Source organism: Vidua chalybeata, chromosome 4 (genome assembly GCF_026979565.1).
Source record: "Vidua chalybeata isolate OUT-0048 chromosome 4, bVidCha1 merged haplotype, whole genome shotgun sequence".
Taxonomy (NCBI): Eukaryota; Metazoa; Chordata; class Aves; order Passeriformes; family Viduidae; genus Vidua; species Vidua chalybeata.
Window position 1 is genome coordinate 65,391,859 of NC_071533.1, and position 124,023 is coordinate 65,515,881.

Here is a 124,023-nt window from a genome sequence, read left to right on the forward strand (position 1 = left end):
TGAAATTATTCTCACTTTAAACAGATTAACTGAAATTAAATCATTCTCACTCTGTAGCTACATTTAGCTAATTCTTAAGACATTTTAAAGCCTAAACCATAACACTACATGTAAACCAGGGTAAGTGTTTTGTCACAATCTCTTTTGTAAACAAAATGAAAATTTCGTTCAAGTCAGTTAAATGAATATTGGTATTTTGGTTTGCATGCAGAATAGAAGAATCATCTCATCATGCAGCCCCTTTCTTTCCATGGCTATTGGCTGTGTGCTTCCATGCAATAGAGTACTAGGTAAAAAGGCAAGATTGAAATCCATTTCCTTCAACAGACAAGCCTGACATCTGGTTGTATTTTCCAGAAATTTTTGATCAGCAGGAAAATAAGTTGGAGAGGCCATCAGTATTCTGAACAGCTGAAGGTCTTTCTCACTGAGCAATGTATCTGTAAATAGCTCAGAAGCAATGGGCTCAGATCTGAGCAGAGATGATGCAGCCAGAGAGCTTGCAGGGCACATTCCCCATGCAACAAGATCTGCCATCTCAAGAGAGAATTAAAGTTTTCTGTGAGTGTTGAACTGCAGCAGTTGATCATGGATGGCCACAGAGCATTGGTCACATCCAATACTGCACCCTGTACAGCCAGAGACACCTCCCTCAACAATACAAAGAAAGATTTCTGTGCCTGGACACACAGCATGGACTCAGACATTTTGCTCCTAGAAGTTGCCCTAAATGTTACAGATGCAAAACTCTCTGCACTGAATTTCTCTGGAGCCAGAGGTTGCTCCCTGGCCTGGGTACCACTGACAGTAGATATCAATCTTTTTTGAGAGGCTGATGTCTATCTTCATGCCACATTAAAATATTCCCTCCCTTTCCACTGCTCAGTAAATGGAGAAATCTTTGATGGAAGAAATAGCATTTAGGATTGATTACACAGCATCAGTCGGTTGGGATTTTTTTTCATTTTCAAGTACATAGCTTTGAATGCCAAACCAAAACAACATTTGTGGGGAAAAAAAAAAAAAAAAAAAAAAAAAAAAAAAAGTGTTATTCCACCTGAGGTTCATTTTGAAAATCTGAGAACTTGGTCCTTTCTCCAGCACATGACTTTCAAAATTACTGTGTGACTTAGTTTAGTACTTGCATTGTAATAAGATTTTATTTCTCAATGAGAGCACGCTGCTGGCAATTGCCCAGCTACTTCTAATTACTCCTGCTTCATGCGGCTACAAAGGAATTCAAACCTGTACATCCTATCTGTGCTGTCTGTCATTACCAAAGTTTAATGCCATTTAGCTTTCTACTGTTTATTCACAGCCTTTGCTGAATAAATAGCAGTGAGCAGACCTGCAGAAGGAGCGTGTTTCCACTGGCATTCCTTGGGATGAGTGTTTTGTTATTCAAAGCTTCTGATGCTGTTCTCACTGTTTGTTCGGCTTCAAAGCTGGATTACCTGACAAGGATTTCTTCTGCTGTGCATTAGGTGTGTCATTATTCCCAAAAAGAAATGCCAGGTTATGAGGTATAAAATAGAAATCTTACTGTGGCCTGTGATACTGCAAAATTCCTCTGCTTTCCTTAGCAATTAAGACTTTAGGTTCCAAGGTGGATGGTGTACAGTTTCCTTTCACCTTCACCTCCTTGTTAAATTGTGCATGGAAACAACCTTGCTTCCAGTTCCTCTGTGAAATGAAACATTAATCAACACTCCTCAGTTAACAATTTGCAAATTGTTTCTTAACCCTCAGTAACGTCCAAGCTTAGGTTTAAAGCATAAGGAAAGCAGAAGTCAGCACAGTTTCTGCCCAAGATTTGTCCTCTGATGCAGCCCAAGTCTCTGTACCTGTTTCCAAATCTCTGAAACCTGGATAAGTACTAGATTAAGATCAAGGACAAGGAAAACATGAAACTGAGCTTTTCCTGGCTCTTTCCAATGCAGAAACATCAACATTTCAGTGAGATGGCAAGGCTTGAAGCACATCTAAGGCTCACTGATCTCCTAAGACTTGGTAAACTTCAGCTCACTGATGTTGATATGCTGCTCTATGAGCTGTGAAAGAGCTGCTGAAGAGATGTACAGTTCCTTTTCAAACCACAAACTGATCATAAATAAAAGTTTCAGTCTTGTAAAAGGCAATTTAAGGATACTGCCTACTGTCTCAAATGCTGTGCAGTAGTTTCTCAAACTGCAAGTCAAGACCCTCAGGAGGCTGGAAGAGGAAGGCAAAGTATAAAAAAGGATTAAGAGAGTTATAACACAGTGGCTTATCTAAATTTTCAAGCATTTAATTGAGTATGAACTTGTTTATCATTAAAAAAAAGAGAATAATTTTAGGAGGAAAAAACCAAGAAAAATAAACAGTAATGCTGTTCTGACCTCCTCCAGTTCAGAGAAGTGGGGCAGCTGAGTTCATCATTTGCTGGTTTCCACAGCTACCAAGTTACAAATCAGGAGGTGCTGGAAACTTCTGAGCTCAAGAGAGTCCACAATAAGTAGATCCACTCCTGGTACAAAAACAATTAATGATCACACAAAAATATCAGGTTCTAACACAAAAAAAAAGGCTTCTCTGTTAAACTTTGGAACTCCTAGATTTGGAGTACCCAATCTAGGTACTCCAGATATCAGACACCTGGGTTCAAAGAAGCCACTGGGCAAATTCATGGAAGAAGAAGCAACACAGAAATATGAAATACAAAATTTAATTTGTAGTTAAGCTGCAAATCAGTGATAGGAAGGGAATTTTTTTTTACAAGCAACACTACATTTGCCATTTTCACATGCTCCTCCCCAAATCAGTAAGATACAGGCTCCCAACCTGAGAGGATCATCTCCTCCAACAACTTACAACCTCTTTTTCACCAGAAGCCACTCTGTGCTTCCTCAGAGTGGGGGGTAAGAGTTTGCCTGCACAGATGGAAATTATCCAGCTCATGTCCTTCACTCTGAGATTATTACACGAGCAATTAGAGGTATTTAGCAGTTCTCGGGTAGTGTAAAGACTTTCACACATGCAGAAGAAACAGCTGTTGCTGCTCTGGAAGGAATGAGCAAGATGATGCCAGCAGCAGACAGAGGAGCTGCTGTTGCTAACAAGCAAAGTGCACCTGAGTGAAGACACAGCTGAGCTGCATTCAGAAAGGAATTGAAGGCAGGTGTGTGCATGGGAGACGCTGAAGCAGCTCCTGATTGCAAAAACTAAACCACCCACTCTCCCTGTGATGATGGTATTTTTTCATGGAGGAGTTATCACAGGGAAGAGGGGAGGTCTCTGTGCAGGGTCATGTTTTTATTTGGAAACACATCTACAGGAGATGCTGATCATTGTGAAGTGCCTGAGCCACTGCACACCTTCACTGGATCAGAATTCAGCACAGCAGTATTTAATTTCTGATTTTAGCATGGCCTTTTGGTTTTGTGTCACAGAGCTGCTTCATATTTTGAGGTTATAATTTTCATGTGAGAAAATCAGTTGGAAAAGATGTGGTGTGGTGTTCTGACTACATATGTATGTGTTCTGATTACACATCCATTGTACTAAGTTTTGGCTGTTAATGTCTCTGCAGTACCCAGCACAGCAGGAGCTAAACTTTATTTGGCATGGTTTGCCTCTGCTGCAATAATAAAGCAAATTTCCTATGTAGATAGCTTCTCATGGTCAGAGTTTATTTGGGTGGTTTTTAATTGCCCCTTTCATTTCATTTTGGAAGATGAATTTTAATTGATTTTTATATGAATGTGCCTGTAAAACCCAACTGCCCAAGGAATGACAGGCAAATTATACCTATTTCTTGTCTATGTTCCCATTTGACAATCTTTGCAAAACCTTTTCCTCCCACGCAGGAAGGAGAGTTTTTCAGCTCCTCAGAGGCTCAGGCTTCTCAAGAGCTGTGCACCTGGGTAAGATATAGTTTCCATACAGCACACGCATTTCCAGCATCTCCCAGGACCTTTTCCCTGTGGTCATCAGGGATCTCATAAGAAATGTACATGTGCATGCTCTGAGCTGCCAACAGGCTGAGCATGAGGGGATAGACTGTAAGAGAAATTAGTGTTCCTTCAGGAGACCACAGTCTGACTTTGGGTTACACTGAACTAAATCACAAGGTGCTCCTGCAAAATCACTCCCTCTGAAATGAATCTACAAATTGAAGGAAAAAATGGGTCTCCACAACAGTATAGCCTAATGGGCTTAAGAAAAATGCAGTGGAATTGTGTTAATGGCCTGCTTGGGCCTTGTGGCTCTGTATGGGAATTCTCTGCAATTCCATCAGTCACACTAATGAAGGCACCATGTCCCAAACCCTTCCGTAGCCAGAGACTTCTGCCAGTCAAGTGCTCATCCTAGAGCTAACTTCATAATGTTTTCTTTTTGTTGTTTGTTTGGGTTTTTTTCCAGGGGAATTGCCTTGAGCTGATCTGATCCTAATCTCGTATTGATACAATTTTGTTTCTTCCAGTAAGGTTGGTCCTGACGGGTGTGGGGTGAGGGAATGCCAAACCAGCTCCTACACGGGTTGGGTGAAATTCCAGGTTCTTGGCATCTGAAAGATTTAGAATCAAGGGAGGCAAAATGTTAGAAACTACGTGTTGGAACAAGAAATAAACATCTTGAGTTGTATCTGATCACAAAGATGTCATAGGTATCTGGTCCATCAGGGATTGAGCCCTGAAAAAAATGAGCCCTGAAGTCAACAAAGCACTGACATTCTTCATCTATTGCATGAAACAGGAAATTAGTGTTGAGGGAAATTTGCAGAATCATTAATAACTGTTTTGTTTTGGGGAAAACCTGTTGGATATTTATCCATCTCCTTCACTGTGTGCTGTTCTTATGCTTGCATGAAAACATTCACACTGTGGTCCTGTCAAGAGCTCAGCTCATCCATTCCCATCTAGTGCAGGATAAGGTGGTCTGGTAGGTGCTGGAGTAGAGTAAATGTTTTGAAAAATAAAGTAAATGGCAGCCTGTTCTCCCCACAAAGTTTTCTGTCTGGATTTGCAGACAGATACTGGAGAAGGTGCAGGAAGTTGCCATCTCTGTGTTTCTTTCACAACTGCCATATCAAGAGCTGGGCCTTTCCACCCCTGCTCTTGGAGCAGCCTCTTGCCCTGGGAGCAGTCCCTAAATACAAGTCGTGCATTTTTTGCATTGCTCAAGCTTTCAGACAACAGAATTACTGAGAAATCAGCCTCCTACAGCCAAAACTCTGTAGTTCCTGTTAAAATGACTGCATTATAAATAACACTTGATCATCCTCAAGTAGTCTCTGAGATGTTAATGTTTCATGTAGTTACTTGGAGGAGAGCAGGGATAAATCTAATCTTTAGCCTGGGAGGAAACATTAATTGCTATTCCCTGTGGTAAAACCAGCCTGACTGGGCCCCAAAAGACTGAATAACACAGGAAATATGGTTAATAGTTGTACTGGTGAATGGACATGCTGGGTGTCATGACATTACCCAAGACATTTGCCTACCCATATATAACTCTACAACCATCCCTGGCAAAAAATACCCTTCTTAATATTATTCTGCTTCTCTGCTCATAAAAATGTTATAAGGCTTTTGAATTGGACCTGCAGAGCAGAGAAAACTGGTAGCAAGAGCCCCTGAATAATGGCACATCATTATGCAGACTTTATTTCTCTGAGTATTTTAGAGAGGGTTATCACAGGCAGGGAAGTTCAGCTCCATCCCTTCCTTTGGTTACACAACTCCAGTGACTTAAAGTCACCTCAGCTCTGGGAAAGTGCCTGCTTTAAATGAGTCTAGCAGAGCTTTATTAACGCTCCATTCATGCTCATTTTCTTCATGCAAACTGTCACTATTTGTCAGCAGCTGCTGCTCATACAGGACGTTCATCAGGTTCAAGTAAGCAGAAAAAAAATGAGTTTGTTATATCAAACCTGGCTCTTTGAAGCTGTGTGAAACGCAGTTGTTGCCACCTCAGGGAGCTTGGAGCAGCCACATCAACATCCTAAAGCTCAGCCGAGCCTGCCAAAGCTCGGGGAGGGCTGTGCTGTCCTGCAGAGCCAGCGGTGCTCCTGGCCACCACGGGGAAACGTCACCTCCTCCAGCCCCACCGCGGAGCACAGCACCAGCGCTGCTCTCCTCAGCTCCTAATCCCTTCCTGGCCCCAGCAGGTCACCTGCAGCCTCTGGGCCAGCGGGGCTGACCCTGTCCCAGCAAGGAGCTGAAATGCCTCGCAGCAGCAGTGGCTGCTCCAGTGGGTTTCACAGGGCAGAGGGTGAGAGATTCGGGGCTGCTGAAGTCTGCTGGGTGCATTCACCCAGAGGTGCTGTGGATGCCCTGTCCCTGCAAAGACTCAAGGACAGGCTGGATGGGGCTTTGAGCAAGCTGGTCTTCCACCTTCTAGTGGAAGGTGTCCCTGCCCATGGCAGAGGGGTGGAATTAGAATTCTCAAAGGTCCCTTCTGACCCAAATAATTCTGTGATTCTGTTATTGATTACCAACTTGTTCTGATGTGCCTCTCCTCCTCCTGCTCACTGACCACAGTCAGAGCTCTGCAAACAGCACCACTAGGCCAGACTTTATCACCAGGGACAAGATTTAAAAAACACTCCTACTTTATTCTTAGCCTTTATCTTCTTTGCCCTGATGACAAAGCATGCTAATATTATCCTAATAGCTAGTGCTGCCCAAATATAAGTAAGGTTTGCCAGCCAGACACAAAACTAACATCTCTGTCCCTCTCCATCCACCCAGCTGCCCAATTGTTTCAGCAGCTGTTTTAAAGCCCACGTGGAAGCACAAAGATCCCAGCAGCAAGGGGGTGTAAGGAATTGGCTTTAATGTGGAGATGCTTACCTCTGCCTGCATCTGTGGAGCATCTCTGGGGCAGGGCAGAGCATGCCAGTAGGGAAAGAGGTAGTGTCAGAGGGTCACTGCACTAACTGCTTACAGCACTGCTCAGGATAAACATGAAATGTGGGGTTGATTAGAGTATAAATCTTCCAGCAAAATTGGCCAGAAAGGGGAGCAATAGCAGATGGGTCCTTAAATTCACCACTGAATCCCAGCTGCTATGCAGAGCTCATCTCTCAGTTGCTGCCAAGATCCCTGCAGACACCAGGGGCTGTGCAGACCTTACAGGTGTCTGTCTGTCTTCCAGAGCTGTCAGAACACACTGTGATCTGTACAGCACAAGAGTATGAATCCCACCCAGCCATTCTGCACCAGTTTCTCCCCTGACCAAAGCCTTGAGTAGGTTCCCAAGGTCAGAGGGGGAGAATTATTTGGATGGGAGTCCCATAGAGTCAACCCAGAAAATGTAAAAAATAGCAAGAGGAACTTTGTCCCTGAATCAATGATCCTGCAGTCGCCCTGCACAGCATTAACTTGGAGACCAGCAGGCTGCCAGAAGTGACAACTTTCCTAAGAGATTTAAAACCAAAGTTCCCTCTGACAGCTTAATCCCTTGCATGTATATAGCACTTCACATGCCCAAATATTAACTGATTCATGGTTAATTAACTCGTGGTTATAAATTTCCCCTGGCACTTTTTGCAAGACTCAGGATGTAAATGTTAAACCAAGTGTCCCAGGCAAATTGCAGCACTGTAAGAAAAATAATAGGGCAGATCATCACCTGGTCTAGTGCAGTTATGTAGATTTACTTGAGCTCAGGGCCTGACACAATTGCTCTTGAATTCATTACAGCAAACTGCAATGAATGAAGTGCAGAGCTCCTTCCTGTCTTGAACTCCAGTAATTAATTCCCTGCTAACATGGGGGACATGGTGTACAACAGAAAGTTCACATTTATTCAGATAAGTATTATGACATTGTAATGGAGGAGCTGAGGAAGACAAGGTGTTTCAAGGCAGTGGAATTGAAGGAGTATTGCAAAAGAGAGCCCTCTGTATGAAAGCTGATGTTCATAGCACACATAGCAAAAGGAGTGGAACTGTCCTCTGCACTTAAACCACCTAATGGAGCATGTTTGTGTTCTCCAGTGCCTAATGAAGCCTGAGGGTCCAAGTGTAGCCTATGAGCAATGGCATAAACAGAGCTGCTTTTCTCCAGCCCACAGCTTATTCACACTTGTAAGGGCTCAACACTTTTGAAATTTTCTGCCTTTCAGTTATGTTTAGTTGAAGTCAGCTTGTGAGTTCCAAACTAGTTAGGGAACAAACCTGCTAAAACCCACACATGTGCAGCACCCAACACGCTGTGTGATGGCACCAGTCTTGTTCTGACACCAAGCTAAGAAGGGGTGTGAAGAGGTGTGATCACTCCTTTGATCCCTTCCCAAAACTGTGACCCAAATTCACAGCAGCATTTTACACTTGGGTTCCCAGGGGGCATTCAGAGCCATGCTCAGGAGCAGAACCAGGATGGCAGGCAGGGCCCAGACAGATTCTGATGCCCCAAGCTACAGGGCTGGGGGCACAGGGGAGGCATGTTCCCTCTCTCATTTTGCACAAGTGTTTCTTTAAACAGAACAATTTGAGGGTGAGGGACTTCAGTAACTTCTCAGATCCCTGAGAAGAACATTTTGGTCCTGTGTGTTTGGGGGACAGAGACTGTGGTTCCCAAACCCCAGCACCCCTCTTGCCACGCTGCACAGACAAACCTCTGAGGCTCCTTCTCCACTGCCCTCCCAACCAGGCGTGCCAGCCTCCACCCCATCCACTGGAGCCATCACTCAGTGATTTGTGATGTACTGAAATGCAGTTTACATTGCAAAAAGCTCTAATACGTCCCTGGAAAGCAATTAAGGGAGAGCTGCACATGAGTGTTAAGGGGTTTGCTCCACAAGCAGATGTCCTCTTGGCAGATGCACCACCGACCTCTCGCTCCGGCGAGCTTTGCTCCACCTCGGAGACACGGCGAGGAGAGCGACAGTCCCGCTGCTGAGCGGCCAGGCTGAATTTTATGAGGCCTTTCTCCGGAAATAAGAAGCATGGTGAGGCGAGGTGATCTTCCCCTGCGGCTGCTGGTGTGGATTATGGAGCTGGCAGCAGCAGGAACGCATTAAGGAAAGATCCCAGCAACGGGTAAGTTTTAAAATGAAAGCTGGCTCAGTGTTAATGCGCAAGTAATGTGTCCCAGCTGCCTTTAATAAAACAGCCAGCTGAAACTCAGCATCATAATAAACGGAGCAGGGATTTCACAAACATCCTGACTGCTCAGAAAGAGACTGACTTTTCTTCTTCTTTATTTTTTTTAAAGTATATTTTTTCCCCTCAGAGCTTGATTAAACATTTCCTGTTTTCAGCTTTCCAGAAGGGTCCTTGTGAGCCTTCCCCTGCTGCTTTCATGCTGGCAGCTTCATTTTTCAAGGCCTTCTCCTGGTCCCAGTGTGACTCAGAAATGGGAGGATTTGTGTGGACCTGGTATCTGGGCAAGAAATGCCTCTGCTGCAGCTGCATCCCCATCATGTTCAATGCCATCCCTGCAGGCACAGGGTGGCACAATGCTGAGGGCAGCCCCAACACCTGGAGGTCTCACAAGACCCCAGAGAGGAGCCTTATGACCTGTCACTTCCTATTTGCAGACAAGGTGAGGAGAAAGCTGTCTACAGCTGGGAAATAAACCTTGGATTTCTGCTTTTGTTGCTGATTCAGGCAAAGTCACCCTAAGGCTGGACCATCAGAGCTGATTGAAGGTCAATAATTCACAGAGGAACAAGCCCCTGAAGTAGAACTGATGAAGCAGCTGGGTTGGGTTTCATCCCATTGAACTCAAGTCATCCAATGGAGCAAAATAGGCACCTTTGGGAATTATTAATTTGAGTTTCTTTTTAAAATAAAATTTAAAACATCCTACAAGCATGCAGACATGCCCATGTACCTCTTACGTGTCCACAGCCAAACCTTGCATGCAGCCCAAGTCTGGAGGAGGGGAGGAGATTCTCCTGGCCATGCCAGTCCTTTTGATCATCCAAGGCTTCTACAACTCTTTCCACAAACTCCTCTAAATCAGGGAATTGGAAGAAATAATGTGCTTTTTCTCCATTTTTTCCCCCCAACTCTAAAGACCCATCACAGCTTGTCACCCAAAATGAAGGATGGAAGCAGCCTTGAAATTCTTCCATCATGCCTCTGCCTAGCCAGGGAGCAGGAGGGGACTCCTGACCTCCAGCTGAGGTACACCGGCATCTTGCCAGCCTATAAAATCAAGTTTCACCAATTAATTTTCAGTAGTGGAGGGTCTGGCTAGAAGTACTCAGCTCTAATCCCAGATAATGTGTGACAACTTTCAGTGTGCTCATTCCAAGTGTTGAATGGGCTTCAGTGTTTCCTACAGCTCTGTAATATATGCCACAAACACATAAATCTTTTCTGTGGTACAGAAGAGAGAAAATTCTCAAAATGCTGACTGCAGCCGAAATAGAAACATCTCCTCAACATCTCCTGGTTTTCGTAGTATGTGTCTAAATATCTCTAGAATTCCAGCTTCACCTATTGTGTAGAAATGCCTGTGATTTCTGTGTTGTTTTCTTGACAGCCAGCTAGGAATCCCCTTGTGGTCTGGAATTTAACTTCATCTTGCCTTAACTTTCCCCATCTGACAAAGGTGTTGCCAGGATTAATTAATAGTGTAAGGTAGTGATTAATGAGTAGATATTACAAAACACGATGTGCTGCCGGATGCTGAGGATTTTTGGGGAAGTTTGGAGAGCAGCATTCCTAAGGAGCTAGTCTGAGCTTGACTTCTCTCGATCATAAAATCATCATACATATTCCACAACATGGAAATGTTCTCTCATGTTCACTTTTGGTAACTGGTGAATGGTGAGGCCTTCAGTTGATGCTTCTGGCTACCCATAAATTTCTGCAGGATTTGTAACATTCTGAGAGAAGTTCCAAGGAAACAGATTAATTTTCTTTTCCCCGCAGTCTTATTTTACTTTGAATCCTCAGCATTTTCTTTTCCTAAAACAAGGTATCAAAATATCTTAGATGGAATTTTTCAATGCATACTGTGAAACACCTTGCCAAAAAACATTCACTTCAAATGGTATTTGTTTGGAGTACCTGAGTTTTCATTCAGCCTCAGGAATTCTGCTTAGCACAACACCACAATATTTCAAAATGGAAACAAAATAACATTGAAATTTATCAGCCATACGCAGTGCTTTTTTAGACTTTGTGCATTGATCCTGGTTAACTGAAAAGAAGTTTTTCTGGAGTTTTCTCATTTTTTTCTACTTGTGTTACTCTTTTTTTCTTCTTCTATGTGATCTTTTTATCCTCTTAGAAGTTTTCAGAAAGGTTACTTCAGGTTGTAAACAGATTGTAACACTTTTCTTGCCTATTATCAATATTTCTAAAATAAGTGTTAGTGAACTATTTTACATTTTTATGGATTTTCTTCCAAACACAAGTACAGTCATTCTACAGAGGTATTTTAGAACAGCTCATTCTCTTTATGATTCTGTAACCTATGCAATAGAGTAACCCACAAATGCAGGAAAAAAGGTATTGCAACAAACTGTTAAAATTTTTTTTGACATCTCTTAATTTCAAAAATGTAATGTTCTTTAAGGAAAAGGAAAAAAAAAAAGAAAAATAAGAAAACCCTCCTTGGGAGATTTTCCCTTTCAAAATTTAAAGACAGTGCTCTTTCTCACTGTGGCAGCTGCTTCCATTTGAGGACTAAAGAAAATAAACATTTTTCCTGTTGAAAAAAGTATGGTGGAGAAAAGAGTGAACTCAAAATTATTTGTCTCTACCTTAGTGATCCTATTACACAAAACCTAAATTAAATACAAAATCAAGAATCAGAACTTATCCTCTCAATTTTCATTATGTCACAAGGTATAAGTTATCTTCCCAGTTGGGAGAGAATTTCTCATGAAAGTAAGTCCTGGACAAAAACAACCTAACCTTAAAATTAAATGCTGTCCCAGAAGGAAGGTTATGTTTTGCTGAGCTCAAACGTTTAGAGATTTGCTAATCAAGTTTTGCTGCAATCACTGCTTTGCTCTGCAAATTGCCATTGAACTCACATCTCAGACCTGAGGCAAAATCGTCACAGCCATGCAGTGCACACCCCAAACCCAGCCTGCCTGGAACAGGTGGACAATTTGACCTTTTAAACAGTAGTGTCTTTTCATTTTCTGTTTCTAAAGCCTAGAGTTAAATACTGGTCTCAACAAAACAACCTTGTGAGAGGCCTTGGGATAGCACAACCTGTGTCTGCTGCGCAGCCATGATGAAAAGGGAACAAGCCTCTATTGTGCTTGATGCAGCCCCTTCCCCCAGGATTGCTGGTCTGACACAAAGCCAGGATAAAGGAAAGGGGCTGTTATTATCCTCTGCCACATCTCCATTTTATGGGCTGAGAACCAGGGCACAAGGTGCCATGACTTATTCTTGGGCGCACACCCAAAGCCTGTGCCAGCATGGAATTAAACCCAGCCCTTTGTCCCCGGCCAATGTCTTATCAATAATACCCATTTTTCCCTCCACAGATTTTTTTTTTTTTTGTCCAAACAAATACACATGTTTAGGCTATCCCTGCTCTTTTTCTATGGCACATCATCCCTGTCAGCCATTTCTTGGCACCTGTCCAACCAACATGGCCATTGTTTGTTTGCAACTTCGTCCCTCAGAGGACGTCATGTCATTGTCATGGTGCTCCACTGACATCAAAGGTCCCAACTAAGATGGAGGCATGGTTGTTTTAAACATCACCTAAATTACATTTTGATAAAATAAACCATATCATAAGGTGAAAACTCTTCTAATACAGTTGACACATAACCAGATTTAGGTACAGCACATCCTTGGCCTCAGAATCACATCACGTGGTTGTTTTCTTCTGGAAAAGGACTCATGCTTTACTTGTTTTCTCCCGTTCTTCTTCATTTTATACCCAAATGAAACCAGTGATAATTGAACCAAGATGCCTTTTCTATTATTTTGCCATTTCCATCTCTTTTCTTTTCCCTCTGCATGTTGCTGAGAGATCATCATCATGTCCTCATGGGGAAAGATTAACACCTCACTTTACTAGCAGTCACCCCAAATTTTCCTTTCTCAATTTTATCTCATTGCTCTTCCATGTACCTTTACAAGAGGTACAAGCTGTAAAGAGAAAAATGTTCTTTTCCTCCCAGAAAGCAGTCCAAATTAATATTTTCCTTTGTCTATATAATCCATTGTCCAAAATTTAGGTCAGATTCTCAGCCAGTATAAAACTCACAAATTCATACTCTCTATAATTTTATGGCAGCTGAGAATTGATGTAAAATGTGTCTGAGGAAAAAAAAATAGCCTCTGTTTTCAGACTGTCCTGACTTCACAAAGCAGTCATTTCCAGTGTTGCTGGAAGAAACCAACCCTCAGGTAGGATGGATAAAGAGAATTTCCAGTGCAGAAAACATATTATTGTATATATTCATATAAGCTTTACACATCTGCAATAAAAGAAGATGCTACTATATCCAGGCTAAAAAGCTCTAGGGTTAAAAGCACAAGCAATCAGTCTCTCAGAAATGTGGGTTTTTTTCATGACAACTTTTGTAGCCACATTATAATCTCTGCAAACTATAAGGCCATTGACACCTTCCAAAAGCATTTCCTGCCCTTCTGTCTCAAAACTCACACATTTTTGCTTGCAGTGGAGGCCCTGCAATGAACATGTGCATCAAATGTTCTGATGGGTGAATAAGACATATAAGAAAAATGGAAGCCAAGAAACATGATGGATAAAACAGGCTGGATTTTCATCGCTGGTGGCCACAACAACAGCCATAGAAAGTGTAATGAGAACGGTGTTTCCAAGAGGATGTGAGGTTATGGATCCAGCAATATCGGTAAATGCCGTCTGCTCTCCAGTGTGACCACATAATAGCTAAACTGCTGTATTTTCCACACTGCTCAGCTAAACAGCTTAAATTGGACCCTCTCAAAGGCTGAAAGGAATCAATTTCATCCTAAACAATTCCAAGGCCAACCTGACCAAAGCCTTTGATTCATGCCAGTTAAAGTAAAAAAAAAGTCACTGGTTATTGTTCAATATTCACCAGCAGCGTGAAGAGCAATGGCTGCATTCACCTTGTCCTCCCGCTGCAGAGGTGACCAACAGCTAGAAATTGGGATTGCTCAGGGGTGAGAAGCTCCCTGGCTCAGTCTTCTGTTACCAGCTCCATCTCACTGCAGCTCTGCACCTTCTCCTTACCTGGAAGCCATTAACTCCCTGGTCTGCGCTCCCCTTCCAGGGGCCACTCTGCAGAGAATATTGCTGACCAGTTCCTGGTATGTTCTTTCATCTGATGAAAGAGCTTATTTAAACAGAAATCTGAACATTTCTGCTCTGCCAGGCACTGGCTGAAAATATGTTAGTAGATGCTTTGTCATGAGCAAATCCAGACCAGAGTTTCCCTCTAGGTTCCTCGAGTTCCAGTTATGAAGTCCTCAGTTTTCAGCCAGGTAGGTAAAAATCTTTCACATTTTTACAGATGAGGGAACTGTGGTGGAGTGGAGAGTGTAAGAAACACACCCAAGATCAACAATGATATTTTTTTGTGGCAGAGTGAAGAGTCAAGCTCAGATCTCCTGCCATGCAGTGGGGGTACTTTCACCACCACACCACACTCCTTCCTTTGCAAGCCTGCAAGAGCTGGGTTAAGGGACAGCACTCCAAAACCAGTGGCACCAGCCATACCACAGAGAGAAAAACAGTGCCCAGGGTCAATGTCTGGATCACTAAAACGCAGAAGTGAGACACATCACACACATCTCCTGCAGAAAGACAAGCACGTGGTCATGGCTGGAGTGTCCCACCACCATCTAAGGCATAAAAAGCTAATGTTTGGCTGCAAAGAAAACTACAGGGAGTTCATGGAAACCACTTGCAAACAGCCCTGTCAGTCAGCTCAGGGCCTGAAAGATCAGACCACCCACTCCAGCACAGGAGTTATGTGCCATGTACCTGGTGATCAGTGGTGAAGGAATTAATTTCACCTAATTCAGATGCCTACAAGGAAGAGCTGGCCACCCTCAGGTTCTTCAAAAAATGATCTTTAAGGAGACCACTTGTCTGACCTACTCTAAAGCTCTGTTTTAAGATAAGTAAAGTAATACCCTGGATATTTAAAAAAAACAGAAAACATAGCCCCAGAGTCTGGCTTAGATGAAAATATCTATGTCCATGCATCAACTTTTGGAGCCTGTGTATCTCACCCAACATGACAAATGGGAATACACTAAAATTGAAGTAGAATTCTTTCAAAAACCTGTGAAGTGATGCTTAGTCCAAAGTGGCTTTATTTGATATACATATGTATTTCATGTGTATGTAAACACAGTGCAATTTGCACTGCAATATTTGGCCACAGTAGAGAGCTGATAGTTTTGATTGTGGGAAATGTTTCTGTTATGAAAGATGGCAATTAAGTTGCGTGTTTTTTACTCAGTCCTGTTTATCAGCAGAGTAAGGTCATGTTCTTATTTTTCCCTGGGCATAATGGGAATCAAAAAGTAAAAGAAGAGCCTCTCCCTATTTTCTTGGTCTCTTCTTCTGGTCATGTCTACACCCAAAACATCCTCTTTGTGGTCAGTTGGGGTTATATACACAGCTGATTCTGGCAGCTTGGGACTTTCTGTTACTATCTCCTCTCTCCTTCTCTGGTGTTTCTGGCACATTTGCATTTACACACTCAGAATTCAACCAAAACAATATCCTGAGTCCAGGTTTGCCTTCTGCTGCCAGTGAAACACCACAGGCAGTACCTCTGGATTTCTGAAGGGCCTCTGTACAGCTTCTGCTTTGGTAAACAACTTCTATTACTTAAACTCAGACCTATCTGCCCGGAGTGGAGGATGGCCACAATAGCCAGAAATTCAGTGACATTTTGCAGAAGTAGCCAGACATGGGTGAAACAAGCAGCAGGGCTTGTCCCTTTCAGCTCAGTCCCCTCCTGAGTGATCCTGGACAGACCCTACTTTCAATCACTTCCTATTTTGCCAGATTTAACTGTGTGGGCTGAAATGTTATGCTCTGAATATCTGCTGCGCACTAAAAGTTTCAAGCCAATTTGAGACAAAACATTTCAGGAGATTTCGTGCACAAGACGGGGGAAAAATACATTCCTTTGCCCACGTTCAGGAAGCTGTTTCATGAACAGTGGGACTGAGGAAATGTGGTTTCACTTCAACATGCAGGCTGGGCTGGTAGCTCACCCTCCCTGCAATTCCCCTCCTTCCCCCCATGCCCTCTGACCTGCCCCCCTGGACAATCAGCAAAACACACCATGGCTGTCCTGAGCCACCTGCCTATGGACAGACTGGCCATGACAAAATTTGGCCTCTTCTCAGCTTTTTCAGAACACTCACATGCATCTCAATTCTCTACTCTGCCATGAAGTTTCAAAGAACTTGCGGGACCCTTTATTGTTTTCAAGTTCTCCCCTCTTCTCTCAGAATCGGTTTGCAATTAGCCAAGTGATTAAAAAAGTGAACACAGATGGGCAGAAGGAATGATCACATCTTTTCACAGCAAAAGAATGATCCTTCTTTTCACATATTTTATTGGACTTCTATTAGTGGCATTACCAACTCTGCTTACAGCCCATTTAATATATATTCTGCATATTAATGGGTACCTAAACGCTGTGGAGAAAAGAAAATTCGTAAAGGACCTAATCCAAAGCTTTCCAGACTTCTCTGTGCTGCTTAGGCTAGAAAAACCCTTCCTCTTCCTCCTCCTCCTCCTCCTTCTTCTTCTTTTTCTTCTTCTTCTTCTTCTTCTTCTTCTTCTTCTTCTTCTTCTTCTTCTTCTTCTTCTTCTTCTTCTTCTTCTTCTTCTTCTTCTTCTTCTTCGTCTCTTTCAGTCATTTGACTGCATCTGATCTTTTTCAGCAGTGCATGAAAATGAAAAAAGTCAATGAGAGTCTACTTGAAGAAAAAGTTATCTAAAATATTAAATGCTTGATAGCTTAGGAGAGAAATGTTGGCGGTCAGTGCTCGAATCAGACCAAGTCTTCCTGTGTAAAACACCAGCTAAATGATATCTTTAGGGCACTCACAGAGGGCACACCAGTATGAAAAGGATTTTTGACCATTTCTCTGATGTGACCCTTTGGATTCACTTCAGGTAAATAAAGTGCCATGGAACAATGTGTATTGGTCACTCTTTCCCTTGCACTGTTTGTAAGGGATGTCAAGAAGACAACAAATCCCAGCTAGTCATCCAACTAGGCTAATGAGCCACAGAATCACACTATGCAAACCCATTGTTCTGCACACAGTATATTGGCCGACAAAATACCAGCAAATTAGTACTGAAACTCTTAGACATCAGAGCTGCAGTGTTATTAACAATTCTTCTTCCACCAGCCCTTCCTCCATGACAAGAAGGAACACACAGGCAGGCCTTTTCATGTGTCCCAAAGTGTCTGAGATGCCCATTAAAATGAACAATTCATTCTCCTGGTGTCGCATGAAGAAGTCCCCGCTCCTTGGTGACTGCAAAAACTTCCTGAATACAAGAACATGCATGTAATTACCAGCAGCTCTAAGGTTAGCATAAATCAAAGTGAGAAGTCAGCTGCCAGGGCCACTTCAGAAGCAATGCCCACATCTCAAATGGAGCTGAGCTAAAGCAATAACCCCATCCAAGTCCCTGAATGGGCCATGGCTTGTAATGGGCTGGCACAAAGCTACATTATCCCACAAGCTGCACCTGCTTCTGGAGCTGCTGTATCAGCAGCAAATAGAGGTGCCACCTGGCAAGATGGCATTTCCTGAAGCCTGCAGTGACGAGGCAAAAAGAAAAAACTTCCCAACAAACAGATGGTGCCCACAGAAATGGGAGTTATATGGAAACAACAAAGGGCATTACAGCAATCACTAACAGCCCTCTCCAAACTGTCAAGCACATCCTTAGTGGGTGGTAAAGACAGGACTAAATTCAGGTGCCTTCTCTCCCAGGAAAAAAGGATCTTGTTTTTCAAGTTCATTGCTCCTCAAACTGTATGAAAAAGATTAGAATCACAAAGACCCACTAAACAGTGTCTGTCCCTCAGCATAAAGACAGCAAAAAATAAAACGCAAGGACTGACAGTGCTAGAAACAGGCCATCTGCAAAGGGATGTAAATGTGACTCTGCCCCCAAGTCATGGCTTACGGTCTTGGAAAGCTAAAACATTCTGACTGAAAGCATACAATTAGTGCCAAGAAGAATATAAAGTATGGGAATACAAGGAGTGGGGAGGTGGTCAAATTTGCAAGAAGAAAACAAAAGCTTGTTTATCCCAATGAATTAACTGCAAAACATGGAAGTAACAAACAATCAGAGGTGCCTCTGCCATGGGTTATTGATTCTGATGGTGTCCAGCTCCAATTGCAGCCACCAGTTACAGAACAAATGGCCTAAAAGGAGAATTACTTCCTGACACACAAGCGTTATGCCCTGAAACATAAAGTTTATGTCTTTCCCATAGCCATTGTTTGTGTAGTCTTTAAAATGTTGTTATTATAATTCTGGATAGTCCTGTCATCTGCTGAAATATCTCATCCTTATTTCCATACAGCCAATTATTTCTTCAGCCACGACCCTCAAGATTTCACAATAGTGTTGAAATAATAATTGCATCTCAAGGATCTGAAAGAGCTTTGCAAATCATGGACAAGATCCTGTCTCCCATGTCAGGAGAGCCCCAAGGTCATTCTGGAGCCTCCAAAACTGCAGTGTTCTTGGAGACTGAAGTTACCTTTCCATGGTAAGTAAACTTAAAAGTCAATATCAGCTTATAGATGGCAATGGAAATCCCTGGACCACCATCCTGAAGAAGCAAATCATTACTTTTTCACTCCTATTCCTGTAATTTCTCTACAGTCCTGTGGGATTCCCTGCCCCACACCAAACACTTGCAGACTGTGGTTCCAGGTCATTTATGCTGCCAAAGCAGTGGCAGACACAGCTCAGCATTGTTCACCTCTTGATCCAATTTCCTGAACTTTAGTAGAACGTTTGGGAATAAGGCAGAGGGTTGTCTTCCTTTTTTGTTTTATGTTCTAGAGAAGGAAAACATCTCAATAGGGGAATCTGGAGCAGCCTGGTCTGTTCCAAAGACTGTAGGTCGTGTATTTGTGATGGTGTTATCTGTTCAGAGGGGTCACTCTCCCTGCCTCAGGCAGGAGCTCTTTTCTCCCTGATGTCCCTTTTGTGCAATTGGAGAAGGGCAAGGAGACCCAGCTCCCCTCCCCATGGGCCATGTCACGTCTTTTGCATCTGGGAACATTATTCTTTTACGCAGTTTGCTTGTAACCCTGAGGAAAGTCAAACTGGGGAAAACAGTTCCAAAATAAATCTGGAGAGCTGTTGGGCTGAGTCTGGGTGAGCAGTGCAAGCAGTGTGGTGCTCTGGTGATGGCTGTGTGCTGTGCAGGGAAGGGACAGTAAATCCCTGCAGTCCAGCACTCTGGTGGCACTTTGTGTTGTCCCTTTGTGCTCACTCCATTTCCAGCCCATTCTGGCCACTGGGCACTGATTTTGGTTGTGTCTTGTCTTGTCTGGTGTTTGGCTCTGTCCTAACCACAGACACATCTTCCCTGAAACAAACAATAAGAATGAAACATCTGTGCCATCATCTCCACAGGCATTAGCTAACCCCATCCCACGCTCATCTGGGTAGAAAACCCAACAGTGAAGTATTGCTCTTCCCAAAAGGACACCAAAGGTTTCTGTATCAAATTCCTCCTGGGGAAGTTTCACATCCTTCCAGAATAACTGCAGAGTGCTGAAATCTCAGTCTGACCAACAGGTGAGCATCTCACCCAGGGTTTGAGATTCTCTTCAGGCAGGGCTAACTTAAAGGTAGCCTTTGTCTTCTCTTTTTTTCCCTTTAGAACACGGTGTCCCACTGTTGCTGTGTTTTAACTGCAAAAGGTTCAGCTGTTGAGAGACCAGGGTGGGTGGCACAGCACAAGTTAACAACAACGAGAAGCAGAAAGATGCACAAGTACAAAGATGAAGATGAAAACAAAACTATTCAAACAAGAAGCACGTGAAATGCCAAAAAAAAAAAAAAAAAAAAAAAAAAAAAAAAAAAAAAAGAAAAAATCAATCCATGCCTGTAGGGAAAAAATAAGACTTAAAGACAGAAAATTTGGCACAAAGGCAAACACAGAATTATCACATTCCCAAAAACGGATCCAGTCACAATGCCAGATGCAATGCAGAAATAGTTCAGATCCAGAACACAGCTTTCCAGTGCCTATCTATTTCTGGGATAATCAGTACCATGGGGGAAAGGGAAATAGAAACACTATAAAGTTTATCTAAGGGATGGAAACACACCCAGCATTTGATGTGAGAAAATAAAACGTGCTATTCTCTAGCACGTGTCCTGCAGGAACGGTCACAGGCCCGGGCTGGAATCAAGGTCGATGGAGCTGAACTGCCTGAGCACACATGGAGAGGCTGAAGTGAAAATACTCTCTCACCATCTGCTCTGACATCATCTGAACAGAACATGTAAAGAACTGGTGGTTTAGGGTTTACCCCAGACAACTCAGAAATGATCAAAAAGTCTCCCATAATCCATAAAACAAAATTCAGCAAACATTTTCATGTTTTTGCCATCTTTCTTTGAAGTACATAACAGAGGATAAAATGCTTCAGCCTCAGCTGATGTAAAAACTTACTGAGGTCAGGTGAAATGTTCCTATTTGCTACCACTGGAGAATTAGGTTTCTAAAACTTGTTCATCTGCTCCAAAGATGTTTGAAACCAGATATAAAGTGTCTTGCTGGAGTTTTGGGCAAAGGCCACAAGAAAGAAGAGTTTGCACTTCACGCAATCAAAACAACTGAGCCAGAGAGCAAGAGGAGAGAGGGTAAGAGGATCAGAGAGAAAACCAGACAGACCAAGATTTCAGGAGCGGCTTAACAACTTTGACTGCCACAGCTTGTGCCAACTCCTGGCTCTAGTGGCTGGACCTTAACTAAAATTCACTGCCTCTGCTTTTCACAGCCCAGCTCCAGCTGCCTCGATTATACAGCATCGTGACCTCTTTGGAGAAGGAATTGCCTTCCATTCTGAATGGGACACCTCCTACCTAAATTTAGATACCAATAACATAGATGTAGCTCCAACTTCCCTTGCTGTTGATTAAGAGAAAGAGACTTTCTCAGAAGATCAGCTTTAGGTTACTACTTCATGATATCCCACTCTACAGAAACTGTATTTGCTGTACTGTTTCCATTGTCTACAGCTCTGATGTGGCACCCACACCATAAACTTCAACATTTGGCCACCTAAATCCCAGCCTGTGTGTCTCTATCTCTATTTCAAGGAGCCCAGATTCCAGTCAGGATCTCAATATACAATAACACAAGTAATGTTAGATACATCTGAACACACTGAGAGACTGGGCTCACAGCCACCAGTTATTTAGGGACTCACTCCTAACCTGCACCATGGCAAGGAAACCACTGGGAGTCAGGGACCTAAATGCCTCTGTGGATCAAGATCCAAATTCCAGACTTACTGGAAGCGGAAGGGCAATGAACTTTACTCACCTTTCAAGGGCTTCAGCAGAGTTGTTGTGGTTTCATACTCCCTCTAACATCCACTGCTGCTGATCTGCTGACCTCAGGGGTCCTGGGATGCAGCCCACATTTGGAGCAGGAGGACAATTGCTCTGTTTCTTTTTCCCAAGAACCACCCTATAATCAGAAACTGGCAAACCTCAGAGAGGCTAGTGTGCCATCCAAAAAGTTCACATGAAACATTAGAGCCAGGAACTGGGATCCAAATCTGCTGAGACCAAACAGGGTTTCTTACCATAGCAGGGCAGAAAGTGCTGGTAACAAGAGGCATTTTGTGGCATTTCACTCTGAGCCCCAGCTGGAGCCAAGGAGAGCACACACCATCTGCAGATGTATTTTAGACTGCAATGAACCTTTTTTTTAACTACATGCTGGAGTGAAAAAAAGGCTGGGAAAAGGCTCTGGATTGTCACTTGCATCTATTCAAATATAGCTAGCCAGTCACTAATGACAACCTACATTGAGACATGTCCAAAACACAAACCAATCCTTTGATGGAGGTTTTTAAAAGTCTGAATAATAGAGGTTTGGGGTTTTGTTTTGTTTTGTTTTGTTTTTTTCTTCTCCTGTCTTTCTTTTCCCTTCAGCTCTTCAGGATCCCTGTATCAGAAGCAGGAGTGCCAAGATACAGGGGGAGCTGCCCATCCTGCCAGGTTCCCTCAAAGCAATGAATGCTGCTATTCTTCCTGTCCCACAGCAGGCTTTCCCCAAGGTCCCTGCCTGCTTTAATTCCCTGCTGTGAGCACGGGCCCCTCCCTGGTGATAAATGCAAGTCTGCCATGGGCAAACTTCTGACAGGTAGAGCTGGAATTAAACATCAGCCTGCAGGGCACAGAGCCCTTCTTGTGCAGCTCACATGACAAGTTTTGGGGGAATTTAAGCCCTTCAGATTTGTTCTGTGTGTCTAAAGAACTGTTGAAATATTTCTATCTAGATAAAGGAATCTAAAAAGAATCTTTCGCTCTATGAACTTGTCTCTTCTTTTCACACCTTGACTATCACCTCGCAAACTTCCAGCACAGAGGGAACTTGATTAAAGCACAGAGGGACCTTGATTAAAGCTATTGAGGCACTGCAGGTTGGGACACTCTACTGCATGCAGGCATGGATTTTTCTCTCTGCTGACAGATCTTCAGTCCAGCGAGAATGAACTGGCACGTCTAGAAATACCTGAGGATTTCTCATTTTGCTTTTCATACTTTGATGGAGATACAATTCAGGGAAACACAGAATTGCCACATTTTGTGAGAGGGTCCTGGATGTGAGTGGAGCACCAAAGTCGTGCTCCTGACAGTTGTTCCACAGGCTCCCCACTGAAGTCAGAGAAAGCCAAAATCTTCCCCTTTGTGGGCTTCTAGAGAATGGGGATCCCCTTCAAATCCCACCTGAATTTGGAGGTGAAAACCAGAAGCCAAGCAGAGAAGTGTAGGATGGTCTTTGACAGCCAGCTCTGCCTGTGACTGTCCTGGTGGGATCATCTCGGAATTTCCACTGCCAGGCTGTTTTCTGAAATCGTGTGAGGGAACACAAACAGACACAACAGACATTCTGGCTGGCCTGATAAGATTAAGCAAATGTTTAAACATCATCATTCCAAGAGATACACCAAAATGCCAGAGTTTGTCTTCTTCTTTATAACCACTCCCTGATTCTGCATAGGAAAAGCTAAACAGAAAGCCTCTGATATTGCTAGATATTTCTATTTTAAACCTTTTCACTACACTAGCTAGGAAATGCTGCAAAACTGCCCTAGATACTCAGAGATAATTGAGACACCGAGTGCAGGACAGTCCATTGAACCACACTGAGCTAAGGAACCAATTACACTCTGACCTGCTGAAGAGTCTTTTCATCTCTATCATTTTAATTCCACTCTTCCTTTTAATTAAACAATTTTTTTTCCAGCATAAAGAGGAAATCCCAAATGCCATTACTTGGGAATTGTCAAGTAATTATTGTCTTGCAAAGTCTATTCCTGGACACTCGAGGATTTATTATAGCTCTATACGAACTAATGAATGTTTGTAGACCCATTTGTAGAACAAATGTAGGTTTGTAGGAAGGTCCTATGGGCCTCAAGAAAGGCTTGCATGGACACCAGATAATTTGCAATCAGTAATAAGTGGACTTCAGGCAGATCGGGATTAATTCTATTGTTTTTTTCCTGAGAGTAGAGAGGTTTTCTCCTTCAGCTCTCCAGTATTTCATCAAGGATCTCATGTTATCTCAGCACTTGAAATGGCATTTGGGTAGCTACAATTAATAACACCAACATAAATCATTCTGGTAGACACCAAATTACTCACAGACTCATGAAAACCTCCCTCAAGCTGGAAAACAACGTTGCACCAGCCAGATAAAGACTTAGAAATATTGTCCATCCAGCAGATGTTCATCAATTCTGATGAACATGGAAAATGTGCCTTCTCCTCACATCTTGATCTGGGTAATGGCTGTAAATTCAGGCAAGCGGAGCTTTGGTATAAAAAGCCATTGGAGTCCTGATAATTCAATGAGAGATTTTCCATTCTACTCTCTATTGTTTCTATGTGTGTTGTTCTCCCTGCTTTTGGTTAGCACACTTAATAGAACTGAAGACTAACCTTTGTTTGTGCCCATAAAATAAATCCAGAGAAAGTGAAATGGCTGATGGAGAAAACTGTGCAAGTCTGTGAAGGCAGCAGATCTCTTTGAGCACTGCAAATCAAAATCAAGAATCAAGGAGTTTGTTGGGGACAAGAGATGCATGGCATGAATGAAATCCAAACAAAGGTTACACAGGAACATTTAGGTGTTAGGCACAGAAGATAATAAATCATAGGTGTATTTATATCATTTTGGTAATCCCAAAGGAACTCAGGATTACAGATTACATATGGAGATATTTCCACCTTCCTCAGCCTACATTATGACAGAGAATAAGAGAATCATTGGGACCAGAAATAGAGAAAAAAATTGCACCCAGCTGAAACTAGGGAAAACTTTGCTACAAAATAATTGAAAAGGACTGAAAACAATCCCGGGAATCATGTACCACCTTCTGCTGTCCTAAGACAGCAGCCCTGTAGAGAAGGACTTGGGGTGCTGGTGGAGGAGATGCTGGACATGACCCAGCAATGTGCACTGGGAGCCCAGAAAGCCAAATATGTCCTGGGCTGCATCAAAAGCCCCATGGCAGCAGGTGAGGGAGGGGATTCTGCCCCTCTGCTCTGCTCTGCTCTGCTCTGCTCTGCTCTGCTCTAGTGAGAGCACACCTGCAGTGCTGAATCCACCTCTGGTGTCCCCAAGATAAGAGGTACCTGCTAGAACAGGTCCACAGGAATACCAGGAAAATTATCAGAGGTCTGGAGCACTTTCTCATCAGGAAAGGCTGAAAGTGTTGGGGTTGTTCAGCCTGGAGCAGAGAAGGCTCCAAGGAACCCTTATTGTGACCTTCCAATACTTAAAAGGAGAGTATAAGAAAGGTGGGGACAGAAGTTTCAGCATGGCCTGTTGCAGTAGCACAAGAGGTTGTGGTTTTAATCTGACAGAGGGCAGATTTAGACTAGACACAGGGGATGAAATTTTTACTATGAGGGTGGTCAAACACTGGAAGGTGTTGCCCACAGAGCTGATGACTCAATCCTGCAAATATTCATCATCAGGTTGAACAGGGCAATATGACCCCATTGCAGGGGGTTTGGACTAGATGACCTTTAAAGGTCCCAACCAACCCAAAGCATTCCATAGTTCTATGAAGACAAGACTTAATCTGTTCCCACAGACCTCCATGGCAGATACCACAGCTAATCCCATTGATGCTTCACTGCCTTTCTACTATTCCTAATGTCTAAATTGTTTTTCTCCTCTAATTTATGCTCATTGCTTCCTGTCTTAGCTTCATATATAGACAATATATATTAGGAAACCAAACCCTGAGGTCTTCATAGTCCTGAATTCTGGAGAGCCAGACAGCCTAGATCTGATTTTTTTTTTTTTTTTTTTAGCCAAAATTTAAGCTGAACATGGGATCTAAATGTCTCCACTTGCCCTCAAAGGAGTGCGGATCCAGGATCTCAGGCTGGGAGCAAGTAGTCAAGCAACAGGGCAAATTTTACTTCTCTTTATTCTGGCAGGAACCACACCTTTGTTTTTATATTGCCTAAAATAACAAGAAATATAGACTGGCTCAGAAATAAAAGGCTTCAGTGGAATATTGCTGAGCTATGGGGCAAGGTCCTGAGCAAATATATCCCAGGTCCTCAAACAAGAGATTGCTGGCAGGAAGGAGGAGAGGTGGGCAGGCAAGGTGCTAAAGTTATCTCTATGAGGCCTGGGACTTCTCCCAACTCAGCCAGAATGGCCTTTTGGCAAATATTTCAGGGCCTAGAAAAGGTCAGATACCTGCTTAGCCCTCTATAAACAGAGTGGAGCAAAGGGTGGGAAGAGGGGCTGCTCTGTTCAGCTGCCTCTTGCAGTTACCTGGCAGAGCCCTGGCCTGGCCCTTCTCAGTCTGTTCTATGATTTGGCTCCATGGATAACGACAGCAAATGGCATTCTGATAGCATTCCTAATTTTATCTTCTTTCAGAGGTCTCGTTCAGAAATCTGCCCTTTTGCTGCTTCACCAGTTCAATTCCCCTGTGAACTGTGAACCCCCAAATTATGAAATCACAGACAATACAAGAGGAAGCTTAGGAACCAGCAGTGACATTTTGGCTGCCCCAGCAGAGAGCTTTTGGACCTGCAGCTAATCCTTTTAATAATTTCTCACCACTTCATTTACTGAGGCGAGCAGGGTGTCTGTCTGATGGCCAGGGTGGGATCTCTCAGGCTGTGCACTTCAGAGAGCCTGTGACAACACAGTGGGTCAGCCTGCTTAAAACCCCACTCCCAAGCTGAAGAGACAGAGAGACATCCCATGTCATCATCAGGCCCATCTATATTGAGGGAGACAAAAGTGGTGGCTGTGCCTGTCTGGGAAGGTTTGGTGATGATTTCTAACTCACACAAAAACATTCCTCTGTTTTGGTGATTGATGTCCAGCACAAAAGTCAAGGCAAAGTTTGCTCTGCTTGTGTAATCCAAACTTCTCAACTTTCCTCTTGTATTTTGGCCTCTGCTTCATCCTCCAAGCTGGGTATGCTCCTTCAGGAATGCAATAAGACTTGAAATGGTGACAATGGCCCCAGGGCTGTGTTGGTCAGATGGGGTGGGTTCAGCTCTTGGACTGAAGTCAGCAGTCACAGAGTGTAGACCGAGCACGAGTCCCAGCTCAACCTCAGCACACAGCCAGGCTGGGAGAAGTGATCTAGGAGGGTTTGGAAAGGAGTAAGTGAAGGATGGAACCATTTCTTCACCTCTGTTTACAGATTTTGCCACTTCAGTTGCTTCATCGGGTACCAGAGTATCTGCCCTGCTCCTCCCACTCCATCACCATGGACAACTGCATCAGCCCATTTTTCCCTCCAGCTCCTGCCAGGACTGCTAATATCAGCAAGATGTCACACCTTTCACAGTGTCTCAGACATCTCCTCTGGAAGAAGTGACAGGACCCTGGGCAAGCATCACTCACTGCTTTATTGATTCCTCTTCTTCACTCTTCCTTTGATACTTCCACCCATGAAAGGAGTTTGGACAGGTACAGATTGGGTTTACTGCCCCAGCAGGTGCCTGTCTATCCCCCTGGCCAATACTGAGATAGTGATGGGCAATTTGGGGCACTCATTTCCCAGGTTTTCTGCCCCAACTCCCTCTACAGAGAACCTGCTGCGCTGCTCAAGCTGCATCCTGACACTGGGCAGTATGAACATGGACCTTCACCAGCACTGTCTGGAAGATGTGACGCTCCCTTCAGTCTTTGAAATAAGAAAGAAATTTTTGAGCTTCTCTGCAGTGGCCTGAATACCAACCCACTTCACTCCCAGGGCAGTAAAACAGAGCAATCTGCACCTTTCACCTCAGCCGTCTGCTTTTCATTTTCCCCTTTAATCACAAGCAGACTTCAGCTATCAAGTGTGAAAGTTTAGCAGACCCAGAGACCCCTGCAGAGGAGGAGATCCAAACTCAATGCGAAATTCATTTTGTGCCTGCTGATATGCCTGATCCCTGGTTTGAAAAAGGGGATTTGCTGAATGTTTTACCCCCATAGAGAGAAAGAAAGAGGGAAGATTTACACTCGCAGGAAGGTAGTTAAGCAAATACCAGCAGTACCATAGACAGTCTCCCCCTACTTCAGGAACAAAAACCACCTTCTCTGTGACAAAAAGAAGCACAAACCACAAAGAAAAATGTGCCTGGTGACTGATTCACCCAGCTCAGTGCCAGCTGACCTCTGCCCATTCTCTGATGTGTTCTGCATTTGCAAAGCTCCTTGCTCTGTGAAAAAAAATAACTTCAGCTCCCACAGGATGGGTTCCAATAGCTTAAAGCCCACCAGCAGGAGAAGATGAGGGAGAAACGGGGATGCACACTGACTGTAGGGTCAGGCATGCTCCAGGTGTGGATTCACATGGTGGTTTCTCACAGGGAGATCTGTGGGAAGGGTCTCCAGCTGAAGGATCCACGTGGATAGTCAGTGAAATCTCCAAGAGGCAGTGTGTGGCTTCTCAAAGCCAAATCTAACACAAAGAGTGATGCAGAGTGCAGCAGGACCAGTTCCCTAGGTGGGGCAGTCTCTTCTGGAGTTGTTTCCATCACCCTGTGGACTGCTCAATCTGTCAGGCTGGAGGAGGGTGAGGTGTATATGGAGGAACAGGTCTGCTCTGAATCATGCACCAGAGCACACTAGGGAAGCTAAAGAAACAGGGAGCAAATTCCTCAATGCCTGAGGGAGGAACAGCTATATTAAAAGTTTTTTTTTAAAGTTTCTTTCACAGCCATCAGTGTCAGCTTTGCTTTCTCCACTCTTATTTATTTTAGTGACTTTATACAGCTCCAAACACTGTTCAGCTGAGCTTGTCCATAAACAGGGGAGGAAAACACATTGTCAGGGCAAAGCATTTGAACACAACCTTCAACATGCACACCCAGTGCCCGTGAGAGTGGGGGGAGCAGAGGGGCTGTCCTGGAGAAGGCTTGTGTGAGCAAGATTCTGGGGACTCACCATTCATCTCCCAACCATCTGGTTCCCTTAGAAAAATCTCACAGACAGCAATAGCTGCTACTACTTGTCTCCTCTCACCGTGCCTGGCAGCATCCCACACATTCACCTTCTGAAGTGTGTTCCCAAGGCTGTGTTGGCCATGTCAGTCATCCCCCACCCCTGGGCTCTTTGAATTTGTTGACAAATTTTTCGTGCTCAGCATAACAATATCTCATCGCTTGCATCCAGCTAAGAAGCCACCTCTCCATTCCTCTTATTCTTGTAACATGTATGTTGCTCTGATGCTTGAACTATTTACTATTTTTGTGTCTGGGGAGCACACTGAAACTCAAATTGTAGTAGTCTCAAGGTAAACATGAAAACCAATCTCCAGCAGCGTATCTGTGTGACTTCTATTAATCTCCTCTGAAATGTCTCCCTTCTCTGAACCACTAGTTAACATTAACTGTCCTGAAGTCAATCAAGATTAGAGTCTTATCTTAATGCTTATTTTTGCGCAAAAGAGCAACTAGTTCTTGGGTACTGAATAGAAAAAATGTAGGAAAAAAAGGGAAGTGACTTGAAAGGGATTTGGCACAACCACTTTTCTCACTGGCTGCATCATGGCAGCAATGGGCTCAGGATGTGTGTGAAGCTGCTGTCAGCAGACACAAGTTCCTCAGGATCACTCATTTATCAGATCCATCCTCCTGGCCCTACCACACCTGGGCTGAGGATGAAACCTCCCCATGCACAGGGGATTTTGTAGAAGTTTAATTATTCTGTGTAGAAGTTTTAGTTATTTTGTGCTTATTCTTTCATTAAGGTACTTTTGTACCATAATATTGACAGCGTGGCTACATAGGCACTGTAGTACATATTGTATTAAAATAACATTGCATTGTGCATTTTAATGGGGATCAAGGCTGAAAAAATTTTAAACAGTTTGGTAAGTCTGTGCCTCAAGTTATTTTGCCATGCAGTGAAATAATCCCACATGACTCCATATTTTTTCTGTCTGACCTTTCCTACAGTTAAATGGTCCCGAAAACCAAAGGGATTGGAACAGACAGGTGTAAGCTCATCCCTGGTGTAGATAGAAAGGATTATTCTAGTAAGCTAAATTGGCTGGAGGGAGGGGGCATTTCTACTGAATTTGCTGTTCTGGATAATAAAAGAGCTGAGGCTGCATGTCAGTTGTTGTCAAATTTGCCCTGGTCCTGTGTGATGTGCAGTTCCCAAGCCAGCACCTCCCCTGCACACAATGGCTTTTGTGAAAACTGTGTTTGCCTGCTCCTCTGCAGAGACAAGACAAATGGTTTGTCTGCAGCCAAACAGCTTTGTCACCTGCTGACACGATGGTCCTGAGGGGACACTGCTCTGACCACTTCAGGAAAGCAGACTGCAGTTTGCTGGGGACAAAGGGTGCTGGGGACAGAGGGAGACCTGCATGGAAGGTGTCACCGTGAGCCACCCAGCCCTGTGCTAGGGGCAGTGGCCCTGGCTTGCAGCAGCTACTGCCCCTCCAAAAGAGATCCTCTGGCTTGTCTCCTTGGCTTGGACACATCACTTTCCCAGCTTTTCCCCCAAATAAGTTGTGGTTGCAGTGGTCAGTTCCTCAGCAGGTGGTCAGCTGGTGTCAGTGGTCAGTTCCTCAGCAGCAGCAGCCACCTGAGGGGAGGTTGCTCCCTATCAGCCTGCAGAGGACAGCCCATAGCTGCTGTGCCTTCTGGAGCCACCCCAGTCCCTTCAGAGGGCCTACACCCAAAACCACTTGCTCAGATTACCACAGTATTGACCCAGGAACCCCAAATTAGATACACAGGGAGCATGGCAATTTTCAAGAGAGTCTGCATGGGGAAGTGGATTCAAAGTCACTTGGAAATGTCGCCTCTCTGGACTTGGGGTGGTGTGGGGCCACAGCTCCAGCAAACATCCAAAGATCCTTAAGTTCATGTCCCTGTGTGTCTCTCCTGCTCACCACATTGTAAATACTGTGCTTATACCTTGCCACTATGATGAACCTGGGACTTGGCTCTTATATGTAACATTTTCCTTTCCAAGGACAAACATAAGAAACAGGTTTCTAATGTGCTGGAAATGCTAGGGAATAGTCTGTGCTCAAGATAACAGTCCTCTTGTGGCCAGGGCCAACCATCCTAAATTGCTCCCTTGGCTCTGAGCTAGGAAACACTCACAGGCACTGGATAGCTGTAATCCTGGAAGAGTGGCAACAGCAGCGAAACTAGGTAGCATCAACCCACCCTAATACCACAGACACCCCCAGACTTACCCCCTTCAGAGGAACACCTGCACACTCCAAACACAGCAAGGATGCAGAAGTGTGAGTGGCATATCGAGAGCTGGAGATGCCATGGCCCCGTTACACACATGCTATTTGCTGTATGGAGTAGAAGGAGTTTCTTGCTCCTGAGTTTCAGAGAGGTTAAGGGTCCCTGGATGATGGGAAAGGTGTATGCTGGAGCAAAAGGTCACATCTCAACTTACTAATATTTGTGGGCATTGAGGCAGAACAAAAATTAAAGTTTGAGCCTCAAACCAGGAATCTCAGGAGGCAGATGGACTAAACCTGCTAAAAATGCCAGTTGCCTGTAAAGCCCCAGCCTGGTGTTAATCTCTTGTCAAACAAGGTAGCAATAAACTTACCAGCCATGTTACTGGAGCTGGGCATCAGGGAGGAGAAGGAGGAGGCCCACAGATGAGTGCCAGGGCTGGCAAGCACCTTGCTGGCCAAAGGCAGTGCTCCCTCAGACCTCACTGAATGTGAATTCTGCCACTGTGCAAGGCTTGAAATCTGAATGTTTCCTGACATCCCACGCTCCAATTAAAAACAAACTGAAAAGGTTTCCAACAAAGCACCACATTTTTTATATGCCAGAAGAAAATGAATTAAAAATGCATATCTTTGTTTCTTCCTGACAGTATCACATTGATTCAAAGCACTGAGCAAAGCAGTGAGCAGCAATCAGCACTCTGCACAGAGGTGCCCGTAACCACGCAAGGAGGAGGTTTTGTTCCCCAACCTTGGACCATTATCACTAATCTGGATTTCCATGCACATCTCCCTCCTCACCATGGGGAAATCTCAAGGCCTATTTCTGTGCAATGACTCTTAGAGGAAGAAAGCTCTTTAAACCATCCCTGACACTGTGGAAAAACCAGGAAACTTTAATTAAGGGAGCAAAAACAAAAAACCACCCACAAAGCATTTTTGTACTTACTTTCACTAAGTGCAAAAACGAGCTTCACAGGAATTTCATCCCACAGGAATTTCCAATATTTTAGTATTTGTTTCCGTTATGACTGGGGACAAAATGTTGAAATATCAAAGCATTTTCATAGTATGAAGTGTTCTGGGAAGAAGTGTTTTTTACGTCATTTTGACGTGTTTCAGGCTTGAACTTGCACCTGGTTGAGCTGCCCAGCCGTCTCCATGCTAGTGCCTTGTGCTACCAGGCTCCTTTTTTGACCAGCTCAGAACATCCAGGGCTTCCCACCCAGCATTCATCAGCAGGTCCCATGGCACCACACGGAAATCCAACAAGGCAGAAAGCAGTAGCTCAGCACAGAATTCCTAATCCAGCCAATGGCTTGGTCTGTGTAGGAGAAGGGGCCATCAGATCTCTTTCTGTGCGAGCTGAGCATACAGAAATGCTCAACACAGCTGAGCCCAAATGTTTCATTTCAGCATTGTTGGCCTTGTTTAATTTTTAGCCTAAATGATGGACAATTCTTAGCCAGCTGTATCAGTTTATTGGTCTGTCAGCACTCCAGGCACATCCCCACCTCAAACTGCACAGCAGGACTGCACCCCTGTTGTCTTCCCTGGGACACAGATGGGGGGACAGTGTGGCTAAGGTGGCCAGCATTGGGAATGCCTGTCCACACCAGCATGTCCTTGGCCTGGATCCATTCTGAGGGCTGGATCTGTCCATCTATTCCCTCCATCACCATCTTCAAGACATCAGGCTCTCCCACTGAATCTGTCCTCCTCTTGTGGTCATTTGTCCCAGTCATGCCCTCAGAGTTTTCTAGAGGAGATCAAGGTCAGAGCAGCAAGTAGAGCCACCAGGAAGAAAGTCATCTTTGGAGGAAAGGGGGAAAACCTCCTTCTCAACAAAGAGCTGTAACAAAAATTCCCAGCAGGACAAGAGCCCTTGTGCCTTTTTCTGCTGGCCAGTCTCAGCATCAGGTTTTACCTCACCTGAAAAGGATGGCAGAACCGATTGTGAGCTTTAATTTTTCAAACACATCTGGCCTAAAAACTGCTATTTTCCACTTCTGATACTTTCTCACATCTTGTTTTGTGCTTTCCAACCGTTGCCTTTCTGGGAATTCAGGTGATGTGTGGCTTTTGCAGGCATTTCTTTGCCTAACTTCATTTTTCCAGACATTTTTGGTATCAAGAAAAATAAGTCCCACTCCACACACACACTTTTTCTTTCAAACCTCAGTTTCTGCTGGAGCAAGTGTGGATCAGTAGCTGGCCAGGACCACACACAGCTCTTCTAATATCCCAGCCTGATGAACAAGAAGGGGATGGAGGAGACAACCAGCACACTGTGCAGAAAGGAAGGAGATGAAGTCCAGCCATCAAAAGGAAAGGACTGTGCATGTTGTGGGCTTAATGAACAAAGAGAATTTGTTATGTGTTCCATCAGATCATTTCCACTAAGATATGACAAATTTTAAGGTCCAGACAGTGGAAGATTTTACTTATGAAAAGACTAGGCAAGATGTCTGTTGGAGCAAGTATCAGCTGATACTGATTGGGAGGAGGCCTTTATCTCTTATAATACTACGCTAATTCAAACCAGTTCAGCTTTCCTCAGAGACTGTGGTGGCAAGCTCAGGCTGCTACAAGAACCAGGGGTGTTCATAAGACCAGACTCATCTGACCAGACCTAAATCCTAGAGATAATGTAACCTGGTCAGAAAGCACCTGCATTATTGATGGGGTAGTTTATTGATGGTGCCACTGGTGTATCATCTGCCATTCAGATGTCTGATCCCACTTCAGTCCAGGACTTCAGCCCTTTTGCTTGCCTCAGTGCCAAGAACCCTGAGTCCTGTGTGCTGGAAAAAGCTGAAGCACATGGCTTTCTTTTTAGCCAAACATCAAGGAAATCACAAATTTGCAACTTTCCAGTATTCTTAATACTGCACAACTTAGATAAGCTGAGACAGATCCTGACATTTTGCATCTTCAAATCCATCTGAAAGATGCCCAGTAGGAACTGATGAGGAGTCACTCCATGTGGGGAATAATTTGCTGGTGACAGAGAAATCAAATTGAGTACTTCTGATTCCCGCAGTAGCACAAAAAAAAAAAAAACAACAAAAAAAAAAAAAAAAAAAAAAAACCAAAAAAACCAAACAAACAAACAAAAAAAAAAAAAAAAACCACACCAAAAACTTGTGGCATCAGGTTCAGGGGTTTTTCTCAAAAAAACTCATCTCAGTTTATTTGAAGAAGACACCAGAGAGTCAAATGACGCTTCTCAAAGTATATGATTCCTAAGGACTGCAGGAATCAGAATTTCCAAATGCAAAGTGCCATCACAAACTCCAAGAAAAAATGTCCACAGGCACTTACAGACAGGGACAACTGCACCCTGAGCCCCCCTGTCTGCTGACTGCTGGCCCCAGCTTTGGGGGGGATGCTCTTTGGTACCCAGTCTGGCAGAGAAGGGTTCCATACCTGACAGATCAGGTAAAATCACTCTTGTGGTCTGCTCCCTAGCTACACTTTTTCAGGGTAATTTTCCCTCTCACGTTTTTTACTTTATCCATAACTAATTTCTTTTCTACGCAGTTGTTTCCTATGTCTGCTCCTAGACCTTGCCACTGCCTCTTCTCCAACGATGCTGAGCACTTTCTTTGATACTCCATGCTAAATTAATTCTTGCCCTGGAGACCTAAAGGGCACTAGAAAAAATATTTCCCCATATTGTTTTTTGAGATTGCCACTCTTCAGATGTGCTGGCTCCACCATTGTAGGAAAGGTGAGTCTGGAATGAGGAGCACCTTGTTTGCAGAGGCAGCACTGGGAAGGAAGAACAGCATAGATGGAGGAGGAGTGGGGAGACCTCACAGAAATGCTGCCTGATGGTTGAAGGTGGCACCAATACCTCAAAGCAGCAACTTGCACAGGTCAATGGCAGCATTTGTAAGAAAACTCTGTTTGCTGTGGATTTATCACCTCTGGGTCCAGATCTGTAGGAGATGGCCACAGTATCACAGCCAAGAAGAACAGAACATTCTCTAATAGCTTTAAAAGTGGAGCCCTTTGACTCAAATATCTCTTTATCCTTTATGTCTATCTATATCATCTGCAAAACTGGAGGTCAGTGTGCAACAGCATCTACTCGCAGGTGGGTTCGCTCTCTCTGTATCTTCAACAACAAAAATTTTAAAAAATAAATTCCCAGCACAAGCAGAGAAGTACCAGAACTAATTTTCCAACAGATGCAAGAGACTGTCAGCTAATGTAGGAAATTAAATGTTTAAGGAAATTATAGAATGAAAATATAAACTCTTGAATGGGAGCCAAAAAATACAAATTCCATCATTTATCAAAAAAAAAAAAACCCAAAATGGGCCTGAAATGGTGTGGGGAGAGCTGAATGAAAGGCTATATTCAGGCAGCAGCACTGTTTGGCTTACTTTTTGGACCTTTTCCCCTTATTGATGCTGTTGGGAGGTGCTCATTCCAAAACCTCTAATGCTGTCGTGTTCTGGGATGAGTTACTAAAAGCAACCATTCTTCCACATATGAAAACATTCGATTATTTGCATGTTCGGTGTCTTTAATGCCTCTTTTGTGCCTCTGTTTTTTGTGGGGGAGGCAGATGAAGGATCTTGAATTTCAGCAGTATTCTGATATAAACTTCCTCTGTGAGAGGGAAGGCAAAGAAGAAAAAGTCTTTGCAAGGCTGAAATGGAGTTGAGGAGGGCTGGCTTTCTCGATTTGCTTGAAGGGTCTGATGAAGGTGTTATTCAGGACTTGTGCAGTGCTGCCAGCCCTGAAGTAAAGACTCAGCTCTAAAGCTGAAGCATTACCTAGCATTCTTTAACCATGTGACAAAAAATGCCCAATCTGAACCATCCCAAACTGTTGCTGTAGTGGTACAAATTCCAGCACTGTGCACAGGACAGATGAAGGGCTCAGAACGCAGCTCCTCAAGCATTTCCACACAGAAAGGGGTGAGGATATGCAGTACTAGGCATGTATTTGGAGCTGAAAACCTCCTGGCAAGTCACAGCAGTCAAGTCAAAGCTTCTATGTGGCAATCTTGGCTCTCTTTTGCATGGGCTAGAAGGTTGCAGGAAAGCTGGAGGCACCTGGCCAGCCACAGACATGTTACCAACATCAGGAAATGCTTTAAATACTATCCATCTGACCTGTGAAACTCATTGCTACAGGGCATTACCAAGAGTCTGGGAATAAACAGATCGTGGCTTGCTCCTTAACACACTGGATGGCACTGAGAGAGTCTGGTGCTGGGGACATCCTCCCCTTCTGTAAATGCAGGTTGGCTAAAATTGCTGCTGAGCTTTGCTGTGCAGAGGGCTAAGAGCTCACAAATGGCCAGTGGAGAAGGGGTAATTCATTATGCCATGATACTTCAACTCCTTGTGATTTTCCTCCCATACACAACAAACCTAGCAGGAATCCAAAAGAGAATGGCTTGCACTTATGGCTAACAAGATTAGCTAGTCACAAGAGCCAGAATTAAACAAACAAAAATAAGATGTTTGGATGAAATAAAATTCCCCAGAGTTTAAACCAGTGAATGGGGATTAGGAAGATGTTTCTCTGAAGTTCAGCTATTCCTGAACCCCTGAGGTGTGCTACATCTCCTCCCAGAGCCTCCAGTCTGTGCCTAGGAAGCACTGGCATGTGCAAAGCACCGTTCTGCTTCACCTTGGACCGACAGGGTCTGCAGGGGACGGCCAAAGGAGAATGCCCTGATGAATCCCACAGTGATCCATGATTACTCCTCAGTCTCTCTGCATCCCATTTTTGACTGACCAGTGTTTGGCCCTGGAGCTCAGGATTTACCCAGCAAGGTGCTCCCGCAGCTCTGAGCCGCCCTGGTTTTCTCAGTCGCTCCGACTTGCTCATTTTACACTGCTTTTATTGGAGCTTTTACTGTCCGTGCATAAAGAGCCCAGCTTTGCTTTCCCGGGGCAGCAGCACCATCTAGAGCCTCCTCTGACATACGCAGTTCCCATCTGCCTGCGGGAACGCCTTCCAGCCACAGCTGAGAAATACAAGGGACAAAATAATGTGCAGGTGTTAGGGTGGAAAAGAGAATGTGGCAGACTGAACAGCACCTCTGGGGCTAGTAACGCTAATGTACAGTCATATACAGCTGGTGTACTGCACTAAAACCAGGGAGGCAGGCTTTGTACTGTTGGAGGCAAAAGGGGTGTGATTTGTAGCTGTAATGTCGTTCTCAGGTAGCACTGTTATGTATTTGGAGAAAAAAGCTCTTCAGGGGTGTATGATCCTTGTATACTGCTTCCAGGATGTAAAACGGGGGAAACAGCTTGGGCAGAGCTGTAAAAGCAGCTGGTGACAGCAGCCTGTGGCCACTGCTCACAGTTTCCCAGCCAATAGTGGGGTCATTGCTACTTTTCCAAAGGCAAACAGAGAGGGTCACTGCCTCCAGTGTCTTAAAAACACACACCCAGTTCAGATGCACAGTCCCTCCATGCACCTGGGCACGCAGGGGTGCTCTGCAGTGCTTCCAAGGAACACTCAAGGGTCCAACTTGTATCCTGCAGCAGAACACCTTGGGAAATCACTCTGATGTGGCAGTGGAAGCGAGCTGGAGAAATGCAGGTTTCTGGGCCATTCACTTAAGAGTTGGACTCCATGGTCCTTGTGGGTGCCCTCCAACTCAGAATATTCTGTGAAATTCAACAGGAAGGATTTGTAAGACAAAGCTCTGAGATAATGCTGGCAAGCAGAGCATGCCCCATGCTCACAGAGGAGAGACAAAGTGAGAAAAATGCTTCTTACATCTACCTTCTGTTCTGGGGGAAACCCTGCCTTATGACCCATCACTTCAAACTGCCTGGGCTGGCCTCTGAAGGACTTAGATGGACAGGGAACCTGGAACCCTAGACACAAGTGTGGGATAGTGTGTGCTTCCCCAAAACAATCTGGAAATGTCATTTCCTCAAATCTGGGTTAGCCAGACACTGAGGTTTGTACAGGAAAGGATGGTCCTGCATGGCCCCAGTGCTAAAGCCACCACTGAGGAGGTTACAGCAGCTGTGCACATCTGCAGTGTGGTACACGCAGAAATGTGGGAGGAAGAGCTGGGTGCACCAAAAAAAAAATGGAATAAACTGTCCTTACCTAGCCTCTCTGTTTTTGCAATAAATCTGTGTTTTGTTTTGCTGCTACAGGAGCCACGGAATAGTGAACACAAGGAACAGACAGATTTCTCCCTCTCCTCTGAAGAGAGCAGGACCTGCTGTACTGGCAGCAGCTGAGCCAGGGCCCACCAGCCCTGGAAAACAGATTGCTCCTTGTGGCTACATCCATACTAGAATCCTAAGTGGAAAAACACCCTGTCTATAGTCCCATGAGTGTCCTTGGCCTCCCACAAGATGCTGGGGCACAACAAAGCAGCATGGGCCAGGAACTGATTTTCCAATAGGTAAGGTGGACAGAAACCTTTTCTCCTCCTGAGGAATTGTTATGATCACTTTAGGCAAAGTGGCTATATGCAGTGGGACACTGCAGCTTTGGGTACCCAGGAGCAGCAAGACACAAGTCCCAAAGCCATAACTGCAAAAATTCCTGGCAGGAGGGAGCAGAAATTTCCCAGGGGATGCTGAAGTGCCAGGACCACGTGTCTTTGATCTCGTTCACTGTCTCGCTCCCTGAGTAACAAAGGACTGTATGGGAATAAATCAGCATATTAATGGCAATGCTAATTGCAGCTGAGTCTGGGATGGACTAAAATTTACACTTAAATTATGAATTCTACAACCCAGTTTGAACTGCACTTGGAACAATTAATGAGAACAACTACTATTTTAAAGATCAACCATCCTTTCAGTAGCTTTGATATTTAGATTAAAATAAAAAGTCAGCTAACGGGACAGATTCCCATTTCAACATCACAGAATAAAGCAAACCACCTCACTCACAGTGTAGAGGCCACTCAAAGTTATTGAGGTCAGGATAGGGCCCAGCATTTGAAAGAGTGCCTTTTTAACAAGAGGCAGAAACACACTTCTGGTCCCATTTCTACTTAGCTGAATTACCTGCAGGGATGTGTAATTGGCATTTCAATGCCCGTGTGCAGTGACCACATTCTTGAAGTGTCTGTATCTACAAGTCCTACATTCCAGTGTAGATAGATAGATAGATAGATAGATAGATAGATAGATAGGTGTGTGTGTGTGTGTGTGTGTGTGTGTGTGTGTGTGTATGCTGATTTCTTAGCACTCCTCCCTGTGCAGAGGAGTCAGGGTGTTACCTGTTATCCCATTCCAATTTCCCAGCCCAGGATGGCTTCACAATGGAGTTTAAACATCTTCAGCTCTTTCTTTTATTTTTAGGTGGCTTAATGCAGTCTAAAAGAACTGGAGCATTCCCTCATACCCACAGAGCCCTCAGCCTTGCCTTGCCTCTGCCCACACTGAAGCCAGTGTGAGTAAACCAGTGTCAAAGACCACTCCCTCGTGGGAGCCTGTCTCAGGAGGGGATGATCTTCAGGCACAGTCATGAAGGCTAAATGTGTCTTACAGGACTCTCCTGAGGGCAAGAGGAGAGGTGAGAAACCAGGTTCTGGATCTCCCCCACCTGATTCCAAGGTCTGCTCATTTTCTGCCTCAGAATATGTTCCCAGCCCCCACGGTGTCCTGCAGCAGTGAGTTCCAAATGCCACACCAGCACTTGTCACTCAGTCCACTACTTTGTATGAATTACTCCCAGGCCTTGATTACCTAATGTAGCCTGGTTGTCCAGTCTGCCTTCTCTTGTCAGGCCATTCTCGTGCCAGGAGGTTTTTCCTTCCCTTTATTTTATTTGTGGTTATGGTCACATTCTCCAGAGTGAAGGTGTACCCCACTGGAGACCACTCAAGCCATCCAAGTCTCATCTGCATTATGCCCATGCATGATATCTGAATCTGCATGAGCTGAGTAGTTCTTGAGCTGGAGATATTTCCAGTGATAGAGAAGCTGTCATAGCCCTTGGAAATAATTTTAAATATTCGCTATTTCCTATTTTTTCTATTATCTTTCCCTTAAACCTTCTGTAGGTCCCAAAAGCACCCCACTTGGGTCATCTTCAGCCTTTGGCTGCCTGAGGTGTCAGCCCCAAGATCAGATGCTGACCTCACTGGCACAAGAGCAGCATCCAAAGCTACTCTCTATAACCTCTCCAGAATGCCACTGCCAAGAGGCTCCTCCAAATCTCTCCTCCCTCACCCACATATGGCAGTTCTTCATGGCTTTCTGTGTTTGTCACAAACACTTCATACCTTCATCCACCCCAAAACGTTTGCCTGGAAATTAAGACATTTGGCCAATTTCCCCATTACAACCTATTCTCATTTCTTTATGTGTCTTTGTTCAGGAGAAAGTGAATCTGTCTCAAGTGACAGCTCAAACCTGAAGGTGATTTAATTGTGGCAAAGCCCAGAGCTAATATAGCATCTTAATCTGGAATATAGCTCTACTCCTAACAGAAAAGGCTCAGAGACTAGGGCCAGGAATGCATACACTTCTACACCACATTTAACTTATGGTGTGTTGTCATATGAAGAGCTGTTAAGTGGAATGCTAATTTTCTTTAAGGGTGAGCTGTAATAACACTGGGATACAAAGAGGCTGCTGCACATGAACCACCTAAGTCAGATCTCTGCAGACCTTCTGCCCTGCAAGACAGCCAGGGAAATTATAGCACTGCTGATGTCAGTGTATGAAAATATATTGATTTCTGATCATTCTGAATATCCTGATAGCTCTGATTATCTATGCATGCATATGAAATTTGCTCTGCAGTTTCATGTTACACAGGTCTAGGCAGAGACTGGCTTTGTTTCTCTTGTAGAAACCTTGTGGCTGAAGCATCCAGGTGGGCCCAGAGAGGCCCCAGGGCCCCAGGGACAGTGGTCCTCAGTGACACTGGTGCAGGCACATGGCACAGCCCCGTGGGGACATAAGAAAGAAAAGGCCAGAGGATAAGTGGTGCTGGGATGGCTCTGGATTTACCACCACCAGTCTAACCTCCTTCAAGAACTCCTTATGAGGACATTTCAGACAGTTATGGAAGTCAGCCCTGCCTTACAGCAATGGGAATGCAAAAACCAGCTTTGAGTTCCCCTCAGCCCTTCTGGGGTTTTGAGCCATGCCATCCTAAAGATAGGATATGGAGAAGGTTGAATCCCCCTCCAGAAATGCCTTTCCCTCCCCAGTGACCAGGCAAAAGACAAGACAACAAATTCATGTCAAGCACATGTCCCCACTTTTAAAGAGCTGCATCCATCAAGAGTAAACCCCCCCTCATCCTCTGTGAGTGTGAAAGGACCCTCTAGGAGAGATGTCTGAGAAAGGAATATGCCAAATTCTGGGTGAGGACATGAGCCCACAGAGGGTTTTCAGCCCCAGGAAGGGTCTGCAGCTGTAAAGCCCCAGGCCCAGCAGTCCCCACACGGCTGTGGGAAGATGCACACATCACTGCTGGAGGTCAGCAGGCTTCTCCATGCTTCAGCTTCACCGTGGCTGAAGAGCATCTGGTTCTGAATATCTCACCAAATAAAAACTTCAGTTGCTTAAAAATAATTAAGCAGAAGGACCTCACCTCCAACCATGGCTTCACGAGCTCGCCCTGCCACAGGCACGGCTGGAGTGAGTGGCCAGTGGTTGAACTGGGCAAACATGCTGTAAAGTAAACACAAAAAGTATCAAAAGTAAATAGTATGTTTTACAGTTGTTATATTTATTCTGCTGAGGTGTTTTGATACCAGATTCAGGGGGAAGAGGGTAGAAGTTCAATTCACCTAATGGGAACTGGCTCCAGTATAAATAATATCCTTTCAAGATTTGTCAGCCACTGCTATAAAAGGGATGGCAGGGTGGGTAAACACAGCAGCTCTTCAGCCTTGCATGTTTATGTTCAGTTTCACAGCCACACTGATTCCAGCTCTCTCTAGATCAACATGCCCTTGGTGTGGGGCTCTGCTCCTCAAGCTGCAAGCCCTGCAGTCAAGTGCATGGGTGAGGTTCTCAGCTGCTGACAAAGAGCATAAGCTGTCCCTCTGTCATCAGATACCACAATAGGGCAGAAATACTACAGAAAATGCTAAAAAAAAACCTAAATAAATACTAAAGAAAATGCTAAAAAAATGCACATTAAGGAAGAACATTAAGATTGGAAAAGGCCTCTAAGACCATCAGGTCAAACCAGTGGTGGACGCTGCCAAGTCCAGCACTAAACCATGTCCCCAAGTGCCACATCCACACATTTTTTGGACACTTCCAGGGATGAAGACTTCCCTAGACAGCCCATTTCAATGCTTGACCACCCTTCCAGTGAGGATTTTTTCTTAATACCCAATCTAAACCTCCCCTAGCACAACTGGAGTCAATTTCAAATACCAACATACAAAAATATTGTCACATAAGCCTTTGCTGATGAAGCTTTCCTCATGGCTATTGGCATTTCTGCAGGAGAAAACACCAGGAATACAAACAAGCTCCCATTTAATTTACTGCAAAAGCAGAGCTTTTAACCAATGGTACTATGCAGCATACAAAAAAACTCAAAAGAGCTGAAGACCCTAAAAAAAATGTAGCCAGGCCCAAGCCTACACAGCAAAGCACCATGGGATTTTAGGTCCATATAAACCTTTACCAAAGAGGCATAGAAGCAAGTGCCTAAATTACAGCACAGGCCAAGAGAAATATGACAAAAATATGTGAAAGTCAATGGAAATGCACTGGGGGTTGGAGGGCTCATTGGCTGCTCCCTAAGAAATGGTTTCTTGTGTTTCCAAACGTGCTAAAGAAGGAGCCAAAGAAAACCTGTGGGTTTTCATAAAGAAAACCAATGAGAGAAAATGTCTCTCCTTGGTGCTATCACACAAAGAATTGCACATTCAATGCCTTGGGATAAATTTTTCACATCAGGTGTGTCCACCCTTGGGCTGGCAGATGTCCAGCCAGGCTGCCCACAGGAACTGGCAGGACCCTCCTGCCAGCTCACGGCCAAACAATTCCTAGTGAAGGTTTTAAAGAAGCTGCTGCTGGGCACAGGAGCAATGGGTCTCTACTGGGCCATAAATTACTCAGCCCAGCTCCTCTGCTCTCCTGGCCAGGGCTATCCTGGAGCTGTGCATCCACTGATGGCCTTGCTGGCAGCTCTCACTCCACTTGTGTGGATATTGGGCATCCCCTGACTTCTCCCAGGTGCATCAGCCCGTGTGTCTGTGAGATATAATGATGTGGGTCAGACCAGAGGTGCTCTGCAGCAGTGTGTTGGCAATGAAGCATACCAGTGCCAGAGCTTCTGGAAGTGATGGATTTCTGGAGAAAAAACAAACCAAACAACTTTCAGACCAATGTGGAAGCAAGCACAGTGTATATGTAATGGGCAGATAATGGGATAAAGGGGAGCAAAAGAAAAATGCAATGGATTTTACTGCCTCACAGTGATAAAAAGCATGTGGATTGAGGCACTGGAGGATGATATCCCCAGGAGTGCAAAAGCTAAAGAGTCATTTGATGAACACTGAAACTCCATCAATGGGAAAAATGAAAAAAGAATAGAATGCTTTGGAGTTTGGTTTTTGTTGTTGGGGCTTGGGTTTTTGTGTTGTTTTTTCCACTTGAAACCAAGGAATGGAGGACAGAATAGAGATTTCTGCTCCACAGCTGAGAACTTTGGCATCTGCATACAAACCAGGAAGCACAAATACTTCCTGACTTGAGAGAGAGCTCTCTGTGGGACCCAAGATTTTCAGGAGGAATTACTGCAGGCAAAAAGCTAAACCTGCAAACAGGAAGGCCATTAGTAATATCCAGGGAGAGGATGTGATCAACAAACATTGGAGCTGAGCAAGGACACAGCTTCAAGTGAAGGGAGACTGGGAATGGGGAAATCATCTACTGCGGGGCAGTGCAGGGATGTAGAAAAGTAAAAATGAAGTTACATTTTGGACACCAGAGCAGGGGAAAAGAGATGTACTTTGTGTCCCCAGCTAGTCCTACATGCCAGAAGTCAGGGAAGGAAAAAGCAGATTTTGTGAGTCCTTGGAACCTCCAGTACAATGGCAGCTGTTCGAGCTGGTCTCAAGGCCAGGTGGAATTGGACAGGGTTAGAGGATTTTCCCCTCCAGTCCTCTCCCCTCTGTGTAAAGATGCTTTTACTTCAGGACAGGATAAGTCAGGGGAGAGGCTGTCCTGAGCTGTGGCTCTGAGGATGTGCTGCCTCCCCCATGGAGCAGAGCAGAGCAGGACGGGCTGAGCTGATGTCCCTGGCATGCTGAGCACTGAGAGAAGAGCCTGCACCCTAAAGAAAAAGCAAATGTGAAGCACCTGAAGGCTGACTGCTCCCTGAACATATCTTCAGAGGTAAATCTCAAAGAGGAGTCACAGAGACAGTCCAGATCCAGCTGAGGATGTGCTAAGCAGGAGGCCAGACCTAAACTACTGAAACAGTGCCGAGCAAGCAAGGACCAGAGTGGGGAAAAGGCATAAGGATAAAACAGCCAGCAGCCCCCATGGATTCAGGCGAGGGAAGAACCCTTGAATGGTTCCAGTCCTTTAGCTTCATGAATGTGGATCCATCATAACTCCTCACCATTCCAAACTCCAGTTATGAGCCTGTCCAACACAAGGAGCCCAATGTCCCAGGAGCTGCTCCTCAGCTCTCCTCCTCCCCTTCCCAGAGGTGTCTTCTCCAGGAGACCTCCCAGACCCCACATTTCACAGCACAGAAGCCCAAAACAGCAGGTGCCAGTTTCCCAGGGGCCCCAGACTGAGCAGCAGCACTGCTGTGCTCACCCTGCAGCAGCAGCCTGAGTGTGCCCTCACCCTTTGCCCCTCGTGGCACACGCCAGCCCCAGCCCCATGGCCCTGGCAGTGCCCAGCCACTCACTGCCAGTCCTCAGGCAGCCCCCCTGCTGGATGGCTCGGAGTATTTTAAAGCATTTTCAGTTTTTATATTTGACAGTGGCTTGCTATGCACATTACAGTATAAAGGATTTTATTTGTTCCCATTGTTGCAATGTTTATTCCCCAAACTCTTTTTAATAGTGGGCTTTTGACAAAGTGTTTCCCCAGCAGTGGGAACTACATACACAGCCCAAAGCAAACACTTGCAAGATAAACATCCTTCACATCCCAGGCTGGTTCTAACCCCTTGGAGCTTGCCATTACCTCCCTTGGAGCAATTCAGCACAACTTAATCAAAGTTAAAAATGATATTGTGTGATTTTATTTTTTGTACTTGCTCAGCGAGCTTTTATTGGCAGCTGCTGCCAGGATCTGGGACTCTGCCAAATTCCCTGGTTATATTGCTCCAGTGTGGACAAACAAAGAAGGCCTATTTAAAAGTTTCTTGGACACAAATAAGGTAAAAACAACAAAATAAAAAACAATGTGTAATTATTTGTTTCCTTTATGAAGGGCCTCCTTCAGAGTCCTTTGAAATCAGTTCTGGTTTCCACCTACTAAAGTCACCCAAGTGAGTTATTTAATATTAATAGACATTCCTGAACCAGAATGCTACAACCAGAGGCACAAAATCCAGGGGGAAAAGGCCATCTACCTTTCCCTTTCATATTACACTTCCTGAGCCAAAATACCAACTTTAGCTCCTTGCCTTTCCCAGTAACATTTACCACTTCTAAACACAACCCAAAAAACTTTGTAACTTTGTGTTTATATTATTAAACAAAACTGCATTAATTCAGAATTTTATAGTAATTAAATATTAAGGTCCCTGTCAGCAACACATGCCTTTAGGAGCCTGGGTTGATCTCCCCACTTTGGCATTTCTGCACAAGTGCTGCCACATTCCCATGTCCTTTTGCAGGTAATGATCACTCCTGTGTGAGTGACACTGTGGGTCCTGTCACCTTGCTAAGGTCACTGCCATGGCACTGGCTCTCCTTCAGCAGTTAAAACGTCAGAAACACAAAGGCACTGCTGAATCTACAGCCTGAGATTCATCCCTTTGCACAGCACAGCCCCTCACCCCATATGCTCTACAAGAGGAAGAGGTGGAGAGAGGACAGGAGAGAGGGAAAAGCAGGGAGAGGAGCAGAGAGAGAGAGAAGAGAAGGAGAAAGGAGAGAAAAAAAATATCTCCATTTGACGAGGCTATTTGGCAGTATTTTGGAGCCAAAGTGCCTCCTGTCAACAACACACACAATGTGCTTTTGAAAAAACAGAAATGTACATGTAGTTCCTTGGCAATTGGAAATAATAGTCAATATACAGACAAACAGATTTTGGAGCATATGTTTTTGAGCTCCCTAGAAACTGCAGCTTTTCCATTTTTTATTTTTTTTTTAGGTCACCAATTTATTATGCAGAGGCAGTCACTTGCTAGTGTGCACAGTCCTGAGTCACAATAAAGAATAAGGGATAAAAACACCCTCTCTCCCAGCAGAAAAGTCTGGGAGCAATAGAGGGCTTAAAAAACAAGCTTCTTGTTTCCTCACCAGTGGCTTCAAAAAGGAGATTGGGGAGTAAATAAAATCCCTGTGTTGCTTCTCCCTCTCAGTCAGCAAGTTCGTGTCTGAGAGAGCCTCTTAAAACTCATTTAAGAAGTTCCAAGTTTGCAAATTCCAAGTCTAAGTAAAATTCAGGTCATTTGCAATAATTTCTTGGTCTGTGGAAACATCTGAATTCTCACCTGTAATAGAAAGAAGAAGCTGAGTGTCTGCCTTCTGTGCTAGACCATCTTCCCCCGCTTGACTCCACCCTGGCTCAGCAGGTCCTTGTGTTACCTGTGCACATCAGACATGTCAGCCTGCTCCCAGCTGGGACCTGCCAGAAGCTGCCTCTGCCCATGGACACACTGCACTTTGGGCAGCCTCAGGGACATGGGCACAAGGGCTGGGAACCCTTCCTGCTGCAATTTGGCTTCCTCCACTCCTGGAGACAGAGACAGCCCAGCCCCTGCAGTGTCTGTGCCAGGGACAAGCACCAGAACACCCAGGGACTTGTTCTGTGCCTCATAAAGATGCTGCTGTCTTGTTCTAGCAAAATGGGTTTGAGTCCCCTTATTTCTGTGCAAGGAGATGTTGGCTCTTGTCACTTTTGTCAGGATGTGACTTGGGCTAGGGTAGAGAGGAAGAATTGAGACTTCACCTCACTGAGCTCATTATTGTTGAGATGATGTTGGTTTCTGTTGGTGCTAACCCAGTCTCCCAAGTTTTTCAGTGGGAATAAAGCAAGCTGACAGTGCACAGTTTGATAGTGAAGGCAAAACCCTCTGACTCCTTCACACAGCCAGCTGCAGATGGTGTGGAAATGCTGCCTTGTGCTTTGCTCTGTCTTCTCTTGATTGTCACAAATTCCCAGTTCAGATCCCTCTCGGCACTCTTGTGTGGACCTGGAGACACACTCACTACTAATCCAGGGACCCACAGCCCTGCCTGGGCCACATCAGAGGACCTGGAACTCAAATTGGCCCATCCAGTTAATTTCTCCTACAATCTTTATAATCTTTAAAGCCTTTACCTTTATATTCTACTGATTGTTAATCAAACCAAAGCACAAGCTGCTGTTGGTTTTACTTGCAAGACTGCAATTGTAAATCCCTTTTATCCATTTCTTTAACACCTTCTGGATTTCACAGCCACAAATCACAGCAAAATCCAGTTGAAAGATGCAGTCTGAAGTAAGTACTTTGTTGGTTGCCAGGAGGATAAAGTTCTTATAAATAATATTCTTTACAATGCTGAGAAACTGAACATTACTGTGAGCACAGCAAGTAATTAAGCACACAGTAATGTCACACTTGGACAGGCAGTACAGCCAGCCTTGTCTAGAGCAATCAACCTGCTTTGCTCCCTGTCCATCCATGCAAATCAGCTGAAAAACACCTGGCACACATGCAAAGTGTTTTCCTGTCAGTGGATCAGGAGTTCTGGTCAGCTGTGTGTGCTGGTTTTGGCTGGGATAGAGTCAAGTTTCTTCACAGAATCTGCAATGGGGCCATGTTTGGTGCTGTTAACCCAGGGGTGTTTTTGTTATTGCTGCCCAGGACTCACACACAGCCAAGGCCTCTCCTGCTCCTCACCCTGCCCCAGCAGTGAGGAGCCTGGGGGTGCACAAGGAGTTGGGAGGGGACACAGCTGGGGCAGCTGACCCCAAATGACACAAGGATATTCCATACCATATATATGGCATCAGGCTCAGTATATAAAGCTGGGGGAAGGAGGAGGAAGGGGGGTCAGTCAGAGTGGTGGCATTTGTCTTCCCAAGTCACCGTTACGTGTGATGGAGCCCGGCTGTCCTGGGCATGGCTGAACACCTGCCTGGGGAAGTGCTGAATTTATTCCTTGCTCTGCTTTGTTGCACAGACAGCTTTTGCTTTACCCATTAAACTGGCAGTATCCCAGCCCATGAATTGTCTCACTTTCACTTTTCTCATTCTCCCCGCAAACCCACTGGAGGGCTGAGAAAACAGCTGCATAGGGCTGAGTAACCAACTAGGGTTAAACACCACAGCAGGATTTCAGGGAGCTGGTGAACCCCAGTGGGGCTGTGAGGGGCACTTCACATCCCTGGCAGTGCAGGGCATGGGAGGCTGAGACCAGGCTGCCTGACTAGACCACTGCTGTTTTGTAGTGGGACCTCTGAAATAAACTTCTCATCACCTGCCTGTGAACTTCTCTCCTCCACAGCACACGAAGATTTTGAGATATCATTTGTAGGGTCAAGAACCTTGGCTACTTGTACTCAGGAGACAGTTGGACCCTGACTAAAAGTTGCACACCTATTTTTTACAGAGGGCTTTGAAACTCTCTTCTTGTGCAAAGGGGAGCAATTCTCTGCAGCCAGGCTCAAGCTCAGAGATCCCCCAACAACACCACCAGAGACCAGCAGCTCCAGTTCTGATTGCAGTTTCCACAAGTGGCATCTTGCCCAGCCAGTGCTGGGATAGAAATGAATAGATGGATTTTTAAAACATGCTTAACTTCCTAGCAGAGAGATGCACACATCATCTGCTTCTGATGTCTTAGGAAGCTTTGGTAAAACAGCAAGGAGTGAAACCTACAGATATGTGCATATACATATGGACACATGCACATCCATACGTATACATAGACAAGCAGAAAAAAGACAAATATGCTGCCAATATTTCAGCTGCAGTTCTTTTCCTGACCAGGTTATCATAATGCTCAGATTAGATCTAATCCTGGAAATTAGGATTAGGTACTGCTAACCCCAAAGGTCTCTAGGAGACTCATTTCTTTCCAGATGGGATTCTTCCTCTCTCAGGAGCCAGCCAAACAAAAACCAATGTTTACTCTCAAGTATACACAGATACTTCCTAATTTATTTTTTTTGTGTGTGTGGTCTGAATGGACATAATCTTCTCAGTCCAGACCAAGGACAGCTCATGCTATGTTCACACCTGGTAGAGATATTTATCACACACACAGTTCTCTGTCACCTCATTCCACATTACCAGCTGTTGTCACCACCAGCATCCTTCTTCTGCCTCTGAGCTCTGTCATTATCCAAGCGCTTTCCCAGGACTCCTCAAATGGGTTTTATGGTAAAACAGGACAACAGCACTTGGAAGAATGAATTACAGATCCCTGCCAGACAGACTCCAGGCTGCACTTTGCATAATTGCCACTGCAGGAACCTCAGGCTCCAGAAGAAGGTTAATAACTCTCACTGCTTGTGTAGAGTCACTCCAAGCACTGAAATATCCTGAGCTGAAGTAATGGATTTGTTAGTACCAGCTGCTTTGGGCTCAGCAAAGGGATGCCCATGAGGTGCTTCTGCCTTGCTCAGGGTCCTAACAGCAGCCACACCTCAGAAACACCTTAAAAGCACTCATTTTACAGAAAATATGGAGCTGCTTCCACTTCAATTTTGAAACATCACATTTTGCTCATTGTAAGATTGTGACGTTTTACCATGTGTTCTAAGAACAGACACGGCAGTGTATATGCACCCAAAAATTTAGGCCAGGTTTCTCATTGGAAGGGGGAGTTCTGGGCATCACCTACATTAAAGAGTTAAATCCACAGCAAATCTACCAGTCCTGCTGTCCCAGATTCCAGTGATACTAGATCTGGTCTGGAGACTTCAGATTTGGGACCCAGATATGAGTTCTATTGTTTGGAAACCAGCTGCTGATCAAAACACTCTTTTGGAAAGGATTTTATTTATTTACAGAAATCTCCATAGAAACTACAGCAGAGATTTTTCAACCAGATGTGATGCTTCATTGTTAATTAGTTCATCTATTGGAACAACAGCTTTCCTATCATGAGATCTGGGCAGCTAAAATGTGAAGTGCTAGCTCCAGGCTGCCCCTCAGATGGAAAATATTAACAACACACTCAGCTTTTGGAACTGAAAACCTCAAGTGTGTGGTGTAAAAGCAGCAGACACTGTTAGTCTCCAGATACCTCCATGGAAAAGAGAGGTGCAGAGCACTAAAAGTGGTTTCTCCAAGAGTATGTTACCACTCAGCCCTCAGATCCCTGTGCTCAAATTCACCTCCTATCACTTAGGTCATTACACCCTGAAATGAACTAAACCCCATCTTCACTGCAACATCCAATAAACATTATTTACTGATATTATGGATTATATTTGGTGACTTTCTGCATCTAAACTCTGGGGGCCAGGGTGAATACCAAGAAAAAGATCAGAGTAGCAGCAGATGATGCTGTGATTGGGAAAACAAAGCAATCATTGTATCTGAGTCCCCTCAGTTTAGGAGCCAGGCTGGATGTACTTTTAGACCAACATTTACCTCACTTCCAACCCAAACATAGTTCTCCCATGTAACACCAACAATGCCTTCAAACAGAACAGTGAAGCATGGTGCCATGATCATAAATAAAATTATCAGCTGTCAGGCACAGGCTCTCACAAAACTCCTCAGTATAAGCCAGGGTAGCCCTTGTCACTTGTCTCCCAAGCACAGGCCAGTTGGCTTTGCTAATGGAAAGAAAGGCAGGGAATGGTGTTTAAAATGCCAAGAGACAGACAACCAATGGAACTTTCTGCATATTGAAATGTTGCATAACTAACTTCCCCAAAAATGTTCAATTCCTGGATTTACCATCCATTGCTGATTTGTTTCATTGGTTTTGTTTCTTTAATGCTACCTGTACATTAAATTGGAGACAAATCCCAGACATGGAATGAATTCATGGGAAACATTTGGATTTCCTCACCACCTTGACTGGCACCTTCCTGAGCTCCAGGAAGCACAGCCTGTTCATACTGACTAATAGGGGCTGCTTGATCCCCAAAACTTTCAGTTAGCTTTGTTCTCTTTTTAGCTGGTGCATTCCCCAGCTAAATGGATAACTGGTTTGAAGAGCTTACTCAAAAGGAAATGGGTTCATTGAATTTGACACACACATTTACTTGTGTTGGGAGGGGGTGATACAGGCTCTTGATTTAGAGAAAGAAATTATATGGCACTGGAGAGAATGTATTAGAAGAAATTAAAAAGTAAAAAGTAAAGTAGTTATCTGGGCTCCAGGATACAATGTTGCCTAGCAAGGTTGGAAAACAGAGATAAAAGAAAAAAATTAATATACTCATTAGCTAATTCAATGCCATCCTGCACCATTTCCTCCAGAAGAATCTGAAGTCGACCCTGGCATTGTACAAGTCATCATGTTTGGGGCTGAGGTGATACAGAAGTTAGTACTGGAAGGGTTTGATCTTCCCCACATAATCTTGTGCTGCCAAGTCCAAGTGGATTTAAAGAGGAGAGAGGAAGATTCACCACATTTGTGTCCCCAGTGGCTCTTTCCTCAAGCCAAACAAGCCATACAACACCAGTGAGCACACGTGTGCCAGAGCCTGTGTCAGCCCCACTGAACAGCCACAGCGGCTCCTGGGCCACTGAGACCTATCACACACACAGCCAGGCACGCTGGTCCCCAGCTCCAGCAGTGGCCTCACAGGTGCACTACCCAAGGGACTGTCTCCTTACACACCCAGAGCTAGGAAAGGCTCCATGGAAATGAATAAAGTTACACCACAAACCTCTTAAGGACAGCAGAACTTCATTGTGAAACCCTCTCACAACAAGGAGGAAAAAAAAAAATCAGGACATCACCAGAAAAAATCTGGTAGCAGGAGCTGAAAAGCAAATAATTTTACATTCACTATCTTCAAAAATAGGACAAAATTCACAAGGAACTTCCTTCCCTGTGACCAATACAGAGGATTTAGTTTGTCTGTATTAGATGTGCTGGAGAGGAAAAGAAATCTATAAGAAAGTAGATGCTGTGACTGATCCATTTGTCAAAGTCAAACCACACAGATGTCTCAAAACCGTAAAAGGATTAGTCATGTCATGATCTAATGACTTTTAAAGAGAAGGAGAGCTCCTCATACAGCCAAAGATAGCATGCTGCAATTAAATGTTTTTAGTGTTTGTTTTCTAATGGAAAACTAGTACTAATTCCCCTTTTCTGCTTTAAGATATATTCTGTTGGGTTTTGTTCAGGTAATAAATTCATCCTCCAAACTGAGTAAAAAAAGGAGACTGTTCATTATTTTTTTCTGATTTGCTTTTGTGTTTTAATTTTTACAACAGGGAGGAGAAAAGTACTTGATTTGGAGGTGTAACTTTCAACATAAGAAGTAGAGTTGTATGTTTAGAAGTCCAGCTGAAGTCAGAGTTTGATTCAGCCCTTGCCTGGTTTCAATTTCACACCAAGGTGACTCCTGAAATTCTCTCATGTCAAACTGTGACATTTCTTTACGTAATCTGTGCTGTCAAAGCTGCACAACAGGACTGGAAAATTGGTCAACATATAACCCACTGACTCTAGAATCAATCTGGAGAGATGCCCTGACTCCAAAGAGATTTAAGCTGCAATTTCTGAACAGAAGTCTTTAATTATGCAAGAGACGAAAGTCTGTGCTTGGACCATGATGAATGTTCTGCTGAAAATTGGTTTTGGTGGAACAGGAATGGAAATGGCTGGGAAGAAAGTTCAGTACCTTTGCTCCACCTTAATCAGCTCTGAGATAAAATACATCCTCCCAAGTACTTCAGCTGCAAACAGGCTGGAGCAGGAACTGTCATCCTCTGTTTGTACAGCACCTGACAATTTTTCATATAAGTAATAAATAAAACTAAGCAGGCAGAGGCACCAAGTAGTATCACTTTTCTGTCCTATAACCTGCTTGCAGAGCAGGCAGTTCATCAGTAAGTAAATGGCAATAATGCAAAAAACAAGACAGCTTAATTTTTATCTTAGTAAGTGAATGCTAATTAATCCTACTGAAACACCTGTGTATTTTCCACACAACAGTTCACACAAATTGACTAATATATATTAGGCACCTCCATTGTACACCATAAAGGTGAGTTCTGAGGGGACTAGCCAGCATTAGGGTAGTATCAAGATAAGGAAATAAGGAAGGCAACACTTAAACGAGGTAGGAATTACAGAATACCAAATTCTTACAGATGGTGTGAGTGTTAAGTTGGAGATACACAATGCACCTGCAGAGAAAAATCAACCATCCTTTCTGAGCAGTTTAAAATGCCCCCCCAGCCTTTGGCAAGGAAAATAGTTATCCAAGGCAATGCATTGAAGTTAAGCCTCAGGCTCATACGTACAAAAGCTGCTCACTCATCCTGCTCAGTGCCCTGGCATTTTATAGCCATCTCCATTCAAGCATTGCTTTCTGTGTACTGTCAGTTTTCTTGTAGGTACTGACACAAGCAGCAAACAAGAGAGCCCCTGGCAGACTTCCCAGGCAGGGGTCACAGATTACAGTAGGAATGTGGCAATTTCCAATATTTAATATCAACAGGCAGTAACTGGTCACACAAGGTGTAATTCTTAATAAAACTTTTGATATCAGACAAGAATTTCCAGGCACCAAAACAACCCTTGCACCTGTATCTGGCATACTGGTGTCTACTGGCCTTCTGTACTCACCTCCATCAACACAAGGGGGTGGGGGGGGGGTGTCTGTACAGCTGCTATATTCAAGAAACAACAAAATACATTTTAAGTCTCCCCGCTCTTCACCCAGCAAACTGGACCAGAGATATGCTGCATAAATAACAGAAAGCCAGAGGGAAGAATAGAAAGTCATGAATTAATAGAGGAAGGTAAGGAAGGGCCCAGTGCTCCCTGATGCAGCAGTTTCCTAAAGGGGCACACAAGTGGTGTAATGCTCTGGCACCTGTAGCACAAAAACTCCAGAGCATTATCACTATTTACAGTTTACTGTCTATCATACATCCCTGTGCAGCTCTTTATCCATTCCAACAGAAATCCATAAAAACAACTGTCTTACTAGCATTAAGCACAACTCAAGAAGAGGGACAACCTCTAGTTCTGCAATGTGCTGAAGCACCACTCCATAAAGCCCCTATTTCAAAGGGCAGCAGCTACATCTTGTGGAAAAATTTAGGATTGCAGGCTTATCCCTAATAAATATCCCTTTTTCCCTGAAATGCTCTGCCCTTTGCTGCCCTCTTTTTATGCACAACGTACAAAGTGAACCTGCACCACACATTGACCTATTGTAAAACAGCAGCTTCAGCCAATTAATCCCCCAGACCCGTCTGGCTCATCACACCACAGCAATGACCCAGCACCAGGGAGCAAAGCACAGGTCTGGCCTCTGGGACTGCATGCTGAACCCTTGTAGCCTAATAGTAGCAGTAACTCCAGTGCCAGCCTCGTGTGTTGCCCAGAGAATTTGTGGATAACCCATCCTTGGAGGTGTTCAAGGCGAGGCTGGATGGGGCTCTGAGCAACCTGGTCTCATGGAGGGTGTCCCTGCCCATGACCAAGGGTTGGAAAGATATGATCTTGATGTCCCTTTCAAACCATTTTATTGCAAATCTAGTGAAAATCTGTTTCTATAACTAAGGCATTTCCTAAATTAGACCAAGTAAAATATTTCTCATCAGTATGGTAGTCTATTTACAAAGGAACATCCCAAGGGAGTCCTACAAGCTGAAGTTGAGGCAGGGAGATACTCTGCCTCTTTTGTGTACTCTTCTGTAGCTATTTCTTTCTCTTCCATCTGCCCCTTTCCTAAGCTGTAAGTTAAGAAGTACAGCACAACTTCTACAAGAGCCAGGCATTTAAATTTAATATCATTGCTCACCCTCTCACATTAATGCAGAAATCACAAAGAAAGCCCCACAAATCACAAACTTAAAGCATGTTGATTAACTAGCTTTGCTCTCTAAGGTGTTCCTGCTACCTACACTGAGCAGTAACTGGCTCACAGAGTTGACTCTGGACTTGAAGGCACTGCTGCTCATTTTCCACCTGCCCAGGTAAACCACCCTGATTTAAGGGAAGGGCTCCAAGTGCAGCTCAGCACACTCAGCAGCAACAGCCCTTCTGAGGAAGATGCACCTACAAGTCAGGGAAGTGAGGGAATAACCTCCCAAGTAATTTTAGAAATCAGAAGCTGTAGCTTGCACTGAGACAATCCTGCTGCTGTCTGTCAGGTAGTAACAGCTTATCCATGACATCTGCTATTGCCTAGAGTTGACTTCATGATGGCCTGTGACCTGCAGCCCACAGCTCTCAAGGCTCTCCACAACAGGCAGGGCCAGGGAGATTGACTGAAGATTTTGTAATCAATAGTGCCAGACAGACTAATGACATGGAAAACCCCAGAGAAGGAGAGCAGCAATCAGTCCTGCCATTAAACCCTCTGCTTATCTTATCTGCAAAAACAAAATTACTCCAGCTCCTCTTAATAATAATAAAAACCAAACCCACAAACCAAAGCCAAAGTTATAAATCTTTTTACATTACTAAGTACTTTATAGCATTTGTGCAGGTTCAGTTTTAAATCAAGGCATTCCAGAGTTAAAAGACTGAAGTAAGTGAGAGAGCAGCAAGTGCAAAATAGAGAAAATGCCCATGCAACCCTTCCCAGCAAAGCCAGGTCAAGACTATAGAACTCTGAAGTTCTTACACAGGGAACAGACTGAAGGTACACTGCTTAAAAGCTTTTCCTTTGAGCAATGTGTGAAAATGCTATGAAAGACATTGTTACTTACTGGAAGCAGCAATTGAACTGAAGTTAATAGATGTTTCCTACAAAAGATACAGCCAATAATATGGAAGACAAGGGTGAATCAAGAATTTTATTTTTTCCCCACATACATAAAAAAGTGAGTGAACACACAAGACAGCAAGTCAGAGAAAATAAACATATTTACAAGACAGTTAAGAGATCAATTTTTTTCCATCTTCAAGATCAAGTCATCACAGATTTTTGTTAATTCATCATTTTCTTTAGTCTGTGGAAGAAAGAAAAATGTGAGTTTCATGTATGTCCAAACTATGTTACAACCTTGTAGTGGAGCTGGTTGCATAAGTCCTGTTTGCCAGTATATGCAATAGAAAGTCCATTTACATGATGGTGGCTCATGCAAATTTAATGTAAAGGAGAGTCTACTATGCCAAAGGTCACATGGCATCCTTAGGAGCCTCAGGAAATGAGCCAGAATCCACTATACTATTCCTGCTTCTTCTACAGACATTCCCATAATACACAGAGACCAACTGATAAAGGGAAACAAGACTTCAGGGGCTCAGCCTTTGTTAGGTACACCAAATTGTACCTAACAAAATTTGGGACATGAACAATTTAGATTTTCATCTTCACAAGACAAACTCTGTAAAATGATGCCTTGATACTTTTACTGACATGTGACAATTTCCAGTTTGTAGAATTCCTTATGGAACAGTTAAACCATTTTAATAAGAACTTACAGTGTTACTGTATTTATGACAAGACCAAACCTAGTTCTGTGTTAAATGGTGAGAAATGTCTCATTTCTCCGGTTACAGGCCTACTGTTCCTCTGCTATGCAACCTTCAGCCATAAACCTTCAGACTCACAAACATGGGTTTTTTTCCATAATAGGAATCTGTCAGCATTATCAATTTTTGAGTCTTCAATACTGGCAGCAACAATAATGATGCAGTAAAACTAACAGCATGCACTTCCAGCAGTGACTTTTAATCTCCAAAAAGCTTATTCCTTTGAGTGGTTACAACAACGGATATGCCTTTACAAAACATTCTAAGACTTTACCTATGCAATATGAAACACTATAGAGTACAAGGACTAATGGCCTGAACAATATTGAAAACTTGAGTCACATACACTTAAATATGTGCTAACAGCCTACAAGTCATGTTCATGAACAAGCTGAGCCAGACAGTTATTCAAATTTACTCCCAGATCCTGCTCTGCATCATGTGTAACTGTTAATCACCACCTCCTGTCAGTAACCTCCTGACACAGGAACCCAGACTGTTTGGAAACAAACCTTGTGCTCCAAAAAAAATCTAAGTATACAGACAAGTCCTGACATGACAGTTGTGTCTTAGGTGTCAATGCCAATTTCCCAAAGACTGCCAGGACAGCAGCCATCAAAACCAGCACAGTTAGCAAGGCTCCTCCTAGCCCTGATACAGGGGAGTTCTTAACTTAGTCTAAGGCAATAGCTTGAAGAGACTCACCCACAGCATTGTGACTGACCTTTTGTTCAAGGCTCCTCTCTAAAGACTGGATTCTCATCTGCTCTTTGCGCAGTGTGGCTTGAAGCACTGCAGTCTCTGATTTTGCTTTGTTGCGAACCTGAGCAATTTCCTCATTGGCTCTGAAAGAGGTGCAAGATGGTGTTTACATTCCCTTAGCACAGCAAAACTCTCACAGAATCACTAGATGCTTGGACTTCAGATTAATTGTTAAATGAAATATGTTTAAGCCAGGTTTTGGCACTATTGAACCACATTCTGCAGCTACTGTGAAAACTCTGTTTGCCATTCCTGGTATCTGGCTTCTTGACATGGTACTTACTGCTGCAGCTTTTCTTCAGCATGTGCTTTGAGTGCCTGGTATCTCTGCTCCTCTTTTTTAATTCTAGCCAAGTAATCTTCTGCACATTTCTTCAGAACTTCTTCATTCTGTCCCAAAAACCCAAAGAAGTTCAGTTAGCTGTTTAAGCTAGTAGATGGAGGAGTCTCCCCACCTGACAAATGGGTTATTTGACTACACCTGAGGGGCAGTATTTGCTCATGGAGTAATAGGAACAACTTGAAATCCCACAGGCCTATATGGACTAAACTGCTTCCTTTCAACTACCTTAACTTTGCAAACATTTATTCACCATATTTCCCCCAGTACATTATTTAGTAGTAAACTCCAGTAAAGAAGGTCACTAAAATGTCAATAATTGGTTTTGTTTGTTTTGCTCCAATTTATTTTTAAAGCAGCTTTGTATCAAGTTGCAATTGTCACAAGAATAGCTAGAAATCAAACTTCTCCGAAGAACCCACGGAAAGATTCAGGCTTTGGACCCTGATGTAAACATATCCAACACTAACAGCAAGAAAATTACCTTGGTAGTCACACTATGAACATATTTTATTAGCCATTGTAGGAAGTTGGAACTGTTAAAATAATTGCTAAGACTCTAATAATTGCAGGTCTTCAATTTAGTTATTCCAAGTGATGTTTATCTCTGTGCTAAGGAAAGGGCTTCTAAATTTAGGGTGAAGATGGAAGGGGCACCAGATGAAGGAAGCCTGACAGGTTAGCAAAGAAGAAACTGAAGTTGTAACAGACACTATGCCTGTTTCTAAAACATAGACTAAAATGAAACAGAAATCTAAGGAGCTAGTTTCTGAGTTTTAGTAAACAAGGACATTAAAAGATAACTGAATGAAAAAAATCTGTAGGCACTTCTTAAAGCAACTGAATTTTTATGCATTTCATGGAGTAAGAAACCGTAACTTCTACTCATTAGCTTCCTTCCTCCAGCCTCTGAAGAAGCTACAGAACGAAGGCTTGACTTTAGCTTTAGAAAAATTCCACAAGCATCTTAGTAGGGATCACCTCATAACCTATTATTCTGACTTGTAATTGCACATCCTCTTCAGCATTCATTCAATGTGATGCTGGGGAAACAAGCTGCTCTTATGCAGCAGTTGCCACACGAGAGTATCTCTATGATTAGTAAAAAAGATGTGCTGCCTGAAGAAACAGCTCACTTAGAAGGCAAAGTTTCTTCAAACATAAGATGTCATTATCTTACTTTAAGTCAGTCACTAAATACAACAAATTAGTAGATTTTTAAATCCTTTAAAAAACTTAGCACCTGGGTTTACAGGTAATCCCTATAGTATCTAATTAATGGCTGCTCTAGAAATTTCACCATCTCCTCTCCACTAAATCTCATTTTAGAGTATTATTGGCTGCTCTAGAAATGTCACCATCTCCTCTCCACTAAATCTCATTTATTTTAGAGTATTATTTGTATTAAATCATCTTACTTTGTGGTAACCCTCTAATGCATCTTTCTGTTTTTCAAGTCGTTTGAAGAGCTCAGAGAAGGACTTCTCCATAGAGTTCAGATCTGAAATAGCTTGCTGCTTCTCTTCCATCAGCTTCTGCATTTCTTTCCTTGAGGTTTCCTTCTGCTTCTGAGCATCCTCTAGAGAAAGTGGAGTTAACCCATGCTAGTTATTGCTTTAGCATAGAACCAGCTCCACGGTACAGACATAACCCCCACACCTTCAATTCTTCCCCTTACAAAGGTTTCATAACATGGCCTCCCACCTGTAAAGACACCATGTCTGTGCTTTTAAGAAGTCTTTGTATCTTTGTTATATATTACCTCACACCAAACTTAAGGCAATTAACAACATGACAATATGCTTGCCTAAAGCATTTTTTCTCCTGCACTATAGTCAAAATACTCCACTTGAGTTTACCCTAACAGGAGCCTCAAATGTTCTGATAGAAGCAAGGAATCCAAAAATATTTTGCATTAAAAATACACAACAGCTGGAAGATCTGGAGGAGACTGGGATAACAAGTCAGACTAGCACAGCAGACTTTCAGAAGAGGTTTGGGTTAGTACAGCCAAGCTATGTTTCCCATGGCCTCCAAGGAGCACAGAAGACATGGCAGATCTCTCCTAGTTTTGAAGCCACAAACTTGACTAAAGCAAAAGGCCAGATCTGTCCAGCAAGAACTTCTAGTGATACCTTGCCACTTAAATTATGTCAAACAGTAAACAATTAAACAAAGTGCTGACAACTGGATCTGCCAGTTTTAATAAACCAACAGTTCCAGTGAAGAATAAAGTTGTGTTCATGCCTGATTCAAAAAGTCATCATTACCTATCAAGTGATATGTCTGTATGGATATGCATAAAATTGTTAGTCTATCTTGTCTTAAACCTTACACTTATCCTGGAAGCACCTGAAATATTAATGACAACGGTGAAAGAGTACTAACCTCATTTAGTAGCTCTGGGCTAAGCATGCCCCAGCCCCACAAAGCACTCAAAGTGTAAATATGGAACTTACCCATAATTTGTGTTATTGTCTGTTCAAATTCAGCAACAATTTTTCTAAAAACCACAAAAAAAGAGAAGTTGAACATAAGTTAGAAAAAGCATCTGGAATAACTAAGTACATATAAAAGTCAGGACAGATTCATACCCCATTTCTTTGTATTCCATATGAAGCTTATTATACTTCTCATTCCATTTTTCAATCTCCAGCTCTTTCTCTTGAACCTTTAAGGGTGAAAAGGTAAGCCTTTACTTTTTGCACAAAAAAAGATTTGATACTAAAAATAGTCTGAAGGGTAACTTGGGTATACTTTTAACTTAATACAGAGAGAAGTAAGTTCTAATTGCTTAACAATCAAAATTGTTTAGTTATAAACTTGACTCAAAATTTAGATTAATACATAGATTTTGCATATATTATTCCCAGCACTTTGCCAGTATCTCTTCAAGTGGCAAGATCAGAGTCAACTCAGCCAACCATCCTCTTGGCTACTTTTGCTCAGTGTCTGTGTAGACTGTAACTTCTGAGAGAACACAATGGGCCAAGGAACATTCTCTCAAGTGGCACATATTTCCCTCTTACTTACAGGCCAGACAAAAAAAGCACTTCACTAACTTGCTAATATTAACACATGAGAGAACAAATACCAGGAGCCGGTTCACGATTGTTGTTTGTAGTAACTTATACTCAACACTAAATTAGGGAATGTAGAAGTGGGAGGATTAAAAGATGCCTCAATTCTTTTGAGAATAATGATACCTATTTCACATCAGCTAAACTAAAGCAGAGCTCACAGTAACAGAATTAAGCAGCACAAATAGTCTTTGCTAAACACTTTGTGCAAGTTCCATAACAATTTAAGAGCTGTAACCACAGCTGACTGCACTGTGGGAGGCCTTCAAATACAAGAGGCTCAAAATACATAAAATAAACTGCAATTTTAAAAAGAGAAAGTGAAAGCACATGATTTCTAATAGTCTGAAACTACATAGTAAACTGCAGTACACAGATTTTTCAGTATTTATTTTAGAGTAATCTAATTTTACATATATTGCAATATTTCAGGTGACAGGAAGCAGGACACTAGCAAAAACAGAATGTACAAACTATTAAGAGAAGTATTGATAGCTAAGCTAGGGAAAAAAAGTTACAAAAGCAAAAGTATGTGAAGATGGAAACAAGTTAGAAACTTGCACTTGCAAGCTCAAAAAGGGTTCAGTAGACCCCAAAAAAGCAAGCTTTCCTAAGTGCTGTATTTGCTCAGATAGAAAACAAGTTTTCACTTTACTCATACTCCTGAGTTGTTTCACAAATGAAAAAAAAAATTAAGTTTAGCCTGTCTTCCTTTCAGGTTGATATTTTAATTCCAGGACTTTTTATTTAAGTGACACAGCTGGAGTCACCCAGTCACACCTAGAACAGTGTTTGCAGGTGTAAAGTTGTTCTTTCCAACATGAAAGAGCAGCACTTTAAAGATATTACAAGCTTTATCCCCTGCAATTACATAGGTTCTTAATTTTAGATCAATGCATTAAAAGCTGTCCCCTATCAAAGCCACATTTATTTTCCTGTACTCGACAATATGCTGAGTGAAAGTCACCTCCTAAATGAGGGAAAGTAAAAGTTATTCCTAGAAAAGCCACTATCTCTCTACTCTAAAACAAAAGAACTTAAGCAGCAAATAATCAGAGGTCATCTTTGGTGTCCCACATGCCACTGCCTGCAGTACAGCAGTCAGGAATTTTGAAAGCTCCATTTTTTGCTGAAGTGATACAATTAGCTTTAAGGACATTTATGCTTAAATTCTCCTCTTACATTATTTAGTGTTTGTAATGTTACATAAATCAGAAGTCCTAATGAATCAAGTACTCCAATTGTTGAAGTAAGTGGATATGTAAGTCTTCTCGCATCAGTCAGAAGATGGGCTTTTAAAGGCAATTTCCACAATTACAGAACAGGTTTAAAATCTTACCAACTACTTCTTCCCTCCTTCACTAAAACATCCTTATCCCCTGGAGTGAGGTCCAGATCTCATCTTCACTTTATTAGCTGGACATGCTCTTGTCCATTCAGGTCCCACAAGAAAAGAATTGATCACAGCACTAAACTGGCACTACAGTTTTATCTTGTTTTAGGAAGTTACATAAATCACTCTCTTCCATTGGCATGAAAATGTATTCCTGCTTGATGAATAAGAAGCATGCAGATCATGATATAAAGCCTAACTATCCCATCTGATAACATGTGCCTTTTAATAGTGACCAGATGTAAGGCAGAACCTGACTAATAATGAAGTTTGTCCTATTTCCTGAAGTGTTAGCTCCAAAAAGTTCTATACCTACAGAACAAGTCCACAGCAAGCTTTTCATAATGAGATACTTATGTCAAGTATGATGAGGAAAACTGCAAAGTATAGATTTATCTCCGATAATCCGAACAAAAGGACCTTCCAAGGCTATGCCAAGTTCTGCTTTGGAAGGCCACCATACCTCTCTCTTCACCAGTTCAACAGCTGCATCCATGTCCTTTTGGCTATATTTTAGCACATCTATAATAGCATCCACTGCAGTGTTTGCAGAAGTAGCAAAAGGGACTGGAGGAACATTACTACTCAGGGAGTCTGGAATTAGGGGACCAGCATCCTGTAAAGAAAAGAAAAATGCAAAGTTTCAACAGATTCCTACTGTCATACCACTGATTAGGTGCACGCATGTTATTTGAAGTCAGTGTATCTCATTTAAACATACCAGATACCTCCACAACTTTGTTAGCATAAAACTAACTTACTTTGAAGTTGACCACATAGCTCTAAGAAATACCTACAAGGTAGAACCCAAAACTGCTATCCACCAATTAGAGCTATCAGAAACAAAGCAGATGACACTATGCTGCTTCTCACAAGTGAAAGAAACCATTTCAGGATGAGCTGCTGCAGGTAAATCTGTTCAAGCTATGAACCATAGCTGCAAGAGCATCCAGTTTAACCCAAGTGCTTTTCATCCCACCAATGCAATCACAATACAAAGCTTGCTTTGCATAAAAATATTGCTTGACTAGAGCATTCTTAAAAACAGCTCAAATTCCCTTAGACCATGTGCGATAGCATCAGTTTCCATAAAAAATACTTTTAATACTTAAGAAAATGTTCATCACAAAGTTCAACTTCAGTATAAATGAGTATCCAACCTGGTTTAAATCAACCATTTAAGTAAACATTTATCAGAGTCTTCAATCCCTAAAATACCTAAGTCTTAAATCCAGAACCTAGGCTATCCCCTTCCTAAACTATCAACATGAAACCTGATAGCATTCCAGACACCCTTACAGGAGTTGTAAATGTCCCCAGCAGATCTAGTCCTTTTGTTTTTTCTTCACTCTGAAGACTCACTAGAGACTTTCCAGCTTCCTCAGGCACATTACTTAAATCAGCAACAGGACTAAAAATGAACAAACATAACACCATTAAATTCAAATGGAGTCTTTCTTTGTAAAGCTCTTGTACCAGCAACAGTCTGTCCAGCAGGGCCAGGGCAGCAATTGTACCCCTGTACCCAGCACTGGTGAATCTACACCTTGAATCCTGTGTTCAGTTTCAGGCATTTCACTATAAGGACATTGAGGTGCTGGAGCACGTCCAGAGAAGGGCACAGAGCTGGGGAAGGCTCTGGAGCACGAGAGGGGCAACTGAGGGGACTCAGCCTGAAAAAAGGAGGCTCAGAGGGACCTTCTCTCTCTCTACAACCACCTGAGGGGAGTCTGTAGTGACATGGGGGCTGGTCTCCCAAGGAACAAGTCTGGATGAAACAGACTCAAATTGCACCAGGGGAGGTTGAGATTGGATATTAGGGGAAATGTCTTCACTGAAAGGTCAAGCATTGGAACAGGCAAGTCACCAGACCTACAGTTATTTACAAGATGTGTGGATGATGCACTTGGACATGGTTTAGTGGTGGACTCCCCAGTGCTGGGTTAACTGTTGGAAAAGACTTTTCAGACTGTCAAGTCCAATCTAAACAACTCTGATTTTATGTACTAAGTCAATACCTACCCAGGCTGAGATGGAGCTGTCTTGATACTCTCACTTAATTCAATAGTACCACAAATTGGTTTTCTTGGACTGTCTCTCAATAGAGGGTCAAACTTCAAATACAGTGACTGCTTTCTCAAGGCTGATTCTTTGAACTGAAGGAGGGAAAGAGGCATAAACTGACAGATCTGCTTCAGAGCTCAACACACACATCCCACCCACACACAAATAATCCTCTGAAGAGTGGGTGAGCCTATTCTTCAGTGGCCAGAGCACTGTTCTCAGAAGGAAAATTACATAAGAGAACTTCGTGCCCACATGCTTAAGTCCTTATGTAATATCAAGGGAACTCAATCTGTTCACAGACTGAATCAAAAGTTAATGAACTATTCCAAACCAGAAGACAGAGAGGGAAAGAATATTGTAAGCTGAAAAAACAGTGTATGCCATTTCCTCTTTGCTTATAAAATCATAAGGACAAACACAGCATGATTAAAATAATTTCAATTCAGTGCATTCACTGTTCAGAGATTCTCTTCCTTGGGTCCAGAATAACAGGAAGAATAACTAAGCTGAATTGATTAAAACATGACAAGACCCACTTAGAGACAGATTTTCTTAAACATAAAGCAAAAGAGCTTAGAAAAGATGTTTTTGAAACAATGATCCTGCACTTTTAAAGCATCCTCTTCTAGCAGTTTTGGCCAGAAACGAAACATCATTCACCTCAATTTTACTGCTATTAAAGAAAAGTAACACCTTTGCACACTGACAGCCAGAGATCTTTGATTTTTAGTTAAACTGCTAATAACTACATTTCCTTGCCACCATCACCCCCTACCCAGCCTTGCCATCACATTCCTTTGGAATAGATGACAATTTCTGTGGACACTTCAAAGCAAAGTTAATTCATGAAAATATTTAAGGCTTGACACTTTCATCTTTGCTTTCCTCTCCACACTGCCAGGAAGGCAAACAAAATATTTAATGTCATACTTACTGATGAAGACCCAAACTGTTCCAGGTAGTCTATGCCCATTCCAAAAACTGGAAAATGAGGAAACAATACAATGAAGATGCAATACTGCCAAATTGTCCTACCACAGACAGAAACAAACATGTGTATAAAGCAAATAAATCCCTGCTCTCAGTATCATGACTTCTAGTTCTTCATTGGTTAAAAATACTGTCTTTCTATCCAGAGATGAAAAAAGCAAAGATTTCTAAGCTATGCACACTTACAACTTCCATTTGTTCCCAAGGACTTGTAAGAATACGTAGGATTTAACACATTTTCTCTTTTCTATGGCTAAAGTGACAAGCACACTCAGATATTCTGTTACACACAATGCCCCATGAAAGAGCAAGATTGTCAATCTCACCATTAAAACTAGCACACAGCTCAGATTTGAAGGATGAAGTTTGAAGTTATAACCATTTCCCAGTACAGTGACTCTACTCCAGTATGAAGGTAAGTGACAGGCTGCACTGCAGTCAAACCATTTGCTCATTCTTCCACACAATGCTCCTACCAGGAATAACCTTTCAAAATGGTTAAATCAAAGCCATGTAGGAAGCTCTCAAGACAAGCATGCTTGTCAGGAAGATCATTCACACTGCAGTATGAAACCAGTAGTGCTAAGGCCTGCAGTAACCTACAAGACTAACAAACACACAGCTGTATAGCTCACAAGCTCTCAACTTACACCAGAAATTCTCTAACACTAGAAATTATTTTAAGGGAGCAATTTTTCAGCACAGAAACTGCCACTGAAATTCTAAAAAGACAGTTTCTGTACCAGCCTAAATTCCATCCTCACAAGTCACTGAATCCTAATAGCCAGCTTTTTGAACTTAGCTTAAACCAGAGGAAATTAGAAATAGGCTTAGGTACATTTCCCAGCACTGCTAGTCATTGTGGGTTCTGGAGTCTTTTCAGAAGGGCAGAATGGGAGAAAAAACTATCCATAATAAAACTTAAGTAGAAAAATACATATACACATTATTGAAACAATACATTTTCAATCTGTTTAAAAGAAATGCCCTTACCTTCTGATGATGGTCTGAAGAGCTCTTCAGGTTCAGCATTAGCTGTCTCATCAGCTGTTACTTCAGTTCTAGGGGAACTAGGTTTAATTTCTTCTGCAGACATTGACTTTTTTCCACTGTCAGTGGAAACCAAATTATCTTGACAGGGGGCAACGTTAGCTGGAGACATTTTAGATGGGCTCATTTGATTCTCCTGATGAGAAAAACAAAATCCTTTTAATTGTTAAAATAATTATTTTAAAATGCAATGAAAATCATTTTAATGATCAAATTGGTTTGTCATAAACTAACTGGGCAGACAATATTAAAAAAAAATAATTCACAGGCATAAAAAATAAACTACCAACACTAAGCACAGCTCAGGAGCCACTTCTCTAGAGTCCACACATTTATGTTTGTCCTTATTTGCAACTGCTGATCAAAAAAGATACTAAATACCAAGGCACCAATTTGTCTGTCTCTGATGTTACCTTCAAAACACAGGTCTGCACAGTTGACATTACTTCTAGAGCAGCTAAAAATGTATAAACCCACTAATTCTTGGACAAAATATCAAAAATAGGTTTCACAAGATTAAGTCATTAAGCCAGATAACTGTTTCATGGAACAACTTGGTAAGAACTGGCTATCTTTCCTATACCTTACCACTTCTCTTTTTCCTGGAAGTTCAGCTTCTGCTTTAACTCCTGGCTTCTCTTCTTGAGCTTTTGGCATGTCTTCTACCACACTCTGCTCAACAATTTCCCTAGAGAAAAACAGAATTAAAAAAAAAAAGAAAAATCAGCATTTACATCACACAGTTCAAATTCTGTATTTCCAAGTGAACTGAACAAAGGTAGCTCCTTTGAGAGATTCTACTGCCACAACACAGGAAGCTTTCCAGAGGGTGGGGATGTAAATTTACTGTCTTGCCTGGTGACAACTTGTGTGACAGAAAGCTCTCCCTCCATGAGAAGCAGTGTTTCCCAGGAAGCAGAAAATCGCAGTAGCACCACTTATTTCCATTCACTTAACATTGCTCTTATTTTCATTTGTTAGGCTCGTTGCTTTTTCTAAGTTAAAGATAGGGTCTTTGTTTAATTAAGAACAGAATTACAAGCAGCCTGCTCCTCTTTCCAAGGCAATGCTGTGATTATTGGTGTGAACTTCTCTAAGAAGTCCAATACTCCACTTGTGCCATCAGCAGTAAATAAACTTTTCACCTTGGTAAACAGTAACTGATCATGTCACACAGGGAGCAAGCATGCAAACATTTCTGTCAAATGAACAATTTGTGCCAGTCTAGTTCTGGCAAGCACCTGCCTGTCAATAGTAACATTAATAACTAGACTTTCTAGGAAAGGTAACAACATATTCTACCCTCAAGTTAAAAGTCTGTGTGCTGCCAAAAAAAAATGCAGCTTCAGAGCCAGGTCTTTTTATTGGAGATAGCATTTAGATACAAAGAACATGCAGGGAAGAAACAGCACCTCAGAGTGCAGCAGAGAACAAAATTGCCTGATCCCTTCCCATGCTGCACCATGTACAACACTGCTGCCTACTTCCCTGTTTTATTTAAAGACCGTAGCAGTCACACTTTAATCTTGGAGAAGTGTGGAGAGCACCACTTGAACAATGCTCTTTCCACCTAAGCCTGATCTCTCCCATTCTCCCAGACTTAAGAACACCTTTTGCCTAAAGCTAGTCATCAAGAGTTTCCCCAGTTAAGATCTTTGCTGCTGCAACAAAATTGTGTTATAGATTACAACAGACTCTGCCAGCCTGGGAGGGATGCAGCCTAAGAAGTAGGAATGGAGTAGATTAAGATACTATCTAACTTTCGTCACATGAATTCAAGGTGCTCCTGCATTCAGCTACAGATTTTTGGGATTCACTTTCACAGATTCACTTACAGATTTTTGGGTTCTTCCTTCTCAAGAGTTTCACTGGTACTTGGCCTGTTATCCTCCTCCACTGGAAGAGATTCCCTTCCTGGTGAGGTACTCTCCTGTTCCTCTGACAGGTGAACTTTCTGAGGGCTGGGTTTAGAACGCTTGGGTGAGGTGGAAATTTTAGAACCTCCTCCAAATGGATTAAAGTTTGGATCATCAAGTTTGTCCCAGTCAAACTTATAAGATGCTTTAGGAATAGGGATTTCATCCTCCACATTACTTTTATTTTGCACTTCAGTATTCTCCGGTTTTGTTTTGGTAATAGGAATTTTTTTGGAAGGTGGCTTAATTCCAGGTCTTTTACCTAGTTTCTTAGGAGGTGGTTTTCTAGCAGTGGTATTATCAAAGTCAAATTCCAGTTTTACTGGTCCAGCCTTGGTGACATCAGGCTTTTCTGCAGGTTTGGAGACACCCAGCTCTTCATCAGGCTTTGACTCTAGTGCACCAGCTTGTTCTGCTACTGAAACATTCTGAAGCTTTGATTCCTCAGTTTTAGGAGAGTTACTTACATCAGAACTACTGGGACCTAGGCTGCCAGGTGACTGTGCAGGAGGTGTAGGTGCCTCTGCTAATACCACTGAATTATCAATTTGGCTTGCATCTGTGGAAACAGACTTCACACCCTGCTCAGAGTCACCAACTGCTTGCTTAGGGGACAGCTTGGATTTGTTAGACTCCAGCTCGCTCAGTGCAGATTCTTTTTCAGAGATGAGAGCCTTGTCTTCATTTAAACACTCTGTATTTGCTGTGGCTGAAGCAAAAGGAGCTGCATCATCCCGCAGAAGAGAATCATTACTTTTTTCAATAGTTTTCTCAGGGCTGCTGGATACTTTTACAGGAGACTTTTGCAGATTTCCAGGAGAATGAGGCAACTGTACTGAACTTTGAAAAGGATTGATGTCATTTAAGTTATCAAAATCAAGATTGTAGGAACCTCGACTCTTCACTGGCATCTCATCATCTGGGTAAGGAGTCACGCTGACCTTCTCTGGCATTTGTGTATTGTTTGTTTCAGCTTCAGTCTTTTGCTGACATGTGCTGCATTAAAAAAAAAAAAAGACATGGTTACCTTGCAGGCATAGTTTGAAAATATCTTTCTAAATATTTGTACAAGTAGCTTTGCATGGTCAGAGTAATACGATTTCTTTTTTTTTTTTCCAATAAGACAGCTGACAGCAAAATATAACAGCCAGAATTCAGTTGTCACCTAAACAGTCAAGGCTTATGAGCTCTGGTACACATGAAGCATAGGGAGATCAACCCTTGAAGTTAGTCAGTGTTCTTAAGCTACCTGTTCTACACAGCCTTGATACCTTATGCCAGTCATCCCTGGAGACTGCTGTACTCAGCACAGCATTTGGACATTGCCATTTGGACACTGCTCTTTCACTAGGCAGTGAAACACACACTGCTTAGGATGAGTTATTGACAGTCAGCAGCTCAAACACAAGGACAACTTGTGGTACCATCTTCATGCAGATTCATCTGAGTCATGACAGACTCAAGTCTGGGACCAAACCAAGTCATGATTCAGGCTCTCCCACACTAGTCATTACTTTGTCTGGCCATTCTGGCAAATATTTTCCCCCCTGAAAGTATGCACCAGCATTTGATTTTTGAGGGCCTACATACAAAACCAGAACCCAGACTTCAGGCACTCTAAATTCTGTACAACAGCAGATCTGAAGAGCAGAGCGATATACAAGAAAACACTTCTCCAGTAAGAGAATGGTTAAGATCTTCTAGTGAAAGACACAGGTTAAAGAGTTTGTGTACTTACTATTGCTGAGTGTTCTACAAGTTATTGCTGTCCACTTTATTTCCCCAAACTCTACACAACTTCTGAAAGCTTAGCCTCAGACTACAGAGAGTTAAGCCATTACTTCCTGAAAGAGGATTTCCTCCCATTGTTTTGTCCCTCCATAAAGTTATTATTTCTATGTGCTATCCTTATCTGCTGCAGAACAGAACGCGATTAAAAACCACTCACTAAAAACTCCACTTTGATAAACTCGAAAGCAGAGGCGGGAGATAAGAGCTGAAGAAGTTGTTCTCACCCGGTTTGAGCACCTCTTCCCGGCAATAGCTCAGCCCCAGGCTGTGACTACTCAGGTCCCTCCCACTCTCCTTCCGTGTTTAACCTAATAAATGCCAGTCAGGAGCGAGACACCTGCTTGGAATGTCAACCGCCTGTGAGGATTCAAAAGTGACCCCGTTCAGCCACACGGAGCCCTTTCACTTATTTGCTACAAACAAATCCTTAAAACTAAAGAGGACACGTTCAGTACAAGCAATGCACTGATACAATCATGCCCTAACTAAAACAACTCGGTGCTGATCCTTTAAACTCACTTGAACTTCCTAAGTACTACATCTTTGTTTATTTGTGCAAGCAATGAATTTGGGGCATAAATACCATTACATTATTTAATTCTGGTGTTTAGTTCAGAAATAGCTTTTTGAACTAGACTGTACATGGAAATAAACAGTTGAAGCATATATACACACTTAACATTTAAGTGTTGCCACCTTTTTCCCTTTCTCCCCCTCCCAACAACAAAAACAGGGATCAAATGAAAGTATCGGGTAGTTAAAAACAAATAAAAGGGTGTATTTGCTTGCAGAAGGCAAAATTAAGACCGGAGACTTCTTGCTGGTGGAAGTACAGGTGTCAGATGTCTATACTAGTTTAAAGGGGGGGCTAAAAGGCAGTAACAAAATTTGCATTTAATATTGTCACAATACCCCCAATATTGGGGGTAAAAAACATTACAGATTTTATGCAAAAATAAAAAAACATTATAGATTTTATGCTCTTCTACAAACAGCTACTATGAGCCACTTTGAGACTCAGGCTGCTAGACTATAAAGGCACAAACATGTTTACACTTGTGACTGATGTTATATTCATCTTGTGCTGCTAGATTAAAGAAAATCTTAATACTCCCTGACTCAAGGTGTCAATTCAAGCTAACCCTTCAGAAGATTTCTCTTTAGATTTTACTCCTCAAGATACAACAGTACTTAACATACAAGATAAGATATTTTAAGGCTTAACTTCAGAATAGTTGTATTCTCACACGAAAACCTTACATCAAGTAGAGAATAAAAAACTGCTTCTTACAATATCTCTTCTCAAGTTATTTATCCATACCGTAAGTTACCTTAATGAAATCAGTTACAGATGAGTTAGGAATAAAGTTCAACAATTAATATTACAATCAAGATAAAATTTTCTTAAAAGTAATGACAGTTATCTTTGTAAAAGTTTATGCATTGGTCAGTATTAATTTTGGTCCTCCTGCACAGTTTACAACTTGTTATAGAATAGAAAATTATACTTTAACTATACAGGTTTAAAATAGGGAAAATTAACTTGAGCATGCCCCACATGGGTAACACAGCAAGCAGTGGATCGACTACTCACTCGGCATCAGAGGGTGCAAATAAAATATCTGCCACATCTTCACAGCAATCGTCAAGTGCAAAAGCAGTCTGAAGTTTGTCTGTCATAGCAGGACTCAGGATTTTTCTAGTACGAGGATCTCTTTGAGGAGTTTGAAAGGTTACCTTTAAGAAAGAGGTGGGGGGGAAAGAAAAAGGAAAAACATGAGCACAGTATTTTTCAAGCACCAAATAGCACATACATTCAGTGGCATATCATAGAAGGAGAAAGAATAAAAATAATACAAAACCAGAAGTTTACCTTCATCGCTTTTCCCCCACTTTTTGGTGGCAAGTTTTCTTTCTGGGACAGGCGAAGAATAGAAGGTCTCCCTGTAGGTTCCGGCAGCGCAAAGAAAAAGTCAATGTCTTCCGCTGTTAAGTCATCCTTAAGGCTTCCTCCATTTTCTCCATTTTCTGCATTTAAAATCTGCAGACTCATTCTAGAACATCAACACACACAGCACCGCAGCATGAATGAGAGGGTGTGGTCAGCCAGATGCACTTTGAGATAATGGAAGAAGTTGGCAGCCTGGCACTAACTAGCCAAGACTAACAGCTTCAAAGGGAGAGCTGGAAGCATGGAAAGGCTTCACAGGGAAAGGTCTGTCTCAGAAGACTCTGAAGTATCTAAAAGCAGCAGTACACAGTCCCTCTGCTTTTGGTAGGGGCTTGAGAAGCTAATTGTTGATTATATGCCTTCCACAGCTCACATTCTAGCCTCCTTAATTAAGCTGCCTGTCGTTTAAAGGGAGCTCTGTCACCTGCAAAGTTCCCTCATTCCCAACCTCTTCAACCAGTGACATACAGCCGTGTCTTTGAACAGGGCATCCAGCTAAGCAACACAACTGCTTCTGCAAGTGCAGATGAGACAGATGACAATCATCTGTTTACTCACATGGTCTCATTACTACACTGTACACCAGCAAACAGCAGAAACAAATTTGGTTAGTTAGGGTGTGTTTGGGATCAGAGTCCTGGATCAAATTAGCCTTTTCCTGCACTGTCTGAGCATATGCTGCTCTTGTAAAGCACATAGTACTTAGGAATCCTTTGCAGCATAGACATCATTGGTACACAAAAGAGAAAAGTCGTCATTAGAAAGGTATTTCTGAAATATTGTTCGTACACTGGACATGCACCAGCTTTATTAGATTGTTAAATACTGATCTAATTGTACTAGTGTGAAGGATTTGAAACTCAGGCCTGGGCTGCTACTAAGAGTAAGGATGAAAATAAATTAGAAATAGAGAAAAAGCAAATTTAAATACACCAGGCAAGCCACCAAGCTATATGTACTTGAACTCTGCCTGCTTTTTAGTCCCATTGAAGCCACTGCTGTTCTTAAAGGTTTAACACTAACACTCAGTGATGCACTGCTGCTTTTGAAAAAAAAAGAGATAGACAGAAGGCAAGGAAGATCTAAGCATATCCACTGTCCATGAAGGATGACATCTGTGAAGTGCAGTTATTTATTGAAAAACTGCTCTCAAAGCAATTTATTTCATAGCAGCTGATGCATTATCTTTTGTCACCTGTGCAAGATAACCAATATCAAGTGGAAGAGACTTTGGCTTTCTGCATTGTGTAACCATTCTAACTGATCTCAAAAGCTTGATTTGACCAAACATGTAATCCTTAGCCTGTTTTCCCATCATATATTCAGGATTAATCTATATATACAATTGCTTTCAGTGTCATAAAGAGGTAACAAGAACACTTGGACTGAAAATTTTATGTCATATTTTTCAATCTCCCTGCCTCTATGTATTTAAATTTCTGTACATAAGCCTCCAAACATTTCTCCACATTAATGTAGGCATTAATCCCTACGGGAAAATTTGCTTCCTACTCTCCACAGAACTCAGCTGCTTTGTCTGCAAGCCTGACAGCAGCACTTTTAATCAGCAGTGGAATGCAAACAACAGCTGCAGAAGCAATGGCATGCAAAGCACGCCAGTATTAGCTATTTCTTCAGTCCTTCTTTAGTCATCATATTAATGTTCAGTACAGGTTATTTTTTGTATTAAGTATTTTTACATTAACCACTTGTAGAACTTGAAGTGAACTTCACTGCTTTCCTTTATTCCAAACTAAAATTGAGACAACAGATGAAGCAAATCTTTACAAACTGTATTTTTTTACTGGAATTACTTTAGAAGCAAGCCTAGGACATGGCAAAGTTGTCAACACCTTCTAAAACAAGCTCCATAAGCAGGGAAGTTTGTTTGGAGACTTTTTCAGATTTGTCATTGAGCTACTTGTACACCATTGCTAAACCAAATAAATTGATACCATATACATATACTACTTTAGTTATTAAATCTAAAAATCAAATTTCTTTCTAGGATTAAAATATTAAAAATAATTAATAGTTTTACATTTGCATTCAAGATTAATAGTTTTTCATTTGCATTCAAGATTTGATCTAAATAATATTCCACAAGTTCATTAGCTAGTAGCTGTGATAAAGTGAAAGGGTGGCCTTATTCATAGCTTTGTTTAAAGTGGTCAGCATCCAAGGCACATAAATATTATGAAAGGCAGCAGGTTTTCCCACTATAGCAAAACAAACCTCAAGGCCAGGCTGGCTGGGGCTTGGACCAACCTGGTCTATTGGAAGGTGTCCATGCCCCTGGAAGGTCCTCTCCCCGTAAGGGAGGTTGGACCTAGATGATATTCAAGGTCCCTTTCAGCCCAAACTTTTCCATAGATCTATCAAAGTTCACAAAAATGAGAATGCTCCTTATTTTAGAAGGATATTTATGTGGGCACATGCAGGAACCTGCCATTCTACAGTTACAAATCGACATAAATTTAATGACATGACATCAGATAATTAATCCTCAGTTAACCATCATTTGTAAAGTGCTTCAACCTAACCTGTTGTTTAATAAATTCTAGGACACATGATCCAAAACACCAATGTAGTCTCAAATGCTTGAAAAGCCACTGAGCATGCAGGGCAGAGATGGAATTTTTCTACTTAATTATCCTTCTGAACTCCTCCAGCAGCCAAGATACAGAGCACTCGCTGATGGCAAAGCAAATAGGTACATGCTGTGAATATTTCCATACAAACTGACACATAGCTGACTGATGTATGTGTATATCTATATATATATATACACTTATTTTACTGCAAATAACTCACTTCAGAACAAATAAACACTCTCCTGAGAAGCAACTCTCATAATCACCTTCTCCTGACTACAAGGGAGAACCAGCAAGGCCGGGAAGGCTTTTCAGGAGGCCCATTCCGGTACGAAGAAGTGTTTTAAGTGAAAAAAACAAACACCAAAAAAACCTCCAAAAACCCAAACCCAAGCCCGCCTCAGTCCCTCTTTATTCCTGACTCACCCCAGACTCCCCATCAACCCCATATTATCCTGAAAACACACAGAGATGCTCCCAAGATCCTCACCTCACCCGCACTTCAGTGGGGCGGAGCACCTGAGCTCCACCCTTGAGCTCCTGCCATTACCTCCAAGTTCCTGCCTTCTCTTTATCCTTACATTGACAGAAATAACCCCCAAATGCCTTAATCTGAAGCTCAGAGAAGTGCCCCTGACGCCCCTAGACAAGGAGGTACCCCCGGCCCCACAGCACCCCAAGCGTGAATTTCACAAAGGGGTCGCTAAACTCCTCAAGCACCACATCACCCCAAGCTCACTGAGGGGTCCTCAGTCAGTCCCCCCATCAAGTTCAAACCACTCCAAGACCAGAGGGGTCACCAAACCTTCCCCCACACTCACAGAGCAACCCCAGAGCTCGCCCGGCCCAGCATTCCAGGGTCACAGAAAGGTCCCCAAACCCTCGTCCAACCCCAAGCTCCCAGAGCGGTGCCCGAGCCCTCCAAATCTCATAAAGAGGTCCCGACACAGCCCCTCACAGCCTTACAGAGCCAGAACTTCCCCGAGCCTGTCCTCCCCGCCCCCACTCAGAGGGCTCACCGAGCCTCCTGCAGCACCCAATCTCACAAAGGGAAACCTAAACACCCCAGCCTCACACCATGTTAGAGCGGGGTCCCCAAGCCCCCCGTACCTGGCGGCAGCTCCCGGGACGAGCCCGGAGGGCGCTCAGCTGAGACGGCGCCCGCAGCACCCAGCACCAACCGCAGCCGCTGCCCCGCCGCCTCACGATTTCAAACCCAACGGAAGCCCCGGCCCGCCAATGAGGGAGCGGCGCTCGGGGCGCGCCCGCCAATCAGAAGAGCGCCCTGCGGGAGGGGGCGGGGACAGCGCCACGCGTGACCGTTGCGCCCCTCCGGAGCCCGCCCCCGCGCGGGGCAGAGCGGGCGGTGCAGGCGCGGCTCCGCCCGGGACAAACGGCCCTGGCTGCGCGATGTCCCCGTGTCCCCACAACTGCCCCGGCTGCGGAGGCTGTCCCGTCCCTGGCAGCGTTCAGGGCCAGGCTGGGTGGGGCTCTGAGCAACCTGGGCTAGATGAGGGTGTCCCTGCCCGTGACGGGGGCTTGGAATGAGATGAGCTTTAAGGTACCTTCCAGCCCAAACGTTTCTATGATTCTGCAGTCTCAGCTGCTCTGCTTCATGCTTTTGCATGAAATCACAGAAGGAAAACTTGCTGCTTCAACAACCCGTTTTTTATTACTGGACTTCACAGTCTATTCAGCACATTTAAACAGTCCTTACTGTTGAGTCACCAGACAGCGACAATGAAATGACTGTTAAAACAATAAAGTTGTTAACAAGGATGTCTTTTAGAATTAAGATGCACAGAATCCAAGCATGATTTGCTGATGTAACCATCCTCAAGAGTCACTAAACCACCATGAATTCCCGATCTCCATCGCAGCAGTAGCACATCAGCCATCTGCCAGCGTTAGGATGTCACACTCCATGGGTGGTATTTACTATTGACTTGGTTTCCCATCATTAACATCACATGCTGATTTCTCTGCCATGCAGAGAGAAATGTGGAAGTGTGTAGTTGTAACAGGGTGCATGCAGGGGGTTTCCTACATTCCGTAAGAAACAGCAAATCTTTTGGCTATTAGCTATTGTTTGTACTTCAATAGTAACAAGATATTCCAGTCAGGCCTCTCCCTCTACTGTGTTTGGGGGTGTACGAAGATACCTTGAAACATGCCTCCCTTTAGGGCATTTTAAGATGCTACATCCTTGTCTTATTAGAAAATATTAGAAAACATTACATAAAATACACAAGGAGGAGCAAAGAAGCTTTTTCCGACGCTTAAGTAAAACAGGCCATTTCCCTGCTTCAGAAAGACGCTGCCCTCATCCAACTGAGCTCTTTTACGTGCATAAAGAACTGGAATCGGTTCCTTCTGCCAGGCCTGTGGAGCATGACCTCGAGCGCGGACAATGCCTGGGGCCACGGGCAGGGGCTGCGCGTCCCGGGCGGGCGCGGGTTGCGGGCGAGGTCCGGCTCCGGCTGGAACAGGGACGTGGCTCGGGGCTCGCGGCCGGGCAGGCGCGGAGGGGCGGAGGGGAGGGAGGAGATGGATGGAGGGGCGGGGACCATCCGTGCGAGGGGAGGCGGGTCCAGCCCCGGCGGCCCCGCCAGCCCGGCAGCGCCCGCGCCGCGCATCCGGGGGTGCGGCGGGAACTGCCGCTGGAGCGAGGGGGAGCTACCGCTGGAGCTGCCGGGGCTGCCGGGGAGCTACCGCTGGAGCATCCGGGGCTGCGGGGGGAGCTACCGCGGGAGCGGCGGGAAGCACCGCTCCCCGCTGGAGCATCCGGGGCTGCGGCGGGAACTACCGCTCCCGGGGACCCCGGCGCCCCACGGGGCGCAGCATGGAGAGCCCCGCGGTGACCTTCACGCTTGCCTATCTGGTGTTCGCCGTGTGCTTCGTGTTCCCGCCCGACGAGGTGCGCTCGGCGGGGCTGACGGTGCAGAGCCTGCTGTCCGCCTGGCTGGGCAGCGAGGACGCGGCCTTCGTGCAGTACCACCTGCGGCGCAGCACCGGCACGCTGCTGGCGCACTCCCTGCTGCCGCTCGGTGAGTAGCGCTCCGGCCTCCGTGCAGTGAGCGCCCCGAGCTTTGTAACCAGCGGGCTGCACCGCAGCACATGCACTCACAGAGGAATTGCAGTTTAAGTACAGACTGGAGAATGAGGGGCTGGAGAGCAGTGCTATGGAAAGGGACCTGGGGCTCCTGGTCAGTGGAAAGTTGAACCTGAGCCAGCAGTGCCCTGGCAGCCAGGAGGGACATCCCTGTCCTGGGGGCAGCAGGCCCAGCATGGCCAGCCCGGCAAGGGAGGGATTGTCCCGCTCTGCTCGGGGCTGGGCCGGCCTCACCTCGAGTGCTGGGGCAGCTTTGGACACCGCAGTATGTAAATTAAATTATTAAATTATTAGAGAGTTTCCAGAGGAGAGCAACAAAGATGGTGAAGGATCTTGAGGGGAAGCCTCTCCTCAAGAGGCTGAGGGCACTTGGTCTGTTCAGCCTGGAGGAGACTGAGGGGAGACCTCAGTGCAATTGAGAGGGGAAGAGGAGGGGCAGACACTGATCTCTGCTCTGTGGTGAGAGAGACAGGACCCAAGGAATGGCCTGAAGCTGTGTCAGGGGAGGTTTGTGTTGGATATTAGGAAAAGGTTCTTTCCCCAGAGGGTGGCTGGGCACTGAACAGGCTCCCCAGGGCCTTGGTCACAACACCTGCCAGATGGAGTTCAAGGAGTGTTTGGACAATGCTCTCATGCACATGGTGTTACTTTAGGGATGTCCTGTGCAGGGCTAAGTGTTGGACTTGATGATCCTTGTGAGTCCCTTCCAGTGCATCATCTTCTGTGAGTCTGTGATTTAACCAAGGAATGTGAATTGGCTTCCTTTAGCCATATAATTCTCCTAAAATTAAGTAGCATCTCACAGGTAATTTCATTCAACAGCCAAATTCAGATCACTTTCCTTTAGGTATATAATTCTGGTAAAAATCATTGATGCCTAAAAATTTACTTCAGCTTGCTTGAGACAAGAGGCTTGAATTTCAAGTCATCCAGAAATACAATATCTCTCTTGGAGGTGAACTCACTTGTTAGATAACCATATGATTCAGGGGTATCTGCTTTTGCAGGTACTTAATTGTTTTCTGAAAGTAAGGTTTTTTTTCTTGCAGGTTATTACCTTGGTATGTGCTTTGCTGCACCTGAAAAACATCTTTGTTTTTTCTACCTGGCTTCAAAAGAGTGGAAAACTTTCTTCTTCTTCTCCGTTCTCCTCCCAGCAATCACCAGTGGCCTGGCATATTACTGGTCACGGAAGGGTTGGAATAATCATCCGCTAGCCCGGACACTCGCTGTTCACGCCCTCCCCCAGTCAGGCTGGAGGGCAGTAGCGTCTTCCATCAACACAGAATTTAGGAGAATTGACAAATTCGCTACTGGAGCGCCAGGAGCGAGGGTGATTGTTACGGACACGTGGGTGATTAAAGTGACCACCTACTGTTTACATGTTGCCCAGCAGCAGGACATTCACTTGACGGTGACAGACTCCAGACAGCACGAGCTCACCCCAGACTCCAACGTGCCTGTGCAGTTCCTCACCATCCGAGTTGCCAGTGTTAATCCCTACGTCAAGGCATTTGATATCCGGTAAAACAACTGCTAAACCTGTTATGTTACATGTGTGCTGTTTGATGGTGCTGAGGGAGCATTTTTGTGACCAATCTGGAGATTCCCTGGTCTCATCCCTTCCTTTCTGGTCCCTGCCTGGTGTTCAGGGCTGCTGTATGTGCAGTTCTGCCATACAGTGCAGGGAAGGTTGTTTAGAAAGCTTCATACACGTGCAACACTGAATACACAAGAGATAAACAAAGGGATTGGCCTCTTTGATCCATTCTTAGGGAGAGGATTGTGCTGGATGCAGAAAGAAGTAACTGGGTAAAATTAGGTGAGAGATGGAGAACAGGAATGAAAGGTGAAATTTTTAGTCTTCTAAATTTTGGGTGAGGAGAAATAGCTATTTGTCTAAAACTGTCTGTTGTTCATCCACGACTTTGGATTTTTCCTTGTGCTTAAGGCTCATAATTTCATCACTGCTCAGAAGAGCTCTCACTGAGCGACTGCAAGCCAACTGCTCCTAAAACAAGGAAGAAATTTTGGTCTCTTTCTGACTTATGTCTTCTCATAGCAGTAAATCATAACAATTGTGAACTGTTAGGGCTTGTTTTGCAAGAGCTCATGCTGTTTATCTCACTGGTCTCTGTGTAACCAGGCTAAAGTACAAGTTCAGCAGAAACCTCTGAGTAGAAGGGTGCTAAAGTCTTTGTTGTGTTGTTAAAAGCCATCTTGGTGCTCCTAAAACTATATTTGAAAAGGTGTCTTTTTGCTGTAAATTTGTATGTCGGGAGCATTTATTAGGTAATTAAAAGCATGCAGGTAGGTGTGCAAGTGGGGCAAGCACAAGGAAAGCAAAGAGGTGATTATGGTAGAGATCCAGGTGAACAGAACTCAGAACAAGAGGTTGCTCAAGTAAGCATGACAATGCTAAGAAAAGAGACTTTTATAGACCTGTGACAGTGATGACCAAATTAGTATTAAACAACTAATGATTTTCTTCTGCAAGCACTTCAGTGCCAGAGTACACCCCAGCTGAGAAAATCATGACTTGTTTGACAGTTCCTTTTATGGAAAAAAAGTCCTAAGCCCAAACTGTATTTTGTGACTAAACAGAATAGCATTGAGAACAGTGTTTAAAAGCTGTTCTAATAAGATGTCAGTGATAGTAAATCTCTGCTAGAATGTAGCATAATCATACAGGATCATTGTATATATCCAGAATCAGAATCAAATGCAGTGAGAAGTTTCTGGAGGAAAAATGCTTTTGTACAGGTGGGCCACATTTCTCTGCATGTTCAGTGTGAATTATTCCTCTGGATATAAATGTCTCTGATTTGTATGGACAGCATCTGTTCAATGACATTATCCTGTAGCAGTATAAACAATGGAGACCACCGAGATCTAGAGCTAAGCCAGCCTTGCATTGTGCTGGGCTCTGGGAACTCAGAGAGTGGTAGGAAAATGAGGGCAGTCTTCCAGGGACTTCTCCATGAAAGCTGTTTAATGAGTGGAAGCATTGAGCTGGAGAGTTCTGACACTACAGTTCAGAACTCTTATGGTAAAAAGGGATGACAGCAGGGGTGTATCGCTGTAGGATCTGTGTGATGTCTCAGGTGCCACTTGAGTGCTGTGGACATCACTTAAATTTAATTTACAGAAGCAGCTGGTGTGAAACACAGCTTGCTGCAGCCTTAAATCAACAGTGGTTTGTGACCTTTGTGAAATTTCTGGGATTATGTTATGATACAGTCTAAAATTGTATCGTAAAACCACAGAACCTGATAGATTGTCATTCCTCTGCTACTTCTGTACACCTTGTGATGCTGCACGATATAACTAATTGCTCCTAACTAAATTCCTCAGGAGTTTATAATTGAGAATTTAGATACTGTCTAAGTAAACAGGCATTAAAAAGGTGACAGAAACGGTGCAAACAGCACTTTGCAGTTAATGTATGGTTTCCATACCTATATTGCTTTTGTTCATGCTGATTACTTCAAAAGCCTTTATTTCTGTATGATGTTTTAGCTGATCTCTGACATACCCTGGAATCTTATACAGATATGAATGAGGACAGTGTGTTCTGTTGACCAAGTTGTGCCAAAACCAATAACCAAACAGCAGAAGAAAACAAGAAAACAAACACAATTCTGTGTATTTATTCTGATTAATAAGTACCAGCTTTTCTGTGGACTCACTTCAGTTAACCTCTGCAAGGTATTGTCAAGGTGTTTGGGTGGATAATCATGGTAACATTTTGCTCCATCTTCTCTTCTTCAGGTTGAACTCCACAGAGTATGGGGAGCTCCGGGAGAAGCTCCGTGCTCCTATCAGCAATGCAGCTAATGTTGTGATCCATCAAAGCCTTAGTGATTTATTTTTAGAAACCTTTACATCTCTGGTGGAAATAAACCAGACATACCATGTTCCAAGCACTCAGGTGAAACTTTCTATCCATGTGAGACTGTAACAATTATACTTTCAAAATAGATGAGCCTGTGATTACTGTGTAAATGACAAATGTTTACCTAGGGTTATCTCAGGTGAATTATTAAGAGAATTAATTGTTGTGAGGTTAGCAAAAGGTTTTATTAAAAATATGGATTAAATTACAAATTATTATTAAATTATAATTATCATGTGTTTACTGCTTAATAATCCTAATTTAATAATTAAGCAGTATTCAGTCAGTAATTAAATGGTAATTGAACCTCAGTTAAGCACCCTACTACTCGCTACACTTCTAATAATTCAGCTAGCTTGTATAAAATATGTTTTAGATCTACTATAAACTTACCTTACCTTTCTGTAGGTAACAGATATCAAGTAAGGGATCTTTCGATCTCAAGAGATCCTTTGAGAGGTCTCCTGCCTACCCGAGGCTGCCCTACAGGAGAGCTCCATGGGCTTGGGGGCTGCAGTCACTTACTTAGAGAGTGACTGATGGTTGAAGTGCCCCTTGGTGTGGGTGTACAGCTGTAGGACTTACAGTTTCATTTCATTGGCCCCTGATAAGACATGACAGCCAAGCACAATTTCTTAGGGTCTGCACAGCCAAGGCTGACTCCAGTCAGGCCTCCTGGTCAGTGATGCCAGAAACCCAAGTGCTCTTTGCTCAGTCAGGGTGATGCTTCCTTCACAAATGCTCACCTGCTGTGTCAGTAAACTCATCATAAACGTAACTCTGGCTGCTGCTTCTTTCCTTCTAGGGGAACAAACTGTATCTTGAGCATTACAGTTTTGAGACATGAGAAATAACATCATGAAATAAGGTCCCTGTAATAATTGCTACTAAAATGTTACATGAACACATATGGAAATTATGACCTTGCGCTTGCAGAACTGCAAGGTCATCATTTATGGGGAGCCAGAGCCACAGCTGCTGTTGCTGTTCTTTAGGCAGTTTGTTCCAATACAGCTTGCTTTTCTAGACAGCCAAGTTTTGCTGGATCTTCTGCTGAAATAAACTAATGATTTTTAATTGGGGTTTGCTTTAGTTATAATAATTATAGCTATTATTATATGGTGTTAATTATAACAGCACAGAGTCCTACTTCCAGTAATACTGACAGAGACCTGGTCATTATTATACTTGTGCAGCAGTTGGAAGTGTGCCTGGAGCACTGTCCAGTGTACCACGGGGAACCAATTAAACCAGTACTGGTGACCCTGCAGGGAGTCTGTGTCTACTGGTTCAGCTAATGGAGTAAGGGGTTGGTGTCTTTGGTAGTGTTGTGCAGCTTACATGGTTTATGAGCTAGCTAAAATAAAGCTGGATCAGGTGTGTCTGCACATTACGTTGTGTGTTCTGTTTGCACTGCCAGCAAAAAGAGATGATCACAGTAAAGAGAAGATATTAAAGCTGCTTTCTTGCAGAACATTTAATTTGTGACACATTTAAGTGGCAGCTGAGCTACTGAACGTGGGTTTGACATAGAGTGATAAATGACATCACAGATGATGATAAAGACATTAAAAATACACAAAAACATTGAATTTTTCCCTATTCTGAAGCCCCATTAATATGTTGAAAAAGTTAGTTAATCTTCCTATGCTAGAATTTTTCGTGCTTAAAAGCTAAGATCTAATTTCACAAGTTAAAGCTGAGTAGCTTGTGTTCATCTGCACCTGCTCCACAGCCCAGCTGACTGCAGCTGAACAGACACTTGAGCTGACAAGGGAAGAGTCACTGGAGATGGGAACTAGAGACCACATAGAAAGCTGGTTTTTGTTCCACCAGGAGCATTTTGAACAGAAATGGTCTCCATGCCTATTCAGCTCTTTTGAGCTTTGTCGAGTTCTTGGACAGCTGGAAGATGTAGGAAATGCTAATTATTGTTTATTAATTGTAAAACAAATTTTGTAAAATTTTAAAACAATAGCAAGATGTTGTCCCCATATGTAACTGCAAGTTCATGTGACTTAACTAACTGTGGGCAAAATCAGTTATTCCAATTTTATCCAAAAAAATTAAGTAAATTTCTGGACCTTCAGGTTGAGCATCTTTGTGTTCAGTACAGTCTTGGTTTCCTTATTTATGTCTCTTACTTAGAAAGATGGAAGATAGGAACAGCCATTTGCTGTTTAAGTGGTAAGAACTGTTTGCTTGGTTTGTTTTTCTTACTTTATACTGGTATGTTTTTTGAAAAATAGCTTGAATGACAAAGCTGGCTGCATGCTTACCTTGCTGTGGCTGCTGGAAGCTCTTCAAAGAGTGAAAGAACATTTATTTTTCAGTCATTTTTGTTTAATCGTTAGTCTCATGCAGCATTTCTGGGTTTTCTGTTCAGAGAAAAGCTTTGCTGTCGTTTGTTAGAGTGTTCTAGTAAAACCATTTGATATCCTCTGGTGGGGCAGTTCTGCCTTGATTATTCTGCCATATATGATTTTCTAAAAGCCTTTGAAAAACAGTAACGGGAACCATTCTGTGCAGTTCACAATTTTGATGGTTTTTCTCCTCCCTCAGGAGCTGGAGCCATGCATAGGGTGTATGCAGACTATTGCCAACATCAAGCTCATCAAGAACTGCCAGGAGCCCAACGAGGGGGAATGCCAGCAGTGCTACTGCCGGCCCATGTGGTGCCTCACCTGCATGGGCAAGTGGTTTGCCAGCAGACAGGACCAGCAGCACCCAGAGACCTGGCTGTCGAGCCAAGTGCCTTGCCCGACTTGCCGAGCCAAATTTTGCATTCTAGATGTTTGCCTAATACGATGAGTAGTAACTTGGGTATGTTTTAACTTTTTCAATTTTACTGTGTTTCATAGTGGGTTTGGTTAAAGGCCTGCTAGATCTGTTTCTGAGACTTCATGTTCGACCAGAGTACAAACTCTAAAGGCTTCTTTCACAGTGTTGAAAACAGATGTAAATCTTTTCAGTTCCTTTCCACTTTTACCTTATCTGTGGATTTTACTCACCTAATGTCAGCTTCTGGACTTTAATTTTGTTTAAACACCTGTTTTCCTTTCTTACATTTTGGATGGAATAAGGTTATCCTTCTATATTTACAGTAATGTTGTTTTTTTCAGGTTTTAACGTAGGTTAAATTCTTTATATTTTTAAATTTAACTTGGGTTTTGATTCTTCAATAAAGGGCTAACTGAGAAAATTGCTTTGGTTAGACTTCATTGATATTTTGTTATTCTTTAATCCAGTTGTAAAGTTATTATTAATCTTTGCAGTTGTTTTTCAAACAAGTACACCAGTTGTATTCCTTCAGCTGGAAGGAGCTACTTCCACTACATCTACCACAAAGGGTTGCAGTAGGCTAAGAAATGTAATCCCTGATTACAAGAAGATTTACAAGTCCTGTATGGACCTTTTATTCCATTAATTTGCCTCTAGCATACTTTTTGATGGATATCTTTATTTCAAACAACAGCAGGATTTCTCAACCCATTTACTTACACTGCAATACATGGTTAAAATCTGTTCGTTTCCAGGAGCTGTATTGCTTAGGGTTTCAATGTCCTTTAGGTGATGGGACTTTTTTTACATACATTTGATCAGAGTGCAGAAAACATCTGAGCTTTAATTTGTAAATTAAAATTACAGGTGGGTCAAATAGAGAAAGGAATACTTTAAAGCTTTGGTCCACAAGAATAAAAGCTCTTAATACCTCCCACCTGAATAATCAAAAGGATCTTACCAGTAAATCTTAGGCAGAGGTGGCATGCCAGTGATTACATTATAACCTCTTGATTACCATCGCAGGCAACTGGTTTGAGCAGGAACAGGTGGCAGGATGTAAAAATGCTACAAGTATCGGAAGTACAACCATGAAACATTTAATGAGTCTCATCTGAGCTACCTTGCAACCAGCCAGGAAATGGCTACAAATGTGGCTGCAAGCAAGAATTCATAGAGGGGTAAGGAACTGAAGACAGCATTGCTTGAAAACTAACATTTAATTGCTGGACTTTAACTTTGGAATTTTTAAATAATACTTATTTGTAAAAATCCACACTGGTTGAGTTTAAGAACATTTATTGCTTCAGCATATCTCAGTTGCTTTATATACAACATCTACTATGCAATTAAGTAAGCTACCTGTTAATAACAATGGCTTCTCTGTTTTCCATTATCTGCTGTTTTGGATTGTATGGATGTACAGAGTGAAAATTTGACACTGAGACAGGTTATGTGGATTTATCTCTCTTTCCCAAAGAGATCTTCAGTGGCATGTCACTCTTCATCTGAATAGAATTAAATGGAGTTCTGGAGTTTCAGATTTGTTGGTAAGTCTGAAAAGTAATACAAATTCTAGGAGTCAATTAGCAATTGAATTTAAAATATTTTCATAGCACTTCTGAGGGAAAGTTATTTTTAGATTTAAAATGGTTTCTGCAGGATTTTTTAACCTTTGGAAGGTTCTTACAGGGCCGGGTGGTGTTGTCTGTACCTATCGGTACACCTATCAGTATACAGCAGCCTTCACAAATAAGCATTTTGTAACATTTGCTTCTGAGAATTTACATAACGTGGCACTGATAGAAGGGATGTGGCCCTTGAAATAGTTGCAGAAGAGAGAGTAGGATTTTGGAGCTGGTTTTGCCACCACCAGTCATTCAGTTCCTACAGCACTTTGCCTGTTCAGAATAAAAATACTCATTGTAAAGAATGTGAGGCTAAAATCATAAAGTCCTTGAGAATCTTAGATGCATGTAGTTGCAGATGGTTTTATAGACTAAAGCCAGGTCAGTTGCCAATAGTATCTCATTTAATAAAAGCTTTAAATTCCTAATTGCTACTGCAGTGGAAGCTACTCTTGAGTTGACTGGAAGTTTTCACTTCAGTGGAACTTTGCTTTTGTTCATCCTACCTCTTTTGTCGATACAAAAGTACAACAGAGTAACAATCAAAAATGTTTTATACCCTTGCATCTTTTAATGCACAGAAGTGCCTCTTAGAAAACTTAGTAATAATTACCAAAACAAAATTATGATTTATGTTAATGATAGTTAATGATAGTACCTGACTTACATTCCTTAAAATAAGTTGTTTTCCCCAAGTTTAAATTCTCAAAATAATCTGACATGCCTCCAAGATTTGTGAGCTTCTTAAAAGCTGTGAGAAACAACTTGTTAAAAATCCTTATGAACATGAAAATAATAGAGTACAAAAACAGGCATTTGTCTTTGTGCTAGCTTCAGGTTATCATCCAAAGAGCCACAAGGCCATTTCTTTTCCCTTCCAACTCAAATCTTTCTCTGCTATTGTAAGACTTGCTAGACTGCAGCTAAGCACCATTCTATTCAGGATAAACCTCAGTAAGACTGAGGTTCTCAGTGCCATTTTTCAAGAAATGTCTGTGGACTTAGAGCTGTTTAAGGAGTTGAGATATAAATACTCAAGCTCTTACATGGATTATAGACATTTTCTTCCGAAGACATACTGCAGGATTTCTCATTTGTGGTTTTTGGGGTTGATGGGGTTTTTTGCTAGATACCTTGCCTTTTTAAAATGAACAGTATTATTTGGATGGCCCTTAGGGAAAAGGCTTAATGAATACATGCATTTAATCTTAAAACCCTCTGAAGAGTTTAATAAAAATACTGTCAATTCTTTGCAAGACTTCTGTTTTTAATTTTCAAGTTATTTTTACCAGGTAAAACTTTGGTCTGGCTTATCTGTATGCAGTGTCTTACCTGAGAACATGGGAATAAATACAAATAGGGCTTAAATTTTCCTGAAGGTGTACATGGTAACTCCTCCTTGGATGGATTTTCCTGCTACAGCCTGAATGCATAAATGGAAGAAGGTGTGTGTGAAATCTCTATAAGAACCTCAGGGGGAAAAAAGCCTCCAAATACTTTTCACAACTACCAGATGGGAAGGGGTGACACTGGATGTCATGAAATCAGCAAGGGCAATGATTAAAAATTTGTTTTTCCAAGGAAGCCCTGGCATTTTGCAATGGTGTGTCCTATATAAAACATTTACTTAATTGCTCAGATTTATTACTGAGCACCAGCAATAAAGAATCTATCACATTCCTGTATCACATTGCTGTAGTAGAGGACCTACTGGAGTGTGTCCAGAGGAGAACCATGAAGATGTTCAGAGGGCTGGAGCACCTCTGCTATGGAGACAGGCTGAGAGAGCAGGAGGTGTTCAGTCTGGAGAAGAGAAGGCTCCAGGGAGACCTTGGAGCACCTTTCACTAAAGGGTCTCCAAGAGGGCTGGAGAGGGACTTTTGACAAGGCCATGGCAAAGGAGTAGGTTCAGATTAGAGACAGGGGAAGAAATTCTTTACTATGAGGGTGGTAAGGTACTGGCAGAGGTTGACCAGAGAAGCTGTGGATGCCCCATCCCTGGAAGGGATCCTGTTCAAGGCCAGGCTGGATGGAGCTCTAGGGGAAGGTGTCCCTGCCCATGACAGGGGAGTTGTGAGGAGATGGTCTTCAGGGTCCCTTCCAACCCAAACCGTTCTGTGGTTTTGTGAAACTAGCTAGCCTGCAGCTGAGTACCATTCCAGTCAGGATAACCTCAGTAGTTAAAGTTCAGAGTGCCTTTCTTAAGAAATGCTTGTTGACTTTGAGCTGTTTAAGGAATTGAGATATAAATATTCAAACAAGTTATCTTTAAGGTCCTTTTCAAGCCAAACTGTTCTATGATTCCATTAATGGTATGAAATGTGGGACACATTCCTGTAGCGTGTATACTCTGGTGGCCACCAAGCCGTCACTAGGTCTAGGAGAAAAATTACTTGTCCCAAAACGAACTCTTGGCTATTGCGTGAGGTAACACCGTGATGTGGGAGCTGGGTTTTCCCTGCATTTGCGAGTGGGCCGGGGAATACAGCCGAACGGAGATGGCGTGAGGGCAATGGTGCCCTCGGTGTGAAGGAAGCTGCGCCCAGGCCCTCACAGAGACGCAGAACGCTTTTCTTCCCTCCAGTCAGACCAAGCAGCGTTCCCTCAACAGCAGAGCCTGCCCGGGCTCTCCGGGCCGCGCCTGCGCTCCCCGCGGGAGGACGGGCCGCGCCTGCGCTGCCGCCGCGGCCGGGCCGGGCCGGGCCGGGGCCGTGTTCGGCCGGGACGCCGCCCGCCTCAGCCATGTCCGGCGGGCCGCGCCGCCCGGGCGCGGCGGAGCCGGACGGGCCGCGCAGGTGGGAGCGGCCGCGGGGCGACGGGGAGCGGAGCGGGCAGGGGTGCGGCGCTGCCCGTCCCGGGGCGGCTCCGGAGGCAGGTGCCGGCTGTGCACCATGGTCCGGCAAACGGCCCCTTCTCCTGCGGCCTCGCCCCCCGTGCGGGGGCTCCTTCGGCCTCCTCTGTCGGTGGCGGGTGAGGGACTAGCAGATCCGGACAGGGCGTGTAGGCTCGGCGAGATGCCCCAGCCCGGCTGGGAGTACTGGGGCTTGGTATCAGGCTGGAATGGGCGGGCAGTGCAAAGTAAATACTGGAAAGCTTCTAAAAGACATAATATTCGGTTATCATTTCCCCTTACAAACAGTGTCCTACTTACGGCACGTGTTGTAGTGCACCTAAGCTGGTTTAAAAATTGTTTTCTTTCAAGTCGTTAAACCGAGTAATTGTTTAAGGTGGTTAGGGAAAGGTTTTGATCGTTCATTGCCTTAGCGATAACTGAGCGGGTTTGGAAGCGGACCATTTGTCTGGGTCTGTGATTCTGAGGAAGCTGTTTGTGCTGTTTGTGCCGTGTGGTGTTGGTAACTTGGAGCCGTCTGGGAGCATGGAACTCCCAAAGCCAGGCAGGGTGGAGGAGGAAAGGAAAGAAAACATGGGCGGTTAAGACAAGAGTAAAACATCAAAAATGCTTTCTTCTCCCTTATTGAGCTAAGGGCAGAGACCTGGCCCGTACACAGCAGTGTGTTTGCTGTTAGTCACACACACGCGAACATGTAACAGAGGCTGCAGTGCCAGCTGGTTCTCTCGGGCAGGTGTGGCAGTGGATCTGCAGCTGCCCTCCTTAGCCCAGAAGCCAGGTCTGGTGTTGGTGGATGCAATGGTTGTGTTTTCTTTAGTAAGCTGTCACTTAAAAAGTCAAAGCCGCCAGAACCGAGGAGGAGAACGTAGAGAGCTCAACCCTTAAGCAATCCCTGGCTGAGCCACCAGTGTGCTGTGAGCAACTCCCTGTCCCAGGCCTCCTTGTGGGGACTCCACAGCTGCTTCTGGTCAAGAATTTCCTGTGTAAAAGTGTTTCCACATAACCATTTGACCTATTTCTCCCTAGCCATTGTGTTGAAGTGTAGTTTCGGGACTTGCCTTTTCTGTGAGTTTACTACTGGATGGGTCAGTAAATAAATGTCAAATAATGCACTGCTGACAGAACATTGATCATGTCCACAAGTCCATACATGCTGGTGGCAGTGCTCAATTAGGTTTTTCTTCCCCACCGTTTTGTTTGCAAAAAGAGTATGTTTTTGGTTATCAAAATATTAAGTGTTTATTTAAAATTTTTGATGTCTTAATTGCATTAGTCAGAGATATTTTCTCAGCAGTTGCACTACACTTTTGTTAAGTATGTGTTGCCTGCATAAGTTGGTATGAATGACATATCCATATGCCAAATCAAATGGTTCATCTTTGATTTTTATAGGCCATGTTCAGTGACTACCAGTGACTTGATTTCAGATGAGAATTCTTCTTTTCTAGTTCTGTGCAACATCCACACTGCTGGCATCAAGAGCAGGACCGTAGAAGCTGCAATGATTCCGATTCTCTGGTGGTTGAAGAATATCAGTGTGGCCATTCTGACCACTGGCTGGAGAGGTAAGGACTAAGTGTAAATTTTTTTAGATCTCCACTTTGCTGTGCACTTCTTTAGGACTCCAAGAAAAACTTGGACATGTTTAGGTTGGGTGTTTTCTTCTCATAGTGTAGCATGCCTAAAGAAGACCATCCAGTTTGTCTCATTGAAATACGTGCCACAGTATTAGCGAGTATTCAAAATGAAAGGGAGAAGGGCTATGTAGGGAAGCAGTAGTTTTAGCCCTTTATTGCTGAAGTCTTCAATATTAGTATAAAACTCCCATTTGCTGTTACTTTCATACTTTGCTTACGCATCTTTATGTGTAAATGTGGGCAGACCATCTTTGTCTCTTCACACACCATGTGGTGTATTCAGCTGTACTGCAGTTTTTAGTGAGCACCTATTTTTTCCCTGTAGTCCATTCCTGAGGACAATTTGAGATGAGATAGAATTTTATCCTTAGCTAATTCTATGAATATTTTGCTTGGCTTTTGGATATTTTAGACTGAACACCCGAGATGGAGGATGTGGTTGAGTCTTACAGTCTGATAGCAAGGGCAAAACATGGTGGGTGCTGAGATATGTGCAGAGAACTGAACAGAATGTAAGAGGAAAAGTTTTACTAAGGGTACATGAAAATATTTTTTAATGCAATTGGTATATTTCTGAATATTCCAGTGTATGAAGGTGATTTTAATTTTTGATGGCATGTTTAATATTGCTTCATTAATGAATGAACGTTTGAAGAGCTTAGGAAAGGCCTTGTATTTAGGAGTATTTTCTATGTCTTTGATGTGGTCATAAAAAATACTAAGAGTAGGGCATGAGTGTGAGACTTTAGTGGATGTGCCAGCAGTGTTTTGTGTTTTTCTTTGCTGAGTGGATTTGTTCCTATTCAATGTGGAATCTTTGTCATGTGTTAAAATGGCATTATCAGCTTGCATGGCAATTTCATCTGTTCATGTGCAACCATTTAGGGAAAGTAAGACTATCAGCTAAATCTACTTCTGGATTACTTACATGGCTAGTTAAACGTTGAGGCATTAAAATTGACAGAAGAGGGCAGGCTGAAGGTGACTAAGAACAGAAACAGAGAGGGAACATGCCCATGGTTTTAGTGTTGTGGAGCTGGTTTTGTCTCTGATTGATGTTTCTGTTGGTTAAGTGTGTTACCAGCAGCAAACATTCCTGTTGAATTCTCATTCTTTTCTAGCTCTACAGCATCAGAACATTCCAGGCCTCTTTCCAGTTGCCCCAGCTGGGAGGGTAGAACTGAAGAAGGCAAGACAATGAGAGCATCACATAAAAAAATGACAAAGTAGGTATTGAACTATTACTGCTTATTGTTGCATTGGTTTTAGCAACAACCATGTGATGATCTGTGACTTGTTCATGTGCAGTAATGAAGATTTGAAACCACAGGCAGGCTGTTTCATATCAGGCCTGAAGGAAACCTGAAGGAGGGAGTAGCATTGAAAAGCTGTATCTCAAAAGCTCCTTGTGTGATTATTTGAGATTGAGATTTGATTAGCACAGCTTTCATTTCTCTGAACTAGTGAGGTAAGAGTTGTGCTCACTGTGTGTCATTAAGAATACTGGGCAGTTCTAGAATATGTGCTTATGGAACTTCTTAGCTATTAAGGTTCTTCCCAACTTAATTTTTATTTTTATTTTCAAGTTCTGTTTCAAGCAACTCTACCAATCCAGCTGAAAGGGAAACTGATGAGGTGGTCCTGAGGAGAAGACAAAAACAGATCAATTTTGGCAAGAATACCCTTGCATATGACAGATATATTAAAGAAGTTCCAAAGTAAGTTGCCCTGTGTTGGAGATTTCCAGATGAATTCTCAGTTGTTCCTGGTGTTTGTGGGGGTGTGTGTGTGTGTGTAGAATAGCACACAACCTTAGTTCTCCTGAAATTCTTCCTGTGGTTTTTACTGCTGAGTGTGACATGTGTGATATCTCTGGGTAATTGGAGTCAGCTGTCACAGCACTTTTCCCTCTCAGCTTAGTGTTCACTCTCAGCTTAGTGTCTGTGGGTGGGGAAAGGAGGTGGCCTTGAAGCTGTGCAAGCACTGTTCAGTAATGCCCAAAAGCCAGTGTGTTTATCAGCACTGTTTTAGCAAGTAGTGGAAAACACAGCACTACAGGGACTGCTGGGGAGGAAGGTAACTCCATCCTTGACAGACTGAGTACAATACCAAATAAAAGAAGCTGCACTTGACTGAGGAAAAGTAAAGTAGAAGGAGCTGGAGGTTAGGATAATATTGAAGCAGTGTGAGTTATGCTTCTGTTTCATCTTTGTTCATGGGCAGCAGAGCTCTGCTTTTGGCAGCTGTCAGAGTGCTGGACAGGATGAGCCTCCAGTCTGACTCGGCACATTATGGTTGGTTGTTGCTTCTGGGATTTATTTTTGGTAACATCTTATAATAGGCACATTTCAGTAAGTGTTTAAAAATACGAATGTTTTATTTATTAGACCACTGATGCTTGTGTGACCTGATGGACTGGGGATTCTTATTAAGGGAAGCACTCCTTATGCTCTGAAATAACAAATGTCACCGTGTGTTTCCAGGAGCCAGCGACTTCCAGGAGTTCACCCTACAACTCCCAACAAGTTTAAGAAGTACAGCCGTAGGTCCTGGGACCAGCAGATCAAGCTGTGGAAGATAGCACTGCATGCCTGGGATCCTCCTGCTGAAGAAACCTGGGATCTGCAGCCCGTGTATGTTACATGGGTGAATTAAGTCAGGCCTTAAGGAATTGAAGGAGGGCTCTGTAGTTCCTTTAGAGCATTCCTGACTGGGGGAAAAAAGATCAGACTTAACAATGGGAGTCTTCTTGAATACATTGTTTTCCATTGGAATTCTGTTAGTCTTCAAGGTATTGCAGTTATTTAGTCTAAGTTAATCTGCAGTCAGGTGTTATGGGGAGAAAGGCATTTGGTCAGCCTGCAGTAGTACATTCCCTTCCCCTTTGTATGTACACTGGTGGGCACAAGGTAACATTACTTTTCTGGAAAGGGAGAGTTAATTTGGAGGAGAAGAGAGAATGGAATTCTCTTAGCTGTGTTACTGCACTGTGTAAATAGTTTTACCTGTGTTGTGATTGACCTGTGGTAGAAGTTGCACTTTTTATACCATTTGGGTGTCAGATGAACTGTTAATTCTTACTGCAGCTGAACAGTTTTCTTTTTGGAGCAGTAAGCCAGATGGATAGTTTTTTAAAGCTCTTTTTTTTTTTTTTTTGTTCTGTGTTTAGTAGTACCGAAACTTCAGGTAGTTCTCAGGAATGGTTGTGCAAAGATGAGGATGTTCCTGGCTCCTTTGTGTTTGATGAAAAGCAGACAAGAAATGAGTGTGGAGATGAATGCAGACAGACTGCCCACACACCTGAGAGGTATGAGAGCAAACTTCTGTGCTTAGCTTAGGGAAATAATTCAGTACATGTCAGTGCTGTCAGGTTTTTGTAGGAAAGGTTTAGTGTGGAAGGGCAGTTAATACTCAGCTGTGGAGTTTGTCACTTTTGCTGTTGAATGCAATCCCTCAGTGGTACAGAGCACAGAATATGGAAAAATTGCCAGCATTGCTGAATTACATGATTTAACAGAAGGAAATGCAGTGTTTATTCAGCTTCTCAGTTTACATAGCAGTGTACTGAGGCTCCTTTAAGCACTGCTAGAATGTTCTGAAAGTAGGGGAGCTTTTTCAGAAGCAGGAGTCCCATCCTTCATAGCGTTGTGCCTGTCTGCAGCACAGCAGGGAGGCTGACTGTGACATGCATTTCCCTATTGAGTGGAATATCTTGTCCTGGGGGGATGTGGGTGAAGCTCAAAATGGTTTTGCTTCTAAACTGTGAGCCATTTGCTCCATGTTGTGTGTGACTGAAGAATCACACCCCAAAAGAAAACTTCCTCAGCAGCATATGCTGTTATTTAGCAGAATGCTGATAAACATTTAAACATAGATAAAAAATGTTACGTGTGTAAAATCTGTTTTTGTAGTTCCTGTTCTCCCAATTCTTCTCCAGTATGGAAACGCAGAAGAAGAAACAATTCTGACTCCTCTGTGGTTTCAGAGAGCAAAAACCATTATCTGCAGATGTACCACACACTGGAAAGGTATGAAATGATTCTCCATGTGGGAATTCATTGATACTATGAACTGCTTTTTGGAACAATACTGGTATTTTCCCCTCCCTTTGTTATTAGCTTGAGTTTTATCTAAATGTGTGCAATTTAATGAGGAGGGAAATCATGTCAGAATAATTGTGCTGTATGAGAGCAAATATTTACAGTGCTCTGTTGCAAAGTGTCAGAAGACACAGCACAGGTTGTATTTTGAGTATAGATTTAGGCAACACAAAAGATTTTGACAGTTTAGTAGATATTTCACACTAACCTTAGTAAAAATGTTTATGCAGGTATGGTTTCTTCTCTCTGCTTAGCCCCCTTCTGAAAAATTAAGAGGAACTGTGTTACCACAGTGCATGGATTCAGACATTTTCATTTTCTTTCCAGCCTTACTGACTCAGGACATCAGGACGGTTTTTCAAAATGCTCAGAGTGGGAAGCCTTTGGTGAAAAAGATGAAGTAATGACAGTACAACAAAGTATAGAAATAACAAGGTAAATACCCTAGTGATTATGTTGTTATTTCTGTTTGTTGCTTATGCTGTAAAGGTGTCCTTTCCTTTTCTTTTTTTCATCTTTTCCTTCATTGGTTACTACTTCTACGGTTTTTTTGCCTTCTTACATTTCCTCCAGCACGTGGTTTGTTTGGTTGTTATTTCTGTTCTTTGAGTTTATTTGGCTTTTTCCAGTCTGAGTCTCCATCTGTTGCTTTCTGCTGCCTCTGCCATCCCAGGTAATGCTGGAAAATGATGAGTCTCTTTCATGCTCTGTCTTGTGGAAACAATTGGAAGTTTGCCTCTCACTTGCTCAGCCTAAGAGCTGGAAGCTTCCTCTATCTGTCTCCCTAGAGATTAAGTTGTTTTGTAGTGACAACAAACGAGCAAAAGAACAAAAAATTAAATCCAAAAAAAACCTAAGTAATGCAAGTGACTAAAATATTCACTGAAAGAATTTTCTTTTTTATTATTGTGTGTAAATCACTTATATTGATTTAGTTTTCCATTTCCAGCTATGTGTATGCTTTTGCACAGCACTTATATAGGTGGGCAATGTTAGTAATCTGATGTTTATTATATAAATATGATGTCATTTAACTAAAGACAGTCTGTGAGTGGACTGTGTCAGTACAAATACCTCATATGAGTGTATGATGTATTGCCTAAATTTCCCATCATGCTGCAACTCAACAGGTCTTTCTCAAAACATAGGTCATGGCTATATTATTTATTTCCAAAGTTTGTAATGTTTCAGAGCATATTGGGAAAATATGTTACCTGTTGTTTTTTTAGGTTAACATAATTTGTCAACCCAAAAAGACTTTTTTTTCCAAGCAGAAGATATTTTTAATCCATTATTTGAGTACAGTTTTTTTACTATGAGGTTTGGTGTAGCTTGAAACCAAGATACCAAGTTATCATGGGATCTCTTCAGTATGAGTATTTTTATTGTGTCTCTGTAAACTGGACCAAATTGACCAGAGAAGTTGTGGCTGCCCCATTCTTGGAAGTGCTAAAGGGATTGAACAGGACTTTGAGCAGCCAGTTCTAGTGGAAGGTGTCCCTTCCCTTGGCAGAGGGTTGGAACTGGATGATCTTTAAAGTCCCTTCCAACTCAAATCTTTCTCTGCTATTGTAAGACTTGCTAGACTGCAGCTAAGCACCTTTCCATTCTGGACAAACCTCAGTAAGACTGAGGTTCTCAGTGCCATTTTTCAAGAAATGTTTGTGGACTTTGAGCTGTTTAAGGAGTTGAGATATAAATACTCAAGCTCTTACATGGATTACAAGATATTTTCTTCCAAAGACATACTGCAGGATTTCTCATTTGTGGTTTTTGGGGTGATAGGGTTTTTTTGCTGGATACCTTGCCTTTTTAAAATGAACAGTATTATTTGGATGGCCCTAAGGGAAAAGGCTTAATGAATACATGCATTTAATCTCAAAACCCTCTGAAGAACTAAATAAAAATAGTCAATTCTTTGTAAGACTTCTGGTTTTAATTTTCAAGTTATTTTTACCACGTAAAACTTTAGTCTGGCTTATCTGTATGCAGTGTCTTACCTGAGAACATGGGAATAAATACAAATAGGGCTTAAGTTCTCCTGAAGGTGTCCATGGTAACTCCTCCTTGGATGGATTTTCCTGCTACAGCCTGAATGCATAAATGGAAGAAGGTGTGTGTGAAATCTCTATAAGAACCTCAGGGGGAAAAAAGCCTCCAAATACTTTTCACAACTACCAGATGGGAAGGGGTGACACTGGATGTCATGAAATGAGCAGGGGCAATGACTAAAAATTTGTTTTTCAAGGAAGCACTGGCATGTAGCAATAGTATGTCCTATACAAAACTTTTATCTAATTGTGTGAGTAACACAGCTCACTATTTAAAATTTGTATAAAAATTTATTAAGCCATAAAAGGGATAAAATCCTGTGCTGGGGTACTTGGCTATTTGCCAAAAGCACACCTTTAACTTAAACCATGTTCTCTATATTCTGTTACATTACAGGTGGTACATGCATATTCATAGGAGTTTATACATATTCATATATTGTTTTGAGTTTAGATGTTCTTTTGCTTGGTTTTAACCTTTGCCTTGTCTTCATCTTGTAGATTAAACTAATGTATGTTATTTCTTCTCGTGGTTCCATCCTGTTGTATTTTCACTGCATGATAATGAGTTTTAATAAATTCTTCCTTCTTTTGGTGCTCTGATTTCTGTTTCTGTTATCTTGTCTTTTAGATAAGATAGTCCCCAAATGTGGAAAATCACCTAATTATTTTACAACATTTTCTAAGTTAGTTACATGAAAAATCACTTCAGCATTTCACAGTCCATTTATGACATGGACTAAAATAGTATATATTACACTACTTTTATAAAAGCTATACAGTGCATATATAAACTGACAGATTATACTATATCAAAAGCAGTAATTACAAATCGTATTATAGCAGGACTTTTGTGATCAATAATAACTTGCAAAGCAGAAGTTAATAAAAAATGCAAAAGCCAATAACTGTATTTGTTATTTATAACTCACACATACAGAAGCACCGTGTATTTGCAGCGCAGAGGCTGCAGTGCCAGCTGGTTCTCTCGGGCAGGTGTGGCGGTGGATCTGTCGCTGCCCTCCTTAGCCCAGAAGCCAGGTCTGGTGTTGGTGGATGCTATGGTTGTGTTTTCTTTAGTAAGCTGTCATTTAAAAAGTCAAAGCCGCCAGAACCGAGGAGGCGAATGTAGAGAACTTAACCCTTAAGCAATCTATGGCTGAGCTACCAGTGTGCTGTGAGCACTACAGGCAGCTCCCTATCCTAGGCTTCCTTGTGGGGGCTCCACAGCTGCTTCTGGTCAAGAATTTCCTGTGTAAAAGTGTTTCCACATAACCATTTGACCTATTTCTCCCTAGCCATTGTGTTGAAGTGTAGTTTTGGGACTTGCCTTTTCTGTGAGTTGGGTCTGTAAATGGGTCAGTAAATAAATGTCAAATAATGCACTGCTGACAGAACATTGATCATGTCCACAAGTCCATACATGCTGGTGGCAGTGCTCAATTAGGTTTTTCTTCCCCACCATTTTGTTTACAAAAAGAGTATGTTTTTGGTTATCAAAATATTAAGTGTTTATTTAAAAATTTTGATGTCTTAATTGCATTAGTCGAAGATATATTCTCAGCAGTTGCACTACACTTTTGTTAAGTATGTGTTGCCTGCATAAGTTGGTATGAATGACATATCCATATGCCAAATCAAATGGTCCATCTTTGATTTTTATAGGCCATGTTCAGTGACTACCAGTGACTTGATTTCAGATGAGAATTCTTCTTTTCTAGTTCTGTGCAACATCCACACTGCTGGCATCAAGAGCAGGACCATAGAAGCTGCAATGATTCCAATTCTCTGGTGGTTGAAGAATATCAGTGTGGCCATTCTGACCACTGGCTGGAGAGGTAAGGACTAAGTGTAAATTTTTTTAGATCTCCACTTTGCTGTGCACTTCTTTAGGACTCCAAGAAAAACTTGGACATGTTTAGGTTGGGTGTTTTCTTCTCATAGAGTAACACAGAGTTCTTCAGGCATTCATCATGCCTAAAGAAGACCATCCAGTTTGTCTCATTGAAATACGTGCCACAGTATTAGCGAGTATTCAAAATGAAAGGGAGAAGGGCTATGTAGGGAAGCAGTAGTTTAAGCCCTTTATTGCTGAAGTCTTCAATATTAGTATAAAACTCCCATTTGCTGTTACTTTCATACTTTGCTTATGCATCTTTATGTGTAAATGTGGGCAGACCATCTTTGTCTCTTCACACTCCATGTGGTGTATTCAGCTGTACTGCAGTTTTTAGTGAGCACCTATTTTTCCCTGTAGTCCATTCCTGAGGACAATTTGAGATGAGATAGAACTTTATCCTTAGGTAATTCTATGAATATTTTGCTTGGCTTTTGGATATTTTAGACTGAACACCCGAGATGGAGGATGTGGTTGAGTCTTACAGTCTGATAGCAAGGGCGAAACATGGTGGGTGCTGAGATATGTGCAGAGAACTGAACAGAATGTAAGAGGAAATGTTTTACTAAGGGTACATGAAAATATTTTTTAATGCAATTGGTATATTTCTGAATATTCCAGTGTATGAAGGTGATTTTAATTTTTGATGGCATGTTTAATATTGCTTCATTAATGAATGAACGTTTGAAGAGCTTAGGAAAGGCCTTGTATTCAGGAGTGTTTTCTATGTCTTTGATGTGGTCATAAAAAATACTAAGAGTAGGGCATGAGTGTGAGACTTTAGTGGATGTGCCAGCAGTGTTTTGTGCTTTTCTTTGCTGAGTGGATTTGTTCCTATTCAATGTGGAATCTTTGTCGTGTGTTAAAATGGCATTATCAGCTTGCATGGCAATTTCATCTGTTCATGTGCAACCATTTAGGGAAAGTAAGACTATCAGCTAAATCTACTTCTGGATTACTTACATGGCTAGTTAAACGTTGAGGCATTAAAATTGACAGAAGAGGGCAGGCTGAAGGTGACTAAGAACAGAAACAGAGAGGGAACATGCCCATGGTTTTAGTGTTGTGGAGCTGGTTTTGTCTCTGATTGATGTTTCTGTTGGTTAAGTGTGTTACCAGCAGCAAACATTCCTGTTGAATTCTCATTCTTTTCTAGCTCTACAGCATCAGAACATTCCAGGCCTCTTTCCAGTTGCCCCAGCTGGGAGGGTAGAACTGAAGAAGGCAAGACAATGAGAGCATCACATAAAAAAATGACAAAGTAGGTATTGAACTATTACTGCTTATTGTTGCATTGGTTTTAGCAACAACCATGTGATGATCTGTGACTTGTTCATGTGCAGTAATGAAGATTTGAAACCACAGGCAGGCTGTTTCATATCAGGCCTGAAGGAAACCTGAAGGAGGGAGTAGCATTGAAAAGCTGTATCTCAAAAGCTCCTTGTGTGATTATTTGAGATTGAGATTTGATTAGCACAGCTTTCATTTCTCTGAACTAGTGAGGTAAGAGTTGTGCTCACTGTGTGTCATTAAGAATACTGGGCAGTTCTAGAATATGTGCTTATGGAACTTCTTAGCTATTAAGGTTCTTCCCAACTTAATTTTTATTTTTATTTTCAAGTTCTGTTTCAAGCAACTCTACCAATCCAGCTGAAAGGGAAACTGATGAGGTGGTCCTGAGGAGAAGACAAAAACAGATCAATTTTGGCAAGAATACCCTTGCATATGACAGATATATTAAAGAAGTTCCAAAGTAAGTTGCCCTGTGTTGGAGATTTCCAGATGAATTCTCAGTTGTTCCTGGTGTTTGTGGGGGTGTGTGTGTGTGTGTAGAATAGCACACAACCTTAGTTCTCCTGAAATTCTTCCTGTGGTTTTTACTGCTGAGTGTGACATGTGTGATATCTCTGGGTAATTGGAGTCAGCTGTCACAGCACTTTTCCCTCTCAGCTTAGTGTTCACTCTCAGCTTAGTGTCTGTGGGTGGGGAAAGGAGGTGGCCTTGAAGCTGTGCAAGCACTGTTCAGTAATGCCCAAAAGCCAGTGTGTTTATCAGCACTGTTTTAGCAAGTAGTGGAAAACACAGCACTACAGGGACTGCTGGGGAGGAAGGTAACTCCATCCTTGACAGACTGAGTACAATACCAAATAAAAGAAGCTGCACTTGACTGAGGAAAAGTAAAGTAGAAGGAGCTGGAGGTTAGGATAATATTGAAGCAGTGTGAGTTATGCTTCTGTTTCATCTTTGTTCATGGGCAGCAGAGCTCTGCTTTTGGCAGCTGTCAGAGTGCTGGACAGGATGAGCCTCCAGTCTGACTCGGCACATTATGGTTGGTTGTTGCTTTTGGGATTTATTTTTGGTAACATCTTATAATAGGCACATTTCAGTAAGTGTTTAAAAATACGAATGTTTTATTTATTAGACCACTGATGCCTGTGTGACCTGATGGACTGGGGATTCTTATTAAGGGAAGCACTCCTTATGCTCTGAAATAACAAATGTCACCGTGTGTTTCCAGGAGCCAGCGACTTCCAGGAGTTCACCCTACAACTCCCAACAAGTTTAAGAAGTACAGCCGTAGGTCCTGGGACCAGCAGATCAAGCTGTGGAAGATAGCACTGCATGCCTGGGATCCTCCTGCTGAAGAAACCTGGGATCTGCAGCCCGTGTATGTTACATGGGTGAATTAAGTCAGGCCTTAAGGAATTGAAGGAGGGCTCTGTAGTTCCTTTAGAGCATTCCTGACTGGGGGAAAAAAGATCAGACTTAACAATGGGAGTCTTCTTGAATACATTGTTTTCCATTGGAATTCTGTTAGTCTTCAAGGTATTGCAGTTATTTAGTCTAAGTTAATCTGCAGTCAGGTGTTATGGGGAGAAAGGCATTTGGTCAGCCTGCAGTAGTACATTCCCTTCCCCTTTGTATGTACACTGGTGGGCACAAGGTAACATTACTTTTCTGGAAAGGGAGAGTTAATTTGGAGGAGAAGAGAGAATGGAATTCTCTTAGCTGTGTTACTGCACTGTGTAAATAGTTTTACCTGTGCTGTGATTGACCTGTGGTAGAAGTTGCACTTTTTATACCATTTGGGTGTCAGATGAACTGTTAATTCTTACTGCAGCTGAACAGTTTTCTGTTTGGACCAGTAAGCCAGATGGATACTTTTTTAAAGCTCTTTTTTTTTTTTTTTTGTTCTGTGTTTAGTAGTACCGAAACTTCAGGTAGTTCCCAGGAATGGTTGTGCAAAGATGAGGATGTTCCTGGCTCCTTTGTGTTTGATGAAAAGCAGACAAGAAATGAGTGTGGAGATGAATGCAGACAGACTGCCCACACACCTGAGAGGTATGAGAGCAAACTTCTGTGCTTAGCTTAGGGAAATAATTTAGTACATGTCAGTGCTGTCAGGTTTTTGTAGGAAAGGTTTAGTGTGGAAGGGCAGTTAATACTCAGCTGTGGAGTTTGTCACTTTTGCTGTTGAATGCAATCCCTCAGTAGTACAGAGCACAGAATATGGAAAAATTGCCAGCATTGCTGAATTACATGATTTAACAGAAGGAAATGCAGTGTTTATTCAGCTTCTCAGTTTACACAGCAGTGTACTGAGGCTCCTTTAAGCACTGCTAGAATGTTCTGAAAGTAGGGGAGCTTTTTCAGAAGCAGGAGTCCCCATCCTTCATAGCGTTGTGCCTGTCTGCAGCACAGCAGGGAGGCTGACTGTGACATGCATTTCCCTATTGAGTGGAATATCTTGTCCTGGGGGGATGTGGGTGAAGCTCAAAATGGTTTTGCTTCTAAACTGTGAGCCATTTGTTCCATGTTCCTGTGTGTGACTGAAGAATCACACCCCAAAAGAAAACTTCCTCAGCAGCATATGCTGTTATTTAGCAGAATGCTGATAAACATTTAAACATAGATAAAAAATGTTACGTGTGTAAAATCTGTTTTTGTAGTTCCTGTTCTCCCAATTCTTCTCCAGTATGGAAACGCAGAAGAAGAAACAATTCTGACTCCTCTGTGGTTTCAGAGAGCAAAAACCATTATCTGCAGATGTACCACACACTGGAAAGGTATGAAATGATTCTCCATGTGGGAATTCATTGATACTATGAACTGCTTTTTGGAACAATACTGGTATTTTCCCCTCCCTTTGTTATTAGCTTGAGTTTTATCTAAATGTGTGCAATTTAATGAGGAGGGAAATCATGTCAGAATAATTGTGCTGTATGAGAGCAAATATTTACAGTGCTCTGTTGCAAAGTGTCAGAAGACACAGCACAGGTTGTATTTTGAGTATAGATTTAGGCAACACAAAAGATTTTGACAGTTTAGTAGATATTTCACACTAACCTTAGTAAAAATGTTTATGCAGGTATGGTTTCTTCTCTCTGCTTAGCCCCCTTCTGAAAAATTAAGAGGAACTGTGTTACCACAGTGTCGCCCTGGTTATCAAGAGTTTTCTAAAGCCTTCTGAGTTTACATTCTTGTAGAGAACTTTCTTGCACAACTTTCTGTAAACAATCTATTGTTTTGCATTCTTTCATAGAGGCGGAGAAATTTGATGTACAGGTAGTTTGTCCAGTGTCGTTGGAGAGGTGGAACGTTCACCCTCCAATCCACTGGCATCTTTTGAGAACTATGAAAGATTGTAGTCAGAAAAAATAAATTAGTCTCTTCATCATGACCAAGGCTGTGGTGTGTCGTTTTTGCTTGTGTCATCTGGTGACACCACAGTGCATGGATTCAGACATTTTCATTTTCTTTCCAGCCTTACTGACTCAGGACATCAGGACGGTTTTTCAAAGTGCTCAGAGTGGGAAGCCTTTGGTGAAAAAGATGAAGTAATGACAGTACAACAAAGTATAGAAATAACAAGGTAAATACCCTAGTGATTATGTTGTTATTTCTGCTTGTTGCTTATGCTGTAAAGGTGTCCTTTCCTTTTCTTTTTTTCATCTTTTCCTTCACTGGTTACTACTATGTTTTTTTTGCCTTCTTACATTTCCTCCAGCACGTGGTTTGTTTGGTTGTTATTTCTGTTCTCTGAGTTTATTTGGCTTTTTCCAGTCTGAGTCTCCATCTGTTGCTTTCTGCTGACTCTGCCAACCTAGGTAATGCTGGAAAATGATGAGTCCCTTTCATGCTCTGTCTTGTGGAAAGAATTGGAAGTTTGCCTCTCACTTGCTCAGCCTAAGAGCTGGAAGCTTCCTCTATCTGTCTCCCTAGAGATTAAGTTGTTTTGTAGTGACGACCCTGATAGTTGTTTCTTTTTATGCAGTGACTCGATTCCACCCAGTTGTTCTTCAGGATGGAACAATCCAAAACAGAAGAAATCCAGCTTCTTTCTGCCTGACAGCAAGACTTGCAGAGATACAGACCTCAGGCTGGAGAGGTATGAAAGGCAGCTCATCAGTTGGGGTTTGAGAGGCATTTTTGCATATTATTTTAGTTGCTTAGTTGCTTTCTTGCTGTACTTCAATCCAAGCATTTATTATAAACATTTGATTTTATGTTTTATTTAGCTGTTTTTCACTATTTATCTTAGGGATGTCTTGATCAATATTTATATGTGTGGTAAATTCCAGCCTTATGTTTTCATGTTATAGTCTGTGTTAATGTAAATGGATTGTAGCTGTATTTAGTATTTACGGTTGCCATAATAAAGCCACTTAGTCTTTGGTTTTTGGTTTCTTTATTTGTAGGCTTAAACTTTGTAGTAGTTTATTAGATAGACATCAGTCAGAATACCCTGACAGAGGATGGGAAAATGCAAATTCTGAAGATACAGTACTGAGGAAAAAAATCTAAATACCAAGGTGAGTTTGTGCTGACTGCTTACTTGATCTGTTCTGTTTCAGTCACCCATCCACGGTATCATTCTACAGAATGCAATTGTTCAGTTCAGGCAGATAATTTTTTCTTTTGTTTTATTAGTTTTTTATCCCATCCTCTTGTACTTAATACAGCACCTTAATTAAAAGACCTAATGCTTCAATTTGCTAAATTGAAATTGTTACCTCTCAGCCAGAAAATGTTTTTTCATCTCTCAAATGACAAGTGTCAATTTTTTAAGTATTTCAATAGCACCTTTTCTGTCTCTTAATATTTTTGTGATGAAGTAACAACTTGGCATTTGCAGCAGTAGATTTTAGTGAAAATTTTCTCTTGGACTGTAGATTCCTGCGATGCATTAATAGGATGGGTGGTAATCTGGGTTAAACAGATTTTATTAGAAGTTAGTCTTTGTGTAATGAATTTGTCTTTGATCTATATTTGATGCAGGCTATTAAACGTGGACTAGGATATAAATGTCTGTTAATCAGTGATCTTTGAAAATTTTGCCTTATAGAACTTATTAAGAATATGGCCAAAATTAGTTTTACACTTAGATTTTGGATTATAGCAATGTGAGGAAAAGGCAGCTAGAGCTTTTAAATTATGCTGATGACATTTTTATTTTGACTTTATTGATTTTTATTTTAAATTCTTTGAGCATGAATAAGATTTAACATGCTTTCACTTTTCTAAAGTGCTAATTCAGTATTTGGAAATATCTAGTCTCTCTTTGTATATAGAAGTATTGAAGAAGCAATTTCTCCTGTGACAGAAAAAGACTTGAAGAATAGGGATGTAGTTTGAGATCAGCAGATCAAGTCTTGGAAAACTGGTGCTGTCATGTAGGATCTGCACAGAGAGAGGAAGAGATTTGCAGTCAGCATACGTGCAATCAACAGAAGGTGAAATTATTCAGGTAAAAGAAGCATCTCAGCGTCACAGTTAAGAGCCTTTCTGGTTTCCACATAGCTGATATTTAGCTTTTTTTGCAGTGGTCTTTGTTGTAAATAAGGCTGTATTAAGGAGTGTGTATATTCAGTGGGTTTGTAATCAAATGTTGTGATTGAAAAAAGGGCTGTGTTAGATGTAGAATATATAAAGTGAGTACCTTTGCTGTGGAACAACACATTGGTTTTCTGGGATGGAAAGATCAGTATTTAGAGAAACATTGCCTTTAACCTTGGCTTTTAGGTGTGATGAGCTCTAATTCTCAAGTGTCAGGAACTTTATCTGTGGAAGTTTAATCTTGCTTGAAAGCCAGATAGTGGTTTACATGATAGAATTCCACACTACCTTCCCTTTTGCTTAAAGAAACATTCACATTTATTCCTGTTTAAGACAGAAATTATCTGGTTGATTTCTAGGGAAAAACCTTAGTCAATAGGATACTTAAGATATGTCAGAAATTTGTTAATTAGAATCGAGATAAAAGTGTGTTTTATGAATTAACAATGACATTTAGATGAAAACGATGCAAGGGGTTGGTAAAAATAGGCTCAGCTGCTTCCCTTTCTCTCTGACAAATACTTTGGGAATGTAGGGTATCTAGTACTGTATTTTTTTCAGTAATTTATGTTCTCAAAATGTTCATACTAGCTGTAATACTTTCTTTAGTATGGACAGTATGAGTTTCTCCTTTATGCTGTGCTATAAGTTCACCATATGCAGTGCTCTCTTCCATTTACTACTACTGTAACACTACAGCTTAAAGAGGAAAATGTTTTGTTGTTAATGCCTGGATATAGCATGTTTATAAAATGCTGTTACCTGCTTTTTTGTTTAGGTTTCTCCAGATCTTTATAAGGATAGATTGTTTTCTGCAAGCTGTGCCTCAAGTGTAAAACTCCAGATTTCGTGAAGTCTGTGCTGCAATGACAATGGATGTTCCTTAAAGCTTTTGTGAGGACGTTTCTGCTGTGCCTGCATTGGCAGGTGACATGTGCATTATTTTTCAAAGGCTGCTTCAGGTGATGGATCCTGCCATTCCCTCTGGAGGTCTTGTTCCTCGGGGTGTGCTGATGTTTTACCAGTGAATTGGTCCAGTGTCAAGTCAGACTGAAATCCAAGCCCTCCAACCAAGGAACCTCCTCTGCTCCACTGGACCAGAATGGGACATCCAGCCTGAAGAACTGCTTCAAAAGAATGTAGATAATTTCAGCCTTCCTCCTGTCATTAAAGCCTTCAGCCTGTCATTAAAGACAAGCTGTTCATAACTTTTGGATTGGGTGATCACCCATTTGGCCTATTTATTGTTCTCTGAGATGTATTAAGGTGGCATTTGTGTAAGCCAGGTGAGAGAAGAGAAAGGTATATTGTTTATCAAAACCCCTTTTCTTGAAGGGGTTGTGTTAGAACAGAAGCACAGCTTAAATACCTGGATTTTGCTTTTATGTGTGTTGCAGCCTGACCCAAAGAGCCAGTCTACAGTTAAAGAGTAGGAGAGGATGCATTCAGTGCCTCTTGTTCCTACAACTATTGGGGATGAATAGCAGTATTTGCAGGTGTGGAACTGCTCTTGTCCAGGCTAAGGGTTGTGATGGTGTTAGGACAGGCTCTCTCCTTTTTTTTATTCTGCTAGCACTGTGTGCAGAAGTTTGAAGTGAGAGCTGTGGCTACAGTGTTTGGACTAAATTCACGTGCCAGTTACAAGACTTCTACAATTCTTGTGTAGCATGTACTGGGATACCAGTGGCTGCCAGAGCTGGGAGTTGTTCCTGCTGGAGTTTGGTTTTACTTTCCCTTGCTATGGGGCTGGCAGTACCCAGGGCCAAGAGCCCATTGTGCTGCTGATTTTGAAGTAAGCTGCTTCCTCAAAAACTACTCTCCCTCCCAAAATGTTATTTCCAGGCATGCTCAGGCATTTTTCCCTACACAAGGGTGTATCAGTCACACACCACAGAGCACGGAGCATTATGTGTACAAGGGACACATCTGTACAGCACTTTTCCAAGAGGTAATACTTAGAACCTTGTTGTTCCAATGTGCATGTTTCCTTGTGATTTATGATGCTTGTAAATAAAGGGAATGTGTTATATTTTTGGCAATTTGCCTTTATGCAGAAGAATTAAAGACTTGAACTTCAAAAATCCTTGTTAGCTGTTTTTGCAGTTGTGTTGTCAGTTTGATTATAAAAGGAAAATCTGGGTTCAGTAGTTCTTTCTTGTTTGTTTTAGGGTGTTTGCTTGGGTTTGGGTAGTGATTTTGGATTTTTAGTCCTTGCTAAAAGGGGAAAAGAGGAGTCTTCAAAGATTAAAATTAGACTCTTGAAGGCAGTTTACAATTCTGGTTTTCTCCAGCCCCTCAGTTTTAATGCATTGTAACTCAGTGGGGGGGAGCAGCTGAAGTCCCAGCACCCATTCTGCCGTGGAAATGGATCCTGCTGGAAAAAGTGGAACTGCTAGGTGAGAGTAATAGGCTGTTGAGAAATACTTAAACTCATCTTAAGTGTTTTATGAGAATTAAGAGCCCTTAAGCTTTTGCCTATGATGGACAGGGCCTGCAATGGATTTAGGGACACATCCATAGGATTTTGCAATTCAGCAGTCCTGAAAAGATCTTTGTATTTCTTGGTTGAAGGTATTAGACTAGACATAGCATAACCAATCTGCCTGTGGCAGTTGAATTTTGGGCAGATTTATTGCCTAATCCAGATTCTGGATGCTTGAACAAGCTATGGTAGCACAAGGGAAAGAATGAAACAGATGAAGTTTGAGGTCTGCTAAAGTAATATCATGTAGTGCTGCCACTGGATGTAGAATCATCCTGTGTTCTAATTAGTAACCTCATTAGTCTAAATAGAGCAGTCAAAACTGGAATGCTGCCTGTCCACGCACTTGTTTACCTACCCAAGGCTGTCTGACACAGTTTGCAACTGAGGTAAGTGAAGCAGAAGTCTGGCACTCCACCCCCAGTTTTTCCTTTAATTTTACCCAACTTAATTAAATCCCTGCATAAATCTGTTCTCAGTTTATAATTAAACCAAAACATACCCTGAACTTCAGCAGACAGGTTTCAATTTCTCTCTAGAAATGACAAGTATCTTCTGTTGGCATGCTTCCACTGGGAGAATTTCCTTATGGATGATACATTATCTGTGCTTGTGGAAACCATCCTTCACAGCCAGTTCTGAAATGCCACGGGTTGGGTGTACTTTATTTTGTTTCTAAAACTCCTTTGAGGTCACATCTGAGGATATTTCCTCCCCTTAAATTCCCACCATGGTGTGAAACTGCTTTTCTGAAGGACTTTAGTTGCTGACAAGGACAGAAAGATGCTATGCAGCTGTAATCCCTGAGCTATGTCCCAGCAGATAGTTCTGCTGGATAAACTGAATTTAATTTGTAGATAGTGTTGTGCTAAAAGTACAGTGTGGCTTCCAGACTGTAGCTGTCCTCTGTTTGCCTTGCTTGGGTGTGTTCAGGTAAACATGCTGGTCTAGCTTGTCAAAGCCAGGCTGAAGGGAGGGGAGTTTGTGCATGTTTTGAATCTCTGCTGTATTTCAAGCATGACCTTGGTTCAAGAACACAGTTCTGTTTTCCATAGCAATGTATGGGAAAGAAGAGGTGCCAGCAGAGCAGACTTTTCTGCAGGAATGTGGATGTTCGTGCAGATGCCACACAGAAGATGTGTGAGTTTGTACAAAATTTAACATGGTAAGGCCAGGCAAGAGGAATGGAATTTTCAAAGTAAACCCCTTCATGCACAGCAAGGCTGGAGTGTATCTTTATTTTAAAAAATCAAAACCAAACACTGTCTGTTATTGTGTGCTCAGAAAGTTTCTCCAAAACCATTGCTGCACTTTGATAGTTGCTTTAGTGTTTTAAGCTGATTAGAAAAACCCACCAAACAAATTTTTGTTTGCTGCTTCTGCCATCTGTTTTACCAGATGTGGTACCTGGGGACATGGTTTAGCGATGGACTTAGCAGTGCCTTGTTAATCATGGTTGTACTTGATGATCTTAGAGGACTCTTCTAACCTTAATGAACCTGTTTTTATAAGGCTTTTTTCAACCTTTGTAATCCTGCAATTGTAAGGCCAGAAGAAAACCATCTCTCTGGAGTGTCCCACCAGTCTTCAGGCTGCAAATGTATTATTGTTAAAAGCTGTTTGTGTTCTGCTGGAGTTCTTCAGGTTGTTTCTAAATTACTGTTCTAAAATGTGAGTGTATGCCCAATAGCAGGACCAATGGGATCTCACTGTGCATGCATGTGCAAGTAAAAACCCCAGAAAGGTCCACGAACCAAGGCATATCCACGTCGTGTCATTACCCAGCCTTCTTCACTATTGATACGGAATTTAAAGCCATGTCACTCTGAAATTTATGTGGTAACTGTCTGGCGTGGGGTTTGAACGGGCCCTTGAACTACCGTGTGCGCTTCATCGACTGTACAGCCTTGCCGGGGACCGTCATCCTTCATATTTAAATCGCGGGAATTTGTGTTTTTCTTTTTGTTTGGGCCGGATTTTTCCCTGTTGTTTCACGTGAATCCCGCCGCCACCGCGCGCCAAAACCGCGCGCCGCCGCGCTCGATTCTCCCGCCAACACGCCCCGGGGGCGGGGCCGGGCGGTGCGGGCTGAGCCATTACCCTGGCGGGGGGGTGGGGGATGTGTGTGACCGTGTAAGGGCGCGGGGCGGCCGCGGCGCTTTCCCGCTCGCCCCCCCTCCGCACCTTGTCCCCGTGGAGGCGCCCCGCGGGGAGGCGGAGCGGGCGTGTCGCTCAGCGCCGGCGGGAGATGCGAAGGGGCTGAGCGGGAAGGCGGCTGCGCTCCCTCGGCTCTGCCTCACCGCCAGGCTCTGCCTCACCGCCCGCCTCAGCTGCCCTCGCCTGCCAGTCCCTCATCGCCCGGCCCTCCTTCACCGGCCGCCTCAGCTCCCGGCGCCCGGCTCTGCCTCCAGGCCTCCCTCCCGAGGATACCCCGCGCCATGTCCTTCCGCCAGAGGAGCCCGCACGGCAGCACGAAGAGCAGGTAGGGCCGCCGGGCTGAGGCGGGGGTGGCGGCGGCGCCGGGCCTCGTTCCCCCCCTGCTCCCCGGCCCTCGCTCCCCGGCGTCCCGCGGCGGAGTTCTCTGAGGGGGTGGGGGGGGGGCGCAGCGCCCCCTCAGAGGGCCCGCAGCGAGTGGCGTCGCCTCTGTGCGTTGGTGGGAGTGAAATCGGTAAACAAGCGCGGTCTCTGGAGGAGGTTAAAGCCCTAAAGCCCAGCTGGGTGCTCGTGTGTCGCTGTGTTTGTCCCCAGCCCGCAGCACCCCCCGCGCTGGGCCCAGGCGCGGAAACGCGGCGCCGATGGGAAGCGGCGGAGGCAGAACGAGCCCGAATCCTCCGTGTTTGAGGAAAACAAGCCCAGGCCTGAGGACAGCCGGCTGGACAGGTGAGCAGTGGTGACAATGGCAGCGACTTCCTGCTCTTTTGTTCACCAGGAGCTGTTGTACTGACCCTTCTACTCAGTTTTCCAAGCCCCGCCTGTTTATCAATCGCTCATCAGCCATAAATAGCTGGTCTTAAAGGAGGGAAAAGGATCGAGTGCAGTGCTCGTATCTTGGAGTCAGTTCTTAAGAGTCAGCATTTTTCATTCTTACCTCTTGAAATACGTCCTTGATAATTTATGTCCTATTTCGTGCTGGTTTACTGTCATTTATCGAGGACTAATACTGTACAGGCCCATTATATTTCTAAATACAGGCCTGTGTATAAACAGTTGTGGTAAAATTGAAGTGAATTACAAAAATTCAATTCTTAGAAAAAAATCTATTTTCTGTTTCTGAAGGGAGTACAGAGAAGTTGTGTTATATTTCAGCACATTTGTGGAGGGGTCCAGATTTGACGTCACCCCATAACGCTGCCTTCTGTGTTTGCTAGCACAGCTGGACTTAAGTATCTTATTTGATATAACATTGACAGTCTGAGCTGTTCATGCCAAGGTCTCTTTATCTTTAATCACTCTGATCTGTGATGGGAATTGTCCCCACAGCCCAGTTGATGGAATCAAGGCTTCTTGAAAACGGGGTAGGTTGTGCCCACCCATTTTCCTTTGCTGACAATCGGCAGGGAACACGTTGGTCAGTGGCTCAAGTTACACTATCCAGAGCAGCTTAAACTAATTCCAGGAAGCATGGTTGAACAGCAGCACAAGGATGAAACTTTACTGGTAGTTCCAAGGTAAACAAGCAACACTTCTGTGTGTCTCCCAGTATTGAATTGTGCAGACATACTTCCTGGTTTCAGTTTGGATTGAGCTCTGACTGAAATTGCTTTCTTCCTCTGCCAAAACTACTTTTTGTTTATGCCAATCCGACCATGTCAAATTAAAATTCTTAAAAGTAAAGAGGATCAGGATGGAGGCTGGGTCATCTTGATAGTCACAGCACAGGTATAGAATCAAAGAAGTGTTGAGGAAAAAACTCAGGAGCTGGGACCAACTGGGATTCTGCTGTTTGTTCTCTACCACAGGAGAGCAATAACTGAACATGGCCTGTATTCTCTGCAGATCTAGAAATTGGTATAACCAAAAGTTAAAAATCCTTGGAGCTTGAACAGATCTTTGCAGAGGGACCTGTACTGTTTGATATGGATTTTTAATTTTGTCAAGTTGGTAACTGGTTTTCATCTAAAAATAACTTAGTTTGAATTTAACCAAACGTTCAAAGTTGTGCAAACCAATTTGGGAGCAGGGAGGGAGTTGGAGCTGGCTTTGGTGCAGATGGATCTAATTCCCTGACACCAAGGGACATGTTTGCACAGAATCCTGGAAAGTCTCCAAAGCCTTTCCAGATCTGCTGGAAAAACTCTGCTCTGTAGGATACAGTTTTGAGTTTTACTTAGGGAAAATTGGTCATCAGGAAGACAGACAGGGGAAACACAGAATAATCTGAATGCAGGCAGCAGTAGGTGTTTGGGAAGGGATATGAGCTTATTCCCCTGCAAGAGTCTGAACCTGCTTGTGATGCTAATGGGCTGCAGCAAAGTTGTTAAACCAGTTTGCAAAAGCATTGCAAATCTCAGTTTCCTAGCTAAAATAGGATGGTTTTGTGCCTTTGCCTTCTCTACTAGGCATATATTTACATGGAGCAACTGCTGGTGCTATCTTGTAATTTTAATTAATTAGCTTTGCAACTTAATTCTGTGCTCCAGTTTTTATCTCTAACACAGCTAATGAGTCTGCAGTGATCAAATAAATAATTGCTAAGTCATTTAGTGGAGTGAAAACAAGTAAGTAAACTAATAAAGTTGATATTTCATGTACCATTTTCTGAAGAATATGAGCTGGAATTTACTGAAAACATGGGCTGGGTTCTGAAGCTACAGTGGTAGGTTTCTATAGATACCTATATCAATTTTAAGAAAACCCAACACAAACCACACAACCTCAAGGTGGAAGTCACAGCTGATGCTTAATTTTACAGTGTTAAAATCTTAATAAAACACAAGGTGTTCACAGCCATTTTGAGTACTGTAAATAATTACATTTAAGGGACCAAGCTGTGAGTGGGGGAGGTAAATACAATAACCCAAACTTTTAACATAGAGCCTTAATTTTTTTTTTTTTTTTCCTTTCTAGTTTTACAACACCAGAAGGTCCTGGACCCCTTTCCAGGTGTTTAGACTGGGGAACTGCAGTGGAAGAAGATGAAATGAGGACCAATGTTCACAAAGAAATCGCAAGGTACACCCTGGGTGTTTAAGATGAAGTCGTGAAAAGAAGAGAAATGGAAGTTGTCTTGTAGAATCTGTTTCAACTTCATCATTGTAGTAAAATCAGGCCAACCTTAGCCTCTTGTCTGCTGCTTTTAGATTAGCTTTGGGTTAAGTCCTGCAGGAATGTCATGGGATACTCTCTGGAGATTGGATGTGTATCCCTAAGTATCTTCCTTTTGGAAAAAGCTTTTCCGAATTTCTTAGATTAAAATACTTAAAATACTCTCTCACTAATGACTGTTTTTTCATATCATTACTATAAGAAGTTACTTTAGGGAAAATAGTCAGGAAAATAAAGTCCTTGTATTTTTATTGTTTTTAAGGGAAAACTGAAACATCCATTTTATAGCGAAAAGGTCTTTGCAATGTCTGGGGTGCTGCTGCTTTTCTGAAAAGTTAATTTAACAGTGAGCTGTGACAGTGCAGCCTTCGTGTTCTTCTTTATGTATCTAATTTCTTAAAATTGATTTGAATTCTTACAGACACAGAAGAAAACTCCTGATAAATGAATTTTCAAGAGAAAGGAAGTCCTCCTCAGGAAGGTAGGTTAAATTTCTAGCTTAGTTGAGGAAAATCTTGAAAATAGAATTTTCGTTGTACCGTGTTGTTTCTTAAAACATACAGTTTAAAATAGTTCATCTCAAGACTGTTCCAACACCATGGTTTAGTAACACCCCGAGCATTTGTTTGAGAAGTTTTAACATGTTTGTTTATTTATAGCCTTTTACTAGTGGGTTTGTTCGAGTGTCAGTGGTTTTCTAGTAGTCCCAAACCTACAATGTTTTGGGTTTTTTTTCTTCAGTTCCGATTCAAAAGAGTCCACGGTGACAGCAGAACTTGAGACAGATGAGGTGGTTTTGATGAGAAGACAAAAACAGATAAACTATGGAAAAAACACAATTGCATATGATAGATACATTAAAGAAGTTCCTAGGTAAGCTGCTTGACTTTCTAGAAAACTAAATGTCCACCTGCAAGTCCTACCTGTTCTTTATAAGCACATTAATGTACTAAATTTGGTATCCAATACACATTCAAATAGAAGGCATCTACAAATTAAACTTTTACACTAACAGTCAACTGAGGTGTGGTTTAAGGTTTTATTTTAATGAGTCAGTACATAAGAAATACCTCATGCTGCTGAAATGGAAATGAAAGTTCTTTTGGATGTGCTTGTCAATGAGAGGAAATGAAACTGCTTTTTGCAGTCAGTTTTCTCATGAGTTAACTACAAGATAAAATGGGCTACAGTTGCTATTGAGTTTGGAATGAAGTTTTTAGATCTATGAAGGATAATTCTTTTTTATTATTATTATTTTGTTTGACTTGGAGTAAGAAAAACTAAGAAGTTTGTATGGAGCTGGCAAACCTTTGCTTGAGTACTGGAACTGCACGTTGGTCTTTCCTCATAAATAATGCAATCAGTTAACATTTAAAGCTATGTTATGTATGTGTGAATAAAGCACTGATCGATTTTTTCATGTCTAATATTTGAATAGATGCCATCGTATACCAGGAGTTCATCCCAGAACTCCAAACAAATTTAAGAAGTACAGCCGTAGGTCATGGGACCAGCAAATCAAACTGTGGAAAGTTGCCCTGCATTCCTGGGATCCTCCAACTGAAGGAGGATGTGATCTGCAGGAAATGTATGTACTGAGTATTCAAGATGCTGTTATAGAAGTTATGATGTGAAGTCTCATGTTTAAGAAATAAACACCACCCCCAGCATAGTTCTTTTTGAGAGAAGTCAGTGAGTGCTGAATGTTTTCCCTAATTATTTTTCTACACTTAGTGCTGTTCAGTTTCTTCTCAGTCAAAATATCCAGTAGCTTCCTGATCTTTGCCCAGTATCCTTGGAAGGGTATATATACATATCCCTCACTTTTTTAATGGTGAAAGCAGAGCCAGTTCTGCACTGCTCTGTAAAATAATCACCACACCATTGATATGAGCCAATTCTTTCTGAGCAGTCTTCAAATTTTCTGCTAGGAGCAGGGCTGGAGAGTTCTCACTAATGGCAGGTCTCCTGAATATTGAGCTTGGACCAATCCAGTGTACAGGAACCTGCCTCACTCTTCTCACTTGCTAGTTCAAGAACAGTGGTATAAAATGTTTCTTTTCCAGAGAGGGAGAATTGTGAACTCATCCCAAGCTCAAAGCATAGCCACAAGTGTTCACAGCCCAAACTCTAGAAGATGTACAGGGATGCCCTAGATATTTTCCTCTGTAGAAAGCAATACAGCTGATCAGCAACATGAGGCAGAAAACTGGCAGTAGAGAATGAAGGGGACAAAGATGGAGCTTAATTCCTCAGCAGGCAGTTTTGTGTTAATAGTGTTTTTCCTTAATGGCATGCTGATTTTTAAAACTACTGCAGAGCAATAGGATCTAAAAGAAAAGCTTCCCTTTAGCTTCCCTTTACATGCTATCAGTGTGAGGGGAGTTGGTCCTTCAGCCAGAACCCTGCTGTGTGCACTGGTATTGAAATACTACCTTCAGATGCTGGGGTCTGGGTCTGTGTATAATGGATATTAAATCTTTGCAAAACAGATGGATGAAAACCTCATCTGGGAAAAAAAAAATTTCATTCCTCTCCTGTAACATTTGAATTAAGGCATTGCTTCAGCACTGGGTTTTTGTCTTTGACAAGTTGCAGTATTCAGTCTCAAGACTTTTAATTCAGTCCTTGGCCGTTTTGGCAGTACTGAGCTGTCCTGCAGTTCTGTTTGCTCTCCCCAGTTTGCCACCACTGTCCCTGTAATCTTTGTAGGTCTCTTTGCTCTCCTCTGGCCATGTTTTTTCAGAACTGCACAAAAAAGTGCATCTTAACACTAAAAAAATCAATTTGTTTTATGCTATATTCTTCTAAATGATTTTACAGTTGTCCTGTTGACCTTGGTGAGATGGAGACAGAATCTGTTGGAAGCAATTCTACTGAATCTCAAACGAGCTGTCAAGATAATGATGTAAGCATATCTGTCATTTGCATAACTATTTGTTAATAATTAGTTCATTGCTTAGAATTATATCCAGAGCAGCCTGAATACCTAGATCCCATCATCTACTTTGCTTAGGGACTATATATAAAGCTGAGCAATCTTGAAATTCAGGTATTTTCCAACTATAGCCATTATCTGTCTGTAGTCTCGGATTTAGAGAATTAGAACTTAAATGGTCATCTCAAATTAAAAATATCCCACTTTTCATAGCCCACAAAAGAAAATTTATCTGTTAATGTACAGTTGAAATACTACTTTATATTGCAATATATTAAAATAGGATGGAATTTCCTTGTCACACAGAAGTAGGCTCCTTTTATGTCCAGAAAGCACTTGTTACTGCTGATCATTAAAGATCTAGGAATGCTTTGCTTACTGGATTTATTTTTCTAGTATTAAATGTGTCATGTTTCCATGTTTGCATTATATAGGTCCTTGGAACACTTGCAAGGTATCTTCAAATGTGGTTGGATTGGCAGAAGCCTACATCTCTTTAATATTAAGATTAGCATTGAGTTTTCATGGCCTTTAAAGCATTTGTAAGCCTTTGTTATAGGGTGGTTTAAATGAATTACAGAAGTTAATTGAATTACCTGTACTAATAACCTTTTCTTAAGTGGTAATTAATTGCCTTTCCTTTCCAGGATACCTGTTCTGGCACTCCCACCAAAGTTAGACATGTTGACTATCAAGCAGAAGGAGAATTTGACTTGGAAGTGTGTTTGAGTGAGCCACTGAAAGAATTTGATACTGTGAGTTAAATAGTCTTGTGCAACCTGTTTTAGAGAAAGTTTATTTTAAATTTGAAAGGTTAGCTTGATCCATAACCTGTTAATAGTAAGAAAGCTTAAGCAAAATTGAAGACTGTTCTTAAAGCTGTGATTGGTCTAGATATTCTCCAGACCAGACTTATGTAAAATTGCAATTAAGTTGTGTGACTTCTTGTTAACTTTTTTATTTATGTATATCAGATTTTTTTATAAAACTTTTCAGCAGTAAAACTAGCCAATGGCAGTGCTATCCTCTAGTAATTATAAATAGCACAGCAAGATCTTACCAATTTCCCCCCACTCCCTCCCCCACTGTGAACATGATTTCAGTTGTCCCCCTGCAGATCAAGAGCCAAGTAGGGGGATTTTTTTTTTATGTTACCTTGCTTTTACATATGGCTCTTGTAACACACCTGACCTGAAGTAATGCACGTGGGACTGAACCATGTGGCTGATTACTACTAGTAAGCCCATCTACTGCAGTTACTGCAACTACCTTACCTTAAAAAACCACTTTTTTTGCAAAAATGTTTCAGAAACAATTGGAAGTTTAATATCCTCAAGAAATTGGAGGTTGACATAGTAAATTCTATGCAATAATGTTGGGGGTTTTTTAGAAGTAGTAGCCTTAATTTGAAATTTGTAAATATTCATCAGTCATTTATTAATGCAGTGAAGAAAACATGTCTAGGGAAAGTGCTTGATTCTTTCAGTTTTCTGGTTTTAAATGTAAAACTGTTGTAAGCGTTACCAACTGTACAGATTTTCTGCTGAGAGCAGTTCGTGTTTCTATTGCTTTTGTGTGGGATGTTGCTGGAAAATAAACAGAACTGCCTTTACTTTTACATGTGACTCTTCATTTCCTGCTAGCAGTGCTCTGTGGATAATGAAAGGCAGGGAAATGCTGAAAGCCAAGTGTCCGGTATTGGTACTAAGCCAGGATATATCTGTGTTAGCACCATCTTCTGACTTTGAGGAGACCTTAAAATCTATTTACATGGCCACCAGAGTGAATTTGAGACAATTTTGTGTAGTAGATGTCCATTAGCTGGTTGCCAAGTTCTGTTCTATAGGAAAAACTGCTAGGAGAGCTGGATGAACACTTCAGTCTTCTTTACTAACAGGACATCTTTTACAGCCACCTCACCTGGTTTTATCTCTTAAAATGGAGTTTCTGGGTGTTGATGTTACACCCCTTAAACTCATCAACTCAAGGGAGCATCTCAGCTAGTAATATTGCTTACAGCTATCTGATTTGTTAGGCACTTTTGAAATCAGGTAACTTGATGGGGGAACTGATCTGATGGGGAAACTTCCAAGAGGAAGCAGTGGCATTGGGATACGGTTGCTGCTAAGCTGTGATGTTAAGGAGACAGCCTTCCTAACACGTATTTTTTCCAGAGAAGGCAACAAAATGGTAGTTGCCTTCTACATGGACTCTGCACCCTCTGTTCTTCCCAGATTGCTTTTTTTCATGTCACATTTTCTGGCCACGCTGTTCCTGGTTGTTCTTAAGTATTTTTGGTGTGTCAGTCTGTATCTATCTGAGTATCAGAACTTGCCGGTAGAATTGGTTTCTTTAAAAGACGTTTTTCTATCCTGCTGTAGCTACCCAAACAGGTTGGATCAGTGGGATATTCAGGAGATTCTTTAGAGGCTTCTGAGGGGTAAGGTTACTTACACCTGGTTTTGAAATAAGGAAGCACATGGGTTGGGACAATCTCTTGAGCACAGATGCAGGCTGGGGGATGAACAGGCGGAGAGCAGCCCTGAGGGGAAGCACTTGAGGATGTTGGTGGGTGGATGAGAAACTTGAAGTGACTCAGCCATGTGCACTCACAGCTCAGAAAGCCAGCTGTGTCCTGGGCTGCACCAAGAGCAGCGTGGCCACCAGGGCAAGGATGGGGACTGCCCCTGTGTGGGACCCCACCTTGAGTGCTGCATCCAGCTTTGGGGTGGAATGTGGGGGAAACATTCTGAAGAACACTAATCCCTGGGCAGGGTTCAGGCAAGATGCACTCCTCTCTTATAATGGAGCACACAACAAATAATTCTTTGGCAAATGTCTTGAGTTGCTTTTAAATTTCTGCAGAGTAACTTCTCAGTGGTTAGTCCATAATGGGGTATATAATTTGAGATTAATCCAACTAACCTGCTACTACTCAGACAAAGTTCTCAGCACAGGCCTTGGGATATGACCCTCCTGCATTGCCTGTGCCCTGCCCCTGAACTGTGCCCTCCTGTACATGACCCTGCCCTGCTGAGATGGGTGTTGCCTCTCACTGTGCTCTATTCTGTCACATTTCAGTGTGCTCTGTCACTTCTGCTTCAGACTGTAAGATTCTATGTCACTGGTTTTTTGGGGTTTTTTTTGGCTAATTTATCCCTTGTTTTCCTGTGGTGTGCTCCAGCTTGCTTACAGATATCTTAATTCTGTTGATCTCATTGAAAGCAATCTGAGATGCTGTTCAGCTTTCACTTCTGTGCAGCATACTCACCCAGGAACCAGGTGGGTATGATCCAGGCTAGAAATATAGCTGGTCTGTGTTCAGTAGCTGTTTGTGAAACAGGCTCAGATTTGTTACTTTTTCCTGAAGGAACTGGCTATCCACAGCAGTGTTTTCACTACAACAATTCCCCTTTGTCTCAGTTACTTAGATCACTTCGTTTTTATGGTTGGTATTTAAAGAGAGCACTCAGTTTGGATGTTTTTCCAAAGGTCCTGAACACCAAATTGGAAAAACCACATAGAGTTCTTTGCAATAGAATTAAGCCCTCTAGTGGTTAAGTGTGGGCTAACCCCATCCATTTAGGGCAGTACCTGGTAATAGAGGAATCTAATGGAAAAACAATGTCCATATGTTCAGTTGTGCATAGTTGCATGCAGTGGAGTTTGCTTCAGATGGAGAACAACCAAGTACTGCTGTCAAATTTTAGCCTTATTAGGTTAAATTCTTCTAAAAATAAAACAGAGCAGGTTGTTCTGTAGGCAGCAAAACCTGTCAACCCTGCTTTTTATAGACCTGTGCCTTCTGGTTTGTGTTTCTCTTACTCCCTTCACACCAAGCCCTGTCCCCTTTCAGCATCCTCATGCCCTGCCTGGCTGACAGCAGTCGTGGCTGTGGCTAATTTAAAGCTCCATCTGTTTTGGCTGGGCCATTGGTACATGTGTGTGGGTAGGGTAGCAAGCAGAACATTAAAGAGCTGAGCTGTCCCAGCTTGTCCTTCACTTGGGCATTAATTGGGTCTCCCTTCATCATTCAGCTGTTGTCACATAAACCATAAGGGAACATATTTACCTTTCTGTTCAGTACCTGGACAGCCAGTTCAAAAATTAGGAGTGACAGGACAGATTTTGGAAAAGACTTGCCAGTACAACACTTTAATGCTCTAAGGAAGCCAAGCTAAAACCGGCTTTCTTCCATGAATCCATTTTTAAGTCCAAAATACCATTCAACAACTTTCTGTTCATGCAAGTATTTGCTGGGGTTATTTTCAGGATTATCTGTTTTATTGTGTTCCTACTGTAAATAAGAGCATATGAAGAGCATCAACTGTGTATGTGTGAGGATGGATCTGTATGGAAACCTGGGGGATCAGGCACTTCTTTATCAAAACTGGGCTAATAAAAGACCCCTTTTAAAAGAATTTTGACCTTACTGGAAGTTCTTGCTCTTCTGTGTTTTCATATGGTTTCTCATAATGTGAGGATTGGTTTCTAGCTGTTGAATACTAAGTTTGAGTGCTTCCTGACAACTAGGGATAAATTTACCAAAATATTATATAAATAGTTAAGAGATTGAAGTTACTTTGTGAAGTGTCAAAAATCCATTTCACTTTCAAGGAAAACTGTAGATAGAATGTAATATATATACTTTAGTTAGAGAAAGTGTTAATGCTGAGCAGAATTTACTCCAGTTGTGCACTGTTTAGTTTTGTGGCATCGGGATAATACCTAAATGCAAAACATGCAAGGAACCAAGATTTAGCAACTGCCACTGCTGGCCCCCACTGTATTTTTTGATTACCAGTCCTGTTCACTCTGAGCTTGTCACTTACCTCTTGGATTGTTCAAGCACAAGAGAAAACTTATTTACCCAAAAAATGCTGATTCATACACTCAAGAAATAACTTCACTTTGAGTGGAAGTTTGGAACTTGTTTGGTGGGTTAAAGTGGGGCCCAGCTGTCTGTGTTGGGACCTTTCTATCTGTCCAAGTGTATTGAGAAAGTTTCTGGGAGGCACAGGAGTGGCTCTAATTATTAGCAAAAACAACGTTCCCTTTTGTGTTTCTTTAGAAAGGGGCTATTCCATTTCTGCTGAGAAATACTTTGTTTTCAGAAATATGAGTGCCATATAGAGATGAAGATTTGGGCCTGCTCTTTCATTCCACTTTCATGTGCTGGAATCAAAGATACTTTGGAGCACTGCAGAGGGCAGTAAAAGTGCATGTTTAATTACAGGCACACAAAAGGGAGCTCTGAGTTGCTTTACATTTGTTGTAAATGCCAGGAATCTAATTATACTTACTGATTCTGACCTCAGGAGCAACCCATAGTCCCAATAAAGCCCCTTCAAGTCTGTCATCTTTCACTGTTCTTTCCATTTCCAGTTTCACTTGATCTTAAGCCCATTATTACAAAGAATGGAAGATAATAGTAACTTAACAGCAGACAGAAGAAAAATGGACTTCGGGGGGGAGAAAAAGTCCTCCTGGCAGACAGTACGAACCTGCTTGCATTTAAAATCTTTAGTGATCTACAGTGGAAGTGTCTGAAAATGCTTATTTAAGTTGTTTTAGCTTCACTTTTGTGAAGAACAGAAAACTATTTTTTCCTGAGGAGTTGAGATTTCCCAGGGAAAATTAATTTCAGGATTTTATCCACAGCTGGCTAGTTTCAGAATATTCCTGGACATTGAATCCATATTCCTTGACATGTGTTAGAAAGTATTTGTCTCGCACACCTACCAAGCCCTCACTGCTCTGTACTGCTGTCTGAGGTAAAGTTACACCTTGTAGTTGGAGTGTTGGATGTGAAATCATAGCAGGGAATTAGCAGCAACTGAAAGCATTGTGTTGGTGATACTACCACATGTGTGCACAGAGGAAAAGAACATCACAAAAACGAAGAGAGAGAGAGTCAGTCCCTCCTGGAGACTGCTCATAGCCTGAGCAGCTGAATGTTGAATTGCAAGGACATGGTAAAGCTAGAATTGATAGGTGTATCAGGAATAAAATGTCGTTTTGGTGGGCCCCTGCACTAGAGCACTTATCTTGAAATAAAAAAGACAAAAAATTAAGCCAACCAGGCTTATCTGGAAGCAGACTCATGCCTCAATATGCTGCTAGAATTTCTGGAACAATGTACTCCAATGATAAGACTAGTAAGAAATGTGCAGTATTGATTAACAAATAATGGCCTGGTAGTGCTTAGAAGAATTTTTTTACTAAGTCTAGCAACCTGTCAATTTAACAAAATAATAAATTATTCTTTTTCTGACATTTGAGAATAAAACTCCTTCCTCTCATTCTTACTGGAGAGACTAAACTGGCAGCAACAATCTTGATGCTAGACTATGTGTAAGGCACAGAGGTGAGGCTTAAGCTGATCCTTAATCTATTTTTAATGGATTCTGACCATTCCTTAGAATACTTGTGAAGAAACATTCTGATTTTAATGTTGTCCTCCCATTAGTAAATTTAGATAAATCAATTATTTGAACTTAAAAATATCTATTTAATATAATATATATATATATATATATATATATGTAATATTTTAAAAATCTTCCAAATTGTTGACAAAAGTGCTTCCAGTATGAGTGAATCCCATTATTTCTCTGAATTATAATCCATAGAATTAAGTGAAACCTAGTGCAGTTTTACTCTTGGGAACTAAAGGGCTGGATGGATGGAACTGCAGGTTTTGCAAATCATAATCCAGTCTGGTTGAAGTAGTTATGTTCAAGCAGATGGTGAGCTCCTCAGAAAGTGTCTACAACTGGGCAGGGACAACCTTCTCATGGTGTAAAAAATAACTACGGACAAAACTTCTGTTTTTAATGAAAAAAGCAAAACTATCACTGAGGAAGTTGGATTCGATCCTCGATGTGCTTTTTGTGGGCAGGCAGCTAAACCAGGGACTCACTTCCCTGCAGGCTCTTAGCTGGGGACCAGGGTCTCCTCCTGGTCAGAAAATATTCCCAAAGAAACTGCCTGTAAAAACATCACAAAGTCTATGTTTTTACATCAGTTAGTAAGTTATTTCTGCTAAGATATTCCGTCAGAAAAACTCCACATCAAATCTGAGATGAATTTTCAAGCTCTAATTTGAAGAGGTGAAGTAGATTTGGGTAGCGTGGAAGATACACTTTGTCTGCCAGCACAAATCTGTTTCACTGGATCCACAGTTAGAATTTAGGCTGCTTGCTGGAATTCAGCATAAAGTTGGTTTTTTGTTTGTTTTATATTAATGCAGAGTTTTAAAAAGTTATGAAAACTTGTGTCTCTGAGAACACCAAGAAAATGGGACTTCTTTCATTGAAGAATGTGGTTTTTCTGGCTTTCATGACCTTTCTTGGTTTGGCTGTGATGCATTCATAAGGGAACAATACCAGAAACTTTGGAAAAATGTGTTTTACAAATTAAAATGGGTATTGATGAGAGGGAGAAGTCCACATTCTTGCTGGTCAAGTAAGTATGTCTGACTATTAACAACAAAGTAGAGCCCCCTGCATGAACTTTGTTGTAAATCAACTAATAATGTATTAAAGCTGAGAACGCTATTTTGCTTTCAGAGTCTTGCTTCTGTGAGTTCTGCTTTTCATGAGGATGCAGATGAAAAAGGGATGATCCCTTTAAGAATTTGATAGGTTAAGTCACAAAATTCATATCTCACACACCAGGCAAAAAAATATGCCAGCAACTGCTGGGAAAATGACAACTGCAGTGTCTGATCGCTTGTCAAATCAATGAGGCTTTTCTCTCCTTTTGGTGAGAATTTATTTGCAGGGGTTGGTGAGCTGAGAAAATAAGATTCCTGACCTAATGGTCACCCCCATTGGTATCTCATTGTGGAAAATACTCTCTGCTGCAGTCCATTCAAGTGATTGGCAATGACAGCTTGGATGGATATTGTCAGTTGACAGGGCTTTGCAGTCCTCTGTTTTAAAAATGATGCGAAAGATCCCTTCCCC

At 42.5% G+C, this 124,023-nt stretch overlaps 4 protein-coding genes and 2 long non-coding RNA genes across 12 annotated transcripts; 4 read left to right on the top strand and 2 right to left on the bottom strand.

Moving 5' to 3' along the window:
* Positions 1-55,949: 55,949 nt before the first annotated feature.
* TACC3 (transforming acidic coiled-coil containing protein 3) lies at positions 55,950-75,780 on the bottom strand. 2 transcript variants are annotated; one of them, XM_053940661.1, is made up of 16 exons: positions 75,690-75,780; positions 71,908-72,088; positions 71,629-71,771; positions 68,163-69,239; positions 66,916-67,015; positions 66,271-66,463; positions 65,222-65,268; positions 64,243-64,376; positions 63,520-63,631; positions 62,684-62,836; positions 60,342-60,418; positions 60,207-60,250; positions 59,166-59,326; positions 57,691-57,797; positions 57,370-57,490; positions 55,950-56,119 (listed from the first exon to the last, which is right to left on the bottom strand). In XM_053940661.1, the coding sequence occupies exons 2-16, from the start codon at positions 72,085-72,087 to the stop codon at positions 56,054-56,056; spliced, it is 2,715 nt and encodes a 904-aa protein (XP_053796636.1). In that variant the 5' UTR covers position 72,088; positions 75,690-75,780; the 3' UTR covers positions 55,950-56,053. The 2 variants fall into 2 exon arrangements, with proteins under 2 accessions (XP_053796636.1, XP_053796637.1); XM_053940662.1 differs by lacking the exons at positions 63,520-63,631; positions 64,243-64,376; positions 75,690-75,780 and having other exon boundaries at positions 71,908-72,147.
* A 1,421-nt stretch (positions 75,781-77,201) lies between these two features.
* On the top strand, positions 77,202-84,779 carry TMEM129 (transmembrane protein 129, E3 ubiquitin ligase). The gene is made up of 4 exons (XM_053940470.1): positions 77,202-77,626; positions 78,741-79,215; positions 81,463-81,622; positions 84,149-84,779. Exons 1-4 carry the CDS (start codon positions 77,422-77,424, stop codon positions 84,395-84,397), a joined length of 1,089 nt encoding a protein of 362 aa, XP_053796445.1. The 5' UTR covers positions 77,202-77,421; the 3' UTR covers positions 84,398-84,779.
* A 9-nt stretch (positions 84,780-84,788) lies between these two features.
* Positions 84,789-87,251, top strand: LOC128786821 (uncharacterized). The gene is made up of 2 exons (XR_008430486.1): positions 84,789-85,548; positions 85,794-87,251. It is a non-coding gene; the product is annotated as an uncharacterized LOC128786821 (long non-coding RNA).
* On the bottom strand, positions 85,857-89,253 carry LOC128786820 (uncharacterized). The gene is made up of 3 exons (XR_008430485.1): positions 89,147-89,253; positions 87,328-87,418; positions 85,857-85,923 (listed from the first exon to the last, which is right to left on the bottom strand). It is a non-coding gene; the product is annotated as an uncharacterized LOC128786820 (long non-coding RNA).
* Positions 88,737-107,451, top strand: LOC128786818 (uncharacterized). 6 transcript variants are annotated; one of them, XM_053940463.1, is made up of 19 exons: positions 88,737-88,790; positions 90,295-90,411; positions 91,605-91,709; positions 92,070-92,201; positions 92,967-93,116; positions 93,653-93,790; positions 94,395-94,511; positions 94,911-95,018; positions 98,356-98,472; positions 99,688-99,792; positions 100,153-100,284; positions 101,050-101,199; positions 101,736-101,873; positions 102,482-102,598; positions 103,297-103,404; positions 103,807-103,920; positions 104,231-104,344; positions 105,087-105,279; positions 106,147-107,451. In XM_053940463.1, exons 1-17 carry the CDS (start codon positions 88,738-88,740, stop codon positions 104,334-104,336), a joined length of 2,007 nt encoding a protein of 668 aa, XP_053796438.1. In that variant the 5' UTR covers position 88,737; the 3' UTR covers positions 104,337-104,344; positions 105,087-105,279; positions 106,147-107,451. The 6 variants fall into 6 exon arrangements, with proteins under 6 accessions (XP_053796438.1, XP_053796440.1, XP_053796441.1 ...); XM_053940465.1 differs by having other exon boundaries at positions 105,104-105,279; XM_053940466.1 differs by having other exon boundaries at positions 105,136-105,279.
* A 2,620-nt stretch (positions 107,452-110,071) lies between these two features.
* On the top strand, positions 110,072-117,671 carry SLBP (stem-loop binding protein). The gene is made up of 8 exons (XM_053940659.1): positions 110,072-110,332; positions 110,599-110,730; positions 112,918-113,022; positions 113,537-113,596; positions 113,857-113,988; positions 114,554-114,703; positions 115,939-116,023; positions 116,701-117,671. The coding sequence occupies exons 1-8, from the start codon at positions 110,289-110,291 to the stop codon at positions 116,815-116,817; spliced, it is 825 nt and encodes a 274-aa protein (XP_053796634.1). The 5' UTR covers positions 110,072-110,288; the 3' UTR covers positions 116,818-117,671.
* The last annotated feature ends 6,352 nt before the right edge of the window (positions 117,672-124,023 follow it).

Excerpts from the sequence above, each read along its gene's own strand:
- TACC3 (XM_053940661.1), bottom strand. The coding sequence starts at position 72,087 with ATGAGTCTGCAGATTTTAAATGCAGAAAATGGAGAAAATGGAGGAAGC. Across the intron at positions 71,772-71,907 it reads GTGGGGGAAAAGCGATGAAG|GTAACCTTTCAAACTCCTCA; the intron begins GTAAACTTCTGG and ends TCTTTCTTAAAG. Across the intron at positions 62,837-63,519 it reads TGGGGACATTTACAACTCCT|GATGCTGGTCCCCTAATTCC; the intron begins GTAAGGGTGTCT and ends TTTTCTTTACAG.
- TMEM129 (XM_053940470.1), top strand. The coding sequence starts at position 77,422 with ATGGAGAGCCCCGCGGTGACCTTCACGCTTGCCTATCTGGTGTTCGCC. Across the intron at positions 77,627-78,740 it reads GCACTCCCTGCTGCCGCTCG|GTTATTACCTTGGTATGTGC; the intron begins GTGAGTAGCGCT and ends TTTTTCTTGCAG. Across the intron at positions 81,623-84,148 it reads ACCATGTTCCAAGCACTCAG|GAGCTGGAGCCATGCATAGG; the intron begins GTGAAACTTTCT and ends CTCCTCCCTCAG.
- LOC128786818 (XM_053940463.1), top strand. The coding sequence starts at position 88,738 with ATGTCCGGCGGGCCGCGCCGCCCGGGCGCGGCGGAGCCGGACGGGCCG. Across the intron at positions 90,412-91,604 it reads TCTGACCACTGGCTGGAGAG|CTCTACAGCATCAGAACATT; the intron begins GTAAGGACTAAG and ends ATTCTTTTCTAG. Across the intron at positions 102,599-103,296 it reads ATGTACCACACACTGGAAAG|CCTTACTGACTCAGGACATC; the intron begins GTATGAAATGAT and ends TTTTCTTTCCAG.
- SLBP (XM_053940659.1), top strand. The coding sequence starts at position 110,289 with ATGTCCTTCCGCCAGAGGAGCCCGCACGGCAGCACGAAGAGCAG. Across the intron at positions 113,989-114,553 it reads TACATTAAAGAAGTTCCTAG|ATGCCATCGTATACCAGGAG; the intron begins GTAAGCTGCTTG and ends ATATTTGAATAG. Across the intron at positions 114,704-115,938 it reads GGATGTGATCTGCAGGAAAT|TTGTCCTGTTGACCTTGGTG; the intron begins GTATGTACTGAG and ends ATGATTTTACAG.